The 104,264-nt window shown below is 60.5% G+C and overlaps 6 protein-coding genes across 12 annotated transcripts; 5 read left to right on the plus strand and 1 right to left on the minus strand.

Annotated features, from left to right (window-relative positions):
* The first annotated feature begins 9,732 nt into the window (after nucleotides 1–9,732).
* Nucleotides 9,733–24,931, plus strand: ZBTB7B (zinc finger and BTB domain containing 7B). The gene is made up of 4 exons (XM_056123790.1): nucleotides 9,733–9,855; nucleotides 10,275–10,374; nucleotides 21,467–22,632; nucleotides 22,894–24,931. Exons 3-4 carry the CDS (start codon nucleotides 21,473–21,475, stop codon nucleotides 23,363–23,365), a joined length of 1,632 nt encoding a protein of 543 aa, XP_055979765.1. The 5' UTR covers nucleotides 9,733–9,855; nucleotides 10,275–10,374; nucleotides 21,467–21,472; the 3' UTR covers nucleotides 23,366–24,931.
* A 2,086-nt stretch (nucleotides 24,932–27,017) lies between these two features.
* Nucleotides 27,018–35,437, minus strand: DCST2 (DC-STAMP domain containing 2). Its single transcript, XM_056122803.1, has 14 exons — nucleotides 35,182–35,437; nucleotides 34,563–34,733; nucleotides 34,259–34,360; nucleotides 33,832–34,029; nucleotides 33,017–33,082; nucleotides 32,335–32,548; nucleotides 32,099–32,256; nucleotides 31,709–31,873; nucleotides 30,118–30,285; nucleotides 29,935–30,035; nucleotides 28,619–28,749; nucleotides 27,550–27,677; nucleotides 27,223–27,316; nucleotides 27,018–27,141 (listed from the first exon to the last, which is right to left on the minus strand). Exons 1-14 carry the CDS (start codon nucleotides 35,435–35,437, stop codon nucleotides 27,018–27,020), a joined length of 2,076 nt encoding a protein of 691 aa, XP_055978778.1.
* On the plus strand, nucleotides 35,436–50,735 carry DCST1 (DC-STAMP domain containing 1). The gene is made up of 16 exons (XM_056122804.1): nucleotides 35,436–35,748; nucleotides 35,988–36,113; nucleotides 36,187–36,261; nucleotides 39,266–39,394; nucleotides 40,432–40,571; nucleotides 41,123–41,324; nucleotides 41,408–41,551; nucleotides 41,987–42,108; nucleotides 43,063–43,220; nucleotides 45,681–45,780; nucleotides 45,875–45,970; nucleotides 46,060–46,186; nucleotides 46,391–46,507; nucleotides 47,436–47,578; nucleotides 47,733–47,846; nucleotides 50,442–50,735. The coding sequence occupies exons 1-16, from the start codon at nucleotides 35,436–35,438 to the stop codon at nucleotides 50,691–50,693; spliced, it is 2,358 nt and encodes a 785-aa protein (XP_055978779.1). The 3' UTR covers nucleotides 50,694–50,735.
* A 783-nt stretch (nucleotides 50,736–51,518) lies between these two features.
* Nucleotides 51,519–63,245, plus strand: ADAM15 (ADAM metallopeptidase domain 15). Of its 7 annotated transcripts, XM_056123779.1 has the most exons (23): nucleotides 51,519–51,680; nucleotides 52,713–52,819; nucleotides 53,295–53,371; nucleotides 53,870–53,948; nucleotides 54,065–54,141; nucleotides 54,225–54,417; nucleotides 56,640–56,702; nucleotides 56,782–56,850; nucleotides 56,920–57,089; nucleotides 57,201–57,285; nucleotides 57,841–57,989; nucleotides 58,074–58,248; nucleotides 58,373–58,465; nucleotides 58,684–58,988; nucleotides 59,072–59,267; nucleotides 59,422–59,499; nucleotides 59,907–59,979; nucleotides 60,874–61,012; nucleotides 61,288–61,357; nucleotides 61,884–61,955; nucleotides 62,375–62,446; nucleotides 62,717–62,841; nucleotides 62,918–63,245. In XM_056123779.1, the coding sequence occupies exons 1-23, from the start codon at nucleotides 51,602–51,604 to the stop codon at nucleotides 62,958–62,960; spliced, it is 2,589 nt and encodes an 862-aa protein (XP_055979754.1). In that variant the 5' UTR covers nucleotides 51,519–51,601; the 3' UTR covers nucleotides 62,961–63,245. The 7 variants fall into 7 exon arrangements, with proteins under 7 accessions (XP_055979754.1, XP_055979756.1, XP_055979757.1 ...); XM_056123781.1 differs by lacking the exon at nucleotides 62,918–63,245 and having other exon boundaries at nucleotides 61,884–62,095; nucleotides 62,717–62,842; XM_056123782.1 differs by lacking the exon at nucleotides 62,918–63,245 and having other exon boundaries at nucleotides 62,375–62,590.
* Nucleotides 63,246–64,445: 1,200 nt separating this feature from the next.
* EFNA4 (ephrin A4) lies at nucleotides 64,446–68,260 on the plus strand. The gene is made up of 4 exons (XM_056123800.1): nucleotides 64,446–64,621; nucleotides 66,747–67,042; nucleotides 67,279–67,347; nucleotides 67,670–68,260. The coding sequence occupies exons 1-4, from the start codon at nucleotides 64,509–64,511 to the stop codon at nucleotides 67,804–67,806; spliced, it is 615 nt and encodes a 204-aa protein (XP_055979775.1). The 5' UTR covers nucleotides 64,446–64,508; the 3' UTR covers nucleotides 67,807–68,260.
* Nucleotides 68,261–78,021: 9,761 nt separating this feature from the next.
* EFNA3 (ephrin A3) lies at nucleotides 78,022–86,164 on the plus strand. The gene is made up of 5 exons (XM_056123797.1): nucleotides 78,022–78,256; nucleotides 83,766–84,079; nucleotides 84,461–84,526; nucleotides 84,725–84,802; nucleotides 85,037–86,164. The coding sequence occupies exons 1-5, from the start codon at nucleotides 78,129–78,131 to the stop codon at nucleotides 85,165–85,167; spliced, it is 717 nt and encodes a 238-aa protein (XP_055979772.1). The 5' UTR covers nucleotides 78,022–78,128; the 3' UTR covers nucleotides 85,168–86,164.
* Nucleotides 86,165–104,264: the final 18,100 nt, after the last annotated feature.

A 104,264-nucleotide genomic window follows, 5' to 3' on the forward strand; every position in this document is an offset into this window, starting at 1 on the left:
CGTTCCATATTTGATAGGGTTCAAATATGGTTTGAACCATGGGAACACCTACAAGGGCAATTAGAGGCTGCCCCAAAAGCCTCTATCCCTCTCGGAGAGCCTGGCAAATTACTGAGAGTATTCCGCCCGCACGGTAGAGCCTCACAAGCTATCCGTTGTGTATTCGATATGCCAAAACCAGTAATTACAATGGGTCTCATTTCCCTGACCCTGAAGGCATCACCAATATGGCAGCTTTGAATATAACTGTGACAAAAAGATTATCTTATATACTTGTTTGGAGATAAAGAGAATAAACTAAAACTACAACAATACCCAGAAAACATAATTTCTTAGATGCAATTTGGAGGGATGTGCTATGGCAAAAGGCCAGAATCAGTCTGGAGGAGGGTATAGGGTAGTGATGAAGTCATGGTAGGATGGTAAGAACTTTCTCTGAGTGAAATGAAGAACTATTGCAAGGCGTTGAGTATGCGCTAAAGTTAATTTTATGGACTCATGCTCATGCTGGGGACCCTCCAGAGAGCTAGTGCAGGGGTATTGTTTTGTTTGTTTGTTTTAGGGTTGTTGTTTGTTTCTTTTTTGTCTTCTTGGGTTACACATGGGTTGCTCAGGGGTTGCTCCTGGCTTTGCACTCAGGAATTCTGGTGGTGCTCAGAGGACCATATGAGATGCTGGGGATTAAACCGTGGGTCAACCACGTGCAAGGCAAATGCCCTAACTGCTGGACTATTGCTCCAGCCCCAAGTACAGGGGTTAAAGCACTAGCTTTGGCATACAGCTGAGGTTTGATTCCCTGAGCCACATATGGTCTGCCAAGCATTGCCAGGAGTAATCCCTGACCATAGTCGGATGAGTTGACCACTGGCAGAGAGAGAGAGAGAGAGAGAGAGAGAGAGAGAGAGAGAGAGAGAGAGAGAATGAGAGGGAAGGAGAGAGGGAGGGAGGGAGGGAGGGAGGGAGATTAGGAGGACACGGGTACAGACAGGCTGGAGGCTCAGAGCAAATCTGTGGGGAGTAATGGGGCCCCTGCATTTGCCCGGTGCAATGCTTTCCACTCTGTTTCCATACGGTTTTCATCCTGTCACAAACCCAGGGCAGGGCTGTATCAGGACATTTAGTTCCAGGTGTTTCTGCAGTGTAGGGCCGCATCCAAGGCTCCACACACATAAGGCGAAGTGGCTTACCCCTGAGTCAGCTCCCCAGCACTAGAGCCTCCCCATTCTTTTTTTGTCTTGTTTCAGGATTTTTTTGTTTGTTTGTTGGCATTGGGAGTCACACCCATTAGTGCTTAGAATTTACTCATGACTCAGTGCTTAAGGAATCACTCCTGAAAGTGCTGTGGAATAAACCAGGATCAGCCACTTGCAGGACAAGTGCCTTAAACCCTGTACTATCTCTCTGACCCTAATTTCAGTTGATTTTTTTTTTTTTGCTTTTTGGGTCACACCCGGCGATGCTCAGGGGTTACTCCTGGCTCATGCATTCAGGAATCACTCCTGGCGGTGCTCGGGGGACCATATGGGATGCTGGGAATCGAACCCGGGTCAGCCGCATGCAAGGCAAATGCCCTACCCGCTGTGCTATTGCTCCAGCCCCCTCAGTTGATCTGTTTTAATATTTGCTTTGAGGGCCACATCTGGCTCTGTGCTCAGGGGTAACTCCTGGCGGGTCCCAGGGGACTATTTTGGTGTCAGGGATCAAACCTGGGTCAGCCTTGCATAAGGCCTCTTACTTGGGCTCTGCATTCAGGGTTCTCTCTTGGCGGGATTCAGGAGACCATATGGGGTGCCAGAGACTGAACCCAGGTTGGCAGCTTGCAAGGCAAGCTCACTATCCACTGTACTATCTCTCTGGCTCCATATTGGGCTTTGAACTCATATTTTTTCCTGCTTGTCTCTGTGTCTCTTTGCTTTTTTCCCACTTTGGAGAATCCCATGTTTTATCTTGAACAGTATTTTCTCCCTCCCCTTTCACATTATTTTTTTGAGTTGTTGTTAATGGGCCACACCTGGCTGTGCTCAGGACAAACTCCTGGCTCTGCACTCAGGGACCAGTCCTGGGGGACTTGGGGGACCATATGTAGTGCCAGTGATTAAACCCAGGTGGGCCACGTGCAAGGGAAACCCCTCTACTACTAGCCCCCAATGTCCTTCTAAATAAGTTTCATTCAATAAAAATTTCTTACTTCACTAAAAATCAAAAATAAACAAAAGTGGGGCTGGAGTGATAGCACAGCAGGTGGGGCATTTGCTTTGCATGTGGCCCAACCTGGGTTCGATTCCCAGCACCCCATATGGTCCCCCGAGCACGGCCAGGAGTAATTCCTGAGTGCATGAACCAGGAGTAACCCCTGTGCATCGCTGGGTGTGACCCAAAAAGCAAAATAAATAAATAAATAAATAAACAAACAAAAGTTTCTGGAAGCACAAACCCATGTTGCATTTCTCAGGGGAAAAAGAATCACAAGTGGAAGCAGGATTTTTTTTCTTTATATTAAATTTTAATTTTATTTTAGTTAAATTAAAAAAATATATATTTATTTTCTTAGACCCGAAAGCTTTGTAACTGCTCTCACAGTGATTCAATTAATAAAATTATAAAAAATTAAAAAAATTATTTTATTTAAAGGCCCTCCCGTTGATCGTCGATTTGCTCGAGCGGGCCCAGTAACGTCTCCATTGGAGACTTTGTTGTTACTGTGTCTGGCATATCGAATACTCTCGGTAGCTTGCCGGGCTCTCCGAGAGGGGCGGAGGAATCGAACTCGGGCCGGCCATGTGGGCCGCGTGTAAGGCGAACGCCCTACCCACTGTGCTATCGCTCCAGAGCCCAGCAGTCAGAGGTCAGTCCAGATTCCAATCCAGTGGAGTCGAGTCGTGGAGGCGGCCACAGTACCCTTCCCATAGGGCCCGTGCTGTGGCTCCTCCTGCCCTTTCCTGACTTGTCCTTGCTCCTTTTCCATTATTTTTTTCTCTGGTTTTGGGGTTCAATGCTGGGTGGAAGTTGTTCTTGACAGTGCAGTGCTGAGGGCACCAGGGGAACCCAGAATCTGTGCGCAAGCCCTTAGATGTCTCTCCTGGACCCTCCTTTTCCTTGCTAAAGCCCCACTCCCACAAGCTGGGGCTCCGCTGGGGGTCACAAGAGCCTTGGCAGGGGACTATCTGGCAAAGGTCCAGGGAGGTGGTAAATAGAAGAAAGCAGAGCCCTGGGCTGCTATGGTTGGAAAGAGAGGGAAAGGGACCTTCTGGGATCCTAGGTGGGTGTCTCCATGGGAAGACTAGGAGAGGGCAGTGGGGAGGTATCAGTCACACCGCCTCTTTCTGCGCCTTCTCACACCCTGCAAAGAGCTAGGAAAGCCATGGCAGGGTCACTGAGCTGGGGCTCAACATGCAGTGTCTCATCTCTGGCACCGCCAAAACTCAGAACAGACCAAAGAACTATTGTATGACCTCAGATGGAGCGGGTATGCCCCCTCCGCCCACCCCAGAAGAAACCCCGGTAGCCACGAGCCTCCAGAAGAAAAACCCAGACATGCAGGTTCAAGGACTAAGACCCCAGGCCACATGTTGACAGACAGTGGAGACTGGCCATCCTTCCCCTCTCCCCGACTGCTTGGGGTCCCCACAAACTGCCTCTGGGTGCTATTTACGCTCAGCCTTGATCCAGAGATTTCCAAATGAATCTCAAAATGGATTAGCTCCCTACAGAGAAATTCTCGACCCCAGTCATTTACAATTTTATATGTTTTTTTTTTCTTTTTGGGTCACACGACATTGCACAGGGGTTACTCCTGGTTCATACACTCAGGAATTACTCTTGGCAGTGCTTGGGAGACCATATGGGATGCTGGGACTCGAACCCAAGTTGGCCACATGCAAGGCAAATGCCCTACCCGCTGTGCTATCCTCCAGCCCCCATTTACAATTTTATAACCCAGAAGTTATAAAACTTCCAAGAAAATTATAAAATTTTCCAAGAAGTTATAAAAATTCCAAGAGCTATGCTTGGAATATCACGTTTCACTCAAATGAGAGAAAGAATCCGGAGTTCTGACATCCGTCGACGATCAAGGATCAGGGACGCTGTCTCATTTGCCAAGGTGTCGAAAATCAGATGGGCTGGTCACGTAATGAGATTTAAAGACGACCGCTGGACTAGAGCTGTTACCGACTGGATTCCACGGGATGTCAAAAGACCGCGTGGCCGCCCACCTACCAGATGGTCAGACTTCTTCGTCAAGATCATGAACGATCGGTTTGAGGCCCTTCATGTTCCCGGAGAGAACAGATGCCATTGGGCTACACTAGCACGCGACAGGGACAAATGGAGACGTTACTGGCGCCCGCTCAAGCAAATCGACGACTAATGGGAAGTTAAGTGATTAAGTGATTAAGTGAACCCAGAAGTACTTGGCCACTTTTGTGGCTGCGTGACCTCTCATGATATTCGTAGTAAGCAACAGAAAATAAATTATCTAGCATCTGCCCCTTGCAGGAAGGCTTGAATGGTGGTGGGAAAATTCAAAATAATGATGGTAGGAAGGTGTAATGGTGGTGGGATTGGTGTTGAAATATTGAATGTAATCAGTTAATGTAAACAACCTTATGAAACTAAAATTAAAAAAAAAAAACATTGCATAACAAGCAGAGGCTCCATGGGGTGGCGCCTGCAGGCCCTGGGCTAGCTTAGATCTTTGTGCAAACACCTGAGTTGGTGCTTGATGAGCCCTGCATCAGGGCTGAGTATGCGATCTCAGGGCACTGCACCCCAGGGTGCGAGCCCCACGAAAGAGAACACCAGTGGGATCCAAGGGAGTCTGCAGCTCCTGTCCCAGCACCACAGCCAGACAGCGAACAAGTGTGTGACCTGTTTTCTGCCACCACGACAAAGGCAGGAAGGGAAGAGGAAAAAATAAAAATTCTGGGCTGGAGAGATAATATAGGGGTTAAGGTACTGGTCTTGCATGTGGCGCCCACTCATGGTCTCCTCTGAGCCCAGCCAGGAGTGAACTCTGAGTACAGAGTGAACCCTGAGTACAGAGCCCTGAGCTCCACCAGGGGTGCACTTCACTCGCCCACCCCCGCAAAGAAAAAGAGGTTATGAGTAAACTACCATACATTTTAGAATGGAAATAAGTCACATAATACAAGAAAAAAAGTCACTCGTGAAATCATGAAACCTGAGTGCTGCTGGGGCTGGAGCAATAGCACAGTGGGTAGGGCATTTGCCTTGCACCTAGTCGACCTATGTTCAATTCCCAGCATCCCATATGGTCCTCTGAGCACCGCCAGGAGTAACTCCTGAGCGCAGAGCCAGGAGTAACCCTTGTGCATTGCCGGGTGTGTACCCCCCCAAAAAAACCCAAAAAACAAAAACCCTGAGTGCTGCTTTTATACTATAATATTATATTATATATAATCACTGTCACTGTCACTGTCCTCCCGTTGTTCATTGATTTGCTCGAGCGGGCGCAGCCCAGTAACATTGTGAGACTTGTTACTGTGTTTGGCATATCTAATACGTCACCGGTAGCTTGCCAGGCTTGACCGTGTGGGCAAGATACTCTCGGTAGCTTGCCAGGCTCTCCAAGAGGGGTGGAGGAATAGAACCTGGATCGGCCGCGTGCAAGGCAAACGCCCTACCTGCTGTGCTATCGCTCCAGCCCATTATATATATTTAAGGAAAAATTAACTACATCATTCTGTGCTGGGCCAGAGAAGATTAAATGACTGAGCAGGCGCTTTGTATGCAGGAGGCCAGTGTTAGATCCAGGCCCCCCTCCCCCACCATGAGTGATCCCTGAGCACAGAGCCAGGAGTAAGCCCTGAAGCCCAGAGCACAACCTGGTGTGGTACAAACAGACTGCTTCCAAAGTAGGCAGGGTGGAGGAGGGTCCTTATTCCACATTAATATGAAAGAAAGAGGCTGACTGGAGAAGGAGGCCCTGGGGGTCATCTCCACAGCGCCTTCCAACCCCATACTTAGAGAACCCACAACTCAGGATCTTAGGGTCTCCCCCAATTAGCTGTCCTTCTGAATCTGTGCTGGTGGCCAAGGTGAGAAGCAGGGCCAGGCAAGCAAAAGCAGATTCCGCAAGCGGGCAAGGCTCTCCCACGTCCATCTCCATCCTGCCTGAAGGACCCCCAGAATTGGGGAATCATCTGCCTCCTCCTTACCCTCTGATTTGGACAGGCCAGGAGATGGCTCTCCAGGACGGCCCGCTCTGGGCTGCAGTGTGTGTGTGTGTGTGTGTGTGTGTGTGTGTGTGTGTGTGTGTGTGTGCCGCCTTCTGAGATGGCTCTCCAGAACGGCCCGCTCTGGGCTGCAGTGTGTGTTTGTGTGCGTGTGTGTGTGTTTGGTGTGTGTGTGCGTGTGTCCGTGTAGGGGTGAGAGCCGCCTTCTCTTCCTTGGACCTTCCCAGCTGGGGCAGATTGGGTTTGAGCGTTCAAACCGAGACGTCCTCCACCCGCGGCCTCTAGTGGCCACCGCGGGCAGAGGAGCGCGGCGGGGGCGGAGGGCAGAAGGGAAGAAGGGAGAAACGTCTGAGCGGAACTGGCTGCGACCCCCCCCCCAACTAAGCAGCGTGCAGGAGGGGCAGAGCCTGACTCCCTGATCGCGCCGGCTGTAGGACCCTCAGTGTCGCGCAGAGGGAAGGATCCGAGGCGCCAAGTAGTCCAAGGCGCCCTGGGCAACAAATTGTCCCTTCTAAGTCCTAGTCTCGGGAAGGTCCCCTCACTCGCAGCGCCGCAGAGAGGCCGGTGGGTGGAAGCGGGCACGTGACAGTCCCTGTCCCCAGCCGCGCCGGAGCCAGACCCTCGGCGCTTCGGGCGCCCGTTTGCGTTTCTATTTGCATCTCCTGGGCACAGCGCTGGACGTATTTCGCCGTCCAGACGCGAGTCCCGCCCCTCTTTTCAGTCCCTCCCTTCGGAGGCTTTGCCCTGCGGCCTTTGCCAACTTCGGGGCGTACCCTCCTGGCCAGTCTCGGGCCCCTTTGACCTTCGGCCCGGGTCCCCTTGCCACCTTTCGCCCGGGGCTCCTGCCCTGCCCCCCCACCCCCGCCCCGGGCAGCCGAGCCGGCCTCGAGCCCCGGGACAGCGCCGCCTGCTGGCCGGCCGCGGCGAGCGGAGGGCGGGGGGCTCGGGGCCGCGGGCGCCCGGGCGCGGAGTTTTGGAAACGTTCCCCCGAGCTTCCTGAGGCTAAATTTACCCTCCCCCGCCCCCCGGCCCTGGGGGGCGCCGAGATCCCTGCGACGATTAGCAGCGCCGCGCCGCAGCCGGCTCCCGCCCGGAGGCCCAGAATAGGCGCCGAGTTATAAATAGTGCCGCCCGCAGGTGTGGGGGGGAGTCGGCGGGAGGGGGCAACCCTGGCAGCCGCGGCCCCTTCAGGTGGGTTGGGCGGTCGCGGTGGGCGCCGGGGGGCGGCGGGGCTGCGGTCGGAGCGCCCCCGGCGGTTTCCTGGGCGGCGGGTTTTTCGAGGGAAGCGGAGGCAGCAGTGAGGGAGGGCGGGGAAGAGGTGGGCGCCCGCTCCGCTCCGCGTCCAACTCAGCGCCCCCCACCTCCAAATGGGCCCCCAGACCCCCCTGGCCCCGGATCCCGTGCCCAGCCTTCCCCGCCCCTCGGGCGGCAGCCGACTCCGCCGCTGCAGCGGGCGCACGTGGTCCCAGGTCCCGGCCTCCCTGGTACGGGGCAACACCCAGACGGGGCTCCTGCTCAGCCAGGCGGCCCGCCCCGGGCTACTGACCCACACCTCCTCCTCGGACCCGCGACCACCTACGACGGGAGTGGCCGTGTGAGGCCCCGCAGCTGCCTAACAGTCGTCCCCCCAACCCTGGCGGCGCGTGTGGCCACAGGCCCCAGGGGCCCCGTCGGGGATTTCGGGGGTGGGGGGAGTCAGCGTTTCTGGGCCGCCGCGGCCTCCGGGGCTTTGGCGCGGTGAGGGCCTGGAGATGCGGGGGATTGAGGGGGAGGCGGGAATTTCAAGTCGGGGTTCCCCCTCCGCCTTGTGAGCCAGAAAGGGAGCCGTGCGGTCCGAGGGGAATGGGAGGGAGTCTCGGAGGAGCTTCTCGGCTTTGTCAGGGCTGCCGCACTGCCCGCGGCCACCTCCCGGCCGAGGACCCGCCGACGGGACGCGCCCACCCGGGCCCCGTGCGCTTTTCTGCGCCTATGGCGCGTGCCTGGCGCCCGCCCATCTTTAGCCTCGGGAAAAGCAGCCTCTTCCCCGGCGCCAGCCGCTTTCCTGCCCCTTGAAGCAGGCCCCTCTCCGTTCCACTGGCGCTGCGGACCCAGCCGTCGGGGCGCAGGCTCGGCCCCCGCACAGCCCGGGCCAGCCGCGCGGCACTGCTGCACGAGGAAGTCCCGGCCTGGAACCCTGGTTCTGCACAGGTCCCGCGGGGCGGGAGGAAACCCGGAGCAGGGGGCTGGCCTTGGGACCCCAGGGGGCCGGGGCGGCCGAAAATCCCGGAGTGGAGTCCCCCACGCAGCAGCGCCCGGTGTGTGCCGCGGCCCCCCACTTCCCAGAGCCCCCCTGATTCCCCAGTGAGATAATGTCTGGGGTGGGGGGCTGTTTGGTTTGGCCTGGGCCCTCGGGGCGCCTCACACTTTCCGCCCCTGGCTGGGGCGCAGGGCAGCGGCCCCGAGGCTGAGTCACGGCCGGAGGGGGGGGAGGGCGGCCCAAGGCTCCGCCCCTCCCCTGAGCGGGGATCCCGGGTCAGCCCGGGTGAGGGCCGGGGCCCCCTTGGCGCCGCCCATTGTGGTCCAACAGGTTGAGCTGGTGTCCCGCGGAGCCACCTGCTGGAGAGAGAGGACGGCCCCCTGCCGAGGGGGCTGGGGAGGGGGACGACGGAGCCGGCCCGCGGGACCCGATTCCGTTGCCTTGTCGTGGGAGGGGCTTTTGGGGGTACGTAGTGCGGCAGAGGTCCATCTGGAAGCGCGGTGCCAGGCTGTCTCCCCCAGTACGCGCAACCCCTTCTCCAAATCCTAAAACTCCCTGTCCCCCTCACCACCTGAGTGTCTGAGCGGGTCCGAGTGAAGATGAGCCTCCAGAAAAAAACTCAGTTTCTCCACTTAGCAGCGGGCGCGCAAGAGGCGGGGAGCAGGGCCGCGAGCGCGCCTCCCCTCCCCCTTCGCGGCCCGGCCCCTCCCCTCCGACAATGCCAAGGCCGCAGCGGGCACCGGCTGGAGCGCACAGGCTGCTGGCCCTGGGCGCCGTGCCCTCTCCGCAGGGCGCCGCCACGCGTGGGGAAGGACGCAGGGTGCCCGCAGCCTCAACTCCCCCGTTCCCTCCGGAGGTGTGGGGGGCGTAGGCACTGGCGCGTCCCCTGCTGCCCTCCCTCCCCGGGCGCTGACCTGATTATGGCCCTCGCGGGACCCCCGACCCCACCTCAGACCCTGATTCCCTGTCTCACTCCCTCGCCTATCTCGAACCTCAGCGCCTACCCTCCCAAGGGGCTGAGCCTACAGCAGCCCGTTTAGGAGAGGGAGCCGGGCTGGGAGCGCTGTTCCCTGGCCGCGGCGGACGCTGCCCCCTCCCCCTCCCCCTCCCCCGAGCTTCAGGCCAGCCCCCGGCTCCGCCCCTTCCCTGGCCGCACGCTGGGCGGGACCCATCTTGGAATGGGCGGGTGCTCCGGCCAATGGGTGGACTGGGCGGTGGCGTGCATGGGGCGGGGCGGGCCTCGGCGGAGGGAGGGCGGGGTGGGGGCGGAGCTCCGGTTAAGGTGGACCGAGGGAGATAGGGGCGAGAGGCGAGAGAAAGCCAGAGGGAGGGGGAGCGGAGCGGCGGCAGGTGAAGGGAGAAGGAGAGAGAGGAGGCCAGAAGGAGGAAAAGAGGAGGGTGGGAAAGAACCGAGGAGTAAAAGTAAGAGCGCGGAGGAAGAGAGCGAAAAAAGGAGGGAGGGACCGGTGCGCGCTCTGCAGGGACTGGCTGGACCAAAGGGTTGAAGTTTATGTCCTTATTGGGCGGAGGGAGGGGGGCCTGGGGGGGCGGGTGAAAAACCAGGAAGTGACAGAGGGTGTTGCTAAGGATTGGGGGGGGAGTTTAGGGGGTGGCAGGGGGCGGGGGGAGGGAGGGGAGGGATGGGGGGAAAGCAAGCAGGAGGACAGGTGAGACAGCAGGACAGGTGAGGCGGGCCCGGAGGGGGGGGCGGGTGGGAGCCAGGTGAATGTGCGGTTCCCGGCGGTCGCGGGGGGGGCGGGCGTCAGGAGGAGGCCGAGGGCTGCGGAGGAGGAACCCCCCAGCAGAGAGCGGCGAGCGACTGACCGCGGCCTTCTGACCAGGACCGGAGCAGGGCCCCGAGCCCCCGGGCCTGGCGGGAGACGCGCTTCTCCCCACACCCCGTGCTCAGCAGTTCCAGCCCGCGGACCCAGCGGCGGAGAGGTGAGTGGACCCTACTTTCACCTCCCTGCCCGGGGTCCCCGAGTCTCGAGACTACTGCAGTGTCCTTCGTCCGTCCTGTGAGTGGAGTGGGACCCCCCCACCATGCCTGCAGGCCGGATAACACCCCTCCACACCTCCTTCCCTGCGCTTGCCCAGCTCCCTGCGCCTTGAAATGGATTGGAACTGGGCGCCGAGACCCAGGGCGATCGAGGCCGCCCCCCAACCCCCACCCCAGCCGCGCCGCAGGGTCCCCAGAAACTTTCTCTGCACTTCGGCGATCAGACAGACAGGCGGCTCCGGGATGGAGAGGGCGAGGCGGCGCCGTGCGCCCCCGGCCCCAGCTCCTGCGTGACTTTCGGGAAGCCCCCGAGCCGCGGGTGGAGACTCTGGAAACGCTGACGGCCTCTAACTAGGACAACGCGCCCCCCTCCCCGCCCGCGCCCCCTGGCGTGGTGGGCTGGCCCCCGGCCAGTTGCATGGGGGGTGAGGGGAGCCCAGGAGGAGCCGCGGCTCGGGGGAAAGTTACCGGCTGGACGATTTGGTTTCTGGCGCTCGCTCACTGCGCCGCGCTCTGTCGCTCGGGCGCTGGGGCTCCCCCGATCGCCTGCGAGCCGAACCTTCTGCCCACAGACCTCCCTCCCTCCCACCGGCCTCCCGTCCCGCAGCCCCTTCCCCAAGCGCGCTCCTGCCCAAGGAGCCCGGGGGCGAAGGTGGGCGACCGGGAAGAACCTCCCCGGACCCGTCCGTCCCCCCACCCTCGGCGCCGGCGCACCTGCCCTACCCAGAGTGGGGGTCGCCCCTATGGTGCCAAGGCACTGCGGGCAGAGAGCTGCCATTGAAAGGGGTGGGGGCGCCGCTCGCACTGCACTTTCCAGCTTCGTTCTCTCCTCCCACCCCACCCCGAGTCAGAGAGCGACGTGTCCGGGGCGGGGGGGGGGGGGGGAAGCTCTGGAGTGGGGGGGCCGCGTGGGCAGCGGGTTGTGCCCGGACACGTGCCTGCCCAGGCGCCCCGGCCCTGCTGGTGTTTGGAGAGAGGGCGAGTCCCCTGCCCCCCGCCCCGCACAACCCCCACGTATCAAAGGGCGGCGGAGACGTGGTGAGACCTCGGGGCGCCCTGGGTGGGTGGGGGGGCGGGGAGCCCGGTCCGGAGCAGGGGAGGGGCAGAGGCGCCGGTGCTAGCTGACCCACAGGAAGCCAGCGCTGCTGACCTAGTTTGGGACACCGGAAGTGGGTGCCGGGGAGAGGGGGGAGCCCAGCAGACTGTCCTGGCTTCCGGGCCAGGTGGAGGGCGATCTCGAGTTGACCCCCGCCCGAATGCCAGGAAGGCCCCCATTTGCAGCTGAGAGTGGGAATGCGCCCTCTGCAGCCCTTCCCGGTTTCCCAACTTCTTCCTGGACCAGGGAGACAAGGTTGATGAGGGTCCAGGGGGAGCCAGATTGGACGGGGAAGGGTTAAGGCAGAATGGGAACTCTCTGTTCCCCGAGCTGTGGGGTGGGGAAGTCCGTGGAGAATTATGGGGTTGACACCTGCTGCCCCCACCCCACACCAACTGGTTTGGTCACCCCTAGACCCGCCTGGCACCACTGGGAGAGCTGCCATGGAGTGGGCTCTAGCCAGGGAGGGCAGAAGGGGCATATTTGTGCCTGAGATTGAAGAGTGGCTCATGTTCCTCCTTTGTGGTGACTGGGGACAAGGACAGGGGGCTCCCCCCGGAGCAGCTGATGAAACAAGAAGAAACCTCTGTCAGTGCCTCCTGTCCCTGGCCCCCGGGACCCCAGCTCCCCCAGCGTGCCTCTGTTACATGGTTGCTGTGGGCACCACGCAGCCTGCAGGCACCCCCAGACACTGTCCCCTCCCCTGGGTACCACCCCCCCCAGCGTTAGCCCAGGGGTCAGGAAGGGGTTAATCCCACCACCGAGGGCTCTAGGGAAGAGGCTGATGCCCACTCCCCTCAGGTGTGAGGAGAGAGACCTGCCCAGGTAGGGCCCTGCATGGACCCCACATCAAGACAGGTGCTACCCACCTCTTTCCTTCCCCATGCTGCCCCCTGGCACCCAGGGCCCCCAGCTCCTCCTTGGCCTGGTGCCCTCCCGGGGAGGGTGCGGCGGGCAGCGGGGGCTGGGCTAACAATGCACCATCGGGCCCTTTGTGTGCTTGCACTTGGCACCCTGGGGAAGGGTGGGGGAGGGGGCGGCCATGGGGGGCGGAGTGCCTCTGGGGTGGGGACACGAAGGCCTGGGGAGAGGCAGAGAGGAGAGGCAGGTGGGGAGAGGAGGGGAGAAGTAGGTCAGAAGGGGTGCTGTGCCCCATTCTCAGGCCAGGCCGAGTGCTGCAGCCCCTGCCCCTATGGCTGTGCAGATGGCATCCCAGCTGCAGCACACAGCCTGGCACTGGGCATCTGGGGGCAGCAGTCACGGCCCAGGGGCTGCACCGGTGGAGGAGGCCTGTCCTGACACTGCCCCATTCTCGGGTCTCAGAGACCCGGGCCTGGTGCCAGGTCGGGGCTTCAGGATGGGTAGTAAGTGGGCACCAGGCTAGGCTGTGCCTTCCGATGCAGCCTCTGGGCCTGCTCAGGGCCTCCCGGTCTGGCCTGCGGCTCCCCTGACTCGCGGAGGCTGCTTTGCCACCAGGCCCTGGGCCCTTGCCGGTTTGGGCCTAGGGCTGGAGAGGAGGGTGGGGGAGGAAGGAGGGGACAGGCTGACGGATAGGACCCTGGCATGGGGTGTGCCTGCCCTGGCCTCTTCCCCCTCCTTCTGCTGAGTAAACTCGTGAGTAAACTTGACGTTTTGCCCGGACAGTTTGAAGTTGCCTCGCCGCGCCCCCCCCCCCCCCCCACCAGTCCTGCCAACACACCGGCCAGGCGCCAAGGCGGGCCTGGGGGACTGGGGGGAAGGGGATCGAGCTACTGTCCTCTGCCATTGAGGGCTTGTGAGGGGCAAGGGGGACCCCACCCAGCCAGTGAGAGCCAGGCCCGGCAGGAGTCTTGGCCGGGACCGAGAAGCATCTGTCCCAGGGGAAGTGGCCTCAAAACACTGCCTCTGCCCACTTCTGACCTCCACCCCCAGTTGGGAAAGGCATCCAGCTGCCATCTGGCCCCTGGGTTGCCACCTTGAGTGTTCACAGGCCCCCGACACGTGGGAAAGCCAGATCAGCGCAGTTTCCCCTAAAGACCAAAGAGGCCTTCCTGATTGTGTCTGGGGGTGAGGGGTGGGAGGGAGGTCCTGGCGTCTTACCCCTCTTAGCCGGCCTCTCCCAGCCGTGGCCCCTGCCCTGGACAGAGAGCAGGCTTCCTAGACCCGCCATCATCTTTACCCAGCAGACTGACCCTGACCCCCTTAGCCCTTCACCCTGCCTGCCTGCCTGCCTGCCGGGCACCTCGTTTGCCCTCAGTCCCCAGGCCAAATACCTGTGCCTGGGGCCAGGAGGGGAGCCACGATCCCCGCAGAGACCTGCCGGCTGTGACTTGGCATCCCTGCTAGCTCCTGTGCCTCCCGAGGCCCCCAGCATCAGGGACAAGGCCTTCCCGGTCCTCGCCCGGCCTCCCAGGGGGCTCCCCCAGGCCCTTGCTTTCAACCTCATGTCTCTGGCTTCAGTTTCCTTCCTGTTTCCACCCACCCCCCCAACACCCCCACCCATATGCCCCTTTCAACAGACATCCTCCCCGCCTTCCTTCCTCCTTTCTTCCCCTTTGCCGGGGACTGGGGGTCCTCTCCTCTAAGCCCCATCCTCCTGGAGATGCCAGCCAGGCAGTCAGCTCTGCTCTCCCTACCCCAACCCGGCTACGAGGCTCTGGGACAGAGGCGCGCATGGACCTCCTCCAGGGAACTACAACTCCCAAGGTACCGACGGCTCCTCTGGTGCATACTGGGAGTTGTAGTCCTGGATCTCTTGGTTGAGTTTGGAGTTGCTTCTGGGCCAGAGTTAAAGCCAGGCTCGGTGTGGACTAGAACGGGGGTGCCCTCTGCATCCCCTAACCTCATTCTCGCCATCCTGCTCCCACGTGACATATGCCCATGGTTGGCATCCGTCTCCCCTGCTGAGACATGCTATCCACTCTCACCTTCGGGCCCCACCCAGGAGATGCCCACACCCTGCCCCTCTGCCCCGGCAGGGGCGCCACGAAGGGCTGTGAACTCCCTCCCTGCCCCCTGCCCTCTAGGCTGGTTCCCTCCCTTTATGAGGATCAAAGGGCAGAGAGCGGCCCCACCCCACTCCCTTGCAGGCTGCGGGCACCGGGGCTCTCAGGAATTGCGGGGACTTTGGTGCCCAGGCGTCTGCTCGGGCAGGGGCAATGCTGGGAGGCTGGCTGGCGCCTGGTGGCAGGGAGCAACACTGGCCCCACCTCTGGACGTGGAGTCTGCAGTCAGCACCGCATCAGCAGCCCTGAGCGCCACGGGTAGGTCCCCGCGCTTGGGGACAGGGTCTTGGGCCCGGGCCTGGCCCACTGGCACTGAGGCATAGGGTGACCCTCCCCCCCCAGGCCCATAGTTGGCATGGGGTGCTGGGAGCAGGGGGTGGGAGGGAGAGGAGGGCAGGACTGCCAGCATCCTGGTGGGTAGGTGCCAACCGGGCCGGGAGCTGGTGAGGGGCAGCAGGCCAGCAGCACAGTGCCAGCAGCTGTTGGGGGGAAAGGGGAGGGGAGAGTTTAGGGGACATTTCTGCGGCCCCCTTGCAGCCCCACAGGACTGGAATGTTCTACTGCCTGGGAGCCACCAGGGCAGCCCCGGCGGCAGGTCTCGGAGACCCCAGGAGCTATCCGCGTGGCACTTCGCGGCCCACCCGTCTCTGGGCTGTCTCTGGGCTCAGCGCCCTCCTGAGTTGCCCCTCGGGCCCAGGCGGGTCCCACCCAACCGGCCAGGGTGGCAGCGGCTTGCGCAAGGGGTGGGGCTCGGCGCTTCCCAGCAGATGCCCCCTCCCGCCTCCTTCCTCTTTCGGTGCCCACAGCTCCCCCATCGTGCGCCCCCTCAGGCCCACTCGGTCCCCCTGATGCCCCTGGCCATTGGGGGCTGGCACCAGTGCTGCCCCCTGGCCTGGTTGGCAGGGTCTGGCGCCCAGGCAGGGAACTGTGGTATGTGAGTGGGTTTGGGGTGAGGCTCGGGGAGGGCGGGGTACTGCCTTGCCCAGCCCCTGAGGGCCCCAGCCCAGTACAGGGTGGGGAAGATTCGGCCAGCTCCCAGGGGGACTAAAGGCCCGGCTGGGGTCCCCTGCCAGTCCTAGGGCCCTTCAGGGCTGGGACCTGGGCACCTGTCACCCCACTGGGCACCAGGGGTGGAGCCCCTCCTCCCTGAGGCCACCTAGCCTCCTGGCCTCCCCGCCCTTCTTCCTTCTCCAGGTCCCACCTCCAGCGCCTCTCCCGAGCTCCTCCTCACCTCTGTCCTCCTGGACTGCCCCTGGCGTCCCTCGCCTACCGCTCACCTTTCCCCCGTGGACCCAGGCAGAGCGGGGGTGGGCACACGGGGCTGCGGGCCCCACAGGCAGAGACTCCAGGCCCTCTCCCACGCTGCCAGCCAGGGTAACCCCTCCCTCCAAGCTGGGGGGAGGGGGACAGAACCCAGAGGGTTAAGGCTGCAGGGGGAGGGGCTGGGCCAGGTCGTGGGCGGCCCCTTTGAAGGAGGGAGCAGGAGCGGGGAACAGCCACCCTGCCTACCCCCAGCCCGGCCCTCCCCCACCCTCCCAACCTGTTCCCCCCCCAGGGGACAAGAGGAGTCTCTGCAAGGCCCCTCTGCGCGCTCACACTCAGGTGAGTAGGCTGCTGCCCTGCCCCGAGGTCAGGCCCTGGGGGAGAGCTGGAACCGGCCAAGGGTCAGGCAGGAAGCAGAGAGGGTCCGGCTGGTGGGCTCAGGAGCCCAGGGTCTGAGGCAGCCTCAGGAGGCCAGGAGGGCCGAGAGATCTCTGGGCCAGGACAGGAGGCCGGACAGGCTGGCAGGGAGCCGGGCTCTGGGGACCGGGCTGGGGTGTCCTCTGGGGCTGGGGGGCTCAGGTTTCTCCTGGTGGCTTGGCGGGTGTGGGGTTACCAGCCGGCTCGGTTACCCAGCCCCAGACGCTAAAGCTGGGGGAGGGGGTGGGCACCGGGCAGACCCTGGCACCTTGTGCGCCTCCTCAAGCCCTAGGGGGAGCAGGCCCTGCTGGGAACCCATCCATGTGCATGGTCCACGGTCGGTCGGCCCCAGTGGGCATGGGGCTGGCTGGGGGTGGAGGGTTCGGCCGCTCCACCTGGAAACTCTTCGCAGGCTGAGAGGCCTAGCTGTCCCCCTCACCCCACCGCACATCCGCTTACTGTACCCCTCTCACCCTCCCCACTCATCTTCACCTCCTGCTTTATCTAGAAGGGGGCCATGAGTACCCAGGTGGCACCATCAAGGCCAGACGGAGTCTTGGAGAAAGGCCTGGCCCCTCGATCGAACGCCCAGGGTGGAGGGGGGGCCCCCTCTGCCCACCCGCCTGCTGGGGAGAAGAGACAGAATCTCGGAATCTCGGGGCAGGGGAAGTAGGAGAAGCTGAGGGAGAGAACCGAAAAGGGAAAGGAGGAAGGCGCGGGCAGGGATGGGTCCCAGGAGGCGGCGGACAGGGCTGTGGAGGGAAGGGCCATGAAGGATGAGGTGAAGGATGAGGCGGGCGGAGGGGACAGCCGGGCTCCGAAAGACAGAGACCAAGGGAAGAGGCCCGGAGTGGAGAGGAGCCGATGGGCGGGGGTCCCCCAGACAGGGGGTGCGGAAACAGGGAGCTGCCCCCATCCCTTCCTCCGCCATCTTTCCTCTCCCTGCTGTCGCCCCTGGTGTGCTGGAGGGTCGGGGGCTCTCAAGGGAAGAGGGTGGGGGAGCACAGAGGTGCCCCTCACCTCGGGAGTCCCCACCCCAGGAATTGGGGATTGGAGGGAGGAAAGGCTTAACCCCCACGGCTCCTGGAAGCGGCCGGCTCCCCCATCCTTCCCCCTTCGCGGCTTGCGGTCTCCCTTCCCCGCCTTGGCCCCCAGGAAGTGTGAGTGCTGGGGGCGGTGAGGTTCAGGGGAAGCGGCACGTGGGGGTGGGGAGCGTGTGCGCCGACCTGGGGGGGCGCTGAGAGACTTGCAGGGGAGGCTGCGGCCACCTCGGGCTCCCCGGGCACCCCGGGGCACAGGGCCTCTCCTTGGAAGCCTTCCAGCTCTCGAGGGGCCGCACCCCAGCCCTCCAACCCGCCTTCCCAACGGGCAGTCCAGATGGCTGCAGCGCCAGGGGTGGGCGAAGCTGGGGCGCAAGGATTCCTGGGTCCCCGAGGACTTTGGACTGGCCGCCCCATTTCCCCACCCCCTGGTCCAGCCACAGGCCAAAGCCCAGGCTTCGTGCAAACTTAGCTCCAAAAAAACAGGAAGAGAACCTGAGGCTCGAGTTGGGGTGTGGGGGGGGGAGAGGAGAAAGAAGAGGGAGGGGTAGCGTGCCCGGCTCTCCATCACCCCGGCAGGAGGGTCTCAGGGCCTGTCCTCACCCTCGCTCCTCATCCTCACCCTCCCTCACCCCAGCACCTGCACCTGGACAGATCCTGCGCCCCCCCCCACTACAGCCTGGCGGGTGGGGGGGGTGCCCAGGAGTCCTGGGGGGGTTCTGGGCGCCTGTGTCTCAGGCCCATATCTATTTTCTCCGTCGCTAATCCCGGTTCCGCCTGCTGCCCCCCACACTAAGCCTCACTCCCCTAATCCCCAGGGTGTGGGGAAGGGGGGCCAGCCTTCCTCAGCTGCCTGTTCCCCGCGGCTCCAGCCCAGAGCTTGCCGGACACTGCCCGAGGTCAGTGCTGCAGCACCGCCTCTCCCGGCCGCTCCCGGCAGGCCCGCTTTCACCTTTGGGTTTCTTGGGGATGGACACACCCTGGCAGGTGCCCTTGGGCACTGAGGGGTAGGCGATAAGGGCTCCCACCTTTGCCCCCTCCCACCTCTCACCCCCTGTCTCCCCCCGCCCCCCCCACGCCAGAGATGGGCCAGGCTTGACTCAGGGCCCAGTTTCCAGAGAGCTGCCCACCTGCTCGGCCGGTCTAGCAGGCCAGGCAGTGAGGGGAGCCTGGGGGGAGTGGGGCGGGGCCCCCGGTTCTTCCCCCTACCAGGCAAACAGACCTCACCTGGCTCTTCCCTGGCACCACCGCCCCCCCCCCCCACCACTACCACACACCCATGCCCACAGGTCTTAGCAAGAGGGGGCATGCCAGGCTGGGTGGGGAGGATGGGCCGCTCTCATGGGGCGTTGGGGGGCTGGGCCCTCTGGGGTGCAGAGGTGGGAAGGGTGCCTGAGGTGGGGTGGGCATCCTGGCACCAGGGCCCCACCCTGGCAGAAAGAAGGGGGAGGCGCCCACCCCACCCATCCCTCCCAGATAATGGGACTAGGAGTGCCCCCTTGGCCTGCTTGGCACCCGCATAGCTCCAGGTGGCACCGACGTTGGCCTGGGTGCCAGAGCCCTGGATAAGGACGGAGGGAGTTTCCGAGAAGCCAGGGGCCGAGCGCAGGAAGGCCCTTCCCTTCCTCCACGGCCTCTGCCTCTCCCCTTCTTCCTCAGCACCTCTCACCCTGGGGCATCCAGAGTGGGGCCTCAGGGGTTAAACACCCACCCTAGCAGAGCCCAGTGCTCAGTGCTGAGAATCAGCCCGAGCCTGTGACCTGACAGCAGGGTCAGCCAATCAGCGCCCCCGCCACACCAGGTTGCCAGGGAGACTGGCCCTGGGGTGGGAGAAGGGAGGCGGGCTTAGCAGCAGGAATGGGTGGGGTGGGGAGGGAAGGAGCCAGAAGGCTGGGCAAGCCACGTGCCTGTGGTGCCCAGCGCTGGGCCAATGGACTTTGAGGACAGCCCCACCCATCCCCCCAGAGGGACAGGAGGGACAGGATCCACTCGGCCCAGGAGGGTGCCGCTGCTGGGTAGCCCACTGCTCCTTGCTTGCTCCTAAGTCCTGAGGCCTCCGCAGCTGGTGGAGTACAGGCTGGGGGCCCCGGGGAGAAGAGAGGCCCTGATATCTCTGTGGCCAGGGAGACTCCCTGCTACCCTGTACGTGGGGCTTCCTCGGTAGACAGCCGCCGTACATGGGGCTTCACTCAAGGACTTCCGGGCGGGAGTCCTGCATTGCAGTGCCAGTGACAGGCAGACACTGCAGTTCTGTGTCATACAGAAGGAATATGTGGCTCTTGATTCCCCCATCCCCCCAATTCCCCCGCCCCCCCCAAAAAAAAAGAAAACCAACTATCCTTTCCCCACCCATGGCCAGGGCCAAGCTGAGCAGCTGGCCCTGGCAGCGGCCGGGAGAATGTCAGCAGGACTGGCGTGCCCTGGGGATCATCTGGGTCAGCCTTTAGCATCGTAGATGAGGAAACAGGCCTCCTCGGGAAAGGAAGTGACTTGTCCAAGGTCACGCAGCTCCCGTGGGGGTGTGGGAGGGAGGGGGCAGACTCGTCTCTGGCTGGTTCTGGGCCATCTGTGTTGGAAATGTGTCCCAGGCCAGACTGCTGGTGGCCCCCATGTGTGCCAGGCAGTGGGCCATACGTAGGCTCTGGCTGGGAGGCAGGTGGCCGATCCCCACGTTAGTGGTGCAGAGATTAAATAACTCCTTTGAGGTCACAGCACTCATCAGCCAGGGTAAGAATTCAAGCTCAGGGCTGGCTCTCTGCGCCCCAAGTCTGTCTCCAGTGGCTTCAGGCTGCCAAAGGCTGGGACTTGGACCCACGGAGCCCTCATGGCCTCCACTCCCACCTTGTCTCCCAGCAATCTCCACCCCCCCCCCCCCAGTACCCCTGAGGAAAGGGAAGCACGGAGAGAAATGACTTGTCCAAGGTCATTCCGTGAGATAGCACTGCAGCCAGGACTGAGCCCAGCTCCCTGGCTCGCTGGCTCCCAGACTCAGCTCACTCCTTCCCCCTTCCCCCACCCCCCAGCCTTGGGATCGCTGGCAGAACCCAGCCTCCAGGTCCGTGCCCAGGGCGCCTGTGCCTGAGGCCTTCTGGAGAGGGGGGCATGGGGAGGGGGAGGTGCTGTGGGGGGAGGTGCGGGACTGGAACTTGGCCTATTGGCAGGGGGGAGGGGGCGGGCCCGATGCTTATCTGTGCGGGCCGGAAGCACCCGCGCCAGCGACACCCCTTAGAAGGGTGGCTGCTCCTTGGCCCCCATGGGGGAGGGGAGGATGTGGGGGGGAGGGATGCTGGGAGCCGTATTTCCCTTTTGGCCTCTTGAAGGGGGAGATCTAGAAGGAGAGATGAACTTTTGCAGTGCAGGGGTGAGGCGGGAGGAGAAAGAAAAGGAAGAGGGTGGGTGCGGGAAGCCACCTCTTGTTTGCTTAGTATCTTAGAGCGTCCACTGGAAGGGATGGACACTCTAGGGAAGGCCTTGGACAAAGCCTGGCCTGGCCATTCTGCCAAGCCTGGAGCCATCCCTGGGCCAGGGTGCTCAGAGCATGCCCTTGGCCGAGGGGGGAGCAGGGTCCTGCGCAGAACGTCTGCCCCGCTGTGCCGGTGACTCAGGCCCACTCCCGAGCCGCCCCAGCCCTGGGGCCGAGCAAGCATCCTCTTGCCTGGCCTCATGCTTCATCCCGGGCCGGGATAGTGGGTGAGAGGGCCAGAAAGCTGGGGCGCCTTCCCTCAGAGGCCCAACAGCAACCTGTGATGGGGTCCGAACCCCGTTTGTGCTGACTTCATTAAGAAAAGCCACCTGGCCTATCTGTGCCTCGGACTCCTTGTCTGTGGAAGGGCTAAGGATCCCTCCCGGCTGCAGAGCTCAGCCCCTGTGGCTTAGTCCCCTGCACCGTGGGGTGTGGCCCCAAAGTCAGACCACCAAAGGAAAAAAACCCATCATTCCACAAGGTTCTGTGTTTTTGTTGTGCTTTGGTTTGGGGGCCACACCCAGCAGTGCTCAGGACTTAACTCCCTGTGAGGATCACTCCTGGTGGGGCTCTAGGGCCAGATGTGCTGCAGGGAATTAAACGGGGCTGCAAGTCGAGCGATCGCCTTCCCGGCTGTCCTATCTCTTCAGCCCACCTCAGAGGGTTCTGGAAGGTCAAATGGGCACTTGGGGCTTGGGTGAGGCCCTGGCTCCGAGGAACTCCCCAGCAGCAGCCAGGCGCTCCTCACCACCTCTCTCCTCGGCTCTGCAGGGGAACATGGGGAGCCCGGAGGATGACCTGATTGGGATCCCATTCCCGGACCACAGCAGTGAGCTCCTGAGCTGCCTCAACGAGCAGCGCCAGCTGGGCCACCTGTGCGACCTCACCATCCGGACGCAGGGCCTGGAGTACCGCACACACCGCGCCGTGCTGGCTGCCTGCAGCCACTACTTCAAGAAGCTGTTCACCGAGGGCGGCGGCGGCGGGGCGGGCGCGGGGCCGGGCGGCGGGGGCCCGGCGGCGGTGGGCGCCGGCGCGGGCGTGTGCGAGCTGGACTTCGTGGGGCCCGAGGCCCTGGGGGCGCTGCTCGAGTTCGCCTACACGGCCACGCTGACCACCAGCAGCGCCAACATGCCGGCCGTGCTGCAGGCGGCGCAGCTGCTGGAGATCCCGTGCGTCATCGCCGCGTGCATGGAGATCCTGCAGGGCAGCGGCCTGGAAGCCCCCAGCCCCGACGAGGACGACTGTGAGCGCGCCCGCCAGTACCTGGAGGCCTTTGCCACCGCCGCCACCGTCTCAGCAGTGCCCAACGGCGAGGACAGTCCCCCGCAGGCGCCGCTCCCGCCGCCCCCGCAGCCACCCCCTCGGTCTGTCCCGCGTCGCAGCCGCAAGCCCCGGAAAGCTTTCCTGCAGACCAAGGGGGCCCGGGCCAACCACCTGGTGCCCGAGGTGCCCGCCGTGCCCGCCCACACCTTGACCTACGAGGAGGAGGAGGGAGCCGGCCGAGTGGGCAGCAGCGGGGGCAGCGGGCTGGGGGACAGCTACAGCCCCCCCATGGAGACGGCCTCCCCCTCCGAGGGGCCCCTGAGCTACGAGCCCTACGAAGGCGAAGAGGAGGAGGAGGAGCTGGTGTACCCTGGCGCCTATGGGCTGGCGCCGGGCGGCGGGCCCCCGCTGTCCCCGGAGGAGCTGGGTTCGGACGAGGATGCCATCGACCCCGACCTGATGGCCTACCTCAGCTCCCTGCACCAGGACGCCCTGGCGCCCGGCCTGGACGGCCAAGACAAGCTGGTGCGCAAGCGGCGCTCGCAGATGCCCCAGGAGTGTCCCGTGTGCCACAAGATCATCCACGGGGCCGGCAAACTGCCCCGCCACATGAGGACCCACACGGGCGAGAAGCCCTTCGCCTGCGACGTCTGCGGCGTCAGGTTCACTCGGTGAGTAGGGGGCGCGGGGCGCCGTGACAGCGTGAGTCCAAGGGACTGGCGGGCATCCGTGGGGGCTTGCCCCGCGCGCAGCCAACCTGCATCTGTCCCGGCACCGTGGCTGGTCGGTCCCCTGCTCACCTCTGGGTGGGGCCCCCAAACCACTAGAAAAACAGCCCCAGGGAAGGCGGGAGGGAGGGAGGCAGGAGTGGGGCCGGCTGGGGGGGGGTGCCTTCCCTAACGCGCCCCCTGCCCCCCACCCCCTTGTGCCAGGAACGACAAGCTGAAGATCCACATGCGGAAGCATACCGGGGAGCGCCCCTACTCCTGCCCGCACTGCCCGGCCCGCTTCCTGCACAGCTACGACCTCAAGAACCACATGCACCTGCACACGGGCGACCGGCCCTACGAGTGCCACCTGTGCCACAAGGCTTTCGCCAAGGAGGACCACCTGCAGCGCCACCTCAAAGGCCAGAACTGCCTGGAAGTGCGCACGCGGAGGCGCCGCAAGGACGATGCGCCGCCCCACTACCCGCCGCCCGCTGCCGCCGCCGCCCTGCCCCCCGCCGGCCTCGACCTCTCCAACGGCCACCTGGACACCTTCCGCCTCTCTTTGGCGCGACTCTGGGAGCAGTCAGCGCAGTCAGCCGGGCCCCCGATCTCCACTCCCGGGCCCCCCGACGAGGAGGAGGAGGAGGGGCCGCCCACCACGCCGCAGGCCGAAGGGGCCATGGAGTCCTCTTAGAGGGGGCGCAGGCCAGGCCGGAGGAGCACGGGCTCCGGGCCCGCACGCCAAGCAGTGGGGGCACACGCGGGACGCGGGGGGAGGGCAGGGGCCGGAGCGGGTGTCCGCGGGCCTCCTGGGCGCAGCTTCCAGGCGAGGGAGGTCTTGAGCGAGCTAGGGCTCGGTTGGTTCCCGGGGCAGGGTGGCGTCCCCGGGAGCAGTACAGCAGATACTCGGTCCATATTCCCGCCCGCCCGGGTCTAAGGTGGGCGCCCCGCCCCCGTCCTCCGCTGCTGCTGGGGGTAGAAGCAATAATGTATTTCTGATTCGTGGGGTTCTTCGGCTATGCGGGTTTCCAGGGGCTGGGAGCGGCTTGGGACCAAAGCCCGGCCCCGCCCCCACGCCCCCTGGGGTTCGGGGCCGCGAAGGGGGCGAGGCCGCCCCTCCCCTCCAGACCCTCCCCCCTGGTTTCTGTTCCCTTTTCCTGCCCGTGAATTATGCAAACGGGGGGCGTCCGCGGGGCCGCCGGGTGGGAGCGCGGCGGGCCCCGCGGGCCGCCCTCCGCCCTGCCGGGGCGCTGAGTCATGGGGTCCCGGGGCAGAGGGGGCGGGCTGGCCTGATTGGCCCGCCCGGCCCCGGGGGCAGCGGGGCCCCGCCCAGGGGAGCGCGCGGCCCGGCTGGCTTCTCCTCCCCTCCCGTCCCCGAGTCCCCGGGCAGGGAATGTCTTGTTCCCGCCGCTCCCTCCCCGGGGCCAGAGGGCAGGGCGGGCCGGCGTCCTCCCCGCCCAGGTGCGAGCCGGAGCCGGAGCCGGAGCCGCGCCGCCGCGGCCGCCCCTGACTCACGCCGCCCCCAGGCGCGCGCGGGGGGCGGGGGGGGCGGGCGGGGAGCGCGCCGGCGACACCTGGCGCCACCTGGCGGCCGCGCCGCACCCGCGCGCCCTCGCTCCCCGCCTCGGGTCGGATCCCGCGGGCCCCCCAGCCCCCCGCCCCCGCTCCCGCTCTGTACATAGCCTCCTCTGGTCTCGTCGAAATCTAGTTTCCGATTTTTAACTACCCGATTCTGCTGCGGGCGGGGGTGTCTCCCTCCCCTTCCTCGCTGGGTGCTGGACCCCCCCTCCCCAACCCCGCCCCAAGCGGCCTGGGCTCCGCCTTGCACTATTCACCCTCCCGGCCTGGGGGCTCCTCCCCCTCCTCTACTGGAGGTTCAGGGGCCCGGTGCTCGCCCTCCCTGCACCCCCATGCCCATTTGCACAGCTGCCCAGATACCCCCAATAGTGGGGGGGTCACAGGGAGGGGGTAGTGGGACCAGTCCCCGTATCTATTTAAAAAATGATGATGTAATATATTGGTTGGGGTAGGGGGGGCGCGGGTTGCCCTGGGCCTCATCTTAGCATTTCAGGGGATAGTGAAGCCCGGGGCTGGGGAGGCCTGGGGCCTAGCTCCAGGATTGAGGACAAATGTGCTCTCCCTCCCCCTGCGGCTTCTCCACTCAGTGCCTTAGGGGGGGCATTCCCCCCTCCTCCTGTTCCTTCCCTGCCCCCTACCCTGGTGTAAGCGACAGGAAGAAATAATAATAATTTAAGATTCAGCCTCGTGTCCACCTTGCGTTCCTTTATTTTGGAGTTGGGGTGGGGAGGGGGGCGTACTGGGCAACAGCGTGTGGTGTGGTTCTGAAGAAGGCTGGAGCGGTCAGCAATGGAGCTGAGGGGCGGCCTGGGCTTCCTCTGCCAGGATCTCACCTACTCGTCCTGGTCACTGGTGAGGAGAGGAAGAGGGCGTTCACGCACATGCACACGCACACGCACCCGTAGACAAACACACACGCACCCGCACACAAACACCCGCGGGCGCGCACACACGCAGCTCCAGCCGCCCTGAGTGAGGCTGACGCTAAGACCCCAGGGAGCTATGACTTGCCCGAGGTTACGGGGTTCGCAAGGACAGAGGCTGGCATGACCTCAGTGTTGCCGGGGGACAGTCCAGGGATCGCGGCGCTCGCCTTGCACATGACCCTGACCTGGGTTTGCTCCTGCAGCACCACGGGAGCAACCCCCGAGCACAGACCCCGGGGTCGCTGCCAAACAGTGCCCAGTGTGACCCTGCACAAGGTCCACGCAGTCCTCGTTGGCCACCCAGCTTTGCCTTTTTCTTTCTTTCTTTTTTTTCTTTTCGGGCCACATCTGGCAGTGCTCAGAACTTATTCTTGGCTCTGTGCTCAGGAATCATTCCTGGGACCCTATATGGTGCCTGGGATCAAACCAGGGTCAGCCGTGTATAAGGCAAGTGCCTCCCTCTGGCCCTCAACCCAGGTGCCTCACCCCCTCCCTGCCCAGCACGACTCTCCACCTGGCCCAGCCCAGCTCTCAGGAGCAGGCGGCCTTTGTTTTTCCAAGCTCCCTGACTGCCATCCCCAGCCCTGCACTTGAGTTTTCTCCCCACCCCTCAGCCAGCCCCCTACATGCTGTGATGGGTGCCTCCCCTTGACCCTGTGACCTTCCCCTCTACTCACACTCACACACCCACTAGACTTACCCTTGATGCCTGCCCTGGCGGGGATCCATCCCCTGTGCCCCTCCTTCCTGGACACTGGCCCCAGTCTGCACCTCGCACCCTTTTCCCCAAGGCCAGTTACCCCCATAGGATGCCCCCGTTCTCTCCTCCTCATCCCTGACCACCTGAGTTTCCACCCCAGTGGGGTTCTAGGCCTGCCTCTGCTCGTGGCTTCTGGGCTCACCCCCAAGGCAGGTATCCCAACGCCTGGCGCCCACCCCCCAAATCCTGCGTCCCCCCCAGAGAAAGCGAGGCCAAGGGCTGGAGGGCTCTGACTGCTCCCCTGAGCCTGCCCAAGGTCAGCGACGACCCTGCCCCGGACCCAGAGGGCCCCACCTGCCCCTGCCACATAGGCTGGCACTGCCCACAGGCTGGGGGAGATTCCCCCCAACTCTGCAGCTCTGCGCAGCTCACTCCTTCTTGACAAACCCTCCCTTCCCCAGCTTCCTTTTTTAAACTAGAGAAGTTCTGTTTGCAAAAAAAAAAAAAAAAAATTTTAAATTTCTGTGTTGCTGTGAGAAGCCACGTCTCCCCCTTTTTCTGTGTCTGAGCCTTCTCTGTCTGTCACGCCTCAGAGCCCTCACGCCACCAGTGCCCAGGAGAAAGCCAGGGAAAGGCCTCCCTTCCCCCCACCCCCTCCGCAGCCACTCTGGAACTCTCCTACACCCAAGCGCCTCAGATGCCTGCTGTCCCCCCCTAGGCTGCCTGCCCCAGGGCCTCTTGCTAAAGCTCCCGGCTGGGGCCCAGCCTCGGAGCACAGAGCTCCAGGCCTTGGGTAAGCTGCCTCAGGCTGGTCCTCAAAGGCCAGTCTGCCTGAGCCCTGCCCATCTCCCCCACCCCCTTCCCACCTTATCTCCCACATTCTCCGCCCTCTGCCTCCCCTCTGAATGTCTCGCATTCTCCACACTCAACGGCCTCCCCCTGGAATGCTCCTCTGCCCCTGCCTCCAGCTTGCCCCCAACCCCAGCTCTCCCCCCTTGCCTCTGACCAGCCCCTACCCATCTCAGCTGGCCATTCAGCACCCTACCTCTGACCCTCTCCACCCCCGTCCTGGGGCATGCCCCTCAGTCCTGGCGGCAGTGTCTCCTTCATCAGCCCCCCCCACCCCCACCCCCCGTGCCAGCTCACCTGGACTCCGAGCTGGAGGCCAGCATGGGGTCCCCTGCTCCCAGCAGCCACTCCTGCTCAGGGTTCTTCCTCCAGGTGGCGGCTGGCTGGAGCTCCAGTCCCTCCTCATCACTGGAGTCCCTGGAAAATTCCTGCACCTCAGTCGGGCAGGGGCCGCAGACCACTGTGCCCACTGCCCCCTCTTGCCCCGCCAAGACTCACCCCTCCAGGTCCACTGTGCCCTGGTAGGAGAGGGGTGCAGAGCATACTGGGCAAGTGTTGTCCAGGAGTCGGAAGCAGGTGGGGCAGAAGAGACCTGGGCGGGCGAAGGGGCCCCCACACAGCCCTTAACCTCCATCCCCCTCCCCGTTCCCACCTTCCAGCCAGAGTGGGGATCGGTGAGGATGGGCCTCCAGCAGGCCCCTGTCCCTGAGGAGGGGAAGAAGGGAGAAGCCCAGGCAGGCAGGGCCACCGTGCCAGGTCCCTGATAGGGGGTGGGATTGGGGGTGGGGGTGGGAGGGTGGTGACTCCCCATGGGGATCACCTCACCTTTGCAGCCTGGGGTGCTACAGGGCACCAAGCTCTCGGTGTCCACCTGTTCCTGGGTCTGTCCACACCCCAGGCAGTAGGATTTGGGCAGCCAGAAGTGACTCAGAAATGGGACAAGGTAGAAGCACCTGAGGAGCCGGAGCCAAGAGTCCCAGAACTCAGCAGGGCGAACCCCGACACACCCCACCCCACCCCACCCTGCACGACCCAGCCCCACCCTCCCGGTCTGGAGACCTTTGCAGCCTGGCACCAGCCCTCATGGGACAACCCACCCTCCTCCACCCTCCACGCCTCACCCCACAGTCCTCTCTTTCCTTTGTGGGGGGCCACACCTGGCAATGCCCAGGAGTTACTCCTGGCTCTGCACTCAAAAATAACCTGGGGGACCATATGGGATGCTGGGATGGACCTGGGTCAGCTGTGTCCAAGGCATGCACCCTACCTGCTGTACTATCTCCCTGGCACCCCCTCAGCCCCCAATTCTAACCCCAAATCTCCCTCCCAACAGCACGGAGAGAGCAACACCTTTTTCTCCAGCCCAGCCTCCCCCACTTTGGGTGGATTGAGGGGGTCTATACTGGCCTCAACCTCTTCTTCCTTGTTTTTTTTTTTGGGGGGGGTCATACCCAGTGATGCTCTAGGGACCAAGTTTCTCAAGTTGTCATCAACTTGCAAGGTGGGCCACCAGATTAGGTTTTTGTAGCACAGCAAACATCCCATTTATAGCTTACTCGAGGTTTTTTTTTTTTTTTAATTTGGTTGCCACAATGGTTGTCAGCTGTGCTCAAGGTTTACTCCTGGCTCTACACTCAGGGATCATTCCTGGTGGGCTCAGAAGACCATATGTAGTGGCAAGAATCAAACCCAGGTCGAACACGGGCAAGGCAAGTGCCTCTCTGCTATACTCTCTCTCTCCAGCCCTTATAAAAGTGTCTTTGGTTTTGGAGGACTCCCTTAGCTGACTCCTGACTGCACTCAGGGATCACTCTGGTGGGGCTCAGGAACGCTAGGCGGGCCAGGGATCGAATCCTGGTCAGTGGCATATGAGGCTTTGTCTTCCCGGGCTCACCTCTGGGCCAGCACCTGGAGGACACTCGCATAACCCTGGTCAGCTGCCCGCCGCAGCACTGTTCGGTGCAGGGCCGCTGACAGGGTGTGCCTGCGACTCAGAACCATGTTGTAGAGGTAAGAGATTCTCTCCTAGGGGACAGATGGGGGCGACCACTCGCTCCTGCCACCTCTCTCCCGGACCCCCTCCCTTCTCCCTACTCCCTGCCTCTCCTCCCCTAAGTGCCTCTGGGTCCCTCCCACGCCCCTCCCTGGGAGGGCACCTCTGCAGGCTCCTTCTCTGGGTTTCCTGGACCGCCCCCCGCCCCCCGCCTGCTTCCCCTGCCCCCCCTCCCCCCGCTTCCCACGCTTCCCCCCCACCACCACCACTCCCCTGCTGCACTGGAAACCGAGCGTCTTGGGGAGAGCCCGTCTGGCTGCCTGGAGGTCTGAGCTCCAGAAAGTGTCTGGACAGCAGAGGAATGGACGAACAATCAGGACTGGGCAGATGATTTGTGAGCAAGGACTAAGGGCCCAGCTTCCACGCACCCCCCAAGACCTACCTGGCCACTGAAGTCTTGTTTTTTTTTTTTGTGGGGAGCACACCTGACTCTGCGCTCAGGAATCACCCCAGCAGGGCTCAGGGGCCCCTGGGTTGTGCTGGTGATTTGAACCCTGGATGGCCGTGTGCAGGGCAAGCTATCTACCCGCTGTACTATCTCTCCGGCTTCCGCCAAAGTTTTTTTTTTGTTTTTCTTTTTGTGTCACACCTGGCAATGCACAGGGGTTACTCTTGGCTCTGCACTCGAGAATTACTCCTGGCGGTGCTTGGGGGACAATATGGGATGCCGGGAATCGAACCCGGGTTGGCCAGGCCATGTGAAAGGTAAACGCACTATCCACTGTGCTATCGCTCCAGCCCCTTCCACCAAAGTTTTAACCAAAGCTGGAGTCAAACTCTGCCCCAGGAAGCCTTGCTTGTCTCAAGTGGCATCATTTCCTCCTCTCTTTTTATTTACCCCCTTGGCATCACACCTGGTAGTGCTGAGCGCTGATTCCTAGCTCTACCCTCCGGGATGACTCCTGGCTGGTGGGGCCACAGAGGCTGCCAGAGATGGACCCCGGGGCAGCAGCATCAAGGCTGCTTCTCCCGCTCCCACCCCCAAGAGGCATCATTTCTCCCAGCGCCTTCTGGAGTGGCAGACCTCCCAGTAGGGCATTTGGTTGGGGGTTCCTGCAGAGAGGAGAGGCTGGGGGCGCTGGAGGGTGTTAAGATCCCCCACAATAAGGCCACGAGCCAGGAGGGGAGCAGCTGGGGTGGGAGGCCCAGGGCCTCACCTGCTCCCTGGAGGGGTAGTAGGACGCGCAGATGAGCCGCTGCAGCCGGCTGATGTAGCTGCCAAACAGGGTGACGAAGAAGCACAGGCCGTACATGGCACCTGGGCACAGCAGGAAGCTGGTGGGCACAGGCACCAGCTTCAGCCCCGCCCTACTGCCCTCTCCCCCAGAAGGTGCTAATACCGATAGCTATGTAACTGGTGGGGTCGGGCTCCGAGGGCCGCAGGAGGCAGCGGTGAGACAGGACACTGACATTCCCTTGCTGCAGGACCTCGAAGGCCGACACCAGGTCCCGGAAGATGGTTCCCGTGTAGCCTTCACCTTTCACTGTTATGGAGACCAGCACGGGGCCTGCACAGGACGGGGACACTCTGGGGGGCCCTTCAGCCAGTCAGGGGGGCCGTGTCTTCCTGAGCAGGAAGGGGAGTGGGCGGGTAGCACCTCTGCATCACTGCTCCCGGGACCTCGGATACCCCAGAGCCGCTCCTGGTACCCTGGAGCCTAACATCTGCCCTGGCTCCTGGGACTGCTCCACGGGCAGCTGCCTGGCACTGATGCCTGTTCTGCCTGGGCCACGGGCTCTGAAATGACCCAGACCTTTGGCCCATGAGCCAGTGCCCTGCCTGATGAAGCCCTTAGAACACTTACTAAACAGTGTTTTCTGTGTCCTGACCAGGTAGCAGGCACTGGACTTAATGCTTTCTCATCCACTTTCATTTTTGCTTTCTCTCTCTTTTTTTTGTTTGGCGGGGTGGGGGCAGTGTGGCAAATCGACTCCTGGCTCTGTGACCCCTCTGGCCCAGGGGTCACTCCCGGCTGTGCTCAGGAAACCTATGTGGTGCTGTGTTGGAACCTGGGTCAGCCACAAGCAGGGCAAGTGACTTAGCCCTGAACGATCTCTCCAGCTCCTTGTTTACACTCTTTTCCCCTTTTCTGTTTTCTGTTTTTGGGTCACACCCAACAGTGCTCAGAGGCCTCACCTAGCACAGTGCTCAGGGACTCCAAGTCAAGGCTCCCGCATCCAAAGCACAGGCCCAGCCCTTTGAGTTGTGTTCCGCCCGGTGGGTGCCATCATGACCCCATGGCTTGGATGTGGAAACTTAAGCACTTCGAGGTCGAGAAGAGCTAGAGAAGAGCCCAGAGCTGGACTTGCATCTGGCCAGTCGGCCTCTAGAACCTGTGACTTCAACTACTCTTGTCAGGGTACAACCTTGTGTTTCTCTTTTGCGGACATACCCAGGAGTGCTCAGGGGAAGCGCTAGGGATTGAACCCATGTCAGCTGCATGCCAGGTAAGTGCCCATCCACTTTACTTTCTCTCAAGCACAACACGGAACTGGGCACTGCATTATCAGGGGGACCAGGCAGGTGAAAAATGGGGGACCCTCAGTGCTGGAGTGACAGTCTAGTGGGGACGGCACTTGCCTTGCACATGGCAGACCTGGGTTCAATCCCCGGCATCCCATATGGTCTCCTGAGCATCACCAGGAGTGATTCCTGAGTGCAGAGCCAGGAGTCACTCCTGAGCATCACTGGGTGTGACCCAAAAACAACAACAAAAAAGAATCAGGGATACTCAGGACTGGAGTGATAGCCTAGTAGGTAGGGTGTTTGTTTACCTTGCATGTGACCAACCCAACGTCCCACAGGGTCCCCTGAGCACCTCCAGGAGTGATCCCTGAGTGCTGTCGGCCCTGAGCACCATCAGAAGAAAGCTCCATCAGGGGCTGGGAGTCAGGTGAGAGTCAGGAGCAAGGAGAGGTATGGGGACTCACTGCGGGCCACGATCTCTCCTTGCAGGTGGTACCGGGCCAGGTCCAGCACCCAGAAGACAGCGTAGTCCAGGAAGACCAGCAGCAGCACCAGGAAGATGTGGCGGATGAGGCGGAGCATGGACAGGAGGTAGAGCAGCTGTTCCCACCTGGACAGGATGATGGAGCCTGGGGGTGGGGTGGGGACATGGCTAGGAGGCGTCCAATCTCCCACCTCCCTCTGAGAAGGGGCTCTGCAGGCAGGGTCTCTCTTCAAGAGAGGGCCCAGCAACAGCCAAGACTGCCCGTGCTGTGGCCTTGAGCACACTTCCCTATCCTGTCTGCCGTCTGGGCACCCCCCCACCCCCGCATCCCTGTGGCCTGGGTTGGGGATCAGGGTCAGGGCCCCCTCACCCGGCCGAATGTAATGCTTCGACTCCTGGGCGCTGAGGGGCAGCACGGTGGGCAGCCCGGCCCTGGCGCGCAGGGCCTCCATGCGCAGGAAGCGGTCGGTGATGTAGATGTTGTCGAAATGGTCCCAGTTCAGATACCGGTACCGGTAGAACAGGGCTCTGCGTGCGAGGGGCGAGCCTCAGGGCGCGCAGAGCCCCACAAGCGCGCCCCTCCCGCCGGCGCCCCCTGCCGCTCACTGGAGGTAGAGCAGTATGAGCAGCAGCGGGGTGCTGTACCCCATGAGCGCCAGCACCTCGCGCACGCGGTACACCTTCAGGCCCACCGCCTCGTGCAGGTCCAGCGCCACCTGCGACAGGCTCCGCGAGGCGTTGAGGTTCACGGAGAAGTAGTGCGTGGCGGTCACGTTGAACTCGAACTCCCGCCGCACCCGGTTAATGAGCTTGATCACCGCTGGGCAGCAGCGAACCGGGTAGTGGTGAGCCGGGAAGGGGATGGGGTGGGGAGCCCGGGACCTGGAGGCGCCGCAGAGGCGACCTCACCAACACCCCCCACCTCCCTCGGGGTTCCTGCTCTGAGGGCTGGCCAAGGCGCCTCCACCCCACTGTTCTTCCAGTTCCCTGGTTTTGTCTTTTGATCTGTAGTCAGCATTCAGGGATCACTCCCGGCCGGGCTGAGCCACCCCATGCCTTGCTGGGGCTCCAGCCCAGGCTATGTCATGCCCGCTGCACCATCTTTCCAACCCTAATTGGCTTTCTTCTGACCTGTCCAGCACAGACATGGGCCAGGACCACCTCTGGGGTCCTTCCCTGCTCCTGTGTCCTCTGTTCTGGGAGTCCCCCTGCCTGGCCTGGGTCTAGCGGGTGCGGGGGACCCCTCTTGCAGGTGCCGCGCCTGCCCAGGACAGCAGGGGCCACTCACGGGTGCCGATGGTCTGGCGCAGGAAGGGCTGGATGTACTGAGGGATGACACAGAACACCTGGACCACTGAGACAGCCTCGGGTCAGCAGGGCCTGGGCGCCGCCTGCCCCCACACTCCTGCCCTCTGCTTTTCCTCCAGGTGGACCAGGGAGTCAATGTCTTTTGTTTGTTTTGCTTTGTGGCTCACACCTGACATGCTCAGGGCTTATCCTGGCTCTGTGCTCAGGGATCACTCCTGACCGGGCTCAGAGGCCCTTTGCAGTGACAAGGATTAAATCCTGGTCAGTCACATGCAAGGCATGCAAGCGCCTTCCCCCCCTCTGACCTCTGAGGTCCCCCTCTACCCCTTTTGATTTTTCCGTATCACCACCCCCACACCACATTAGTACCCTTCCTTTTTTCCCTCCCTCCCTCCCTCTATCCTCCTTCTTTCATTCCTCCCTCCCTCCTTCTTTCATTCCTCCCTCCTTCCTTCCTTCCTTCCTTCCTTCCTTCCTTCCTTCCTCTCCTGTCTCTGTCTCTGTCTCTGTCTCTCTCTCTCTCTTATCTTGGGGCCGTACCCACCAGTGCTCAGGACTTACTCCTGTCTCTCTGCTCAGGGATCACTCTTGGCGGGTCTCAGGAGACCAGATGGGGGTGTCAGGGATCGAACCTGGGTCAGCTGCGTGCAAGGCAAGGGCCTACCCTCTGTACTCTCGCTCTGCCCACCATGAGTCCCCTTTTCATTGTCCCTCCATGCTGGTCCCAGCAGCCCTAGATCCTCCCTGCACTGACCCCTGCCTTTGCCCAGCTGGCGCAATTCCCAGCGCCCTCACCGCTGGCCAGCCCACACAGCACCAGCTTGAAGGGCATGAGCACGTAGCACAGGTAGTAGGCGTGGGGGATGAGCTGCATGCAGTGGGCCTTGGCGTCGTCGAAGACGTGCGCGCACTTCGTGTAGGGGTTGCCCAGCTCTGCGTTGCACACGTCCCCGATGTGCAGGAGCCAGAACCACACGTTCCGCAGCGTCCTGGCTGGGACGGGAGGCAGGGCTGGGGCCAGGCAGGGAACCTCAGTCTCTCTGCAGGGGACAGTGCCTGAGCTTTGGGGGCCTGTTGCCAGTCCTGAGGGGCAGCTTTAGGGACAGCCACTCAGCACCCGGATGGGGCCTGGGAGTCCTGGGCAGGGATCAGGGCAAAGAGACTGGGGGGGTAGGGGGTAATACCCCTCCCCGAGGAACCCCAAACGTGCAGCCGCACTGACCTACGTGCTTGACGTTGTCCATGATGGCGCGGAAGAACTTGCGCACCCTGTCAGCCACTTCCTTGGCCTTTATCACGATGGCTTTGATCTTGCTCAGGGCACCTGAGGTGCAGTGGGTAGCAGCACTACAGGGATGGCTCTCGGGATACCCCCCGGGGCTCTGGGGCAGGGGGGTGGTCACCCAGCATGGGCAGTGTCTGCAGGGACAGAGGACCAGGGACAGGGCTGCACGCCTGTGACCGGTGCTTCGGATGGGTCTGTTGCCAGGGGAAAGGGGGTGGGGGGAGCAGAGTGCGGCTCTTACTGACGAGGGGCTGCCGTGCCCGCTGCAGTATTTCCGCTGTCTGGTTCAGGGCCAGCTCTGCCCCACAGCCCACAGCCTCGCTGGCCCGGGTGAAGTTGCGCAGGGTGTTGGTACAAGGGCCCTGCAGCACCAGCCCAAAGGCAGCCACCAGGAGCAGCGTCCGGCCCTGCTCTGCGGGGGACAGCATCCTCAGAGCCAGGGCCCAGTCCCCACAGAACACTTTCGAACATTCTGGGGCCGCCGGGGAATGGTCCAGCAGGGAAGACGACTGCCTTGCATGGAGCCGATCTGGATTCAAGCCCCAGCACGAGAGGCTGGAGTGATAGCACAATGGGTAGGGTGTTTGCCCTACACGCAGCTGACCTGGGTTCAATCCCCGGTATCCCGTACGCTCCCCCGAGCACCGCCAGGAGTCATTCCTGAGTGCACAGCCAGGTGTAACCCCTGAGCCTAGCTGGGTGTGACCCAAAAGGAATAAAAAAAACAAACAAGCAAGCCCCAGCATTGCATTGGGCCCCAAGCTCAGGAGTGAGCCCTGAGCACTGCCAGGTGTGCCCTGCCACTACCCCCCCTACCCCCCACCACCGCCCTGTCTCTCCCTCATCCCTCCCCCACTCACTCGAGAAGGCCTGGGGAAGCACCAGAAGGACAGTGACGCGGACCTGGCGCGAGAAGCCCATGCCCAAGCCGAGGAAGGCCGCCAAGGTGAAGGTGCCCACCAGGCACCCCCAGGGGCTGCGCCCTTCCACCACCAACTCCAGGATCCCATAGGCCGTGGCCAGTGCCAGGCCAAAGGCGAAGCCCCCCACGCTCCGGACGGTCGCCCGCGCCATGCTGGGCTCCTGGGCCCCACTGGGCCGCGAGCTGGCCTTCATGCTGGACTCGGCAGCGAGCCTCAATGTTCTCGTCTCTAGGAGGAACCTCAGGTTCTGTGGCTCTCGCCGAATTCTAAGGTTCCTCACTGTGGCTGCCCCAGAATTCCGTACCTGGTTCCGCAAGTCCCAGGAGGGACAGGCGGGGTCTATTTCCTTCTTCGTGTCCCTCTCAGCCAGGCCGTGGGAGAGGGGAGCTGCAGAACCTGAGTGTGCCGGAGGAACCTTCCGGGCTGACACCTGGGCCCCCAGACTCATGGACACAGAACTTCAGGGTGGAGCAAAAAGACCTCAAAGGAAGCTGGCGCGCACCAGTGAGTGGGCAGCAGCCCAGCGCCTCCCCCTGGCGCCCCCCTCCCCCCCCCCCCCCCGCCATACCTCTCAGATGACCAGGAACCCTGAGGTCCACACACTCACCCATCTGAGCCTTTCCCCTTCTCTGGGCGCCCCACCCCCATTGGGGATTCCCAGCTTCCTGCACCTGACCTGTTCACTTGTCCACCCCGACCCTGCGGAGCTGGCCCGGCTCAGCCGTGCACGCTTCACCCTGCAGCGGTGCAGAGGCTTCTGCGCTGGGGGCTGCCCACCCCCTGGAACCGCTTCCTGGAGCGCCAACCCGGCCAATTTCCCTTCACTGCGGTCCTGCTGGGGGCAGGCACTGGGGGGCTCCTGACCCTAGGTGAGTGTGTGGGGGCCGGGTCGGGCCGGGTGGGGGCCCGTCTTGAGCCTTTTGCAGGACCCTGTGTCCCCAGGTCTCTTTCAGCTCCTGGTAAACCCCATGAACATCCACGAGGAGCAGAAGATGGCAGCCTTGTATGGTGCTGCAGGTCAGTGCTGGCGGCAACCCCATGCGTGGAGCCCGCCCCTCGGTCCTCAAGGGTCCCTTGGGGCCTCTGCCACCATGAGGGGAGATGCAGGAGGAGAAGCCAGTCCTCATCACCAGGGGTCTCTGCAGACTGAGTGCACCTCGAGACCCAGTGCAGGCCTCAGTGCCCCCAGGAGCCCTCCTCTCCTGTGGCTCCTCCTGATAATCTGTCTCGGGGGGACAGGACAGGATGTGGGCAGAGACAGGACAGGGCTTAAGGCACTGTGACCTTGCATACAGCATGGTTTGATCCCTGGCGCCACATAGGATCCTCGAGCACTGATAGGAGCAGCCCTTAACACTGCAGGGTGCCGCCCAAGCCAGCCTTCATTTGTTCATTCACGGGTTCCTTTGATCAGTCATTCACTAGGCATCAGCCGTGGACGCCTGGGCAGTGATGATGTCTGACCAGCACCCGTTCTTTGGGAATTGACACTCTAGTGGAGAGCCAGAATATCTGAAGGAGAAATAGATGGCATTCGCAATGCTGATGTGTAGTATGAAAAAAATGTCAGCCACGGGTTGTGAGACAGGCTGAGAATGACCTTAGGTGAAGAAGTGAGAGAGGGCTTCCTGGAGAAGGTGACATTTGAACTGGCATATTGTGTCAGGAGGCGTTGGGGCAGCAAGAACAGAATATCCTCTTACAAGTGTTCGATCACAGAGAGGGCTGCTTCTCACCCTTGAAACGCTTCCAGGTACTATGGTTCTAAGTCATTCTGGAGTCCAGCACAAGAACAGCCAGATTCCTTTGGTATCTTTGCCTTTTTCTGGGCGTGGGGGGTATACCCAGCAGTGCCTGAGATTGAACCTGGGTCTGCCAGGTTCCTGCCTCTCTGTTGCCACTTTCTGGCTATTTTCTTTTGAAGCCCCAACTCTCAGTCGTTGTGTTTTTGTTTTGTTTTGTTTTGTTTCTTTGCTTTTTGGGGTCACACCCAGCGATGTTTAGGCTCTGCACCAGGAATTACTCCTGGAGGTGCTCGGGGGACCATATGGGATGCTGAGAATTGAACACGGGTCAGCCACGTCCAAGGCAAATGCCCTACCCGCTGTACTATCGCTCCAGCGAAGTGGTAGTTATCACTTTTGTTTGCTAGTTTCTTTTGTCTTGGGACCACACCCAGCGATGCTCAGGGCTTATTCCTGGCTCTGCACTTAGGAATTACTACTGGCAGGGCTCAGGGGGACCATATGGGATCGAACCCAGGGCAGCCATATGCAAAGCAAGTTCCCTCCCTGCTGGACTATTGCTCTGGCCCCAGGTTTTGGGTTTGGGGCCATATCCAGCAGTGCTCAGAGCTGACTCCTGGCAGAACTTGGGAGACCCTCAGAGGTGCCAGGGATCGAACCTGGGCTGGCTGCATGCACAGCAGTCACCTTCCCCTCTGTCCCCTCTCTGTGACCCCCAAGCGCCCATCCTTACAAAAACAAAGAAAGAGCATGAGGCAACTCTTTGTGAACTATCACCCCCACAGCTGGAATCTTTAGCCAAAAAGTCTAGGCCACAAAAGTCCCTTTGAATGTCCTGTTGTGGCAGGACTGGGTGAGACCCAGCCGTGTCTCCCCCAGGGGCCAGGGCAGGGACAGGCATGAGCCCTTGAACAAAAGCCAAGTGTTAGAGCAACTGGAAGCAGGGCCAGAGAGACTGCTGGGTGGCACCAGGAGGGTTTGCTGCAAACCTGCAGGACCAGGTGAAGCAGAGTGGGTGGAGGGCACGGCTGGCCAGGCGCACTTCGGGGAAGCTCCAGATGAGGGGGAGCTTGGCCACAGCCCTGGATGCATGGGGTCCTGGGAGAGCCGGATCCCCGGCAGCACGGTCTGCAGAGCCCGTCGTGGGATGCTGGGCTTTTTGTCCATGTGTGGCCCAAGCAGGACTTATGATTCTGTGGATGTTTTCACGTGATTGCTCAGGCTGCCTGGTGAGAACTGAAGCCTGGGCCACACGGCAGAAGACAGGGGGGCTGTTAGGTGCCACGGGGTGCTGGGGACTGGTGTGGAGCTGGAGGGGAGGCTTTGGGGATCGCTGGGAGACCCCTGGAACCTTCTGGGCTGCCTGAGCAGCTGCTGCGGTGGGTTGGCCCCGAGAGCTGTCTGCGCTCCTGACAACACTTAGTCATCCCGAGGGCCCAGCTGATACATCACGTCCTTTGTCCGGTTCTCCCTACCCCACCCACCCTGCAGAAATCCCCGCTCCCGGCGGCTCCCACAGACGCACTGGGCTGCAGTCATTTGTTTACTCGGCTGTCTGTCTCCCTGGATTATGGGCTTCCAGGAGCGCACTGTCTCCTGGCCGAGACCACATGGGAAACTGCTAGAACATTCCAGGAGGAAGAGATGAAGGGCTGGAATTGGGGACCAAGATTGGAGGAGCTCCCACAGAGGTGCTGGGGAATATGCAGGGGGCTCGGAACTCTCTTCCAGCTACTCTGAGTACCATGTCTGGTTCCAGAATTTTCCTCTTGCTCTCTCTGCCCCTGCAGTTCCTCTTGTGTGTCCACCCATCGCAAACACACACACACACACACACACACACACACACACACACACACACAGTACAGAGCCAGCCCTGGTAGCTTTACTGGGTGCACAGTTGACAGAGTGGGAGAGCGGGACTCTCACTGAGAATAAATGAATGATTGAGTGGCAGGGAGCAGAGTCGGTGTAAGCAGAAACCTGGGCCGTGTGATGGTGGTTTGAGAAGGGAGTTGTAGGGGCCTGAATGATAGTACAGCAGGTAGGGCACTTGCCTTGCATGCAGCCAACCTGGGTTAGATCCCCGGCATCCCACCCTGAGCCTGTCAGGAATGATTCCTGAGCACAGAGCCAGGAGTAACCCCTGGGCACCATCAGGTGTGGCAAAAAAAAAAAAAAAAAAGAAAACACACGAATAAAAGGAGAAGGGAACAGTGGAGGAAGCGCTGGGGCTGGGGCAGTTTTCTCAGTGGACTCCTCTGGCCTCTCCGCAGGCCTGGGGGCCCTGGGCTGGGGGACCTCGCCCCACATCCGCTGTGCCACTCTCCTGCTCGTCCCCAAGATGCTGGGCAAGGAGGGCCGACTCTTCGTGCTGGGATATGCCTTGGCTGCCATCTACGAGGGTGAGTATGTGCCCACAGGCACTCAGCAGCAACCTTGACGACAGGAACCCGAGGGAAGAAAGGCCATGAGTCCAGTCAGTCCCCACAGCCCCAGCAGGCTGTGTGGCCCTGAGGGAGGTCCTCAACCTCTCTGGGCCTTGTACATTTACAGCCCATACTGTATCACACCTGAGGTCTTGGGCTCAATCCCCAGCACAGCAGGCAGTGTTCTGGGTGCCAGCATGGCCAGGTGCAGGCCCTAGACAGTGAAAAACAAAAGACAAATCAGGGCCAAGGAAAGAACTCAAGGAGCTGAGAGCAGGGCCTGCACGTCGGAGGCCCGTGTCTGATCTCCAGGCCCTCACAGTCCCCAGCACCTCTGGGAGTGACCCTGAACCAAAAAGAAACATACTGTATCCATGGGTTGGGGTTGGAGAAAGGACAAGGGTAAGGTTTTGCATATGACCAACCCAGCATCCCACAGGGTCCCCTAGGTCTGGCTCGAGTGATCCATGAGCACAGAGACAGGAATAAGCATGGAGGAATGACCAGGTTTGGCCTCAACAACAACCAAAAAACCCAAAAGCAACGTGCCTGAGCTTCCCCTCGAGGGCTTCTGCGGCTCTAAGGAGGTGGTCGCTCTGCAGGGCAGGAGTCGTTCAAAACGTTCATCAGGAGTTGGAGAGATAACAGTACAGCGAGGAGGGCGCTTGTCTTACACGCAGCTGACCTGGGTCCAATCCCCGAAACCCCATATGGTCCCCGAGCCCTCCAGGAGTAATTCCTGAGTGCGGAGTCAGGAGCAAGCCCTGAGCACTGCCAGGTGTGGCCCCCAAACCAAAACAAACAAAAGGTCCAAACCATAAGCTCTGGGGCCAGAGACAGCCTGGACGGTGCTTATCTTGCACAGGACTGACCCTGTTGAAAGCCAGCACCACACAGGGTCTCTGGAGCCTGTCAAGAGTGATCCTGAGCACCACGGGGTGAGCCCTAACCCACCTCATGCCCCTCCAGCAGCCTGCTGGGCGCTCAGGGCTGACTACCAGGCCCTCCCACAGGGCCCGTGGCCAACTTGCGCCATAACCTCAACGAGGTGATCGCGTCCCTGGGCTGCACAGTGGAGCTGCAGGTCAACAACACGCGGGCAGCCTGGCGCGTGGCCACCACACCTCTGCGGACCGTCTTCAAGGACCTCCTGGTGGGACCTCCTCGGGGGCTCCCTGTCCTGGGGGCAGGGAGCTGGTGCCCAGTTTCCCGGGGTGGGGGTGGGAGCGACAGGCACACTCTGTGTTTGCAGGAGATGTACCTGGACCCGTGCACTGCTCATGCCTCCATCCCCAGGACCGTCCCATCCCAATCCCAGTTGCCCAGAGCAGTGTACCCTCCCCCACTGCCCAGGCACAAGGGGTGTCAGGAAGGGACACCGCTCTTGGCAGCTAAAGTCGAGTGTCAGGAGCTTGGGGGCCAGGCCTCGGGAAGTTTGAAACCTTTGAGGACGGCAGGGGTGGGGGGGCGATTAGGTTGGGGAATTCGGGGAACTGAGGGATACAGACAGCAGTGGGGGCGGAGGTCAAGTCCAAGGGTGGTGCCGGGCCCAGGATGGGAGGCTGGCGGGGGGCTGGGAGGCAAGAGGGTGCTCAGGGGTTCCTGGGCTCCCTCTAGGCGGGGATGCACCCAGAGGCCAGCCACTTAAGGGGAGGGGCAGTCGGGCAGGAAGCTCTGTCCTGACAACCCCTGACCCCACCTCAGAGCAGCAAAGACACCCTGAAATCTGAGGCCTGGAACATCTCCAAGTCCTTCAAGGACCTGGACGCCCAGGTCAGCAGTGAGCAGGGCTACGCCTCCGAGGCCAGCGCGGCCCCCGAGACGCCAGCCCGCCTCCCGCGGGCCCCCCGCATCCACCTCTCCACCCAGAAGATGTACGAGCTGAAGACTAGGCTGCGCTGCTCCTGTGAGTGCCCCCCGCCCCGGGTAGGGCCAGGCGGCCGGGCTGCAGGCCGTGGCAGGGGTCTCAGGACCCCGTGCCTTCCCCAGATGTGGTGGACAAGGCCATCCACAGCTGCCGCCTCTGGTTCGACCAGAAGCATGAGCGCTGTCTGCAACGCATCGGGGTCCCACTCCTGAGACACCTCCTCTGCCTGCCCATGAAGTTCAAGTTCTTCTGCAACATCGCCAAGGGTCAGCCTGGGCTGCGGAGCCGAAGCCATGGGCCTGGGGAGGAGCCTGGCCCCAGCACGCGCCCTATGAGGGTTCGGAGGACTGAGGGGAAGAGCAGGAGGAGGCCGGAGAGACAGGACAGCAGGATGGTCACGTGGCCCATGGGGGTTTCATCCCCTTCACCCAAACGGTTCCCCAGGTCCTGCCCGGAGGGACCCCTGAGCACGGAGGCCGGTATAAGCCCTGAGCACTGACAGGTGTGGCCCAGGCAAACCACTGAGTGTGTAAAAGAGTTTCTGCCCATGTGGGGATGGGGCGTCGTCCGGGGAGGAGAACCAGGGCACTGGGGAGGCGAAGGGCTCAGTGCCACCACATCATGGACAGAGACAGGAGAGCAGAAGAGCAGGTGAAGCAGAGGGGGTGTGCCCTGACCTGCCCCGGCTCTCTGGCCCGCAGTCATGGAGGTTTGGTGCCGCAGTCGGATCCCCGTGGAAGGCAACTTTGGGCAGACCTATGACTCCCTCAACCAATCTGTCCAGGGGCTCAGGCAGGAGTTCTCAGCCAGCATCGAGCTCAGGGTAGGAAAGCACACGGCAAGAGGCACGTGCGGGGGGGGGGGGGGGAGAAGGGGTCCAGGAGAAGAGCGGGTGGGGGGGAGGAAGGGCAGGTGGGGAGGAGGGAGAACAGGTAGAAGAGGGGATGGAGGAGAGAGAGTAGGTGGGGAGGAGGGAGAGCAGGTTGGGGAGGAGGGAGAGCAGGTGGGGGAGGAGGGAGCAAGTAGAAGAGGGTATGGAGGAGAGAGAGCAGGTGGTAGAAGAGAGGATGGAGGAGAGAGCAGGTGGGGGAGGAGGGAGAGCAGTGGGGGAGGAGGGAGGGCAGGTGGGGTAGAAGGGAGAGCAGTGGGGGAGGGAGAGCAGGTGAGGAAAAGGGAGAGCAGTGGGGGAGGAGGGAGAGCAGTGGGGGAGGAGGGAGAGCAGTGGGGGAGGAGGGAGGGCAGGTGGGGTAGAAGGGAGAGCAGTGGGGGAGGAGGGAGAGCAATGAGGGAAGAGGTAGGGCAGGTGGGGGAGGAGGAAGGGCATGTGGGGGAGGAGGGAGGACAGGTGGGGTAAAGGGAGAGCAGTGGGGGAGGAGGGAGAGCAGGTGAGAAGAGAGAGCAATGGGGGAGGAGGGAGAGCAGTGGGGGAGGAGGGAGAGCAGTGGGGGAGGAGGGAGGGCAGGTGGGGTAGAAGGGAGAGCAGTGGGGGAGGAGGGAGAGCAATGAGGGAAGAGGTAGGGCAGGTGGGGGAGGAGGAAGGGCATGTGGGGGAGGAGGGAGGACAGGTGGGGTAAAGGGAGAGCAGTGGGGGAGGAGGGAGAGCAGGTGAGAAGAGAGAGCAATGGGGGAGGAGGGAGAGCAGTGGGGGAGGAGGGAGAGCAGTGGGGGAGGAGGGAGAGCAGGAGTGGGGGAGGAGGGAGAGCAGGTGGGGAAGAGGGAGAGCAGGTAGAAGAGGGGATGGAGGAGAGAGACTGAGGGTCTGTGCGCTGCCCCCCAGGAGAAGAAGCAGGCCGTGCTGGTGGGCGTGGGCGCGGGCTGGCAGCACGTGAGCACCGAGGCGCAGGACTACGTGAGGCGCCGGGAGGCCCAACTGGAGTGGTCCCTGGCGCTGCTGCGCCTGCTGCTCTCCTGCACCTTCCTGCTGCTCCTGCACACGTGAGCCGCAGGGCCTGGGGAGGTTGCCCCCCCCTGGGCGGGTCCCCCGCAGGGCTGGGCCCCTCTGCGTCCATGCTCAAGGAGACAGAGACACGCGGCCCTGAGAAGCGTGACCCCAGCCCTGCCACTTGAAAAGAGCGACAGTCCGCTCCCGCCTTTGTCCCGCGCCTGCTTCTTTGCGGCTCACTTTGACTTTTGATTTCTCTTTTTCTTCCCTCTTGCCCTTCATATTCCCCTTGGCTCCGACTTTGTGCCATTTTTATCATCTCCCTCTGCTTTCATTTTCTCCCACATGCCGTGTCGGCAGCTACTTTCCTTCCATGAGGACCAAAGTCCCCAACCCCACCCAGCCCAGCGTCCAGCTGGGCTGCCCCCGCTGCTCCCATCCCCTGCTGACCTCTGGACCTTCCATTCCCTGCCTCCACCCCACCCCCTAAGGCCCGGGGTGGGCAGGAGCTGGGCACAGAAGCTGTGGAGGCTCCTCCTCCGTGTGCCCTGCCTGAGGGACGGGCGGGGGGGGGGCTGGACATGTCAACCGGAATGGATGAAGGTGACCAGGCCAGCCTCCTGCCCTCCAAAGGTTAGAAAAGAGACATCCGTAAAATGGACCAGAGCAATAGTGCAACCGATAGGTCACTTGCCTTGCGTGCAGCTGACCTAATTCTGATCTCTGGCATCATCCCATGTGGTTCCTGAGCACTACAAGGAGTGATTCTTGAGAGCAGAGCCAGGAGTGACCCCTGAACACCGCTGGATGTGCTCCCCCCAAAAAACAAACAAAACCCCCAAACCAGAGGAGGCTCAAGGGTTAGCGCGCGGTTGCCTTTCAGTCAGGTGTTGGAGCCACAAGTTGGAGCCCGAAGGATTGCAGATGGGGGACGGTCAGAGAGAAAGGGCCTTCTCTCAGGCCTCATCCTGGCCTCTGAAAGATGTGAAGGGTGAGGACACTGCCTGACTGAGCCCAGCCAGAACACTCTAGAAAGCCTGCCTGAGGGTCCTCAACTGGGGCAGCGTCGGGTTCAGGAGTGGGGCCGGGGGTGGAGCAGGAAGCTGGCCCGAAACAGTCAGAGGAAGGGGAAAGGGGTGGCAGGTCCAAGGGACAGTGTGGGGAGGGGAGGAAGGAGGCAAAGAGTCAAAAGCCACTTCCGGGCTTTCAACCTGGGTGAGGTCATTCACACCAGGGGCAGAGCTGGCCAGAGGGCAGGGTGAGGCTGCAGCCCAGCCACCACGAGGGGGCGCTCACAGCCTTCCTTTACCTTCTCTTCTAGCTTGAAGGCAACACAGGGGCTGGAGCAATAGCACAACGGGTAGGGTGTTTGCCTTCCACCTGGCTGACCCAGGTTCAATTTCCAGCATCCCATATAGTCCCCTGAGCATCGCCAGGAGTAATTCCTGAGTGCAGAACCAGGAGTGACCCCTGTGCATTGCCGGGTGTGACCCAAAAAGAAAAAAAAAAGGCAAAAAGGCTTTTACAGAACAGCCCGACAGCATCTATTTCCTTTTTTTTTTTTTTCACTTTTTGGGTCACATCCAGCGATGCTCTCAGGGGTTATTCCTGGCTCTGCACTCAAGACTTACTCCTGGCAGTGCTTGGGGGACCATTTGGGATGCCGGGGATTGAACCCCAAGTCGGCCGCGTGTAAGGCAAACGTCCTACCCGCTGTGCTATCGCTCTGGCCCTCTATTTCATAGTTGACAGGTTTATTTAATGTGGGGTGGTAGGTCTGTTTGTTTCTGTTTGGCGGGGGACACACCCGGCTGTTCTGAGTGCTCACTCCTGGCTCTAAGCTCAGGGATCACTCCTGGTAGTGCTGAGGTGACTGTATGGGATGCCAGGGATCGAACCCAGCTCCACTGATACAAGGCAAGCGCCCCATCTGCTGGACTGTCGCTCCGTCCCCAGCGCTGCAGTTTTAAGCACATCTCCAGCAAGGAACAGTTGCTCTTTAGGAAACTAGTTTTCTGTGGGACCTTGCGGCCCCTGCACAGTCACACCCAGAGGAACCATGAATGTCCTCAGGTCTGGGAGAGAGGTCTGGAATGAAGTCACAAAGTCACAAGAGTTTCCCTCCACGGTCTCAGGAGAGAGGCAGGGACCTGAGGGGGGATGTGGGGGTCCACAGGATCAGGTGATTGCCACAGCCTTGACAGGTCTCCCCATCCTGTGGTCTCTTTGCTCCTCCTATTGCAACTCTGCTCGCCCCGCACGTAGCCCAGGGGGCGCACACACAGGCTCTGAAGCACAACCTCCCAGTGCCTGCCAAGGCCTCAGCTCTGCTTGTGTGCAGCCCACCTTCCAGGAGTTGTAGGCCTTGGGGGGCAGCAGAGAGTCTTCTCATAGACCAGCTAAGGGGCCCCTTTGCCCCCCGTGGCTCAGCTGAATGCCAGGGTCCCAAGGAAGTGTAAGATGGGGCGCCATGGGGATGGTTAAGCAGAGGTGCCCACCTCGCCCACCCCCAGGTGCTTCTCCTACACTGACAGCTACAACAGAGACATCCGCTTCGACAACATCTACATCAGCACCTACTTCTGTCAGATCGATGCACGCAGGAAGAAGCTGGTGAGTGTGGGCAGGCCCTTGCAGCATGGGGGGGGGTATAGCAGGGCCAGCGGGGACCCAGCCCCCCTCCCTGCACACACTTTTGGGGTTTCAGGGCAGAACATCTCTGCTGCCGCTCCGCAAAGCAGAGAGGAAAGCCGTCATCTTCCCCTTCCAACCCACCATTCAGGCCTCAGAGATGAGGAACGTGGTGAGCAGGGCCGAGGGCCAGAGCAGAGGGGTGGGGAGCCTGTGGGGAGTGGGGGGGCACGGCCCACTCCCAGCCTGGCTGGCCCGCAGGTGCGGGAGCTCCTGGAGACGCTGCCAGTGCTGCTGCTGCTGCTGCTGGTGTGTGGCCTGGACTGGGCGCTCTTCGCCATCTTCGACACCATCCGCCACTACTCCTTCCTACAGTACTCCTTCCACAGTGAGCCGGACACCCAGCCTACCTGTCCTCTTTGGGGCCCCTCCTTGTCCTCCAACGGCCAGATCTCAACTTGAGCCCCTGACCTGCCGCTGTCCCTGGGCCTCCAGCTGGCTCTCACCTACAACAGGAGGAGGAGGGCTGGCCTCTCTCAGAGCCCCCCCCCCTTCCCTTCTCCTGTCTGACCCCTTCCTCTCCTGGCCTCAGGCAGTCATAAATTAGAGGTGAAGGTGGAGGGAGACTCCATGCTTGCCCGACTCCTCCGGAAAACCATTGGGGCCCTGAACACGTCCTCGGAAACGGTAGTGGAATCGAACAATCTGCGTGAGTGACACAGAAAGTTTGCATCCAGAGAGTGAGGGAGTGGGAGGGGGAGATGTGGGTCCTTTCAGGGAGGAGAGAAGGGCTGGCAGGCTGGAATGGGGCAGCATCGGGTTTGATGAGCTGAGGTGTGGCAGGTTTGGGTCAAGCAGGCTGGGGCTGAGGCCTGGGCCACAGAGTCCCAAGCCTCGGGAGCAGCACTGCCCCCAGAATTCCGTGCATGGATGTTTCCTCTCCCTGTGCCATGTCGTGCAGACAAGGCACATGGGCCCTGGTACTCCCAGAATTGAGAGTGGGTCAGTGGGCCAGCTGGAGCAAGCTTTACTGGGGGGAGGGTTTGCACCATACTCAGGGGTGCTCAGGGGGTTCCTCCCAGCTCTGGGCTCTGCACTCAGTCCTGAAGATGCTCAGGGACCACATGGTGCCAGGGACCAAACTGGATTCAGCTGCCAGCAAGGCAAGACCTGAGCTTTGTACTATGGCCCCAGCACTGCACGGTCCCCTGAGCACCCCTAGGGAGTGATTACTGAGCGACCCCCACAAGCAGTAGCCCCTGAGCACCATTTGCACGTTTGGCCTCCAAACCAAACACCTAGAAGCAAAGGCACAGAACTGAATTTTGAAGGGCTGGAGCGGTAGTTCAGTGGGTAGGGCATTTGGGTTGTATGCAGTCTACCTGGGTTAGATCCCATGAGCCTGCCATGAGTAAATCATGAGCACCGACCCTCCAAACAAAACAAAACAAAACAAAACAAAGCAAAACAAAACAAAAAAAACCTGAATTGGGCGGTCAGCTATACAATACAGGGGAGTGGTGAGGAGGAGGAGGGAGGGCAGGTTGGTGACCTAAACCACACCACTAGCGGGCCACACCCCAACCCCCCCCCCCCATCCCCAGGCCCTGGACCTGAGCCATGTACCCCTCTTGCAGCCTGCCTGCCCCAGACGGTGAGCTTGAGCACCGGTGCCTACATGAGGACTGTGCTCCCGGTCGCCGTGCTCGTGAGCCTCTGCCTGCTCCAGGCTTTCGGCTACCGGCTGCGGAGGGTCATCGCCGCCTTCTATTTCCCCAAGGTGCAACCGGACCCCGGGGCCCCTTCCGCTCCCGTGCGCATGCACGCGGGCACGCGGGCACGCGAGCACGCGAACACGCGTGCTCCGCCGCCCGGCCTGATTGGAGGCGGCGGCGCTCGTGCTCACGGCCGCCGCCTCGTCTCTCCGTCCCCAGCGAGAAAAGCAGCGGGTGCTGTTCCTCTACAACGACCTGCTGCGGAAGCGAGTGGCCTTCACCCGGCTGCGAAGGGCCGCCGTCCTGCGGCGCGCGCGGCAGCAGAGCGCCCCCGTGAGTTCAGCGCCCGGCCCTGCACCCCGGCGGCGCTCCCCCACACCGGGCCCGGGCCAGGCCAGCTGGCGCTCCGGGCGGGCAGCGCGCGTGATGCGTGCTCTTGGGGGTCTCGCTTGTGACCACCTCTGTACCCCAAGATCCCATTCAAGCCTAAGACAGACAGTGGATCCCCAAGGAAGGAAGCAGATAACGGGAGTCAAGGCTGGAGAGATAGGACAGAGGGGAAGGCGCTTGTCAGGTAGATAGCTTACCAGGGTTCTCTCCCCCAGCACCGTCTAGGGCTCCCTGATCCCCGCTGGGAATAATTCCTGAGTGCAGAGCCCTGAGCACCGCCAGGTGTGGCCTAGAAGTAAATAGCACAGCGCGGGGAGGGGGAGTCAAGCCAAAGGGGATCATTGGAAATGCAGTATCCAGGCCAAAAGGCAGGTTTACTGGAGGGGCTCAGAGCAGGTGTTCAGCTTCGCTCAGAGGAGGGTCGTGGGGGGGGGCAGGGGGGGCCTCCTCAAAGGGCACAGGCAAATGGAAAGGCAAGTTCCAGTCTATACTCTCCCATAAGCCCTGTGATCTTGGCCGCCCTTCTCTTGGACCCATTTCTCCCTCTGAAGAGTGGGGGAGGGCCTAGTTCGTAAGGCTCACTCTATGATCAGAGCAGTGCAGAGTGGGGGCAGCGCGAGGGTTTGACCCCTGCCTCTTCCCCTTATAACTCTGAGAGCTGCCATCCGGAGCCTGACTGAAATCCTGTACTTTCCCTGCCTGTGAAATGGAGTGAACCACTCCATCAGGGTGTTGCCAGGATGGACCTATATTTTGATGAGCAGGTGGCAATGTGAAGGGCATTTATTTCAAACTGAGAGTACAGAACTGTGCAGAGTGCTGAGGGGGCCACCTCCTGCCATGCTTTGGGGAAACATGTGACACCTGTTCCTGTCCTTTGAGCTATCTCCTCTGCTTGGGTCAATTTTTAGGGGGAGGCTTTTTATGGGTCACACCCTGTGGTGCTCAGGGGTTACTCCTGGCATTGCACTCAGGAATTATTCCTGGCAGTGCATGAGGAATCATATGGGATGCTGAGGATTGAACCTGGGTCAGCCATGTGCAAAGCAAATGCCCTACCTGCTATACTATTGCTCCATCCCTGGAGTAAATTTTTGTTTGTTTTTTGGGGGGCAGTGCTCAGCATTTATTCCTGGCTGTATACACTCAGGGGTCACTCCTAGCAGGGTCCCCTGAGTCACAACATCCTGGGGTGCCAGGGATTGAACCCAGGTCAGCTGCATGATGGCCTACCCACTAATAGCTCCTGGGCTTATGGGGTAAAAATTTTTGTTTGTTTTTTTTTGGGGGGGAAACCACACCTGACAATGCTCAGAGGTTGCTCCTAGCTCTGCGTTTAGAAATTACTACTAGTGGGGGGTGGGCGGTGGGGGGGATACCAGGATCAGTGGTGGTGGAAAATGGGCACTGGTGGAAGGATGGGTACCCGAACATTGTATAATTGAAACCCAAGCACAAAAATTTGTAAGTCTACAACTGTACCTCATGGTGTTTCACTAATAAAAATTAAAAAAAAAAAGAAAGAAATTACTCCTAGTGATGCTCAGGAGACCATGTGCGATGCCAGGGATTGAACCCAGTTTGGCCGCATGCACAGCAGGTGCCCTACCTGCAGCACTATTGCTCCAGCCGCTGGGGTAAATTTTTGTTTCATTTTGGTTTTTTGTGTGTGTTTTTGAGCTGGGCTGGAGCGATAGCGCAACAGATAGGGCGTTTTCCTTGCACACGGCCAACACGGGTTCGATTCCTCCGTCCCTCTCGGAGAACCTGGCAAGCCACTGAGTCTCCTGCCCGCATGGCAGAGCCTGGCAAGCTCCCCGTGGCATATTCGATATGCCAAAAACAGTAACAACAAGTCTCACAATGGAGATATTACTAGTGCCCACTCGAGCAAATGAACAACAGAAGGACAGTGCTACAGAGCTACAGTTTTTAAGCCACACCAGACAATGCTCAGGGGTTACTCCTGACTCTGCAGTCAGGAATGACTCTTGGTGATGCACAGAGGACCATATGGGATGCCGGAGAGCAAACCCAGGTCAGCCATGTCCAAGGCAAATGCCCTACCTGCTGTACTATCATAGCTCTGGCCCCTGGGGTGAAAAAAAAATTTTTTTTTTCTGGAGTAAAAGTTTTGAGCAAAGATGTGATTTAGTGGCCATGCAATTTGCGGGGGTCGGGGTGGGTGGGGAGAACATAGCTTAACCTCGTGGAATCAGGGTATTCCTGTTTCCCGACGGATTTAATTGTTCACTCTGTGTGCTCCTGTCGCTCCCTCCCAGGAACGGAGTTAGGGGAAAGGCAAGTGATCTCTGTTGCTCCTCCAAACTGGCAGGGCGCGGTTCCCAGCTGCATTTTTTGCCACTCCATCACCCAGGAGGAAGGAAAGCTCTCTCCATCTATTTCCATAGCACCCTGGGCCAACCCAGCTGTATCCAACACGTGGCATTGTTAGGCCTTGAGAGGCGCTGCCAGTTCCCCCACACCCTTCCCTTTCCGCCTCGCTCCCCAACTCAAACCCTCCTCGCTTCTCCACAGCGCCGCCGCCTGGCCGACTGGTTGCAACGCCGCTGTCCACTCCTGCGCCCCTGGCTGCGCCGGCACTGCGTGGTGTGCGAGGCACCCGAGACACACGAATCCTATGTGTGCCCAACGTCGGGATGCGAGGCCGTGTACTGTCGGTCCTGCTGGGACGACATGCTGCAGCGGTGCCCGGCCTGCACACCCCCAGAGGAGCTCTCTTCCTCCGCTTACAGCGATAGCAATGACGACGCTACCTACGCGGAGTGAAGGGACTCGCTCTCGCACCCTGCTTTTCCCTATCCGATAAAATGCCTTCCCTATCCGATAAAAAACGTTTCTGCTGCTCATGCTTCGCAGGTGCCCTGAGTACGGGAGGGTGAGCCCGGCGCTGCTCCGCCCGCAGTTGGCATACACTTGCTCTGGCGATCCCAGCTGCAGAATTGGGCGCGGGCGGTGAGGCCAAGGGCAGCGAAGGAGCTAGGTCTGAGCCCTAGCCCAGCGGGAGGAACGTAGTGCCCAAGCGGGTCGGACCGGTCCTGGACTCCCACCCTGCGTAGTAGCAGGTAACGCGGCTCCTGCCGCCCCCGAACCCTCGAGGGGAGAGGGCGGGGCCACCCGAGAGGAGATCCCGGTTGCGGGGCGGGGCCTCTAGGAGGGCGGGGCTTGATTCTTGGGAGGGGCGGGAACACCCGGGAGTAGTCCCTGACTGCGGGGCGGGGCGGGGCGGGGCCTGACTCAGGAGGGACGGAGCAGAGCCTGGTTCTTAGAGGGCGGGGCCGTATGGGGGCGGGGCCTGACCCGGGAGGGGCGGAGCTTCCTGGAGCAAAGCCTGGCTCTTAGGGGACGGGCATGACTCTGGCGGGTGGAGCCTCCCGAAGCAGAGCCTGGCTCTTAGGGGGCGGGGCCTCCTGGAGGGCGGGGCCTGACTCGGCCGGGGTGGAGCCTCTTGGGAGCAGGGCCTGGCTCTTAGGGGCGGGGCCTGAGTCGGGCGGGGCGGAGCCTCCCGGAGCAGAGCCAGGCTCTTAGGGGCGGGGTCTCGGGGAGGGGCCTGGGCAGCGGGGCGGCCCCGGAGGCGGCACCGCGCGGCTGGGTGAGCTGGGCAGACCCTGCAGCCACCGCTCCAGCGAGCAACGCTCCGCACCTGCTGCCCTCGCCCGGCCCGGGGCTCCGCTGCCATGCGGCTGGCGCTGCTCTGGGCCCTGGGGCTCCTTGGCGCGGGCAGCCCACTGCCTTCCCGGCCGCTCCCCAATATAGGTGAGTGTCGGGCCGGGAGTGGGCCGGGGAGAACCGGGAGGAGGCACTGGGAAGTGGGCAGGCATCGGGGTACCCGGGTCGGCCTGGGAGAGCCGGCCGCCAGAGCTCCGTCCGCCCTGGGCGGGGGCCAGGTCACGGGGAGATGGGGTGAGAGCAGACGGGGATGCTGCGGCCCGCGTCCTGTCGCCCTCTGCGCGGTCCCCGCGGACTCTCAGCTCCCGTGCCAGGTGCCGGAGGGGCCGGGCCGGCCCGGCGCCTTCTCGGATGGCGCGGGGGGTGGGGGTTGGTGCGCCCGGGGCTGACGTCTGTGCCTTCCCGGGGCCTAGCTGGGTCTCCGTCGGGTGCCAGGGCCGAGGGGCACCCGCTCGCGGGGCGGCTCGGAGGATTGTCACCGCCCCCCGCCCAGGCCGGCACTCGTCCCGGTGCTGATGCCGCCAGGACCGGGCCGCGCGGGCGGGGCCGGGAGGAGCCGGGAACGGCGGCCAGAAAAGAGGCTGGGACCCCGGCTCCTGCTTGGAACTTTCACTTCCCGCTGCCGTCTCGGGCCGGGGGCCGAGAGGGCAGCGGGGCGGGGGCGGCGTGTCCGGCGGGCGGAGAGAGGGCCATTGTGGGGGGCGGGCGGCCGGAGAGGAAGCGGAGGCTGTGGGGAGCGGGTGTGTCTGCCCGGGCATCAGGGGTGTTTGCTCTGCTCACCCAGAAACGGGCGTGTCCACGTCTCGGATGGGAGGGCAGGGGAGGGTGCGCCGGCGGCCCGCCACGCGACTTGCCCAGTGGAGAGGAGGCGTTCTGGGGGGGAGGGGGGCAGCAGGAGCAGGGGGAGGTTCCCTGGAAGAACCTGGGATTGGTCCGAGGGGCTAGGAGGGGGCCGGGTTGACCAGCAGAACTTTTCTCTCCTGGAGGAGCCACAGACATTGGTGAGAGGGTTCCTCCAAGGGGAGCAAGCACTGTGGGGGTCCTGGGGAGAGAGACCTTGATACTGAGCGCAGGTCCCCAGTCTCAGCACTTTCTTGGGATATCGTGGGGATCCTGCAGGTGGCACGGAGGAGGAGCAGGCAAGGCCAGAGGGGGCCTGGAGTGGACCCGTGGAGGTCCTTTCCCTTGGGGACCACCCGGAGTTCGGCCAAGCTGAGGTGCTGGAGGTAATCACCCCTCAGTGGGGCATTTTCAGAAAGCCTGACGAGGAGTGCAGTGCAACTGTCCAGGGCTGACAGGCTCTCCCGGCCCACCCCAACACCTGACCCTACTTACTCCTCTCCCCTGGGGGACGGGGGCTTGCTTCCTCTGTCCTTTTTAGAGAGGGTCAGTACCCACCCTCCATCCCCCCACCCCAATTCTAATGCTGAGTCAGAGGAAGGGCTGGAGTCTCCCTGGGTCCTCCATGAGCTTCCTCTCTGGGCAGGAAGCCGAGAAGGGGGCGGCTCAGAAACCTTCCTTGGCCTCCTTGAACAACCCCCCAGAACAATGCCCCAGGCCAGGCAGGGCTTCCGGGCCCCTCCCTTGGGACCCCCCCTCCCCCAGTGAGCTCATCCATCGCTGGTGCTCTCTAGAGAGCCTGGGAGGGGAGAGGGCCTTCCGGCAGGGCCAGGGGAGCTGACATGTCCTCGGATGCCACAGACACACCCGCCTGAGGCCTTGCAGATCAAACTGGAGCTTGAAGGGGAGAGTCATGTCCTGGAGCTGTTGCCAAGCAGGTGAGGGAATGGTGGGGCCACTGGGTTTACGCTAGCTCCCTTCATCCTCAGGAACTAGATCCGCAGTGTCCTTATTGCGATGTGATTTATTTAGACTTGGGGGGGAGTCACATCTGCCAGAGTTCGGGGGCTGGGCCTGGCTTAGTGCTGGGGATCAGTCTGGGTGGTGCTTTCGGGGGCCCACGCAGTGCTGAGGGTCAGGGATAGAAACCGAGCAACCCGCACACGAAACCTATGCTTAGCCTGTTGAGCTCGCACTGGAGGGCCCCGGCCTCACCGTCAGGGTGGAGAGGTCAAACTGCCTCCGCATGGCAGTACAGCTAGTACAGGGGGAACCACAGAGAACCCAGAGAGCCTGGCGAGAGCTTATGGCCCGAGCACTCTGCCCTGCTGCCTCGGTGAGGGGAACAGGAAGGCTGAGGCTTCCCCCGCCCTCGTCCACCCCAAGCTCTCCCGCCCGGAGGCACCTGCGACCACGCTCTTTCTCTTCACCTGCAGGGAGCTGGTCCCCGGCCGCCCAACCCTGGTGTGGTACCAGCCTGATGGCACCCGGGTGATCAGTGAGGGACACAGTTTGGTGAGCCCAAGCCCCTTATGTGGGTCTGGCCTGCGGGCAGGAGGCAGGGAGGGGGCTGGCTGCTCCCACCCACCAGTTGCTGGGAGCGGCTCAGGCTCTGCCGTCCTGTGCTCCAGGGGAGCTGCTGCTTCCAGGGCCGGGTGCGAGGCCACGTGCACTCCTGGGCATCCATCTGCACCTGCTCCGGGCTCCGGTACGGGGGACCCCAGGCAGCGGGGAGAATACAGGGGTGGGTGGCAGGGAGCACAGCACTCTCACCTGCTGCCCCCTTCCTAGGGGTGTGGTGGTCCTGACCCCAGAGAGAAGCTATGCCCTGGAGCTGGGACACGGGGACCGGGCAGCTTCTCCCCGCATCTCTCGGATCCGTGGCTCTCTGCTACCACGCCACACCTGCATCTGGAACAGGCAGGGGCCTGTGCCCGGCCACGTTCCAACAGAGCCCCCCAGCAGACAACGCCGTGGCCGCCGGGTGAGAACGGATGGCAGGACTGGTGGGCACCCCTCAGAGCCTCCCACACAGGGAGCACCTGCCCACACGAGGCATGTGTGGGGCTTGACTCACCCAGGCCCCCTGGGAAGGAGAGGGCCCTCAGCAGCTGGCAGTGCTCAGGGTACCCCCAGGGCTGTGTGCTCAGGGATCACTCCTGGCTCGGGGGACCCTAGGAATCGCTGGGGATGGAACCAAGGTTGTCCACACACAGGCGAGTGCCTTCCCCACTGTCCTGTATCTCCTTAAGTCACTGTCATTACTATCAAACCCTGAGCCTAGCATGTGCCCCACCACTTGAGTCATACCCTTGGCCTTTCAATAGCTGTTATTTGTTTGTTTGTTTGTTTCTGGGCCATACCTGGCCCTGCACAGGGGTTACTCCAGGCTCTGTGTCAGGGATCAAGCTCACATCTCCTGCATGTGAAGTCTGTACTTAGCCCATTGGGCCATCTCTCTGACCCCCGATAGCTCTATCCCTCCCCCCTTTTGTCTCTTCAGTTACACCCAACAGTGCTCAGGGTTAACTACCTTGGCTCTGTGCTCAAGGGAAATTTCTGGGGATCCCCAGCAATACCAGAGATCAAACTGGCCTCAGCTGCATGTAAGGCCCAAACTTCTGTCCTCTTGCCAGCCCCAGCTCTATTTTTAAGTGAGTAGGGTCAAAGAAGTTAAATAACTTGCCCAAGGTCTTTCCACTAATACGTGGTATATCTCAGGGCTCAGATGCAGGTACTTGAGTGAACCTTCTCCTCTACCTGTGACCCTATAAGCAGAGAACACACACATGAGCACATAGAATACAGAGCTGTAAGCAGCAGGTCCTAACACCCACTTTCCTAAAGTGTAATGGGGAGGGAGACCAGTTAGTTTGTAGGGTGCTGTGAAGACTGAATGCAACAGTATGTGAGTGAAATCCTGAGATCTGGGCCTGACATATATGGTCAGTAACCTGGCAACTTGGAGGGTCACTCTCAGCAGTTTCCAGGGTCCATGGGGTGCTGGGATTCAAACCTAGACTTTCCACATTCAGAGCATATGCTCAGCCCTTTGAGTTGTCTCCCTGGTCCAAGTATTATTAGCGTATATGTGCATGTGTTTGAGTCACCGCCTTGAGTCTAGTACTCAAGGTTATTTATTCCTGGCTCTGTGCTCTGGAGTGACTGGCAGTGCTTGAGGGACCAGATACAGCACCAAGTAGTGAACCAGTGAACCAGAGTCAGTCACATGCAGGGCAAATATCTTATCCCCAGTACTATCTCCTACCTCCCCAGCCAAGTAGAACTTTTTCGTTGGGGGAGCCATACCTGGCAATGCTCAGGGACTGCTCTTGGCTCTGCACTCAGGAATCACTCCTGGTAGTGCTTGTGGGGGGACCATCTGGGGTGCTGGGGATCAACCTGGCTTGGTTGTATTCAAGACAAATACCCTGCCTGCTGTATCACGTGGGCCCAGTACTTTTAAGAATTTGGAAAACGCACTGAACTTGGAGTCAGAAAAGCAGGGCACTGCTCTTGGTAGTTCGTCTGTGAAACAAGATCCACACCCTCCTCTGTGGGCCACACAGGCTGGGGGACAGTTAGTGGCCACACAGGCAGGAGTGGGCACTGAATGAACAGTGTGTGGCTGGGTACCTGACTCATTTACCCAAAACATTTTTCAAGGGCTGGAGCAATAGCACAGTGGGTAGGTAGGGCCTTTGCCTTGCATGCAGCCAACAAGGGTTCAATTCCCATCATCCCATATGGTCCCCCGAGCATCAGTAGTAATTCCTGAGTGCAAAGCCAGGAGGAACCCCTGTGCATCGCTGGGTGTGACCCAAAAAGAAAAAAAAACATTTTTCAAATTTTCTTTTAATTTTATTTAAATTCTTTTATTTAGGATAGGTGTTTGGGGAGGAGTTGGGCTACTTCCAGCAGTGCTCAGGGATCCCTCCTGGTGCTGCTTGGCGGTTGGGGGTTCCTGTGCAGTGCTAGGGACCAAACCAGGGTTGGTAGTGTGCAAGGCTTCCCTGCTGTCCCACCCCTCCGGCTCCATCGGATTCTGTCCTTCCTTCCTCCCTCCCTTTCCTTGTGCTGCTGCTTCTGTGTGTCTGGGACTTGGGCACTGGGTAGTGGAACTCAGGTATGGATGTCGGTGCATGTGGGGTGCAGCAGGGCCTTGTGCTATGCCCAGCCTCGTGAGGTCCTTCTTGCCCACTGCAGAAACGAGATGTGGTGACAGAGACCAAAACCGTGGAGCTGGTGATCGTGGCCGATCATTCTGAGGTGAGCTGACGGGCAGTGCCCTGAGCCCACCTGACCCCATACGACCCCCGCTGTCACTCTCCCTACTCTCAACCCTCAGGTGCAGAGGTACCCGGACTCCCAGCAGCTGCTGAACCGCTCGCTCGAGGTGGCGATGTTCGTGGATACGGTGAGTGTGGGGGACTCAGCCCCGGCCAGCCCGGCCGTGAGCGCCCCTCCTGATCCCACTCCCTTTCAGTTCTTCCGGCCCCTCAATGTCCGGGTGGCACTCGTGGGCCTGGAAGCCTGGACCCAGCACGACCTGGTGGAAATCAGCCAGGACCCTGGGGTCACTCTCGACAACTTCCTGCGCTGGCGCCGGATAGACTTGCTGCCCAGACTACCACACGACAGTGCCCAGCTGGTGACGTAAGGCCCAGGGCTCAGTGGCCCAATCCCACAGTCCTTCCCTCTCTGCCAGAGCCCTGGAGCTTGGGCCCTCCAGACCATGGCCCCTGACCTTTGCCTCTTGGTCCCCAGTGCAACTGTATTCTCTGGGCCGTCCGTGGGGCTCACCGTGCAGAACTCCATCTGCTCCCCAGAGCTCTCGGGAGGCGTCAACATGGTGAGCCGACTCTGCATCTCGGGGCCAACAAAGCTGGGTGCATGCTGGGACCTTTGTCTCAGGCTCCGTGCTGTGTCACTTCTTCTGTGACCATGAGCTCTTCCCATCCCTTTCTTTTCTTTTCTGTTTTTTTTTTTTGGGGGGGGGAGTTATACCCAGCTGTGCTCAGGGGCTTCTCCTGGCTCACCACTGCAGATGGTCATTTCCAGTGTTGGTGCTCTGAGGACCCTGTGGTGGCGGGGATCGAACAGGGCCCCTGCACACACCCTCCAGCAGCACGGGCCTCCTTTGCTCAGCCTGGAACCATTCCCTGCCCGCTGCCCATTTCCTGGCAGGGAGTGGGGTGCAGCTGAGGCTCAAAGGACAGAGCTGATCTGCTGGTCCAGGTGGGGGGTCAGGGGGACAGACGGGAACCTCCCTGCCATCAAGGGCTGGGCTCGCCTCCGGTAGAAGAATTTAAGGAGGGAGGCGGAGGCTGCAGGCCCTGGAGGGGACGGAGGCGAGAGCAGCAGCCAGGCGGGTGCTGGAGCTGGGGTGCCCCCTCCCCACTGACAGGACCATTCCACCAGCATCCTGGGAGTTGCCTCCTCCATCGCCCATGAGCTGGGCCACAGCTTGGGCCTGGACCATGACTTGCCTGGGAACAGCTGCCCCTGTCCAGGCCCGGCCCCTGCCAAGACCTGCATCATGGAGGCGTCCACAGAGTGAGTGACCTTGGGTGTGGAGAAGGGGGAACGGGGGTGCAGCAGGTGGGCACCACTGACCTCCTGCCGCTCTCCCCACTCAAGCTTCCTGCCGGGCCTGAAGTTTAGCAACTGCAGCCGCCAGGCGCTGGAGAGGGCCCTGCAGGCCGGCATGGGCAGCTGTCTTTTTGACCAGACGTCTGGTCAGCGCGCCCTGGGCAGCCTGTGTGGAAACCAGCTTGTGGAGCCGGGGGAGCAGTGTGACTGCGGCTTCCCTGACGTGAGCCCACCCACCCGCCCACCCCCAGCCTCAGCCCTGAGCCCTTGCAGACAGGGGTGCTGTGATGTGGGGTTGCGGAGGGGCCCCAGTCTGAGCTCCCCCACCACCACTTTGCGCCCCCCAGGACTGCAATGACCCCTGCTGTGACTACTTCACCTGTCAGCTGCGGCCAGGGGCGCAGTGTGCCTCCCAGGAACCCTGCTGTCAGAACTGCCAGGTGGGCGGGGGGAACAGGACAGTGGGCGGCTGTTTTCTATGAACTGGGTTCCATCCCTGGCACTGTCGGGTGTGGCCCCTCAACACACACACGTTCCTTTAAAACCCTTCCAGGTGGGCATACTGGTCTCCTCGGCCTGAGCTCACAGCTCCAAGTGGGAGGAAAAGGGCGGCACCGCCGTCTGGGGCACTCACACTTTTCTCACCTAACTCCCGCAGCTGCGCCCTGCTGGCTGGCAGTGCCGCCCGGCCCGAGGGGACTGTGACCTGCCGGAATTCTGCCCAGGAGACAGCGCACAGTGCCCCGCAGATGTGGGCCTGGGGGATGGCGAGCCGTGCGCCGGCGGCACAGCCGTGTGCATGCGGGGGCGCTGTGCGTCCTACGCCCAGCAGTGCCAGGTGCTCTGGGGCCCGGGGGCCCGGCCCGCCGCGCTGCCCTGCCTGCGGGCAGCCAACACACGGGGTGACGCGTTTGGGAGCTGCGGGCGCCACCCCAATGGCAGCTATGTGGCCTGCGCGCCCAGGTGCGTGGGGGACCCTGGCTTCTCCCAGGGCTAGTGGCAGTCTCCACGCCCTCCCGCTGACCCCACCTCGCCTCTCGCCCCAGTGACGTCATCTGCGGGCAGCTCCAGTGCCAAGGGGGCGGCGCGCGGCCCTTCCTGGGGACGGCTGCAGAGCTGCACTGGGAGGTCCTGAACGCCAATGGCACCCGGCTCAACTGCAGCCGCATGCGCCTGGACCTGGGCAGCGACGTGGCACAGCCGCTCCTGGCGCTGCCGGGCACCACCTGCGGCCCTGGCCTGGTGAGCAGCCTGTAAGGGTCTGGGTGGGCAGGGTCAACATCTTACCCTCAAGCACAGACTTGGGGTCTGCAAGGAAACCTGGGCATTTCCCTCTGGACAGGGGGCTCCCAGCACCTAGAGGTGCGTGACCTCTGCTCTTCCTTCCTGCCAAAAGGTCTGCATCGAGCAGCGGTGCCAACCCGCTGGCCTCCTGGGAGCACAGAAATGTCGCAGCAGATGCCACGGGCATGGGGTGAGCTGGCTCCTGAGAGATGGAAGGGATGCAGGGAGCATCCCCCACCTCCACCCCAGAAAGTGTGCGTGTGGGGGGGGACTTGGCGTAGAACAGGCCTGACCTTGAAGCCCTGCTCCACCGTTTTCTAGCTGTGTGACTTGGGGAAACTTACCCAGCCTCTTTGAGCTGTCTCTGCGACTCTCAGATAGGCACAGCTAGGTGGGGCCTCATCCTGTGGGGATTCAAGCTGGCCAGGGAAAACCCCCAGTGCCAGGATCCCCGGGGCAGGGCACTCAGCACCCGCTGGCCCTGGCCAGGATAGAGACTGCCACCCCAAAGTTCAGGCATGGCCTATCCACGGTCTGGGAAAACAGGGGGCTGGTGCGCAGCCTGACAGGCCCCTCACTGCTTGTCCTCCTTCCTAGGTCTGCAACAGCGATGGCAACTGTCACTGCGAGGAGGGCTGGACACCCCCCGACTGCGCTGTCCAGAGCAGAGGTGTCCTTTCTGTGCCTCCCCCTTTTCTTAATTATAAAGAAGTTGAAGGGCCAGAGACATAGTACAGTGGGTAGGGCCCTTGCCTTGCACAGAGGGGACCTGGGATTGAGCCCTGGCACTACATAGAATCCCTGAGCCCTGCCAGGCACTCCTGAGCACAGAACCAGGAGTGAGCCCTGAACACTGCTTGGTATAGCCCCAAAATCAAACCAGAAGTAAAGATATATATATTTTTGTGGGGGAGGGGCCTCCCAAATAGTGCTGAGGGAGTCTGGGGGCTCTGCCCAGTGACGCTCAATAAACCAGGCTGGGGGCTTGGTGCTCGCGTCTGTGTGAGGGGCTGCTCAGGTCTGCAGTCCTGGGGTGCCGGGGCCACCCAGCATTGTCGGGCTCCTCCAGAGCCACGCCCAGCAGCAGAGGGGGCCTGTGTGGCACCAAGGATCAAATCCTAAGTGCCCTGTACTCAGTCACGTGATCTTCCCTGTCTGCCCCCCCCCGCCCCATTTTGGGTAGAGGGCTCTCAGCCCTCCTCTTCACCTTTGTTTTCCGCCCTTCCCCTTTCCTCCCCGCCTGCATATTTTATTTTGTAATATGTTTTTGGCCTTGCCAGCAGTGCTCAGGAGCATGCAGTGTCAGGGCTCAAACCTGGGGCTCCCTCCAAGTCTGTGCTCCAGCCCCTTGGTTCCCCTTCCTGCCTCCTTTCTCTTCCTCTGGCTGTTGTCTGCGGTAGTGGCCGCGTGCCCAGGCCATGGCTCTGGCGCCAGGGAGAGCATTAAGCCATGTGGGCCAATTCCAGGGATCAAACTCAGGGCTCCCCACCTGCCGGCAGGTGCTCTGCCCCCAAGCCCTATCCCAGGCCTCCCTGCTCATCTCTGGACCATCCCTCACCCATAGCAACCAGCTCCCTGACCACCGGGCTGCTCCTCAGCCTCCTGCTACTGCTGGTCCTGGTGCTCCTTGGTGCCAGCTACTGGCACCGTGCCCGCCTCCGCCAGAGGCTCTGCCAGCTCAAGGGGCCCAGCTGCCAATACAGGTACCGGCTCCCTCAACAGCTCTGTCCCAGCCCTGCAGCCCCTGTGCCCTGATCCTGACCCCCCACACCACAGGTCTCCATTCCCTACCTGTACCCCAGGAAGCATGCAAGTCCCCTGTTCCCAGAAAGCCCCGGGCTGGCTAAGGGTGGTCCTCCCCAGGGCTGTCAACTTCCAGCCTGCTGGTCTGGCCCAAGCCAGCCACCAGCCCTGCTCCAAGACGGGCCGCTGGAGGGTGAGAGAGCATGGGGCTGAGCTGGCCCTTCTCCATGCTCAGGGCAGCCCAGCCCATCCCCCCAGAACGCCCAGGACCCCCGCAGAGGACCTTGCTGACGCCAGGTGCCAAGGTGAGCTGGGATGCCAGTGGAGGGCCCCCCACCCATACCCCCTCCAGACCAGGAGTCCAGGCGAACGGACGGATGGCCCTAGGCTCAGAGATTCCAGCACCCAAGGAGTGAGGCCAGCCTCCCCCTGGACTCCCCCTGACCCAGCCACAGGCCCAGACACAGAGTGGACAAGCAGGGGGTGGGGCCACCACCCACAGGAAGATGCGTGGAACTCTCTGGGGTGGGGGGTGGCCTGGGCTCCAAGCAGTGGCCCCACAGGGCCAGGGATGGTTGGTGGCACTCAGAACCGCCTTGGGTGTACCAGGACCCACCAAGGCCCAGGTCACCACGTGTAGGAAGAAGGGTAGGTGAGTGCACCTGCCCCAAACCCCATCGACACAGGTCAGCCCTCTGAATGCAACTGGATAACCGCATGCACCGGCCCCTGCCCCAGCCCAGCACCCCTCTGGCACTAACCACTAACCCCTTCTGTCCACATCTGTCTCTGCTCCTGCTGCCGCGCCTGTCCACTCTGCCTCTCTCGCAGGCAAGCGCTGGCGGCTTCCCGGCCGCCCCCTCCAGGCCGCTGCCTCCTGACCCTGTACGCAAGAGACTCCAGGTAAATCTGGCCCAGGGCAGGTGGGAAGCTTGGCGCCAAGCCTCAGCTCTCATCCCTGTTCCCTGCCAGCGGTGCTCTTCATTCGGGGACCAGGGTGCCCCTCCGCCTTCAGACACTCTGAGCCCCAGATGCAGCAAAGGGTGAGCCTCCTGCCTTGGTTTCTACCACCACCTGGTGGTCAGCGGCGGGACTGCAGCCATCCAGGGACACCACGAGGACCCATACCTTCCCCACCCCACCCCTTGCCCCTCCAGCCCCCCAGGATATCTGCTGGCATGCACCCCAGCCCTGTGCGCATGTCCGTTTCACTCCTACCCTCTGGCTGACTCTGCATGTCGACTTAAACCCCAGGGGAGAACCTCTGCATGCCACTGCCCCTGGCGGTGCTCTCACAAGCCACTGCCCCTCTCTCTGTCCAGGCTGAGCTGGCGGATCGACCCAATCCCCCTAACCGCCCTCTGCCCGCTGACCCAGTGGTGAGGCGCCCCAAGGTAACAGTGTGGGAAAGAGAAGGGCACAGCCTCCTCCCCCACCTAGGGCTGTTGTGCTGGTGGCCGTGGCGGTGGTGGCCGTGGCGGTGGTGGCCATGGTGAGATGTCCCTTCGGTGCCCCAGTGGCTTCTTTAGTGGTGACAGGTTTGTTTGGAGACAGAGGTGACCACTGATGCTGCCCCTGACCCAGCTGGTGTTCCCCAGCACTGGGGCATGGGAAGGGGCAGTGTGACGCCCTCCCAAGCGACCCCCCTGCCTTCTCTCTCTCAGTCTCTGGGGCCCGCCAAGCCCCCACCCCCACGGAAGGCACTGCCCACCGACCCCCAGGGCAGGCGCCCTTCAGGGGACGCACCCAGCCCAGAAGCTGGATTTCCGCCTTCAGTGGTCCCCTCCAGGTAGGTGGAGAAGGGGGCTGAGGGTGGATGGGCAGGCAAAGGAGCCCTCCACCAACTCTGGCCTCCCTCACCGCAGGCCTGCGCCGCCGCCCCCTGCAGCGTCCTCGCTCTACCTCTAACCTCTCCTGGGGCTCCGCTGCCTCTGCCGTGACTTAGGACATCTAGAGGCCGACCGCCCCCCACCCCTGGGGTCCCCCCACCCGCGATGACTGAAGGAGCCCAGCCGCGATGGAGCTGGCGTCCCGCGACCCCGGGCACCTTCAGGAGCTCTAGAGCATCACCCTGGGGATCCGCCTAGCAGCTGCAGACTGAAGTTGGGGAGGGGCTGGGCGCTGGCCGGGGCTGGGGGAGACGTGCACCGCTTGTTTCTAGAGGACGGTCGCAATAAAAGTGAGAACTGGGAACAGCGTCTTGGAGTTTGTCCGGGTCGCCCCGGTTGCGGTTCCAGGTCTGGCCGCCAGGGGACGCTGCCGCCTCGGAGGTAGACGGAGCGGGAGGGCGATTCCCGGCTGGGGTCAGCGCGTGTCGGCCTGCTGCTCGCGGCTTGCTCCTGCCCAGCCCCGGGTGGCCCTCCGTGCAGTCCAGAGCTACGTGGAGCTGCACGCCCTTTACCACCCTCAGCAGGCTGGTCCTCGGCTCCAACTCGGGGGATGATGGTCACCCCCGGCCCAGTTGATGCAGCCGCTGCCCCCCCATCCCCCACTGCGACAGTGTCCGGGAAACGTGGGTCTGTCTGGCCCCTGTTCCCGGAGCCCCGGAGCCAGGGCGGAGAGGGGCGGCGGCGGCTCCCACGATCCCAAGGCCGCACACCTGCCTCCTCCCCCTCCTCCGCCCCCACCTGAGGGCTGGGGAACAAAGGTGCTTTGTACAGGCCGCAACCACCTTATTACCTCGTCTTCAGGACTGGGAGCCCAGAACCAAGGTGTGGGCAAGAGAAGGGACCCGCGCCAACCCCGAGGTGGGCATGGAGCTGGCCAGTGAAAATGAAGCGTGCGTGTGTCAAGTGGGGCGGGCAGTCCCAGGAAGCGATCTGTCCCTTCCCCTGGCGCTACCCCTAGATGTGCAAAGAAAAATGTGGCCGGTCCTCGTCCGTGCCTCACTTTCCTCTTGGGGTAAAGGGCGTGTGCTCCTAGAGAAATCCTCCGGAACTTTTTTTTTTAATGGTTTTTGGGCCACACCCGGCGATGCTCGGGTTACCCCTGGCGGTGCTCAGGGGACCCTAGGGGATGCTGAAGACTGAATCCGGGTCGGCCCCGGGCAAGGCCAACACCCTCCCCGCTGTACTATCTCTTTGGCCCCAAACCCTCCAAACTTCTAACGAGGCTCTCCTCCGCGTCCCAAGGCAGCCACGAAAGACTCAGCCTTCCTGGAAGCACTTCCTAGCGGCCGGCGGGACCTCCCCGGCTCCCGCTGGCCCGGCCGGGCCGAGCCGGCGCCTACGAGGTGGCGCGCCGAGGGTTAAGGCGACTCGGCGGGGAGCAGGGGGGCGGAGCCACGCCCCCATTGGTGGAAAGTTATCCCGGGGCGTGGCCCGCGAGTCTCCGCACCCCACCCCCCTTTTCGGAGCACCCCCCCACCCCACCACCTTCCACTTTGTACCTTTCTCGCCGCCACTGCGAAGCGGGCCGGGGCGGGCCGGACCGGAGCGGACCGGAGCCCGGGGGGCGATGCGGCTGCTGCCCCTGCTGCGGACGCTCCTCTGGGCCGCGCTCCTCTGCTCCCCTCTCCGCGGGGGCTCGGGCCTTCGCCATCCCCTCTACTGGAACTCCAGTAACCCCAGGTAGCCGGGCCGAACCCCGGGCGCCGCCGGCCGGGCCCGCGCGCTCTCGGGCCGGGCGCGCCGCCGGCCCCGCTCCGTGCGCGCCGCTGCCCGCGCCGGGCCGCGCGCCGGGACTCCTTTGTCTGAGTCGGCGGGGGAGGGGCGGGGGAGGGGCGCGGCGCGTGCGGGGCGCCCCCCACTCCTCCCGCACGTGTGGGCGCGGCGGAGCACTCGCGCCCCGAGCGCGGGGGCTGGAGTCCGGGAGCCGGGCGCGGGGCGGGGGGGGGGGGTCCTGGCCCGCGCTCCGAGCCCCGCCCCCCGCCGCCCGTCCCCCGCGCCGCTTTTTGGGGGGCGCTTCCCGGCTCGCTGGGGCGGGCGGACTTGGGACGGAGGGAGGGAAGGGGCTTCGGGAGCGCGGGTGGTGGCGCCGCGACCTGGGCCGGTCCCGCGAGGCTGCCCACCTCCTTCGGGAGTTCTCTGGGGCCCTCTGGCTCCGTCTCGTCTCAGCCTGCCCTCCTGGCTGATTCACCTTTGGGCGACTTGTTTGACCTCCCTGACCTCAGTTATCTCATCTGTACAATGGGCTAATAACACCCGGACCCCTGGGAAAGCAGGCCGGCTGCCCTGAGTGTTCGAGGCACTCTCTGCAGAAGCCAGCTCTGATTTCTTTCCCTGCTTTTGAACCTCGGTGTTTTTCTGCTGCTTGCTTCCATCCTCCTCCTGGTTTCTCCCTGCCTCTCTGTTTTCTCCATCTGTTTTCCTTTCTGATTTTCCTACTTGAGACAATCTGCGCCTCTGACGTGTGTTAGCTCGCTAACATTTTACTCATCCTGTGTGGTGCCCGGGCCTGTGTTTAGGGGATTCCAGAGATAACCAGCTAGACTCTGCCCTCTGGGAGCTGACCCCCCTTTCCAGGGCAGATCTCTGCCCGGGTCATTATAATACCAATGCACTGTCATAAGTGCTATTGTCCTGCAGTGGGAATTCCTCTCCCTGTTCCAGCCCAGTGCCCCTGAATCGCTTGGAAGAACGTTCAAGATTCCAGTCCCTGCCCCCCAGCCACTCACCCTAAGGTTTCTGGTTCTTCGATTGGACCCACGAAATTTTGGGTGGAGAAGGACCTGGTGCAGGACCCCTTCCAGACACCGGGGGCCTTGCACACACTTGTGCCAAGATCTAGCTTGTGTTGTCTGGGGCCCTGAGCCCAGGAATCTGCATTTCTAATCCAGCCACCTGCTGCACGGTGGTCCTGGGGTTACTCATTGAGAGGCAGTTGGAGGTTTGGTTTAGTCCGGTGGGGTTCTGTGTGTAGTGGGCCTGGGGAAGCGGGTCCCCGGAAGCTGATGGAGGGAGGAATGATGGGGGCACAGCGTGGCCAGCCTCCCATTCTGCTCGGTGTCCCTCGGTGCTCGGGCTGAGGGTTGGATGACAGTCGGATGACCCACACTCCTCTGGCATGTCCTTGCCCTGGGGGGGAGTGGAAGCACCCCCTTGCCTCTCCTCTGGCCTGACCCTGGGGTTCTTTCTAGCAGAGGCTGGAGCGATAGGACAGCAGGTAGGGCGCTTTCCTTGCTCCTGGCTGACTCGGATTCGATCCCTGGCATCCCATATGGCCCCCCAAGCATCTCTAGGAGTGATCCCTGGACACAGCCAGAGTAAGCTCTGAGCACCACTGGTGTGACCCCAGATCCAAGCAGTAGGTCAGTGAGTGCATCAAGGGAAGCCTGGTCCTCCATGTCTCGGGTGCTGCTGCCCTGGCTGGCTCTGGCTGTGCCTGCACCCTGCACCCAGTCCACACTTTCACATCTGTCCCTCTGCTCCTTCACAGCACCCTCCGTTTCTCAGATGCAGGTGCCAGGCCACGCCCACTGGGGGCGCTGGGGATGGAGAGGTGGGTGGCAGCTCGGGCGGGAAGGGCAGGGTGGGCACGGCTTTCTCCCCTTGGAGACACGCAGCCCCTCAGCCTCTCTGAGCTGGTGAGGCCTTCACTCGTTCCTTGCCCAGAGCTGCGACTCCTGGGAACCTGGGCCTTGCGGAGCAGCCCCCTCCCGGGTGAGGGTTGGGGGTGCTGGCCGGGACCTGATGGCCCTGGGGGGCCTGTGCCACCCTCCTCCCTGAGCCCCTGCCTCCTTCCCCACACCCACAGCTTGCTTCGAGGTGATGCGGTGGTGGAGCTGGGCCTCAACGATTACCTAGACATCTTCTGCCCCCACTACGAGGGCCCGGGCCCGCCAGGAGGCCCCGAGAGCTTTGCGCTGTACATGGTGGACTGGCAGGGTTACCAGGCCTGCCGGGCCGAGGGGCCCCGGGCCTTCAAGCGCTGGGAATGCTCTCGGCCCTTCGCCCCCTTGGGCCCCGTCCGCTTCTCAGAGAAGATCCAGCGCTTCACGCCCTTCTCGCTCGGCTTCGAGTTCTTGCCTGGAGACACGTACTACTACATCTGTGAGTGGATGGGGGCACTCTCAGGGCCGAGGTGGAGGAAGAGAGGGCCGGGAGGGGGCTGGCCCAGGATTGACAGGGCCTTCTAGAAGGAAGAGGGCTTGGGAAGGGGGCCCAGGAGAGGAGGAGGGGCAAGAATGGGGCCTGATCCCGGGGCACAGCTCTGGAGGAGAGCGGCAATGCTGGGGGTTGGGGTGGGCAGCTCACACTGTGCTCACTTCTCCCCGCCCCCCGCCCAGCGGTGCCCACTCCAGAGAGTCCCGGCCAGTGCCTGAGGCTGCAGGTGTCTGTCTGTTGCAAGGAGAGCAGTAAGTATGCGGGGTGCTCGGAACCCCTGCTGGTCTGGGGGGCTGTTGGTAATGAGGGAGGGGGGAGCATGAGACTCTGAGTTCAGGAGGGGCTCCCTCATCCAGCTTCGGGCCTGGGTGGCTGGCGTCTCGAGGTGGGGGGGCAAGGCCCGTCCAGGCCTCCCCTGAGCGGGTGGCCAGCCGTGGCAGTTTGGGGGGAGCCTTGGAAGTTGGATTAGGAGGTAGGTGAGGGGAAGGGACGGCTGATTTTGGAGAGTGATGAGCTCAGAGGGTGGCAGGCAGAAGCTGGGGCCCCCACCAATGCCCACCCTGCCCTTCACAGAGTCCGAGTCGGCCCATCCTGTGGGGAGCCCCGGAGAGAGCGGCACATCCGGGTGGCGAGGGGGAGGCGCCCCCAGCCCCCTCTGTGTGCTGCTGCTGCTGCTATTTCCCATCTTGAGGCTCCTGCGAGCTCTCTGAGCCCTCCCCGGATGCCCTGCAGGGGGCGCTGCCCCTAAACTCGGTCCAGTGGCCCCTGGAACCCTGTGAGAGGACCTTGGAGGGCAGGGGCCTGCGGACCCCGGCCGGGTGCTGGCCCTGTGTGAAGAGGAGCGTGGGATAGCCTGCCATGGTCTGCGCCACCCCGGCCCCCAGGAACACAGGACTTGGTGGCACTGCATCCTTGAACCTGCAGGGGGCCAGAGCCCAAGCCCCCAGCGACAGACAGGTGGATGACCGGCCAGGGTGAGGAAGAGGGCCAGGCTTGCCATCTGCATCCACCACCCTGGCACCTCTTCCCCAAGGCAGCACCTTTCCCTCCGGGGGGAGGATCAGTCACATGTCTTCTGTGAAGATGGACTTGGCATGACATCCCTGTTCATGCCACTTTGTATTTTTATAAGTATCTGGACCAAACCCTCAATAAATTGTCATCTGTGCCCCACGCCCAGCGGACAGGCTGCTCCACAGATCTCTCCTGGACACCAGGATTCCCTGTGGCCCGCGCTCTTGGCTGGCTTGGCCTGACCTCCTCACCAGCTGTGCCCAGGCCGTCAGAGCCAGGCCTCAGTGGGCGCCCTACGGGCAGCGTGGGGTGGGTGCCAGCGGCAGCTGTGGACCCGCTTGGCATCCTCTCCCACCTTGGAACTGGCTTCCAGTGCTGGGGAGGAGCAGGTGCTGCCGTGACCCAGCCAGCCCCCGGGGAGAGGGGGCACTCCCTTACCTGGGAGCCCTGCTTGCCGCCAGGGGCCAGGAAGAGGGGTGGGAGAGAGCCAGCACCTGGATTTCAGGACTTCTGGGTCCCCAGAGCTGGATTTCCCTTCCCTCCCTCCCCCCACACACCCCACGGGCGCTCTGGGCGGTGCCTGGCCTAGAACTGGGGAGGTGGGTCAGATCAAAGCCTCCTTCCCCAGCGGCCTCTTTGTTCTGCGCTTTTATAAGGAGGAGGGGGTGGGGCGAGGAGGGAGGGCCCCCTTTGCTCTCCGCCGCCCGGTCGCTCTCCCCACCTCTGGCTGGCGAGGCTCCGATCTCCCCGAAACCCGGGCCAGACGGAGCCCTCTTTCCAAACGGGGGTCCTGGGTGGAGCCGGGGACGGGGCGCCCCTTCCCCCCCACCCCGCCCCGCACTCCACTCGCGGCCCGGTGCCCCGCAGCCAGCGCTGGCGCCGTGCCGGCCCGCCTGGCGCCCGGCCAGCGATCGATAGGTGGATGTTGTGCTGATTAGCTCGTCCGGCTGCGGCAGCGAGAGGCGGCGTGTGAACACGCGGGGGGCCGGGGGGTGCCGGGGGTCCAGCGCCTGACAGACAGCGCGCGGCTAGCTGGCGCTCCCCTCCCCCGCCGCCTGGCGCACCACCGCCCGGCCCTCGGGCGGACCGTGCCCCTCGCCGCCTTCCCGGGGTGCAGGACTGCCCCCCGGAACCCTTGGCCGCCACTTTCGGGAAAAGCCACGGCGATGGGTGTCGCGGGCTCGCGCGTTTGGGTACCGGGGCCCGCATCCCGGAGCGCGATCTTCCGCCGGGGCGCAGGGCTGGCGCGGGCTGAGCTGCAGGAGGCGCTACAGGCTCCGTCTTTGGGTACTGGGTTCCAGTTCCGTGTCAACTGTCAAGCAGGGGGGGGTGTCTAAGTGTCGCGTGGCAACCGACTGTCACTGCTCCAGCGGCCCATCTCCCGTGCAGCCCCGGACGGCGTGGGGGCGGGCCGGGGAGCGCACGGAGCCCCGCGAGCGGCCCACCCTGCTCCCCGCGGAGCCCACACCCTCGCCGGGCCGGGCCGGGCCGGGCCGACCCCGCCGGCGCGCGCGCTGCCGAGCCCGGCGCCGGCGCGCGGATCCGCAGCTGATAAGAGCGCGAGAGCGCGGACGCGGGGCCCCGCGGCGTCCCCGCACCCCGGCGCGCGCGCGCTCCCAGACACGCGCTCCCTCCCGCACGCCTCGAGTCGCCCCCCGCCCCACACCCGCTCTCACCACCCTCCCGGCTGGGACCCGAGCCCCCCGCCGTGGGGCCGAGGCGCGCTGCAGGCACTGGCCTTCCGGGGCTGGGCCCTACCCCTGAGAAGTCCTCGAGGCGTGTTCCGGGGCGCGGTTCCAGGAGGATGGGCAGGCCTGCAGGTTTTGGGGCGTCACCGGGTTCCCCTGAACTCAGCGGCGGTCCACGGCCCAGGGCGGAGCCCTCAATTTGCTGGGCTTGCCCTTGGCTCTCCGGAACGGAAGCGAAAACTCCCTCATCTGGGGCTCCCTGTCCCAAGAGCTGCAAAGACCCTCCTTTCCCGAGTCCTGCAGGGCGCTTGCAAGGAACAGTCCCCTTTTCTGTGTAGTTTTGGTCTTTTCAGGAGCTCCTTCTTTTTTCTTCTTCCCTCTCATTAAATCGGCCTTCCTTTCCTTAGTCATTCATTTGTTCATCCATTCAACTAACCGAGCTCCTGGGGTGCCCTTCTTTCAGTGGGCCTGCCTGCTGAGGTCGCGGGGGATCCCCAGCGGTGACGCAGTTGGAGAGGGGCTTTCTGCCTTCCAAAGAGCCACACTGAATCCCCGGGCCTGGGGCATGAGGTCATCCTCGGTGTGCCCCATTGGTTCAGGCCTCACTTGGAGGGGAGGGGGCCCCCATAGCAACCGTGGGTGCATCCCGGCTGGACCCGAAGAGCTGTGGTCGCCTCCGCCGCCTTTTGGTGCCTGGGATGGGGGCTGGGAAGCTGGTGGGGAGATCCGGGGCTGGGGGTGCAGCCCCAGTGTAGCCAAGTTGTTCTCCATCTCGACTTCCTGTATCTCAGAGTAATGCCCAGTGTAACTCACCCAGGAGGCTCAGGAGAGGGGTATTATTGGTCACAGGAAATGCTGCCATCTAGAATGTTCATTCTGAGATCCTGGTGCTCATCTGCATATCGTCTGCATCTCATTTGCATTCTCTTCATTTAAGGTCAAACTGGGCAGACAGCTCCACATTCCCAGGCCTGTCGCTTGTCTGGATCCAGAATCCATCCCTTTGCTGCTGGCTCGCTGGCGTCCAGTTCCTCTGCCCACTCTCTCCCAGCCTCCAGTTTCTCAGGGGTGGCAAAGCTAAAGGGGAAGTCTAACTCTCCCTCTGGACATTCAGTGGCAGATGGGGAGGGCTGGTCGATCTGCCTGGAGTCTAAATTGGCAAAGTAAGTGGTGGGGGGAGGTGCCCCGGCTGGGCTGAGGGTCTCCAGGGCCAAATCACCCACAAGCCTGGCAGGGGTGCTGGAAGAGGGATGCCTGCTTCCAGCAAGGGGCAGGCCTGCCCACCTGTCTGGTGCCAGGGCAGCTTCCTTCCTCCAATTAAACACTAATGAGGTGTCATTAACCCTTACCTTGCCTGCCAGCCCTACAGTGGAACTTGAATTTAAGGGCTCACAATGAGGGAAAAGAAGAGTCTTTGCAGAAACGAAGAGCCAGGAAACAGAAAGTCAGGAGACAGACACGAGGGTAGGCCTGAGGCCACAGTGACCCCACGCCAACTCTGTGTTTCCAAAGAGCTCGAATAAGGGGTGTCCTTGAAAGAGTGTCTTTATTTTTCTGTTCATCAATTCAGCAGTTATTTGTGAAACATCTCACCTAGTCCTGCTAATGCAATACCAGGAGGTATGCTCAGTGCAAGGGAGGGAAGCATACATGAGACACGATCCCCTCCCCTAGGACTCTGCAGAGTACGGGTAAAGATAAACTGACCCACGAATAACTGACGATGTCAAGTGCTTGTACAGGTGCTGTGGGGGACACAGGCAACCGAGAAGGACAAGGCTCAAAGAAGCCAGGACAGACCGCTCCTGTGTGTCTCAGCAGGGGGAGCTCCCAACCCCCATCTAGGAGCTGCCCTGCCCGAACTCTGTGTTTGGAATGCGGTGTATGTACGGGTGGGTGAGTGTGTGCGTGTGTGAGTGCATGTGTGGATGTCTGTGTGGGTGTGCATGAGTTGAGTGTGAGACTTAAGAGTGTGTATGAGAATGAGAGTGTGCATAATTGTGTGTGAGTGATGGTGTGACTTGTGTGTGTTCATAAGTGCGTGTGACTATATGAGTGTGTGTGTGTGTGACAGTGTGAGCATGTCTCTGTGTGTGTTTGTGTATGAGTATGTAACAGCGTGTTCATGTGGTGTGTGAGAGAGACAGAGAGACAGCAAGAGAGTGTGTTGTCTGGATCTCTGTGTCTGGAATCCCTTCTCCTGAACACACATTGTGGTTTTATTACAGATCAATGTTTGCTGTGAAGCTCTGGGCAGATTAGCCTGGGCCTGCCCAGCCCAGGGGAGGGGAAGTAGAAAACTGAGGTTGGTTCTCTGAGAAAGGGTGGGCAGGTACCACCTTTACACCTGGGCGTCCAGAACCGTGGCTCCCCAGGTAGCAGCCAGTTGACCAAGGGAGGCCGAGGGAGTTTCTGGTGTGGGTACCGGGCGAGTCTCCAGGGGCCTTGGCTCCTGTTGAAGATGAGGCCTCCCAGTCACCTCTCCCCACCAAGCCCCCTCCCCCGGCTGCTGTCTGCAGGCACAGGCTGGTTCAGACCTGTCTGCTGGCTCCTGATCTTTCCAGGGGACACAGAGCTGGGGAATGCTGGGCTTTCCCAGGAGGCCCTGGGACTCCACCCTGGCCCTCTGCTCCTCTCCAGCCACGGCTCCTCCACCCACTTCAAGGACCTCGGCCTGAGTTTTGCCCAGGCATAGCCATCTTCGCAGGAGAACCCTAGAATATTGCTGGGGGCAAGGGGAGAGAATGGGCTGGGGGTGTAGGCGGTGACACTACTCAGAGACCACTCCCCCAGTTCCCTTAGTGGACCATGCCATTTCTTTTCTTAATTTTTTGACAGTGCCCTTTCTGTGGCAGGAGAGAGCAGAGAGCCAGGATCGGGGGTGAGGAGTGGGGCTGAGGTCACAGGAGAGAGTCAGAGCACCTCATTTCCCAGCCGAGCAATGGACACAGACCTGTTTGACGGTCACTCCCCTTCCAACTCCCATCCCTGCTTGGCAAGCCCGGGGTCCTCTCACACCAAGTCAGCCAAGGGATAGGTTGGGAAGAGAACAGAGAATCTGGGGCTGATCCCCAGGAGAGAACTTTTTTTTTCTTCTGATTTTTGGGTCACACCTGGCGATGCACAGGGGTTACTCCTGGCTCTGGCTTATGCACTCAGGAATTACTCCTGGTGGTGCTCAGGGGACCATATGGGATGCTGGGAATCGAACCCGGGTCAGCCCCATGCAAGGCCAACGTCCTACCCACTGTGCTATCACACCAGCTCTCCCCTCCTTTTTTTTTTTTTTTTTGGTTTTGGTGTTATGCCTGGCAGTGGTCAGGATGGACTCCTGGCTCTGGGCTCAAGGATCACTCCTGGAGGGATTCAGGGGAGCCCGAGTGGTGCGGATCGACTTAGGGTCAGCCATGTGCAAGGCAAGTGCCTTCTGACTGTCCTGTCTCTTGGCCCCCCCAGAGGCCCTTCTGATCATACTGAGGTTTTCCTTAGCCAGGCGTCTCCCCGACACTTGCCTCTGACTCGTAACACCCTGTGCCTTGAAGTCGGATATTTCCCTTCACATTTTACAGACGGTAAAAGTGAGGTGATGAGCAGGATGGGGGACTGGAGGAACTGGAATTGACGTCCTGCTTTGCATGGAGCCCCACTGCCTCCTTGTCAGAGGACTCATCCCCCACCCCCATGCCTCCTGCTGCAGGGCTTCATGGCTGGCTGGCAGGACTTGTTAGAGGGATCAGGGGAGGACTCAAATGGGAGGTGTCACACCCAGCCCCACCCACCAAGTCTGGCTTCCTGATTGCCCATCTCCATGGATCACACCTCAACACATGGGGCCCAGATGTCTGTCTATCCTGCGTGTAGTTCCCCATGTACTCATGTTGTTAGGGCTCTGTATAATCACATCCCCACACAGACATGTACACACGCATGTCAGAACACATGCTTGTCACCCTCCTCATAGCTCCAGGTCTGGCCCCTGCCAGCAGCTGGCCAAGCTGGGGCACACACATGGCTGGGCAAGGTGCAGAACCCGTGAATATTTCATGGCTGGAGCTGGCGGCTGCCTCTCCCACCCGCATACATGCCCGCGCCTCCTCTCACAGACTTCTTGTTTATTTGTTTAATGAATTATTTATCTCTTGCTGCCCCCCCACACACTCCTTTCCCTGCTGGCCTCCCCCTCCCCCAGGCCCTGCCGCCATGATTTATTGAACGCATTTCAGCTCCATGGTTGCCACTGAAGGTCCTGTGAGCCGCCCTCGGCCACAGAGCCTGAGCATTCCCTCTGTCCCCAACCTTCTCAGCTCCCTGCTCCCAGGGTCCCCGGGGCCAAGAGCGAGGCACTGTGTTCAGAGAGCTCCCGGGAGCCTGCGCTTGGAGTGTCTCGGGAGAATATGGCAGTGGTGGTGGGGCAAGGCGGGGGTCAGAGGAGACTGAAGGCAGAGGCCTCGGCCCTGGAGAGAGAGGACCAGCCCTAAGAGACAGTCCCCAGCTCCTCAGAGCCCTCGCCCTCAGGAGAGGTGCCCGTCAGGGCCCAGGCCTTGGAGACCAGGCCTTCACACTACAGCTTCAGACCCACCAGGGGTGCTGAAATCAAACCCGTTTTGTGCGTCTCACCAAGTTTTTTGTTTTATTTCACAAAGTGTTAAGGCTACAACAGCAGGACTGGAGAGAAAACTCAATGGACCAGAGCACATGCTTTGTAGGCAAGAAGCTCGAGTTTGAATTTTTTTTGTTTTCTCTTTGCGGTGATGCACAGGGGTTACTCCTGGCTTTGCACTCAGGAATTACTCCTGGCGGTGCTTGGGGGACCTTATGGGATGCTGGGAATCGAACCCGGGTCGGCCGTGTCTGAGGCAAACACCCTACTCCCTGTATCATCGCTCCAGCCCCCTTGGGTCTTGACCCCACACCAGGTTCCCCAGCCCTTCCAGAGGGGACCCCTAACCACAGAGCCAGGAATAGCCTCTGAGCACTGGCAGGTATGGCCCCTGAGCACTGCTGGGTGTATGGCTCACAAAAGCAAAAAACAAAAAACAAAAAAAGATTGAATAGAAGAAACATATCAGGATGCATCAGAGAAAAAAAAAACTGTTACAGGACTGAAACAAAAGTCCAAGAGGGTAGGGCACTTGCCTTGTACCTGACCTACCCGGGTGCAATCCCCGGCATCCCATATGGTCCATTGAGCACCACCAGGAGTGATTCTTGAGCACAGAGCCAAGTGTAAGCCCTGAGCAGTGCCAGGTGTGCTTCCTCCCAAACCCCCCCCAAATATAGCATGTAGTGTAAGTTTGTTACATGTGAACATATGCTTAAGTGTGTGTGCTCTAGATCATATGCAGAGGGTTACAAATGTAAAATATAGATCTTACAGGCTGGGAAAATAGCATAGTGGTTGAGGCACTTGCCTTGCATGTGGGTGACTCTGGTTTAATTTCCATCACCTCAGTGGGTCTTTTGAGCACTGCCTGGAATGACCCCTGAGCACAAAGCTTGGAGTAAGTCCTGAGCACTGGCAGGAATTCCAAATCACCTAGATGTTGATATATATCATCTTCCTGTAAGTCACAGGTGGGGAAAGGTCTGAATCATAAACACTGGTGAGACCCTGGACCTTTTCATATCCCAGAGGCCACTGAGTGAGGCCTCAGCTTCAAATGAGGTCATAGGGATGTGGACAGTGACCAGGCTGCCTCCACAGAGATCCATCTCTGAGTAGACCAGCCCTGGCACAAAGACCCACAGAAGGCCAAGTGCCATAGCTAAAGGCAACACTTTCAGGCCCCAAGGGCCACAGAGAAGTCTGCCCCACGGGCCCTGCAGAGCCACTGCCTGCCTCAGTGCCCTTCTCCCAGGGAGACTTGCAAGCCAGGCTCCCACCAAAGGAAGCTGCACTTTGTCTTTTTCAGAAAGGCACCACTGCTCATCAGAGATACACCCGAAGGACTAGGCCTGCACAGAGGGACGCTTTCTCTGCTCCACACAAAAGCCTGATGCTCAGCAGCTGACTGGGAACCAGGCCTGGGAGAACTCCAGGGTCAGAGGCCTAGGCCCCAGAGGGCAGCTCCTGACTTTCAAAGCAGAGGCTTCAGCAAGCACTGCCTGGATCCCAAAGAAAGGGGTTGGGGCAATAGGACAGTGGGTAGAGCCCTGCCAGGAGTGACCCCTGAACATTACTGGGTATGGCTCCCAAACAAAACAATTAGATTAGATTCCAAAGAGAGGGGTGCTAGAAAGAAGGGCACGGTTGTTGCTGGAGATGAAGGGGATGGGGTGAGAGAGTCTACACAGGGAGTCCTGTGGAAATGGACCCATAATGGGAGCCAGGCTACAAAGACTTGGGGTTCCATTGTGGAACCTGAGCCCCCCTACAGAGCAGTGCATTCTGATTCCTGCTGGTGGACAGCTCATACAACCAGCACATTGCCAGGCGAGTTGGGGGGCACTGGGGCCGTGTCCCCTGGAGCCAGCAGGTCACCATCATTTGGGTGAAACCATCTCCCTGGGGATAAGGAGTCTGGGGGGTGGAGAGCTGTTTGCACAGTCCCTCAGTCCCCCGCCAAGGCCCCCAAGGGGCCTAATTTATCTTCTGACTCTTGAGAAGGGAGATCTCCTGGGGTGGAGAGGAGCCGGGAGAGGGCAGCCTGCGTTTGCCTGGCAGCAGCAAGGCACCATCCAGGCTTCTCCTGCGTGGCGTGGCAACGCCCCCAGTCCCAGTAGCTGCCGGACGCTGCTCCTGCTTTGCGCGCAAGGCTCGTGTTGCCTGGGCTGCACAGAGCAGGCCTGTATGTCCTTTTTCCTGAAACGAGAGAGAGAAGAGCCTCAGGTCTGGCTCCCAGGGCCCAGGTGATCAGCCAATTGGGACTCTGAGAACCTGGTCTGAGGCCCTGTCCTCTGGCCACTTGTGGTTTTGTTTGTTTGGGGACCACACCCAGTGGTGCTCAGGGATCACTTCTGATGGGGCTCTGGGGATCTTATGTGGTGCCTGGGGTTGGCTGCATGTAAGGCAAGAGCCTTACCCAGTGGCCTATTGCTCTAGCCCTGTCCTGGCCACACTTAGAGTGAGCCAGGTGAGAGGTGGGCACCCCCAGTGTGGGTGTCTCACTGTGTGTGTATGTGTGTGTGTGTGTGTGTGTGTGTCTGGCAGCCAGTGCATCCCCCCGACCTGTGCCTCTGGGTGTGTGCACCTCAGCTCCTGAATAGGTCTGTGTCATGTTGGGTTCTGTGTCACTGAGGGCATGATGGCTGTGTTGAGAGCTGGAACAAGAGTGGCTTACACCCTGCCCTCTGCACTCTGCTCTCTGTCTGGGATAGCAGGCATGAGGATAGTTGGAGAGCCCACTGACTGCCCTGGAGTGGAGGCCCACCCAAGCGTATGTGTCCCCCAAAGCCTGTCAGTCTCCCTGGGCCCCTGCCAAGAAATCTTCACCTGACATTCTTGAAAGCCTCAAAAAAAAAACCCACAAAAAAACAAAACCCAAAACAAAACAAACAAACAAAAAAACCCAGCAACAAACAGTGGAGCTGGAGAGAAAGAACAGCAGGTAAGGCACTTGCCTTGTACAGTGCTATAAGGCTGACCCTGGTCTGCTGCCCAGCACCATCGGGGTGCCCAGAAGTCCTTCAGGAGTGATCCTTGAACTCAGAACCAGTAGTAAGCCCTGAGCACTGCCAGGTATGGCCCACAAACAAACAAACAAGCAAAAAAAACCCAAACCAGTAGCAGGCTCTGGGGTAGGATTGTTCTCGATGCTGTCAAGTCCACTGTGTGCTGGCCCCTGCCCCCACCTCAGAACCCATCTACCCAAGAGGAAGGGAACAAGAGGCCGGACGTTCAGAAATGAGGGGGCTCCAGTTCTACTTAGGGGATCTCGGGGACCCCCCCTTGAGTGCCAGACTCCTTCACGCCAACCCGGAGAGGAGGGTGCCCACCTACACGGAGAGCTGGGCTGGGCTTCTCAGAGTCATCTCCAGGGAACTCCAAACCTGGGGTGCAGGAGGCCCAGGACTCGAGAGAGCAAATTAAACCTAGAAGGGCAGGGCGAGGCAGGCGAGGAACGCTCCGCCTGTTCCTCGGGATGTGCGTGTGTGTGGGGGGGAAACAAGGCGCGCGCCCCCCACCTCCCACGCGCCGCCGAGCGAGGCGGGGCCTGGCGGGAGCGCGCCCGGGGCGGGGCTTCGGGGGCGCGCCCGGGAGGGCGGAGGGAGGGCCGGGGGCGTGGCCTACGGCTGGGGGCCGGCGGCGGCGGCGGCGGCGGGGAGCTGGGACGCTAGAAGCCGGGAGCGCGGGGCTCAGTCGGGGGGCGGCGGCGGCGGCGGCTCCGGGGATGGCGGCGGCTCCGCTGCTGCTGCTGCTGCTGCTCGTGCCCGTTCCGCTGCTGCCGCTGCTGGCCCAGGGGCCCGGGGGGGCGCTGGGGAACCGACATGCGGTGTACTGGAATAGCTCCAACCAGCAGTGAGTCGGGGGCTGGGAGTCCTGGGGGAGCGCGGCTGGGGGCGGGGAGGCGAGGGAGAGGGGGGACCCGGGCCGTGGGCGTCTGTGAAACTCGGGGGGCCGTCTGGCAGGGGCCGTGGAGGTAGAGTAAGGAGGGCTTGGGCCGTGCGGAGGAGGCAGCTCGGGGACACCCCACCCCACCTTGGCTTTCCTCCACATCCGCCGCTGGAATAGCGTACCCCCACTCCCCCCACCTTCCCCCCCGTCGCCAGACTGGGGCTTCCGAGTACCGTGAGACGGGGCTAGGCCGCCGCACTTGGGGGGCCCAGGCATGACCTGTTTTCGGCCCTGAGGGTTTCCAGGGATTCTGGGCAAGTCTCCTGTTCTCCAAAGTGGGGTCCACGGCCGAACGGGAAATCCGACCCGGCGCCTCCTGCGAGCCGAGGCTCGGGGGTCGCTGCCCCGAGTGGGCGCAGCGGCCGAGCTGGGGCACCGATCGGAGGGCGCGGGGCGGGGGTGCCGGCGGCGGGCGCCGTGTGAGCGGGCGTGCGCGCTGTCAGCGGGCGTGTGTCTGAGTGTGTGACTTGTGTGTCTGCGTCGGCGACCGTCTGGGGGGGCGAGGGCGGCGGGTCGGGGAGGGGGCTGCGGTGGCCGCCGCGTGGCCGGCCGCCGGGGCCGGGTGCCGGCGGCGCCGCGGCGGGCTGGGCGGGTGTCGGCGGGGCCGTGCGGTCCCGGCTGCAGGCCGGCTCCTCCCGCGCCCGGTCCCCGCTGCCCTTGTCCTCTCCTCCCGCCGAGCCGCGGCGTGCTTCCCCCGGCCGCCTCCGTGCGTCTGTGTGTCTGTGTGTCTGTGCGCGCGCTCGCCGGGGAGATCCCCAGGGACGCGGGGGTCACTGTCACACCTGCCCTGGCGGCGGCGGCGGCGTCGCCTCGGGCTCCCCACCTCGGAGGGCGACTCGGGAGTCCGTGGCGAGGCCCCAGGGGAGGGGGCCCGGAGGGCCGGCGGCCGCGACCCCCAACCTCCCGGGGGAGGGGCTGCCGCTCGCCGCTCCGCTCTTTGTTGTTTGGGGCTCCGCGCCTCCCCCCCACCCCCGTCTCTCCCTGCTCGCACCCGGAGTGTCAGACGGGGGGTGGGGATGAGCCAACGACGCCCCCCTCTCTCTTCCCATGGAAACCTCGGGGGTGGGGAGACGGCCCCTCCCCCCCGGAGCGGGACTCGGGAGAACTCCGGGGGGCGACGGGGGCTGCCTCGCCAGCTCCATCAAGCTCGTCCCCCTCCCCCAGACTCACACGTCCGCCCCCCGCCCCGCTGGAGTCTGGCGGGGAGTGGAACGCCAGCAGGTGAGGGGCCCTGGGTCCCCCCAACCCCCGCCCTCGGGGCACCCCGGCGTTCCCAGGGGAAGCCAGGTGATGCGGGAATGGCCTTGGGTGAGGGGGTGTGCTGTGGATCGGGTTCCCCTCCCCCGCACACACCTGGGCGCAGGTGAAAGCTTGGGGAAGGAGGTGCGGGAGCCCGGGGGCCGGGCGCCTCGGGTGCGTCCTCCTTGCGCCCCCGCAGGTCTGGGCCAGCGGAGGTGTGAGGGGGTGCGCCCCGGGACGGGAGGCCGCCGCCGCCCCCACCTCGCTTCCTCGGCCTTTGTTGCCGCTGCGCCCGGGCTCCCCGGCTCCCTCACTGCGGCAGCCGCGGCCCCATAAATCGTGAGAGCGACGTGCTCCGGAGCCGGGAATGGAGAGGGCCGGGGAGCTGGGGGCGGGGCCCCGCCGAGCCACAGGCTCCCGCGCCCCCTCCTCCCGGTCACGTGAGCTGGCCTCCCGGCTCCCACCGGCCCCCAGTCACGTGCCGAGGGTCTTTGCCCCTTGGGTCACGTGGAGAGGGTCTTGCGACCCCGCCTCCTGGGGTCACGTGGGAGGGCACTGATGGGACACGTGCGACTGCCCCCTTTGACATACCTGCCCCCCACTGGTTCCTTCGTTTAGGCCCGGAGACTCGGCGCGAGACCTGTTCTCAGCCTGATCTGAAAGCTGGGGACGGGGGCGGGGGGACAACTACAGGAGAGGCGCTGGAGAGGGTGAGGTCGAGGGGTCCCTTGAGTCGGAGCTGAATTGGGGGTTGCTGGGCGGGGTTGGGGTGAGGACCGACCCGGGAGCAAGTGTGTGCCCCAGGTGGGAGCTTTCTTTCTTTGCAGAGCTGTGCGAGGGTGTTGGGGTCGCCCCTGTCTCCAGAAGCCTGGGGCTCAGCTGTCTCCCTCCCGGTCTCTGCGTCTCTGCACGGTTTCCGTGGCTCTTCATTCACACGTTCATCCATTCATTCGGCAGATGCTTATTGAGGCTCTACTACGTCCCCTCTGGGTCGGTCTTACTGTTTCGCCTTGTCGCCAGTCTGACCTGCACCCCACCTCTGCCCCTCTTCTCCCCTCTGCGTCTCCGCGCCTGCTGCTCGTGCGCCTCTGGATCGGTGTCCAGGGCTCCGTGGCTCTGCTCTCCTCTCGTCCTCTCTGGCGTCGGGACACCCTCCCACCCTACAGTCTGCCGCTGGGTCCCACTCCTTTGCCCGTCTCGAGAACCGGCCCACCCCCGCATCCCCCCTCTGGGTGTGTGTCTCGCTTTCGGCGGGTCTCTCGCTCGTCTCCGCCGCTGCAGATCAATAAACCTTCGCTGCCGCCGCTGTCGCAAGGAGGAGGGGCGCGGAGGTGGGGCGTGAGGAATCTCCCCCACCCGACGCGGGCCCGGGGTGGCGGGGCGCGGAGGGTGCCCGCGGGGCTGCGGGGGTGTCGGCGTGCACACGCCTTCCCGAGAGGTGCCCCCCCAACCCGCCGCCCCCGTCCTGGGTGCGCAGACCCCACGCTGCGCACACGTGGCGCGGCCTCGCTGGCTCGGGCGACCAACTCCAGTGTCGGGGCTCAAAGCCGGGGACTGGGACCGCGGCCCAGTGGGACCCCTCTCCCCACCTCTCACCTCCTTAGCTCCGCACCCCGGCGTCTCGGGTCGGGGGCGGGGATCTTACAAGTTTAGGCTCCCTCGGGAGCCCTCCCCAGCTCCCAGATCTAGTTAGACACCCTGTTTACATGCCCCTAATTGCCCCTGGGGGAGAGCTTTGCTCCTTCCCCGCTCCCCCGCCTCCCACCCACCAGCCCCCTCCGGCTCCTCGGGCAGGCGGGGCACTGCAGGCGTGAAAGACTGGGGTCGGGAATCACTCCGGGGGCTTGAGAGCTTCGAGAGCCGAGATCAGAAGGTGAGGGGGCACCCGCTCTAAGTGGCGCGGGTCGGTGCGCGCCTTCCAGCGAGCGCCCGCCACCTCGGGGATCCGGTGCTGAAGGAGAGTGGGCAGCATGTGAAGGGGCCCGGCCCGTGGGGGTGTGGCTCCGGACTGGGGGGGTGGGGCGGGGGAGGCGGGTCCCTGCTGCGCCCCAGCCGCGGCCCCGCCCTCTCCACTACCTGGGCTGGGAGCATGACAGATTCAATTAAAGTGCCCCAGCCAGGCCGACACCTCCGCTCTCTCGGGAGCTGTGGCCGCAGATGCCTGGCACCTGGCCCTTGCGCCCCCCCTCCGCCCCATCTTCCGCTGTGGGTAGAGCCACTCCACCAGGGGGCCCTTCTCCCCCGCGCCTAGCCTGGTGGGGAGGGGGAGGGCGGGCGTTCGGGGGCTGTCACTGCCACCAGTCCCCGGGATCAGTAAGAGCCGGCATCTCTCACTGGGGTCACCCTGTCACCTTCCTGGAAGCGAGTCCCCCACCTCCTAAAGGAAACGGAGGCGCGGGTAGGAAGAGCCCCGACTCGGGCTTAATCCCTGCTGGAATGGGGTGTGAGGACGGGAGGAGTGAGTGGGTAGCGCCCCAGGGAGGCGCCCCTGGGGAGTGGGCTGGACACCGGGTGCGGCTGTGCTCGAGGACTGAGGCCCCAGTGTTGGATGTGAGGCTGCTCCACGTCGCCCCCTCCCCTCGCCTGTAGGGGAGGATCACCAGCCCACATTGGGCTTGGGGATGAGGAGGCCAAAAAACGCGGGGAGGCGGCTTGGAGCCAGTGGAACTCGTTTTCCCGCTCCCGGTGCCCCAGGCCGAGACTCCTGCCCACCTGAGCGCCAGGGCCCGGGCGGCGCCCGGTGACCCATCGCTCCCGTGGGAAACAAGTGGGGCCGCTGGCGTCCCGATGATGATTCAGAGGCGGTCCCCGTTCTGGGGTGGCCGCTCGCACCGGCGCCCCACGCCTGCCCGTGCGCATCAGCTTGGAGGGGAGTCCCCGGGGAGGGGGCTGCGGGAGGGGGAGAGACCCCAGGCCCCACCCTGCACAGAGTCGCCAAGCCTCTTTCCCTAATGGATCTAATTACTGTTTGTGGAAGCCGGAGGTGCCTGGCGACCCAGGAGCCAGTCCCTCCCCTCAGGGAGTTCCCAGGAATGGGGGACCCCAGTGGTCTGACATCTTGCCAGGTTCCCCCACACCGTCCTGCGCCCACCGCTTGACTCACCTACCTCTGCGCCGCCCCCCGGAAGTGAGGGACGCCCGGCCCAGCCTTTGAGTTTCCCCCGGCCCCCTGACAGCGCCCAGAGGCTGTGACGACCCCCACTCGGATGCGGATGCGGACTGGCCAGGCAGGTGGGGATTCCTGGAATCCCCGCCTCGGCTGGGCCCAGAGCAGGATGTGGGGCGCGCAGGTCCAGCCATCTTGTCTAGGCCCGGTGCCCACCGCTCTGCCTCCGGGTTGGGGTGCCCAGGTAGCGGAGGGAGGTGCGGAGAGTCGCGACAGCTTGGCCTGGTGCCAGGGAGCCTTGGTTTCGAGCCCCTCCCCTCGGGGACCTGAGTGCCAGTGGCCTCGGGATGGGGGTCCGGGGCACACTGGGACCCTGGAGACCCGTGCGCGCGCGCGGGCCGGGAGGCAGCTCGCGCTCCCTGGGACCAACCCCCACTTGCACGCGAGTCCTGCACGCATCCCGCCGAGCGCTGCGCGCGCCGCCTGCGTGTGGGCGGTGGACATATTTGTGTGTGTGTGCCGCGGAACTTGTGCATGTGTGTGCATGAAGCCTCGGTGCACGCGTGTGTGCGGGCAGGTCCCGGCGCCTGACCTGGGGGGCGTGCAGGGAGACCTCCCAGCCTCACCCCGCTCTCGCCAGCCTTCCACCCCGCCTCCCCGCCTCGGGCTTCTGGGGAATGGACGGAGGAAATCCGGGCCCGGGTCTGGGAGTCGCAGGGGCCTGCGCCGTTTCTGTGGTAACCGAAGCGCACGTTCCCCGCTTTCCTCCACCCTGATCCTCCGCCTCTTTTCCTTCGGAGGCCGCCGAGCTCCCCGCGCCGCTGCTGCCCTCTGCCGGCCGCCGGGAGAAGGCGCGAGCCGGGGAGGCGCGCGCGGCTGTGGCGGCGCTAGGGCCCCGGGGAGGCCCCGGGGGACCGAGACCCAGGAGGCTCCGAGGACCCTGGGAGGGGGGGAGGGCTGCGGAGCGGGGGCGGGAAGCGCCTGGCTCTGGGGTTTCTCGTCTCTGATCCGCTTCCTCCCCCCCCCCCCCCCCCCCCCCGTCGCTCGTCCCCCGCTCTCCCATCGCAGCCTGCGGCGAGAGGGCTACACGGTGCAGGTGAACGTGAACGACTACCTGGATATTTACTGCCCGCACTACAACAGCTCGGGGGTGGGCCCCGGGGCGGGCCCGGGCCCCGGCGGCGGGGCGGAGCAGTACGTGCTGTACATGGTCAGCCGCGCCGGCTACCGCACCTGCAACGCCAGCCAAGGCTTCAAGCGCTGGGAATGCAACCGACCGCACGCCCCCCACAGCCCCATCAAGTTCTCGGAGAAGTTCCAGCGCTACAGCGCCTTCTCGCTGGGCTACGAGTTCCACGCCGGCCACGAGTACTACTACATCTGTGAGTGGGGCCTGGATATTTACTGCCCGCACTACAGCAGCTCGGGGGTGGGGTCTGGTCTGCAGCCCCCCTGCCCTCCGAGCCTGAGGCCTCGGACTCCGGGCTCAGAGAAGGGCGTTGGGGCAAAAGTTGCGTTCTCGGGAGAGGGCCCCCAGTGGAGCTCCTAAGAGGGGTGGCATCAAAGGGGCCTGTCGGCCCCGCGCGAAGCCGGCGCGGCCACTGTCCAGAGAGCGGAAGGGGGCCAGGTCAGGGGCCTCCCGATGGGAGCAAATGCGTCGGGGGTGGGGGTGGGGTTTTGCAAAGGTGCGCTGGCGAGTTTCCGAGGGCGCGGGGTGGAAGTTGGGAGAAAGTTGGGAAGACTCAGCCCCGTCTTCTCCCCAGCCACGCCCACCCACAACCTGCACTGGAAGTGTCTGAGGATGAAAGTGTTCGTCTGCTGCGCCTCCAGTGAGTACCGGCCCCTGCCAGCTGCGCGCCCCTCCTTGGCTCCCCCTCCTCCCCCCGCTTTGGGCCTGCCCCTGGCTTCCTGGGGATGGGGGCGGAGGGCACAGGTGAGGGGGACTGGCTCCCCAGCTATAGCAGGAGGGAGGGGATCCCGGCCCTGACTCTCCCCTCCTCTCTCCCCACCCGCACCCCACCCCGCAGCATCGCACTCCGGGGAGAAGCCGGTCCCCACTCTCCCCCAGTTCACCATGGGCCCCAATGTGAAGATCAACGTGCTGGGTGAGTCTGCGCAGCGCCCTCTGGTGGCCACTGCTGGAACCGCAGCCCCCTCCCCGGTGCCTGCTCACCTCGCATGTCTTCCCTGGGACCACGGATCTCCCCGACTCCCGTGGGTGGCCACTCCCCCCCCCCCACTCCCACCCTGCTCCACCGCTGCTTTCCTCCGCTGCCTTGCCTGCCCCGCTCTGGCACGCGGTCCAGCCCTCACCAGTCTGTTTCTTCATTTGTCCACAGAAGACTTTGAGGGAGAAAACCCCCAGGTGCCCAAGCTGGAGAAGAGCATCAGCGGGACCAGCCCCAAGCGGGAACATTTGCCCCTGGCGGTGGGCATCGCCTTCTTCCTTATGACGCTCTTGGCCTCCTAGCTCTGCCCCCTCGCCGGGGAGAGATGGGGTAGGGCCTCTCCATGGAACCCTCCCTGACCGCGGGGCCTGGACCCCTCCACCGATGACTGGAAGTGGGGTCTGCACCACACATCTGTGCTCCCCCGCCCTCTCCCCCCTGTAGGGCTCAGCCACGGACCAAGCACAGGGACAGTCTTGGTCCCAGGTGGCCTTGTGGCTCTGGGAATGTCTGGTACCAAACACAGGGCGTAAAGGGCAGTGCTCAGGTCTCCCTGGCCCCCGGTACCTTCCTCTGACCCCGTCCCGCCAGGAGACCCATGTGCCCGGGAGCTGGGCATGGACAAGTGTGCGAGGCACCCCATCACTCTAAAGGGGCAGAGCTGGGGAGGGGACTAGATGGGCGAGGGGGTGGCCCGACCGCAGCCCCCTCCCCCGGTTTACAGCAATAAGCACGTCCTCCTCCCCCCACTCACACCCCCAGGGTTGTGGTTTGGACTGAACCCACGTTTACAAGTAGACCCCCCTGAGGGGTGGGCAGTGGATAAGGGTGACAAGGGGTGGGCACTGGGCGCCAGGCAGGCATGTACAGACTCTATATCTCTCTATATATAATGTACAGACAGACAGAATCCCTCCTCCTCCGCCCCGCCCCTGACAGTCCGACTTCCCCACCCAGCTTCAGACCCCTCCCCACCAGGCTAGGCCCCCCTCTGGGGGACCCGCTGGCCCCTCTTTTGTCTTCTGTGAAGACAGGACCTATGCAACGCACAGACACTTTTGGAGACCGTGAGACAACGACGCCCCTCCCCCCCAGTCCCCAGCCGGGACCCCAGGCCAGGCCCTGGCCCCACCCACGTGGCCCCGCCCGTCCTCCTGGGCCTTTTTCAAGTGCTTTGGCTGTGACTTTCATACTCTGCTCTTAGTCTAAAAAAATAAACGGAAGATAAAAATAACCGAGTGTGTGTGATTTCCAGGGGCCGGCAACCTTCTTTAACCCACAGGTCACAGGCTGGCCTGGGCAGGGATTCCGGGGCCCAAGCCACCTCCGGACACCCTTTTCACTTTTAGGTGGTTTGGGTTGTGATAGTCTCTCCCAAGATGGGGGAAAGGCGGAAGGAGTGGCAGAGGGTGCCAGGGACACCTTTGCTCCTTTGCTCCCCCTCCCCCCCCCCCCCCCCCCGATTCCTAAGGGACGCTCTGGACGGGAGTCTGTGGATTGTAGTGGGGTGTGAACCTAGTTAAGAAAAAAGTCACGTCTTGATTTTTCACTTGCCTGTCCCTGAGGTTGAACCTTCTTTCATGTACCTAGACAAGATGCCTCACTAGCAGAAGGTGCTTGTGGCTTTGTAATGGGCAGAAATCACAGATGTGTTCAGCCTGCATTAGGACTTTGGAAGCTATTTCAAAATATCCAGACAGTAGTTGTTAGCCCTTCATTGTTTTTAATGTGTTAATAAAAAACATATATATATATATTGCTATACCTCCCAATGTAAATGTTTTGATAACGTGCTTCAATATAATTACTTTCCTTTATAATCTTTTGTAACTTTATTTCATTGTGATGTCTTGGCAGAAAGACTGAGTGTTTCCCGGTTTGGTGGGGAGGGTGGGGTGTGGGAGGGGAGGTTGTCCAGGCCACCAGCACCTGCAGGGGGCAGGAGAGGGAAGACCCCTCCTGTGGGCTGGATCAGGTCAGAGCCGCACCGCTGGGCTGTGGTGTGGTGTGGAGAGGGACAGCGTGCTCATCTTCCCTCACCCCTGCCCACAGGGACAGGGCCTTATCCATATGGCCTTGCTGAGCACCCTTGCTACTCAGTCCCATGGAACTTCGCTAATTGGCACCAGGGCAGAGGGGTGGTCCTTGGTGAGTGTCTCTCCTGGGGACTGCAGGAGAGAGCCAGCCCTTGGTGGCAGGGGCGAGGCCTTGTCCCTCTGTGCTGCTCATAAAACATGGGGAATAGAGAGTGGAGACAGAAGGGGCTGGGAGAGGGAAGAACAGAAGGTGGGGGGGAGCGAAGGGAGAAGTGGAGGGCCGGAGTAGGCCACAGCTCTCCACACAGACGAGAGTGGGAACTGGGTCCTCCCTCAGTTCTTTTTTGTTTTGGGGGCTCTAGCAGTGCTTAGAGCTTACTCCTGGCTCTGTGCTCAGGACTCACTCTTGGCAGTGCTTGGGAGATCACATGCGGTGCCAGGAATTGAACCCAGGCCGGCTGCTTGCAAGTCAAGCACTCTGCCTGCTATACTATCCATCCATCCCTCCATTTTTTTTCCTGCTTTTTTTGGGGGGGCCACAATCAGCAGTGCTCAGGACTTAACTCCTGGCTCTGCACTCAGGGATCACTTTCAGCAGGCTTGGGGGACCAAATGGGGTCCTGGGGATCAAAACTTGTTGGCCACAACACGGTAATCACCCTCCCCGCTATACTATGGCTTTGCCCCCTGCATCTCTCTCTCTCTTCTTTTTTTTGGCCACACTCAGTGGTGCTCAGGACTTACTGCTGGCTCTGCACTCAGGGATCACTCTTGGCGAGCTCAGAGGACCATATGGGGTGCTGGGATGGAACCCAATCGGCCACATGCAAGGCAAGCAAGCGCCCTATCGCTGTACTATCACTCTGTTTCACCTCCCCATTTGTTCTTAATGAAGAAAACAATCTTTCCGTGGAGCCTGAGAGATGGTACAGGGGTTAGGGCACTGTCCTTGTAATGCAGTTGGCCTTAGTTCAATCCTTCAGGAGGTTCATGTAGTTCCCCAAACAAACACCAGGGACACTCCTGAGCACAGAGCCAGGAATAGCCCCTCTGCATTCCTGGGTGTGGTCCCAAATCCCACCTACCCATAAATAAATAGAAATGCGAAGACTGAAATAATTTCTTCACGGTAACAGAATTTTATATGATATGTAAGAAATAAATGCTCCTCAACATGGTTATTTCTCTTCTGACAAAGAGGAATGTGCATCTGAAAGTTAAAAGTTGTCTCCAGGGGCCAGAGTGATAGTACAGCAGGTAAGGAACTGACCTTGCTTGAGTCAATTCTAGTTCTATCCTCAGCCTCTCCTACGGTCCCCTGTGCACCACCATGAGTAGCACCTGAGTGCAGAGCCAGGAGTAATCCCTAAGCACTTTTTTGGGCATGGCCAAAAAAAAAAAAAGCAAAAAAAAAAAACACCAAACAATATTTGGTCTCAAGGTTTCTTTGAACTGAAGAAAAATGGGATGCTAGGAGATGCAGTGAGGTGTCTAAGGAGTACCCCCCTTTTTTGAGTCATGTAGTGATTCTCCAGGAAACTGAAGAACCTCTTTTATTGAAGGGGGTGGGGTGCTTCACACCTGGCAGTGCTCAGGGGTTACTCCTGGCGGTGCTCGGTGCTCAAGTGACCATATAGGTGCCAGGGATTGAACCTGGGTTGGCAGTGTGCAAGGCAAGCATTCTACCCACTCTGGTCCTGAAGGAACCTCTCTCTCTCTCTCTCTCTCTCTCTCTCTCTCTCTCTCTCTCTCTCTCTCTCTCTCTCTCTTCTCTTGAATCTCTGTTTTAAAAAAGAACTTTGGGAAGGGTTTTGGGGTCACGTCTAATGGTGCTCCTGGTTCTGTGTTCAGAGATCATCTCTGGCGGGCTCAGGGGACCATCTCTGGTGCTGGGTATCAAACCCAGGTTAGCTGTGTGTAAGACAAGCACCCTACGGACTGCATGAGCTCACCAGGCCCCCAAAGGAAATTCTTAAACCACCACACGGGACCAGAGAGATAGCAAGGGGTCCAGTCACATGCTTTGCATGCACCCAACTCGGTTTTAATCCCCAGCACTTCCTCTGACCCCCCTCCCAGCATTACTGGGTGTCCTGGTGCCTCCTCAGGCCCACACACTACACCACTGACCTAGTTGGTCTCAAATCACCACAAGGGTCCTTGGTCTCCCTCCTGATCACCACTTGGTAGCCCCTGCAAAACAGGTTTCAAAAGCTGTGAGGTGTAAGGAAAGAGCATGACTCACTCCCCCCAAAGACACCTTTTCATTTCTCTGGGGGCTCTGAGGAACTGGGGTCCTGTCCGGACTCCCCCTCTACCAAGACTTTCAGTCTCCAGACATGTCCAGGTCAGGGGGTATGGGCTCAGCATTCTCCTGAGGCCAGTGACCTTTGCCTTGTGGCCCCAGGGGTCTCTGGTCAAAGGCAGTGAGAAGGTGGCCCCAGTGGCAGGACCTAGGGACTGACAAGAGGTGGCAAGTCGCAGGGAGGCACAAGTCCTCAGAACCTACTCCACACTTCAGCTGTGCACATGAGCGCTCAATCCTCAGGGACACGTGTGTGTGTTTGTTCGGGGGGGGGCACCCTCTGGGCACCCTCCTTGAGGGACTTCCAGCTGCACTGCAGCCCAGTGTGGCAACAGGAAGGTGTCAGCACTGCCACTGGGAAGCAGAATCCCAGCCCCTGCCCACACCAGCATGTGTGTGCATGCACCGCAGTGAAAGGCTTGCCATGGTGTGTGTGTGTGTGTGTGTGTGTGTGTGTGTGTGTGTGTGTGTGTGTGTGTGCGCACCTGTGCAGACTACCCTCCCCCCATGTCAACAGCAGTAAACCCTTCTTGAGGGGCAGAGCCAGATCTGAGTGGGGAAAGTGAACCCCAGCAGCAAGCTCAGACCCCTCCTTCCCACGCCCGCACGCCAGCAGCTGGGGTCCGGCTGGCTGGGACTTCTTGATGAGGCGGAGGCTGGGGGATGAGGGACTTAGGGCTTGGGGAGTGGTGTGAGCACCCTCAGCCTGAGCCCTTGAGTGAAGTCTCACTCTTCCCTGTTTGCCCAGATGTCCCTAAGAAGGGCACATTTGCACATGCTGGAACTCCCAGGGGCCCCTCTCAGGAGGCCCCAGGATGCAGCAAGGTGGAAACCCTCCTGGGGACCATCCCTTCCCTGCCTCTCCTGGGTGATCAGCCCACATGGATGGGGGTGACTTACCCAGTGGGTGAGCAATTCCTTGGGCCTCGTGTGGGCCTGGGTGGCCATTGGCCATCTAGCAGAGCCAGAAGCCTTGTGCCTTGGATGTGAACCCTTGGAGGTAGCAGGGTGCTGTGCCAAAGGGGGTCCCAGTCTGGGCCCTTCCCCTGCTCTAACCCCTGTTCCAGAATTCCTCCTCCCTTTCCATTCTCCCTCCCTCAGGTCTACAGGTAGAGTTTTGGGGGGAGAATGTGAACCCTGTCCACACCATCCAGCTCAGTTACAGCCCCAGGCCTCACTTTGTCCAGCAGGCAAACTGTGGGCATGAGCCAGGCTTGGGGAACAGGGCTTGGGGTGAGGCACACAGGCTGTACAGAGCAGTAACACGGATTGGAATGGAAGGGCACGAGTTAGGACCAGGGGCATGGGTTGGGGTAAAGGGTCCAGAGCAAGGGCTGTCCAAGGGACTCAGGAAGTTAAAGGGACACAGAAGCCAGAGGACAGACGGGAGCAGGGGAGGAGGGCTGTCCAAAGGCCTGTCCAGTTTCTGGGACCAGCCAGAGCAGGAGGGCATGTCTCAGGCAGGAGTGAGGAGGGGAGATGGGCCTCTGCATGGGCCCAGCCTGATGGGGGCAGGTGTGGCACCCCCCCGCCCCCAGGGTCAGTGCCAAACTTCTGGCTTTCCCTACAGCGTCTGTCTCCCTGTAATTACAGGGCAGCCACCAAGTCTGGCCATAAAAGGCTGGACAGACCAGCCTGGATCTGGGAGGACTCAGCTCAAGTGGCCTGGGGTCCCTTGACTGCCCCCCAAAGGGCTGGTCTGGACCAGAGGACACTCAGCACACACGCAGCTGTGCCAGTGACCCATCACCCCCTCCCCCCTCCAGTTGTATAAGATCGCCAAGTCAAGGAGGGGTGACTGCTGAAGAAGCCTCAGGAAGAAAGGCGGGGTTTCCATAGCTGCTGTGGACGGGGCCAGGGGGAATAGGCCAGGCTCAGGCAGGAGGGTCCAACAGGTCCCAGCACGCTGGTCTGGCTTGTGGGCACGCTCCTTCCACGCACATCCGGGTGGGTGTGTCCCACCGCCAGGGTGGCCAGGGCACACACACACACAGCCCCCAAGGGCCACATAGGGTAGACACTCTCGGGCTGGCCTCCACCACAGGTCAACAGAGGGTCCCCACTACTGAAGCAGCCTTTCAGAAACCGTCAGGCCAGCCCCCCAGGGGCCCAGTCTGCAGTCCAGAAAGCCGTGACGTGGCGGGCAACACCGTGCCACACTCTCAAGACAGATACACAGGTCACGTTAACAAGCACATTGACCTGAAAACAATCCTGAGAAAGCCTAGGGTGTCACCAGACGTACACGGATGCACGTGCCCAGCGGAGGTGATGCCTGGTGTCCTTCTGCATGGATGTAGACTTGGGCAGACATTTGTCACCTCCTCCCGTCCCACTCCCAACCCCCACCCAAGGTGAGGGATGCCCAGGGAGCTGAGTCTGGGAGAGAGACCCCTCTGTGTGCATGCATAGCCAGATACTGAGTGGGTTGGGAGAACCCCCGCAAAGCCGCCAACAAAGCCTTCCCAGCCTCCTGGGGTTTAATTTGTTTGTTTCTTTGTTTGGGGCTTGGGGCCACACCCTGCAATGCTCAGGGTTTACCCCTGACTCTGTACTAAGGAATTACCCCTGGAGATGCTGGGCGAACCATATAGGATGCCAGGAACCGGGCCCAGGACAGGTGGCGTGCAAGGCAAGCACCCTCCTGCTCTACCCACTGTACTATTGCCCTTCCTCTCACCCCACTCCCACCCCACTTTGTCCTCACATCTACCTCTATGTGCTTTTGTTTGTTTGTTTGTTTGTTTTTTTTTTTTTTTGCTTTTTAGTTCACACCTGGAGATGCTCAGGGATTACTCCTGCCTGGCTCTGCACTCAGGAAGTACTCCCGGCGGTGCTCAGGGGTCATATGGGTTGCTGGGGATGGAACCCAGGTCGACTTCCGGCAAGGCAAAAGCCCTCCCCGCTGTACTATTTCTCCGGCATCCTTGTCGTTACTTTTTGTTTGTTTGTTTTGTTTTTGGGTCACACCTGGCGATGCACAGGGGTTACTCCTGGCTTCTGCACTCAGGAATCACTCCTGGCAGTGCTCGGGGAACCATATGGGATGCTGGGAATCGAACCTGGGTCGGCCGCATGCAAGGCAAACGTCCTACCCACTGTACTATCACTCCAGCCCCCTTTGTCGTTACTTTTGAGCCTTTGAGCCACAGTGGTGGTACGCAGGGCTTAGTCCTGACTCTCTGACTCTGAGCTCAGGAATCACTCCTGATGGGGCTCCGTGGGTCCTGTGCGGTCCCGGACATGGAACCGAGTCAGCAGCGTGGCAGAGCTCATGCCACCTTCCTGGCTGTCCTATCTCTCGGCTCCTCACCTCTGCCTCTCTGCGGCACCGGCACTGCCAGGTATCGGCCCTGAGCATGGAGGAGAGCTTCAGTGCTCCTCTGTCCCGACGCTGAAACACGGATGCCCTCCAGGATCCCCAAACCAGACCCCCAGGGAACCTCAGGACTATTCCTAACTCTACCAGGACCAGTCACCGGGCCTCGCCACACAACCCAGAATCAAAGGGCCATTGGCCGAGTCTGCGGGAGGCACGTGGGGCAACTCCGAGGGAGGGAGAGGCTTGAGGGACGATTGGCGCATTGCCTTCCCCGGGCGTGGGTGTGGGCCAGGAGGCCACGCAGGGACGACGGCCAGGCAGAGGGGGCGGTGTGCCCCCGAGGGCCCGGGCTGACTGTTAATGTTTCATAGCATAAGCAGCCACAGAAACATTCCTCCTGGCCGCCGAGCGCGCCCTCTCGGCACAGTGCGCCTTTGTGCCCGCACCCCCGCTCCGCGCGCGCCCTGGCCCCCGGCCCCACCCTGCCCTCCGCGGTCCCACGGCGCCCCCTAGAGGTCACGCGCGCGTTTGCTCTTCACCAGGAGCATCTCACCCCACCAAAGGGATTGACTACATCTCTTCTGGGACAGGCCCTGGGAGTCCAGGTGAGGTGGACTAGGCACCTTGATTACCAGGGAGAGCCAGGAAGCCAGGGAGACTGTGGCCACTGGGGGCTCAGAGGCTGCAGGTTCTCTTGCAGCCAGAAGCACTTAAGCCCAGGCCTGAGTTAAAAATAGGCTGGATTTGCTGCCAGAAGGTGTCAGGGGAGGAAGCTCTGACTGTCCTCACTGTGTCAGCTCCAGGAGACGGGGCGGCCCTCTCTGAGCTGAGGGACCAGCTTTGCTCTGTTTGCTGGAGGGGCACCACCTGTGGCCCCTGCCATCTGACTGCATTTCTCCCCTTTTCTCTTTGGAAGCTGTAACCAACATTCATGGTCCTCTAGAAAAAACAAAACAAAACAAACAAATAAAAAAATATATTTTTTTATTTGGGGTGACACCTGCCAGTGCTCAGGGATTACCTTTGTGCCTGGGGTTCTCCCTGGGTCGTGCCCAGGGAAGCCTGTTGTGCGGCTTGAACCCTAGCTTCCAGCATGTAGTACATGAGCTCAGTCCTTTGAGCATCTCCTCTGCCCCTAATACTCATTAAAAAGGTAAAGGTAAAGGTAAGGTAAAGGCCCTCCTGTTGATCGTCGATTTGCTCGAGCGGGCCCAGTAACGTCTCCATTGGAGACTTTGTTGTTACTGTGTCTGGCATATCGAATACTCTCGGTAGCTTGCTGGGCTCTCCAAGAGGGGTGGAGGAATCGAACTCGGGTTGGCCATGTTGGCCACTTGTAAGGCGAACACCCTACCGCTGTGCTATCACTCCGCCCACTCTAATTCATTTTTTGTCTTTGGGGCCACGTCAGGCTATGCTTAGGGCTTCCTGTTGGCTCTGCACTCGGAGCTCACTCCAGGCAGGCTCAGGGGACCATAAGGGGAATTGAGGATTGAACCCTGATCAGCTACACACAAGGCAAGTACCCTACTCACTGTACTGTTGCTCGACCCTAAAAAGTAAAATTGAAAGACAGAAAAGGCCTTTTCTATTTACCCACAATTTACCATTCCCCTTCTCTTTGTTCCTCTGTGCGGATGGAGATTTCCATCTGGTATCATTTTTCTTCTGCTTGAAAGAATTTTAAAATGACTTCTAATGCAGGTCGGCTAGTGATGAATTCCTCCAGCATTCGAGTGTCTGAACATATCTTCACTTCATCTTCATTTTGAAAGGTATCTCCACTGAACTCCAGGTTGACCACTTTTATCTTTTGGGACTTTGAAGACGTTCCTCAGCTGGTCTGGTTCGCAAAGTTTTGACGAGAAGTCTGCTTCTCTCCTCCCTCTGAACACAAAAGTGCTTTTCCCTCTGGTTGTTCCTTAGGTTTTCTCTTTGTCTCTTCATTCCTCAGGGTCAGCAGTGATTAAGGCAGATTACAGTGCTTTTATTTCTGGGAGGTGAGGGCGGGCACATCCAGTGGTGCTCAGGGGTTACTCCTGGCTCCAAGCTTAGAGACCACTCTTGGTGGTATTCAGGGAACCTCTGTGCTGTGCCACGGATCAAACTCAGGCCAGGCTTATGCAAAGCAAGCACCTCACTTGCTGTACTATCTCTCTAGCCGCAAGCCCCTTACCTTGTACCTTTTCCTGGCCCTCTTCATATTTCTTGTGCCTAGGGTTAGTTGGTCTTATTGGATATGTGGTTTTATTATTTTCATCAAAATTAGAAAGAGCTGGAGAGGGGCCAGGCTCTTGCCTTGTACGTGGTTGACCCAGCACCCCACATGGTTCCCTGAGCCCACCAGCAGTGATCCCTGTGATCACTGAGAGCAGAGCCAAGAATCATCCCTGAACACTGCTGGATGTGGCCCCCAAACAAAAACAAACAAACAAAGCAATGTTTGGGGCCTGAGAGATAGCACAACGAGTATGGTGCTTGGCTTGCACATGGCCAACACGGATTTATTTATTCATTTATTTATTTATTTAGTTGAACCACCGTGAGATACAGTTACAAAGCTTTCATGTTTGAGTTTTGGTCATACAATTATCAAACACCCACCCCTTCACCAGTGCACATTTTCCACCACCAAAATCCCTGGTATCCCCAATTCCCCATCCCAACCTGTGTGGCAGACAATTTCCATAATACCCTCTCTCTCCTTGATTACATTCAATATTTTGACACCAGTCCCACCATTATTATTTGGAATTTTCCCACCACCACTCAAACCTACTGAAAAGGCAATGCTAAACAATTTAGCGCTCTTGGAATTTCAAAACTTTAGATAATTAGGATCTGTAGAGATCATGGCCGTTAAGGAGCTTAAATAGTAGCCAGGGGCAGTTCATGGGTGTCATCTCAGGGTCCATCGGTTTGGGGGAAGAGAGGGACCAGCTCATCCCCTATCTCGTGACGCCTGGTTTTTGCCGTTACTGCTCCCACATGACTGGGTTTCTCATTGGGTTCTGGAAGATGGAGGCCACCAGGATTCCTAGGGGACAGGCAGAGGGACAGCACCTGCTCCTGTCTGGAGTAGCCTGGTGAAAGCGCCCTGGTGCAAAGTCTGGAGGCATCTCTGCAGAAGGCTACTAGGTTCCGAGATTCTTTTTTTCCCCTCTTTTTGGGTCACACCCGGCAATGCACAGAGGTTACTCCTGGCTTTGCACTCAGGAATTACTCCTGGCGGTGCTCTGGGGCGGGGGGGGGGGGGGGTGTTGTGGGGAGGAGGACCATATGAGATGCTGGGAATCGAACCCGGGTTGGCTGTGTGCAAGGCAAATGCCCCACCCACTGTGCTATCGCTCCAGCCCCCTGAGATTCTTTTGTGTGTCGCCAACCCAGATTTGATCTCCAGAGTACTATATGGTCTCCTAAGCACCTCCAGGAATAATTCCTGAGTCAGAGCCAGGTGTAACCCCTGAGCATCGCCAGGTATGGCCCCCCAAACCATAATAAACCCAAACCCAAAACAAAAACAACCACCACACAAAAAGAAGGAGCTGGAGAGATAGTGGAGAAGGTTGGGCATTTGCCTTGAATGCAGCCAACCTTGTTTGAGCTCCAGCATACTAGATGGTTCCCTGAGCCTGCCAGATGTGGCCCAAAAACAAAACAAAAAAAAAGTTGTGGTGTTTTTGAGAGTCACACTTGCTGTTGCTCAGGGCTAACTCCTGGCTCTGTGCTCAGGGGTCACTCCTGGCAGTGCTTGGCACCTAGGGTGCTGTGTGGTGCCAGGGATTGAACTGGAGTCAACATCTGCAAGGCGAGCACCAACCTGCTGTGCCATCCCTCTGGTGCTCTCTCAATCTTTTTAATCCCTTATTTAAAAAAAGTATTTAATTGGGTCCCTCAAGCCATTTTTATTTATTCCTTTATTTATTTTATTTTCTGGTTTTGGTCCCTAACTGGTGGTGCCCAGGTTCTGTGCTCAGGACCACATGACATGCCAAGGATCAAACCCAGGCCAGGTATGTGCAAAACAAGCACTCTGTCTGCTGTACTCTCTCTGGTCCTACTTATTTTTTGGTTTGGGGGCCACACCTGACAATGTTCTGGAGCTACTCTCAGCCTGGTTGTTGGGGGTCCCTCCTGGTAATGCTTGGGGGCCCCCTGCAGTGCCAGTGGTAGAACCCAGGCCACCTGCATGCAAAGCCTGCCCTCAGCCCTTTGAGTCATCTGCATCCCTGCCAGGCCCTTCTTAATGCAATAACTGGCATAAAACATCCAGTTATATTCCTTAAATGAAAAGGGAGAAGGCTTTATTATATATATACTTTTTAATTGTACATAATGAATTGTGTTGTATATAATAATTTAATAATTCAATGCAGATTTTTTTTAAAATCAGGGGACTGGAAAGATAGCAGGGGGTCAGGTGAGGAGTTTGTCTTCACATGACTGACCCAGGTTAGATCCCTGGCATCCCATGTATTTCTCTGAGCTCTACTAGGAGTAGAGCTTCCCTCCTTCTCTTCTTCCTTCCTTCCTTCCTTCCTTCCTTCCTTCCTTCCTTCCTCTGAGCCTACCAGCACTCGATCCCTGAGCACAGAGCCAAGAGTAAGCTTGGAGTGCCACTAAGTATAGCCCCAAATTAAAACAAAATAAAACAAAAATCAGGGTTTGGAGGAATAGTACAGTGGGTAGGGCACTCACCTTGCATGGGGCAGACCCTGGTTCTATCTGCAGCATCCCATATGGTCCCTGAGCACCACCAGGAGCAAAGCACAGAGCCAAGAGTAACCCCTGAGCATCACTGGGTGTGGCCCATAGGCAAAAAACAAACAAAAAAGCAAAACAAAAAAATAAGGACAACTAAATAGCTTGGATGGAAATTGAATAGCTTGCCATATTCTTCTTCAACTCTTTGTTTGTCTTGGAGCCACACCCAACAGTGCTCAGGAATCACTCCTGGCAGGGTTCAGGGACCTTATACAGAACTGGCTAACGAGGCTGGGTCAGCTGCATGCAAGGCAGGCACCTGAACCCTTGTAAAAATCGTTTTAGATCCTAATAATCCTATTTTTCTAGTGTTGCTATTTCTTCCTTTATTTTTGTCCGATTTCAGACTTTATCTATTGGCTTTTCCTTATGGAAGGTGTATGTAGAGGGACGGTATTTGGTCTCAGTTTCTTGTTTCCCGCCCCAAAATTCACAGATGCATACTTTGTCTCTACCTTCCCAGTATGGTTAAATGCCAAAGTTTGGTTCCATCCCTAGTTAGCATTTAGAGTGTCATAAAATTGCAATCATCATCTACAATTGAGCCATGTAACATACTACCATTCTGTTTCTTCAGGAACCTTCTTCTCTCCGTTATAATTAATAGTGATCTGGAAAGACCAATAACCCATAGAAAAACAGCCCAAGAACATAACACTTCACAGAAGAGAAATGCAAATGGTTTGTAAATTTTTTAAAGGATGCTCGATCTAACACAGAAGACACATGAAAATGAAAACTACATTGAGATCGCTTTTCTCATTTATCAGCTTGGCACAGATCCAAAAGTTGGCAACACAGTCTGTTGCTGAGGCTTCAGGGAACAGGCATTTCCAGACATTGCCAGTGGGAAGCAAACCCCCGCTCCTCGCAGGGAGGGGGCCACCAGCAGGCTTACAAATACATTTACCCTTTACCCCCACAATTCTTCTTCCAGAAGATTGTCCCGTAGTTCTAATTGCATATGATTCACTCTGAAATGCGTTTACCATAGGAACATTGAAGGAAAAAAAAAACCCAAGGGTATTTCTAAAGACAACCGTCAAAGAAATCTGGTACCTGTCGACAATGGAACATGGAGTCACAGGACAAAGGACGAGGAAGCCCTCCCTGGAAAGATCTCCAGGAACGTGCAACGTGGAAACAGCAAAATGTTTTCTAAGAAAGAAGGGCTGGCTAATTATCTTTTTGTTGTTGTTTTTTGTTCTGTGGATCACATCCAGCGATGCTCAGGGTTCCTCCTGGTTCTGCACTCAGAAATTACTACAGGCCGTGCTGGGGAGTGATCCCTGAGCACAGAGCCAGAAGTAAGCCCAGCTGGATGTGGCAAAACAAAACAAAACAAAAAACCTATAATAAATCTAGACATACATAAAATAAAAATATAACATTAGAAATATTCACATGAGATGAACACGGGCGTGGAGTCAGAGAGAGTACATTAGAGAAGACTGGCACTCTGGCAATCCACAGACCTTAGCTCGGTCCCTGGCACAGCCAGGAGTGATCCCTGAGTGCAGAGCCAGGAGTAAGCCCTGGGCACTGCCAGGTGTGGTCCAACTCCTCCAAAAAGAAAGAAAACCTTAAGTGGGGTAGCTGTTGAGGAGATAATGTGGGGATTAATACCCTTGCCCTACATGCCCCTGCTTTTTGGCTGACCCTGGTTTGATTTCCAAAACCACCAGGGGTCACTCCTGAGCACAGAACCAGAAATACAAGCCCCACAAGGGTATGGTTCCAGCCACCCAGGGGGCTGGAGAGATAATACAGGCGTTAAGGTGCTGACCTTTCCTTCCAGTTACCCCTTTTCTACCACTACGTATGGTTTCCCAAGCACCACCAGGAGTGATCCTGGAGAACAGAACCAGGAGTAAGCCACAGTGCCTAAATAAAATAAAGGAAGGAAGGAAGGAACAAAGGAAGCAGGGAAGGAAGGAAGGAAGGAAGGAAGGAAGGAAGGAAGGAAGGAAGGAAGGAAGGAAGGAAGGAAGGAAGGAAGGAAAGAGCTGGGGCCAGAGGGATAGTACAGTGGGTACAGTGTTTGCCTTGTATGTAGCCAAGCTGGGTTTGGACCCCTGGTATACCATATGATCCTCTGAGCCTACCAGAAGTGATCCCTGAACTCAGATCCAGGAGTAAGTCCCTAGCACAGCCATATGTGGTCCCCAAAAACAATAAAGTGAGACAGAGAGAGACAGAGAGCACAGAGAGAGAATAAAATAACAAGGGATCCCAAAAGGGTTAAGGCTCTGCTAGACCCCAGTTTGACCCTGTGAGTCCCCAATCACCCACTAGAAACATCCTGAGCTCTGAGCTTAGAGTGATCCCTGAATAGTGCTAAGTGTAGACAAACAAACAAAAGACAAAAAGTTGCCTGTTTGAAAGGAAACGGAATGATGCAGCCAGTTATTTTGCTGTTTATTATTTTCCCTTCTGTCTGTTTCTGTTGGTGTGACGGTCAGGGCTGTCTGGGCTAGGGCTGCACGAGCTAATGTGCTCACACCTGGCCGAGGTGCTCACACTGGTGCTCAGGGGGATGGCGCTTCAGTGGGGCTCTCATATCATTGCAGCTGCGGTTTGGGCAGTGCAGACAAGATCACCAGCAGCACTGAGGGGTCCATGTGACATTGGGGGTCCACGAGGCAGACCTGCCAGCCGCAGACTCAGTGCTTCCGGGCCAGGTGGCACTGAGGGCCGACCCCCTGTTTCACTCTCACAAGCAGAGGCTTTAGCCCCTGAGCTATCTCCCTGTCCTTGTTTTTCATGTCATATTTTGTTTGTTTGTTTGTTTTTGGCTTTTTGAGTCACACACAGCAATGCTCAGGGGTTACTCCGGGCTCTGCATTCAGGAACTACTCCTGGTAGTGCTCAAGGGGCCATATGGGATTCCAGAGATCGAACCCGGGTCAGCTGCATGCAAGACAAATTAATGCCCTACTCACTATCGCTCTGCCCCCTCATGTCGTTTTGATTTTTCATTCATGTGAATTTTTCAGCATGCTGACTGGCCGGGAAGAGAGCTCAAGGCACTGAGCATTGGCTGTGCATGTAGGAGACCCAGACTCGATCCCCAGCACCACATATGGGTTCCCTGAGCACCACCAGGGTGACTCTTCAGCAGAGCCACCCTCTAAATACCACCTGCACGTGGTCCAAAAACAAAAGAAGGAAAATATCCTGTGTTCTTTTGTTTTAAGGGTCACACCCTGAGCCGAATCAGGGCAGCTCTGGGCTCTGTGCTAAGGATGGGAGTTACTCCTGGTGGCGCTGGGGGGCGGGCACAGTGCTGGGGATTCAACCCATACTCATGACTTAACACCTGTACTTTTTGTTTGTTTGTTTTTAGGCCACACCTGGCGGTCCTCAGGGCTAACTCCTGGCTCTGTGCTCAGGGATCAGTCCTGGGGGGGCTCAGGGGACCATATAGGGTGGCAGGGATTGAATTTGTGTTGGCCACACACAGACAATGTAAACACTCTATCCACTGTATTGTTTCTCCAGCCCAACCCGTGTACCTTAACCCCTGTACTTAACCCAAGCACCTTAACCCTTGGATTGTCTAACTTTGAGTTGTTTATCTCTATTTCTTTCTCCTTTCTTCCTTTCTTCCTTCCTTCCTTTCTTCCTTCCTTCCTTTCTTTCTTTCTTCCTTCCTTCATTCCTTTCTTTCCTTCCTCCTTCCTTCTTTCCTTCTTTCCTTCTTTCTTTCTTTCTTCCTTTCTTCCTTCCTTCCTTTCTTTCCTTCCTCCTTTCTTCTTTCCTTCTTTCCTTCTTTCTTTCTTCCTTCCTTTCTTTCTTTCTTCCTTCCTTCCTTCCTTCCTTCCTTCCTTCCTTTCTTTCCTTCCTCCTTTCTTCTTTCCTTCCTTCTTTCTTTCTTTCTTTCTTTCTTTCTTTCTTTCTTTCTTTCTTTCTTCCTTTCTTCCTTCCTTCCTTTCTTTCCTTCCTCCTTTCTTCTCTTTCTTTCTTTCTTTCTTTCTTTCTTTCTTTCTTTCTTTCTTTCTTTCTTTCCTCCTTTCTACTTTCTTTCTTTCTTCCTCTCTTTCTTTTGAAATTTCTCTTTCTTTCCATCTTTCTTCCTTCTCTTTTTCCCCCTCCTGTTCTTGGGCCACACTTGGTGGTGCTCAGGGCTTAATCCTGGCTCTGTGCTCAGGGATCAGTCCTGGCGGGGCTCAGGGGACCATACAGGGTGGCAGGGATTGAATCTGTGTTGGCCACACACAGGCAATGTAAACACTCTATCCACTGTATTGTTTCTCCAGCCCAACCCGTGTACCTTAACCCCTGTACTTAACCCAAGCACCTTAACCCTTGGATTGTCTAACTTTGTTTATCTCTCTTTGTCCTCCTTCCCTCCTTCCCTTCTTCCTTCCTTCCTTCCTTCCTCAAGGGACCCTTTGCTGTTCTGGGGATCAAACTAGGATCCATCATATGTAAAATTTAAAAAAAAAAAAACACCTCTTTATCCCCTTTACTATCTCTTGGACCCCCCTGGAAGATTTTAAATTGAGGAAGAAGATGGACTGCTGCTGATTGGTGAGGTCTAGCTTCGACTCTTCATCTGGTGGGAGCTGTCTGAGCCTGGAGAGCTTACATCAGCGGTTTAGAGGAATTTGGGCGGAACTCCTCCCTCCCCTCTGCGGCCCCCAACCCCCCCCCCGTGGGGACTGCACACTCATGAGGTTGAAATTACTCACTGGTCACATTGAAGGCTAGTGTGCGGGCTTGGACCCATGTTTCCAGGTCACAGGTGACGTCTGCGTGGTTCTTGAGAAGGTTCCTGAAAAGGGAGGGAAGCCCCATGCTTGATCATGTGCTGCATGAACATGCTCCTGACCCGCACCTGCAAGGTTCTGGTTAATCAGTTACTCTCAAGTCCAGGTGGCACTGGCATGTTAACTCCTTCCTCTCTCCCTGCGAGAAGCTAGCCCTGTTCTGTTTCACAAAACTATTCCCTTTGAATGAAGCAAATGGTCTGTTCTGTTTGTTTTGCTTTCTTTTGTTTTGTTTCTGAACCATACCTGAAGGTATTCAGGACTCACTCCTTGCACCTTGCTCCGATGTAGTGGATGTAGTGCCAGGGGTCAAACCTGAGTCAGCTACGTGCAAGTGTCCTTCCCATTGAACTGTCTCTCTGACTTGCCTGAGTGCAAATCTTTAAACGCTCTCATTCGCTAAGTTCAGCTCTTAGTTTCTTACACTGGAGCCAGAGTGATAGTATAGTGAGTAGGGCACTTGTCTCACTTGTGGTTGACTTGTATTTGATCTGCTCGAGCGGGCCCAGTAACGTCTCCATTGGAGACTTTGTTGTTACTGTGTCTGGCATATCGAATACTCTCGGTAGCTTGCCGGGCTCTCCGAGAGGGGCGGAGGAATCGAACTCGGGTCGGCCATGTTGGCTGCGTGCAAGGCAAACGCCCTACCGCTGTACCATCGCTCGGGCACAGTGGTGGTATAGCGGTACCATCTTATCTTGCTTTCTTGGAAATTTTCTCAGAAGTTTTTGATTTGATTGTTTTTACTAAACTGTATTTAGAACCAATAGCTCAAAAGACTGGATCACAAGCTTTGCTTGGGGAATCATGTCCTAGAGCACTAAAGCAGGAGTATACAGAGCACCACCATGTATGATCCCCAAAAGCCCTATATTTGCTTTTTTGTTTTATTTACTTATTTTATTGGCTTTTTTGGTCACGGGCTGGAGTGATAGCACAGCAGTAGGGCGTTTGCTTTGTGAGCAGCCAGCCTGGCTGAGCCGGGTTCGATTTTTCTGCCCCTCTCGGAGAGCCCAGCAAGCTACCTAGAGTATCTCCCCGCAGGGCAAATCCTGGCAAGTTACCCGTGACGTATTCAATATGCCACACACAGTTAACAAGTCTCAAAATGGAGACATTACTGGGCCCGCTCGAGCAAATCAATGAACAACGGGAGGAGAGTGTTTTTGTGTTTTGCGTCACACCCGGAGTTGCTCACGGGTTGCTCCTGGCTCTGCACTCAGGAATTAGTCCTGGTGGTGCTCGGGACTATATGGGATGCTGAGGATCAAACATAGGTCAGACATATGCAAGGCAAATGCCCTACCCACTGTATTATGACTCCGTCCCCCCAAAAAAACCTAAAATTTATTTCTGTTTTTTTTCTAATATAATCTGACTGCTTTATGAATTCTCTCTTACCTCTCAAGATTTTTCCGTTGTTAATTAATTAATTGAGATTTCTGAAAAAAAAATCTCAGGGCTAGGACGAAGAGATGTTACTGGGGCCTGCTCGAGGCAATCGACGAATAACAGGATGGTTGTGATTGTAATTGTGAATTAATTAATTGATTAATTGGGCTTTGGGGCCATACCTGGAGATGCTCAGGGGTTATTTCCAGCTCTGCACTCAGAAATTACTTTTGGTGGGGCTTGGGGGACCTTATGGGATGACAGGGATAGAACCTGGGTAGGCTGTGTGCAAAGTAAGCGACTATCTTCCAGCCCCTCAGCTGGTCATTTCAAAACCTTTCTGCTTCCTGTATTATGTTTATTTCTTTTGGCTTGCTTTTTATCTGTTATGTGCTTTTGGTTTTTCTCCCATTGGAGGCTCCTTCAAATTCTTGCTGATCTTTGGCTACTCATTCATATTTCAGCACCGGGTACAAAGGGCTCTTGGAACGTATAAGCTAATTTTGAAATTGCACCCCAGGGGCTGGTGATATACCTCAGCAGTAAAGCCTTGCATATGTGAGACTCTGGGTTCGATCTCTGGCACTGCAAGGAGAGGGGGAGAGAAAGAGAAGGAGAGAGAGAGAGAGAGAGAGAGAATGTACACCCCACTAGAATATTAGTTCCTTGAGGAAAAGATCATGTCGATTTATATAGAATCCAAGCACCCAGAATATTGTCTAGCACATAGAAGGTTGTAAGCAGTTGTGGAAGGAAGATAGAAGAAAATATAATAATTCATTTTTGGGGGAGGGGAGTTTGGGCCACA

The sequence above is a fragment of the Sorex fumeus genome, unplaced genomic scaffold, assembly GCF_029834395.1.
Source record: "Sorex fumeus unplaced genomic scaffold, SorFum_2.1 ptg000047l, whole genome shotgun sequence".
In the NCBI taxonomy this organism is placed as follows: domain Eukaryota; kingdom Metazoa; phylum Chordata; class Mammalia; order Eulipotyphla; family Soricidae; genus Sorex; species Sorex fumeus.

Bases quoted from the DNA above. Each gene is read 5' to 3' on its own strand.
- ZBTB7B (XM_056123790.1), top strand. From the start codon at position 21,473: ATGGGGAGCCCGGAGGATGACCTGATTGGGATCCCATTCCCGGACCAC. The intron at 22,633-22,893 runs GTGAGTAGGGGG...CCCTTGTGCCAG, and splicing joins TGCGGCGTCAGGTTCACTCG to GAACGACAAGCTGAAGATCC.
- DCST1 (XM_056122804.1), top strand. From the start codon at position 35,436: ATGCTGGACTCGGCAGCGAGCCTCAATGTTCTCGTCTCTAGGAGGAAC. The intron at 35,749-35,987 runs GTGAGTGGGCAG...TTCACCCTGCAG, and splicing joins AAGGAAGCTGGCGCGCACCA to CGGTGCAGAGGCTTCTGCGC. The intron at 41,552-41,986 runs GTCAGCCTGGGC...TCTGGCCCGCAG, and splicing joins CTTCTGCAACATCGCCAAGG to TCATGGAGGTTTGGTGCCGC.
- DCST2 (XM_056122803.1), bottom strand. From the start codon at position 35,437: ATGAAGGCCAGCTCGCGGCCCAGTGGGGCCCAGGAGCCCAGCATGGCG. The intron at 34,030-34,258 runs GTCAGTGCGGCT...CTCCCGTCCCAG, and splicing joins GGACAACGTCAAGCACGTAG to CCAGGACGCTGCGGAACGTG. The intron at 27,142-27,222 runs GTGAGTCTTGGC...GGAATTTTCCAG, and splicing joins GGCACAGTGGACCTGGAGGG to GGACTCCAGTGATGAGGAGG.
- ADAM15 (XM_056123779.1), top strand. From the start codon at position 51,602: ATGCGGCTGGCGCTGCTCTGGGCCCTGGGGCTCCTTGGCGCGGGCAGC. The intron at 59,500-59,906 runs GTGAGCTGGCTC...CCTCCTTCCTAG, and splicing joins GCAGATGCCACGGGCATGGG to GTCTGCAACAGCGATGGCAA. The intron at 61,358-61,883 runs GTGAGCTGGGAT...CCTCTCTCGCAG, and splicing joins TGCTGACGCCAGGTGCCAAG to GCAAGCGCTGGCGGCTTCCC.
- EFNA4 (XM_056123800.1), top strand. From the start codon at position 64,509: ATGCGGCTGCTGCCCCTGCTGCGGACGCTCCTCTGGGCCGCGCTCCTC. The intron at 64,622-66,746 runs GTAGCCGGGCCG...CCACACCCACAG, and splicing joins TGGAACTCCAGTAACCCCAG to CTTGCTTCGAGGTGATGCGG. The intron at 67,348-67,669 runs GTAAGTATGCGG...TGCCCTTCACAG, and splicing joins TGTCTGTTGCAAGGAGAGCA to AGTCCGAGTCGGCCCATCCT.
- EFNA3 (XM_056123797.1), top strand. From the start codon at position 78,129: ATGGCGGCGGCTCCGCTGCTGCTGCTGCTGCTGCTCGTGCCCGTTCCG. The intron at 84,527-84,724 runs GTGAGTACCGGC...CCCACCCCGCAG, and splicing joins GTTCGTCTGCTGCGCCTCCA to CATCGCACTCCGGGGAGAAG. The intron at 84,803-85,036 runs GTGAGTCTGCGC...ATTTGTCCACAG, and splicing joins TGTGAAGATCAACGTGCTGG to AAGACTTTGAGGGAGAAAAC.